General features: G+C 40.3%; 6 protein-coding genes across 8 annotated transcripts; 5 read left to right on the top strand and 1 right to left on the bottom strand.

The window, feature by feature from the left end:
• The first annotated feature begins 6,938 nt into the window (after positions 1-6,938).
• On the top strand, positions 6,939-33,658 carry SNX16 (sorting nexin 16). 3 transcript variants are annotated; one of them, XM_054277074.1, is made up of 8 exons: positions 6,939-6,980; positions 11,478-11,942; positions 15,908-15,994; positions 19,306-19,454; positions 23,997-24,066; positions 28,538-28,674; positions 31,529-31,645; positions 31,907-33,658. In XM_054277074.1, the coding sequence occupies exons 2-8, from the start codon at positions 11,571-11,573 to the stop codon at positions 32,010-32,012; spliced, it is 1,038 nt and encodes a 345-aa protein (XP_054133049.1). In that variant the 5' UTR covers positions 6,939-6,980; positions 11,478-11,570; the 3' UTR covers positions 32,013-33,658. The 3 variants fall into 3 exon arrangements, with proteins under 3 accessions (XP_054133049.1, XP_054133139.1, XP_054133216.1); XM_054277164.1 differs by having other exon boundaries at positions 31,529-31,632; XM_054277241.1 differs by lacking the exon at positions 31,529-31,645.
• Positions 33,659-44,987: 11,329 nt separating this feature from the next.
• CHMP4C (charged multivesicular body protein 4C) lies at positions 44,988-58,733 on the bottom strand. Its single transcript, XM_054295813.1, has 5 exons — positions 58,538-58,733; positions 51,373-51,550; positions 50,036-50,150; positions 47,305-47,413; positions 44,988-45,146 (listed from the first exon to the last, which is right to left on the bottom strand). Exons 1-5 carry the CDS (start codon positions 58,731-58,733, stop codon positions 45,082-45,084), a joined length of 663 nt encoding a protein of 220 aa, XP_054151788.1. The 3' UTR covers positions 44,988-45,081.
• A 1,299-nt stretch (positions 58,734-60,032) lies between these two features.
• On the top strand, positions 60,033-66,380 carry ZFAND1 (zinc finger AN1-type containing 1). Its single transcript, XM_054278987.1, has 8 exons — positions 60,033-60,114; positions 61,107-61,149; positions 62,406-62,445; positions 62,804-62,931; positions 63,017-63,108; positions 63,924-64,048; positions 65,881-66,036; positions 66,180-66,380. The coding sequence occupies exons 1-8, from the start codon at positions 60,060-60,062 to the stop codon at positions 66,348-66,350; spliced, it is 810 nt and encodes a 269-aa protein (XP_054134962.1). The 5' UTR covers positions 60,033-60,059; the 3' UTR covers positions 66,351-66,380.
• A 4,391-nt stretch (positions 66,381-70,771) lies between these two features.
• Positions 70,772-80,141, top strand: IMPA1 (inositol monophosphatase 1). The gene is made up of 9 exons (XM_054295658.1): positions 70,772-70,867; positions 70,967-71,048; positions 72,384-72,517; positions 74,386-74,490; positions 75,751-75,796; positions 75,940-76,048; positions 76,498-76,606; positions 78,068-78,219; positions 78,646-80,141. The coding sequence occupies exons 2-9, from the start codon at positions 70,986-70,988 to the stop codon at positions 78,762-78,764; spliced, it is 837 nt and encodes a 278-aa protein (XP_054151633.1). The 5' UTR covers positions 70,772-70,867; positions 70,967-70,985; the 3' UTR covers positions 78,765-80,141.
• A 41,309-nt stretch (positions 80,142-121,450) lies between these two features.
• Positions 121,451-124,697, top strand: LOC128944000 (fatty acid-binding protein, adipocyte). The gene is made up of 4 exons (XM_054287101.1): positions 121,451-121,523; positions 122,765-122,937; positions 123,154-123,255; positions 124,557-124,697. The coding sequence occupies exons 1-4, from the start codon at positions 121,451-121,453 to the stop codon at positions 124,605-124,607; spliced, it is 399 nt and encodes a 132-aa protein (XP_054143076.1). The 3' UTR covers positions 124,608-124,697.
• A 6,810-nt stretch (positions 124,698-131,507) lies between these two features.
• LOC128943942 (myelin P2 protein-like) lies at positions 131,508-135,437 on the top strand. Its single transcript, XM_054286971.1, has 4 exons — positions 131,508-131,639; positions 133,198-133,370; positions 133,631-133,732; positions 135,312-135,437. Exons 1-4 carry the CDS (start codon positions 131,567-131,569, stop codon positions 135,360-135,362), a joined length of 399 nt encoding a protein of 132 aa, XP_054142946.1. The 5' UTR covers positions 131,508-131,566; the 3' UTR covers positions 135,363-135,437.
• Positions 135,438-143,374: the final 7,937 nt, after the last annotated feature.

The raw sequence follows: 143,374 nt of genomic DNA on the forward strand, positions 1-143,374 counted from the left end.
TTGCAATTCACAAAGAAAGATAGAAATAGAAAGAGACCAAAAGGCTAAATAAACAGAAAACAATAGAAAGCAAAGTTCTTCTTAATAAGAGATTTTGTTCTTCTTCAAAGCCAGAAGTCCAAATTATCTGCAGGGCTTTTTACAATAAATTAAGTACACTACTGTATAATACTCATCTAAAACTAACTCCATATTGCTACTTCACAAGAAAAAGATAAGAGTGTGATTCTATCCAACTTTACATGTGTGGATGTCAGGTATGGCAGTATTATTTCAAACTCGACTTCTAGCACAGAAGGTAAAGCTGCTAGAATTTTGGCTGGCTGAACAGAATTTGAGCACAATGCAGAAGCTTACTTAAGTGTGGCAGTACTGAACACTGCCACCCTGGCACTTACTGAAGCACAGGGTGTGCTCATTTCCATATCAATGCGACACATGTTTCTCCTAGACAAAGCTGTTTCACACCACTGCAGCTATTTGAACTTTGGAAATAAATGGAAAGGTTTCTGCGTTATTGTTAGAAAACAATGAAACTTATATCCTTTGTGCACAGGATACAGTTAAAGAACTCTGTTCTTTGTAGGGCTGTATTAGTGATTTTGGGCAAAAGGAACGCATTGTAACAGAGCTGTGTTGTGCAGGAAAGACAAGCATCACTTTAAATTCAGAACACAGTGTTACACAAGTAATAGCAGTGCCTTTCAGATTTTAGAAGATTATATTCACTGCAACTTTGTTCCTTTGCTGAATGAGTCTATAGCGAAACCTGGGAATCGACAATAAAGTGAAATTTAAGTGATTTGTCCAAGGTCACAGAGAAACACTGGAAACAATTAACAGTCTGTCCCGCTTGTGTGTCCACTCATGTTTTAATAAGACCAAGCTTCTTCTCCTTACACCACAGAGAAAGAAATACTTTTCAGACTGTCACAAATCAATACTAAAATACACTGTTACTGTACAAAATAGTAAGCTGTAGAGCATTTGGAAGGAAAACCAAAACCTTCAAGAAAAGCTGTATCAAAGGACCAGAAGCTCTGTCACATCACATTAAAACCCAGGGTCCCATTGCATCCAAAAGGGTATTACTGGGAAAGAACCACATCCTCCCTGCAGTGAAAGCAAGCAAATGGTTCAATGCTGTAAAACCAAGACCATTTAAAATCACTACTTTTAGCTAAGAGCAAACTAACTATTTTTAAACTTGAAGCTTCACAGACATATAAAGAACTCATTATTGTATATGAATAGGACTCCTCAATCTAAATGCCTGTAATCCATGGCACAATACTTTTATTTAGATTGGAAAGAAAACATGTAGTCTACTAAATTAACAACAATTCCTTATTCTGTGCTCCCTGGGTTTTCCTTACAATAGTCTTTTCACAATGATTACAGGGAAGAAAAAAAAGAAGGTAAGAAAAATGTACTTTATTCAGAAAAAAAAAAAGTATCAGAAAGTACATTTAAAGATTACTTGTCAACTTGCCACAAGTTGAATTTTATTTCATGACACAACAGCAAATGAGAACAATTTTTTCTCCTATACTCTTTGAAGAATAGATGCTTTTAAGAAAACAGAAATAGAAATGGTGCTGGTACCTTTTTGTTCTTCAGCAACAGCAGGATGGAGGGTCTCTAAGCTCACAAAATCACAGAAGGGTTTCTGATGAAAGGAATCTCTCAAAATCTTCTAGTCCAGCCCCTGCTTAAAAGAAGGGTCAGCTAGAGCAAGTAGCTCAAGGCTGTGTCCAGTCAGGTTTTAAATATCATCAGGCAACGGCTTCTCTGGACAATCTATTCCAGTGTTTGATCACCCTCACAATAAAAATGTGCTTTCTTATGTTCAGATGGAATTTTCTCTATTTCCACTTGTGCCCTCTGACTCATTTCCTGTCACTGGGAGCCACTGAGAAAAGCCTGGCTCCAACTTCTTTGCACACTTCCATCATTGCACACGGGCAAGGCATCCTTAAACCTGCTCTTCTCCAGGCTGAACAATTCCAGCTTTCCATTTGCAGATGAGTGTTTGCATGTCCTTGGCATTGGTGAGGCTGCACCTCAAGTGCTGTGGCCAGTTCTGGGCCCCTCATTTCCAAAAAGACATTGAGGTGCTGGAATGTCCAGCAAAGGGTAGCAAGGCTCATGAAGGGTCTAGGAAATGAGTATTATGAGAAGCAGCTGAGGGAGCTGTGTTTGTTCAGCCTCAAGAAGGCTCAAAGGGCACCTCATCCCTCTCTACAACTCCCTGAAAGGAAGTTGTGGTGAGGTGGGGGCCAGTCTCTTCTACCATGCCTGAAGTGAGAAGAACAGAGGGAACTGCCTTAAGCTGAGATGGGAGATTCAGATTAGATACTAGAAAAATTTCTTCCACTGTTAAGGTAGCCAGGCACCAGAGTAGGCTGCTCAGGGGAGGAGGAGGAGTCACTATCCCTGGAGGTGTTCAAGAAGTGTCTGGATCTGGTGACGGATGATCCAGTTTGGTGTTAGGTGGATGGCAGAACTAGATGATCTTGAAGGTCTCTTCTAAAATTGATGGTTCTATGATTCTGTTTATTAATGACATGTCATTATTAGCAGTTGGTGATCATAACTACTCGTGTATTTTAAAGCTGAAAAGGACATACCCAGCCAGGACAAGGGCAAAAAATGCTAATGGTAAGGATGAGAAGGAGGGAAGAAGGAAGGACACTGTTTTCTAAGGCATTTTATTAACTGCTACTGGCCAGAAGCAAATGTTATAACTCAAATGATTTTAAAGTTCACATTTATAGTTCATTTGTCTGAAAATTCTGGCCATAACATCCATGAGTTTCTCTATCCAGATGCAATCCCTGAGAGAAATATTCCTTATAATTCAAAGTAGACTTAGCCTCTGGCAGGCAGAAATTTTTAACTCCTTAGAGGCCTCTGCTTTCTTACTTGAGGACTCCCATCTAAGAGAGAAGCAAAGCCATACCTGAACAGAAAACTGTTAAGTCCCATTCATAACATGGTGAATTGCCCAGACTAATACACAACAGCTGAATCCATTATTCCACAAAAAGCCTACCAAGTCTACCTTTATTCCATAAATGGACCATTATCATTATACCACATTGGAACCAATTTAGGTGTAGCAGGACATAATGAGTAAGGTAAATGACAAGCATCAGAAGACACTATACAGGTGTTACCAGGCTGGGAGTAATCAGTGGGGTGCCATAGAAGTAATGTCTCCCATACCTGAAATCACGGTCAGGGGTCAAGTCTGAAATTCAATACCTGAGCCAGAAACCATAAAGATCTACAGCTAATAAAAATGGACTTTGGGAAAGCCCAGTCCTCAGCATGCTACTTTAAACTCTGAACAAGGACTGCAGGCTTCCAGCAGGCCACACTGCACAGGCAAGGTGCCCCACAAGGATTTCAAAGGAAACTTGAACACAGGCAGCCACAGAGCAGTGAATCAGAGTCAAACCAAACCTGCAAAGAACCAGCCCACAATGGAATCCAAATCCTGTCTCTTACCTCTCCCCAAGTCTTTTCTGGATATCTGAAATGGTGTATTACAACCTCCCAAGGACAGGAGCTCTCAAAGGATGTGTGAAAAAGGTCATGGTTTTTTAGCTTTTCAAAAACCAAGGTCCTTCTGAACATGTGCTGATATCACACAGGCACAGGAAGTATTAAAATACAACATACACACACACTGATACACCCCCTCTGAAGTGGAGACATTAAAATGACAGGGCAACTGCTGAAAGTAATTACAAAGATCACAACTTAGGATCTGGATGCCCACATGAAATTCCTGCTAGTACAAAATTTCCAGTTTCAATGCTTAAGTCTTTCAAAACATCCAGCTGTACCTTTCTAAAATTGTGCCGTTTTTCGAATTTGGAAGGAATTAAAGAATTGCCTTTAGAAGAAGCTCCATCACTTCTCACACTGAAGGCTCTACAGCTGAGAAAGAAAATTGGCTGTTTTGTCATAAAACAAATATCCTCCAAGTCACAGATTTCCGTATCCTTACGGAGAAAGGTCCAAATCTCACTGGAATATAATGGGATTGAATGCATGCATTCTAAACTACAATGGAATTTAAGTGCCTACATCCAATTGAAGTGCAATTAGATTTGAGTACCTAAATCCCATAACCTGATTGAAAGTCTGCCCTCAGTGTTTCACAGGATCATAGGGGCAGGTGGGGCTTTGAAAACATCCCACATTATGACTCAACTAGAACAAGAGAAGCTGCATTCAATTCAATAAGATTATCTCACCCTTCTCACATATAGGATTATTTTCTTGGGTTTTATTCTTTTACAACAGAAGGTGGCATTGCTGAACTACCAGTGTTACACAATTAGCAGATCCTGCATTCTCCTTCCCAGCAGAGAAAGTGCTGGGAAGTTCACAGAGGTTGCATAAAGTTGACTTACATTAATAAGCTTTCCTGATTCTGCAAGTCGAAGGTTAAATTAAGCTAGTGGGCCAGCTAGCATGAGCAAAAATCATGGGTTTGGCACACAGGATTACAATGGCTGCACAGATTTTGATCAGGCCTATAATATATATATATACCAATCCTTTGGAAAAATAGAGAACTAGCAAACGGAGGCAGAACACACATGACAGCTGGAACCAATATATGCCAAAAAAAATAGCTAGGAAATACTTTCCACTGTTTTACACATTCAGTAACTAGTTTTGTCGTCCTCTCGCCTCAATTGCAGGGTATTGCCACAGGGTGGCTCATCACGCCTGCGATGGAGTCTCAGCCCTTTCTGCTGACACAAGCAGCCGGAGCAAAGCCCCTCTTTCTCCAAGCCGGATTGCCACAGACCGAGCACACAGGAAAAACAACTACAAAGAGAAAACCTGGAAAAGCACAGACCCAAATGTAATTCAACTTAGCCCCGCATAGCTTCTCTCCCGCCAGTGAGCCAACAATCATCCCTGATGATTTTGCGGGCGGACAAAACCGTGTGACGCGAAGGCAATGAGCCCACATTCCTCAGCAGCCAAAAATCCCACTGACTTCCTTGGAATGTCCAAATGGCCAAAACCAGTCAGCCTCACGCCTTGTTCCTATACCTGCTCACTGTGACTAAACAGATCTCGTTCTCTTCAAAGGGCATGGGATAGGAATCCTGTCCGCTCGACAGTGCCATTATGGAAACTGACCTCACTGTCACCTCGGGGCTGGTAAAAATTTGGTGGTAACCTCCACAATAAAACAATAAAAAAATTGGTGCTAACCTCTACAATAAAACAATGTCACAAACTGTTAAGAAAGCAGACTAGCAAGCTGAAAAACATGCACTTTTAACTATCAAATGATTCTAGATGTAAAAAAAACCTTCATTTTTTTTTTAATAAAAGGAGCTTCATACAGGTATCAAACTTAATAAGTAACTCTTTACAGTTAAATAAATTCAAACATGCATATGCGACTAAATTATTGTAAGGATCAAACACTATTGACTGCTATAACACAAAAGTGTTCTGAACAACTGGAAATTAGAATTCTCTTGTTTCTAACTTTTTTTTTTCTTTTTTTGCTGCTCTATGTTAAGGAATATTTTCATCCTGAGTGAAAAAAAGTTTAAAGCTATTATGTACTTAGCATATTTGGTTTGGTAGTGCAATTTTCAAAATTTAATCAAATTCCTCAGATTTAATACCGCATTTTAAAACCTAGTGCATTGTCTCTTATCAGTACTACATATTTAAAATAGAATAGGATCCAAAAAAGTCCCCCATTGCATGGCTTCTGAACTAGTCATTCACAAATGCTTTTTGAATGTATTAATTCTATTCATGATGAATACGAGCTACCCTGCCAAATCTGAGACTACTTCCGGAAAGACTAACATCCAGAAAAACCTCTAAGTTCAAAATTAATTCCAGACAGCCCAACGTGGGGCTGAAATAACATGACAGAGCAGGGGAAAAAAACCAAAAAAACCACTAAGCACAGAAAAAAAAAAAACATTAACATCCTAAGAATATAATCCCAAGGAAAGACTTACACTGCGGTGGTTATATTAGCCCCCAGGGCAGTAATTACCATGGGGCAGCGCCCCAGGCCTGTCGTGTTGCAGGCACAGCCCGGATCCCCTTTCAGCTGCTCTACTCTCATTTGCGTGCCCGTGCCATGCAAAAGGCGTTGAGTTTATGATAAACAAGCAGAAGAGCTATGCAGCACAAACAAGAGGTGCAATGTTTTCCAGAGCCATGGCCACAGGAGAGATCTCCGGGAGCGGGTATTGCATTCCTAAATCATGTATAAAGAATGTAAAACGCAGGAAGACAGAGTACTTTTTAACATAAATTGTGGTATGCTCGTCTTCCCCACAGCACTGCACTGCTGCTAACGTACCCTAAGTCACTGCGAGAGAACTGATCCATTCCCACCCTAAGTCACTGTGAGATACTGATTTATTCCCACCGCTATTTACGAACAGTGCTTCCCACCTCCCATCACCCAGAAAATTCCCAAATCCCTTCGATCCGTGAAATTTCACACGGCGCTCCACAACCACTCCTGCCGCACTGCCCTGCAACTCGCGGTTCAGCGGGGCTTTATGGCAGGGCCAGGTGAAACCACATTCAGAGCCCGCAGAGGCTTTGGCTTTCCTGTGCCCTTTGGCAGAAGCCGGGGTCTTTCCTTTGCCCAGGAATCGGGAATGCGGAGACCCACAGGGCTAGCGCGCCTTCCCTCCCTGCGCGGCAGCGCTGCCGCCCTCAGGGGGCGGCCGCACCCCGCAGGATCACACCGCCACATACAGAACCACAAACCCCATAATGCACCACGCCCAGACACAGAAAAATGACGCTCACATTAGCTAGTGGGGCACACCGGTCTTTGTAGTCCCTGGGCGGCCCCGCCCCTCCCGCCGCTCTGGGCAGGCCCCGCCCCCTGCTCCGCCCCCCGCGCGGGGCGGGCCCGGTGGTGGCGCGGCGGAGCGGGGCGCGCGCGGCGGGAGCAGGTGAGCGGGGCCGCCGGCACCGGGAATCAGGGGAGCGGGCAGGGAGGGACTGAGGCAGCGGGCAGCCCGTGCGGGAAGGCCGGGGGAGTGGAACCTCCCCGCTGCCCGTCCCGCGCCGGACGAGAACGGCCCCCGCCGCCTCCGCGCAGCTGTCGCAGCTCCCGCGCACCTGTGGGAGGCGGCGGCGGGCGGTGGCACCGCGGGGTCCGGTCCCGCTCGGGCGGGACGGCGGCTACGGAACCCCCCCGTTCCCCGAGGCGGGGCCTGGCCGCGCCTCCAGGTGTTTCCTCGGCCGGTTCCCGCAGCCGTGCGGAGACACCGGGAGGGTTCCCCGGGCCTGCCGGTGTCACGGGCTCGGGGCCGCCCCTGGAGTTACGTAAAGCGGCAGCGGCGGCGCTCCCTGAGCGCGGCCCCTCGGCGGCGGGGCCGGGCCGGGCGCTTCCCCGGCGGTGCCGGCCGGTCTGGCTTGGGTCTGCTCGGGTTCAGAACCGCCAGAAGCGGCGCTTCCCGACGTGCGGGTTTGCTGCGAGGCACCCGCGGCTGCTTCCAGTTCCGTAACAGACTCTGCGGGGCAGGAGTTACTGCTCTGTGTGTGAGGCGTGATAAATAGCCCCCCCGTTTTGGGTTCATAAGCAGGTAAAAAACGCTGTTAGGTAATTTGGCTGAAATCGGCACAAAATGATTATTTTACAAAATCATGAAACCTAAGTCTGGAAGTTTGTTCATATATTCCACTCGTTCTCTAGCTGACTTTCCTCAGTAGCACTTAAACCCTCAGAGATCAGCTTGTCTGCGTTGCCCAGACAGAGGCAGAATATATGTAACCAGATCACACATAGTATTGCATAGCTAAAAGTCTTATAAATCCAATTACAACTGTTAAGTACGGATTGTTTTGTTTCTAATCTTTTATCCTGGAATTGTGTGGCTTACATCTTTCTCACTGAATATGCAAGCCATTAGTTTAAAAAGGTTTGGATCTGCGATAGCTGCAAGCTGCAGGCAAACCCTTTTTAAGTGGTTTTATTACAGCCTATTTGCCTCTCCCGCAGAAAGGGAGGCGGCTGCTGTAAACACCGGGATAAGTCGGTGTCATGCTGCTCTTGTAGCATGTGACGGCCGCGTTCCCGGGACTGTTCTATCCTGTTTCAGATTCTGCAGTTCAGCCCTTCCAGCAAATGTTCTCTCCCTTCTCTTTTCCTTCTTAACTCGCACTTGGGAATCAAACTAAACAAAATACATGTCCCAAACAGGAAGCAAATTTCTTGCAGAAAGTCAAGTAAATAGCTAGACAAGAAAGTGCAGTGTCTGGGGTATCTCATAGGTGTTATGGGAGGTTTGTTGTTAAAGTTGGTGGGCTGCAATGATTGTGCTGGTTCTGTGCAGCTGGGGTAAGAGCAAACTGAGCACACAAACCCTCCTTGTTGCACCGAGGTAAGTAGGGAGTGACTTGGTTTGTCTAAAAGGATTCTTTTTTTTTTTAAATGAAATTGTTCTCAGTTCCTTCTAGTGCATGAATTGGCAGTAAACTATATTAGTAGGTAAGGCTGGATTCCTAGGGCTGTGACCCTTGTTTGAGCATTGTATTTTCTTCTAATATTTAGTAGCCTTCATAAAGTGCAGATTGATTTGATTTTGCACCTTGTTGTTAGTATTTTACATACTAGGAAATTGTGATACTTCTACAGTTGAAGATGGATTTATGTATGTATTTGGGAATGTGTTTGTGAGTCTGGTAATATTTTTGTATATTTCTTTCAACTTTTTTACAAAACAATATTCAAGTTAAGTGAAGCTGTGTGCTATTTGCTCACTTGACCTGACATTTCTGTTACTCAGAGAATACTTTGCTGTTACTTTTTAAAGTTAGAGGAATCTATGTGTGACACAGGTAGCATCAGCCCCTTTTATTTTTCTGTGGGCATGTTTACTGTGTCAGATTGAGTCAAGAATGGCCTTCAGAAGAAAACAGTGTCATCATCACCTTAAATACGTATTGACTCACGATTTGGGGTGGCCTTGCAGAGAACAAAAGAGACTAAACCAGAAAATGTACCCTGGGAGCAGGCTTAGTGTAGAACAGCTGCTAATAAGTATCCAGGCCGTGGTACCGAATTAGAGCTGGTCTGGAGTGGAAGCTGCTGAAGCACACACAGTGCAGGTGGTGGCCTCTCAGCACCAAGGGCTTTATCCTCAGGGTGGGCTGTGGTGAGCTCTCTTGCTTGCCACATTGGTGCAGCTGCTCAGAAATTCGTGTGCAGTTAAGAGCAATGTGTAGTAAGTAAACAAGCTCAAGACAGTGAGTTCTTGACTGGCATCTCACTTGAAATGAAGTTCTTTTTGGAAAGACTGTTCACAAATATTGTAACTGATGAAAATGTCATTGTAGGGTTTTATGTTTGGTTTGGTTCTTTTCATGAAGTGATGAACAGCACAAGGTTTTTTGTATCTTAAAATTCCCTGGACTCCTAGTTAGCTTCAACAGATAAACCCACATCTCAGGGGCTATTTTCCACTCCAGATTCACAGTCATGCAACAGAGGATAATCACTTTTTACATATAGATTGATTTTTTGCAGTCTAGGCTCACTTAGATTCTTCCTTTTACAGGAATTTAATCCTATACCTCCCAATAACATAGCTGGGTGGGACATTGTTTAAAGCCATGCTCTCAATTCCTTGTGCTGGTAGTATGGAAGAGTCACTGAAGTGGCAAGTGAAAAAGTAGTTACCTTTTTTAGTGTTTCATTCAGATATTGTTCAGAGAATATTAGTAGAGAAAATTTATCAGACAATGCTTCACACCTTGCATAAAGAAAAATTATTGCAGAGCTTATTGTTTGAGGCAGAAAATAGATTTTCTTACTGAGGTGTGGGTGAAAAAAGGGATTTAGATGTGGTGTAGCTCCAGGAGAACATCTTGTCCCGGGACAGGTGTGACTCGCTTCTCTCACATGGAGTGAGGCTGAGGCAGGTCCGGTGTCTGACACGTGGCTTCACTCCCACAGCCAGGCACAGGGCTGTGCTGCAACAGAAGCTCTGGATACTTCAAATCCCATCCCTGAGCAGCTGAGTGAGTCAGCAGGGGTGTATGACACTGACAGTTCAGCTCCCTCAGATGCTGCTGAGTGTCCAGCCACATTCCACAGTGAAGCAGAGATATTCCTAAGAAATGACTGCCAGCTTGAAATTGTTCTCCTGGTCAAGTTAACTGAGTTTTCTGACAGGCAGTGTGTGACAACTTCCTGATGTAGCTGACCAAGTTTGTTTTTCCTTTACTCAAGGAATTTGTTCAAGAGAATTTTTCAGTCTTCCTCATGCTGGTTCATTTAAAATTTATGTCTTTATTCCTGTGCTCCAGTATTAATTTAGAGCAAGACAGGGGAAGCATCACTTCATACTCACAGTGAGGAATCTCATTTGGTTTTACTGCAGTAGGTGATTGATTGTCTGGTGTGAATCAGGTTGGCGGTTTCCCATTTCACAGCTTCCTGCAGCCTCCTGGTTGATTAGTTTATTCCTGGGTAAATGGATCATGGCTCAAATCCTGTTAATCCAAAGAGGTGGTGTTTAATTTGCATCTTGTAAGAGCTCATCTTTGGGTACTTTGTTAAAATGAGGAGATGGTGCCTTTTTGGCAGTTTCATACTGCTGTCTTAATTTTACTTTGCTTTTTTTCCAGAAATGTATACACATGCACACAAAAGACTCATTTGAAATGCTTTTGTTGAAGAAAAAAATACTAATTTTTTATTTCTTTTTTTTCTGTACACTTTTTTTTTCCTCATTTTAATCTTCTGGAATGGAAAACTACCTGCTGTAACAACCCTGCTTCTATTGTGCATGCTTGTAAAACTTAATTGCTGCAATTCAGACTCCAGAAAATGTGCACGTTTTACATTGTGACAAATGTCTGCAGCATTATATACAACAGAGTTGTTTTGAAAAAATATTTTGCATTGGAAACAGATCCACTGTACTTCAGTGAATGTGTAATATGCAAATATGTTTTCACCTAAGTTGTTTACTGTCATGTCTTTTGATTGATGCCATATATATTGTTGCCTGTGTGTTTGGCTCGCATGGTCTGCAGTGGATGTCTTACAGAAACAATTCTGAGAAAACCTTCTGTACTGTTTAGATGAAACAGTCGCTGAAACAACTACTTCTTGTATGCCAGAAAAATTGCTGACTCTTTGGATAAAACCAAATAACACTTAATTCTTAAAGGACAAAAGGATTTTTCTGTTTTGCAATCTTGCTTTACCTCTTTGCCATTTCAATAGCTGTGGAAGACAGAACTCCTGTAAAGCTGTCTGTCAAATGGGTGAGATATAACCTAAAAGCACCATTTTATTTAAGCCAGATTCTTTGTGAAAGTTTTTTACCATCAATACTGCTATGTACCATCTCGGAGCTAATACAGATTCTTTCCCAAAGCTCTTAGTGGTGCTTTGATTTCAAAATGACAGCAGTGTTTTCTGTCCTTAATTGCAGGTACTGTTCCTGAAAACAAGAGCAAACATGGGTTACACAGCGAATGAAGCTTAAATTCCTGGACCAAAAACTGAGGGCTTGTTTTCATGAAGGATGGCAACACCATATGTTCCTGTTCCTATTCCTATTGGAAGTTCATCATCCAGCTTTACAAACAGAAACCAAAGAAGTTCTTCCTTTGGGAGCATTTCAACGAGTTCGAGCTCCTCGAAAGGACAGCTGGAGGACTCTACAGTTGATGGTTTTAAAAAGATGAGTGTGCCTGACCAGATTGGTTCCACATCATCTGCATGTAGCAGTCCCCTTGTTAGGACTAAATTTACAGGTCTGGATACATCCATAGAATACAGTACTCAGCCTGTAGAAGAAATAGAGCAGAATGAAGATTCCAGGACCTGGGAAGATCGACCATCCACACCTACTATTCTGGGCTATGAGGTGATGGAGGAAAGGGCAAAATTCACTGTAAGTTTTGGGCATAGTAGAGTTGATCCTGTAATGACAAGATAGCAATTCAATGTGCTTTGCATTGTGTTTCAGGAATTAATCCTGCAGTTCAGGGATGTTACCAGTTTAGCTTTAAAGGACTTCCCAACAGGAAAATACCATTCTTGTTATACAGGTGGGAAAATAGGGACTAGAAAGCAGTCTTTCCTGTAATTGTGTATGTAGAATAGAAGGAATTAATTCTGTTTCATGTATCAATTTCTGCTGGAAAAGTCAGGAACTCCTTGCAGCTACAATTCCTTACAAAATTTAACTTGTTCTGTGTAATTAAACTTCTTAAGTAAAATGCAGTCTTCTATTTGACATGAATGACAAGAAACCTTGATGTTTGCCCTCTGTAGTTATAAGTAACTTAAAATATTCCTGTTAAAGTGCAAACATGTTGGTTTCACCTTCTTGCCCAGCTCAGTTTCTAGTAAGGGGAGATCTGTTCTGCAAACAGACTGGGAAGTTGCTTATGCCATATCTTGTGCCAGAACAGCAGCCTAACTGGTTTGTATTGATTTTTCTCAAAGTGCACTGTAGTTGGCAGTTCATTTTTTTTGCATGCCATAAATATGTCAGTGTACTTCCACATTTGTTTCTGTGTGTTGTTGAAATATTTCTTTCCATTTATACAGTGGTGCTTGTGGGACTGATGGCTGTTTGTTACTGATTATTAATTATATCTCTTAAGATGAAAAATATTAATTAGATAAGGAGAAGGAAATAGCGGACAAGCTATTTTTTCCTTCCTGTTTTCTTATAGATTAGAATCTTTATGACAGTTAAAATAGTAATGAAATCAAGATCTTTTAGCCAAAAGTTAAGTAATGATGCTTTTTAATTATTTGAGAATGATACCCTGTCTTTTCCTGAGATTTTCAGCTTCTAACATCTTCGTGCATGTTAGCATAAGAGAAGAGCAAAATTTTTTTCACAGGTAAATTTAAAAAATTGTTTTAAATAATAACCTTCAAAACCAAAACAACAATTGAAATTGTTATATGTACAAGGGTTAGTCTGCAAATACCACAGAATCATTCAGGTTGGGAAAGACCTCTAAGATCGAGTCCAGCCTTTGGTCACCCCCCTGACAACCAGATGATGGCAGAAAGTGCCACATCCACTCATTTCTTGAGCATCTCCAGGAACAGTGCCTCCACCACCTCCCTGGGCAGCTCATTGCAATGTTTAACCACCTTTTCCATGAAGGAATTCTTCCTGATGTTCAACCTGAGCCTCCCCTGGCACAGCTTGAGGCCTCTTGTCCTGTCACTGGTTGTCTGGGAAGAGAGTCTGACCCCCACTGGCTACAGCCTCCTTTCAGGTGGTTGTAGGGCGCCTCCTTTTCTCCAGGATAAATGTCCCCAGCTCCCTCAGCCGCTCTCACATGACTTGGCCTCTGGACCTTTCACAGGCTTGTTGCCCTTCTTGTCTTTCCTGAAGACATTGCCAAGACGTAATGCAGAGTGCCTGTAAGGTGTTCTGTGTTAACAGTGAGAACTTTGTCCCATTATTGTGTGTGGAAGGCCAGGTCACTGTACAAGTGAAACATTCTTCCATTGTAAAATGCTTGGATGCATTTTTGCTCTTCCTGATTTCACCTCTATTGCTGAGTTGGTTTCTGAAACCACACAATTAACTGTTTGTTTTCAGTTGCATGTTCTGCATGCAGTTTGCTCTTGTGCATTAAAGCCAGCAAGTAATTAGTCCTTAGAATTTGAGTTGCTTTTGCAGTGCTAAATCAGTGAGATTTAGAAGACAGCGGAAGACAGTGGAAAGCAAATCAAATCACTTGTAAAAGAGAGGAGACTCAATTGCTGAATTCTTTATTTACTGTTAGTTGCATCTCATAGTATCCAAAAATAAGAATCTGATTTGGCTTAATGATGTCCAAGCTTCAGGAGTTAAATGTCAGTGCATGTTAGAGTACATGGTTGCTGAAGCTTATGGGAGAGAAAACCTAGGCTGAAAAATATCTCCTTGTAAACATTTAGTCTTAAATGAATTTGAAGTCCTGGAATGTTCAATTAGCACTTCTTTCTTTTTCTAAAGCCAAGTAGAAATGATAATGAGATGTTGAATCAGCCAGAGAATGTTGCCACATATGGATGTGTTTTCATTGATGATTTTTTTATTTATAGGGCAAAGCAATTCATGATTGAGTGGAGTAAAATGAATTTGTTGAATTAATTTGTGATTTTTACCCAAGATCTTGTATGAAGGAACTAAGAGGTGTTTTTTAGTTTTCTAGTTCTTACTAATTGCAAACCTTAAAGAAAAGCCAAAAAACACCCAACCACCTTTTTTTAAACTTTGGCAGGAAAACCAAACATGTTTGTTTCAGGTTGCCCATAATTTTGAGGTCATTAATCACAAGTTGATTGCACTCCCTGTTACAGTTAAGTTCATTGTAATCAGTGAACTTTTTTTTTTAAGTTATCCAATCTTCACTTGGAAGTTACTCCTTTTTTTCTTGTATACGTGTTTAAACAATGCTTTGCAGAACTTAAACTTAAAAGAGTAGAATACAAGAATAGAATACTGATTAGCAAGTAAATTTGCACGCATATTCCAAAGTTTCTTGTTCTGTGTTTTAATGTATACTAGCAAAGAGTCTTCACAATTTTACATTTATTAATTTTATTTATGAAAATAAAACTGCTTATACTTTTAGTATGACAGTAAAGTAATAAAATATTTGGATAAGCATTTAGACATAAAATGCAAGGCAGAAAAAATATATTTTAATGCTGGTTTTGTAAGCAAGTCCTGCACCTTGAATTTTAAAAGGTAATAGCTTTTTCCTCTGTCACAATCCATGACTTCCACAGATGATGTGTCTTGAAAGTGAAATTGTGTTTAAAACATAGACAAGAGAAGTACTTACTGAAAAATTGCTTTTGATTTGCACCATAGTTATCTGTAGTTTCTGTAATTATCTGGAAGTTAATGTATTATGGAATACAAAATTGCTAGAAACAGTCTCAGACCTGTACAGAAGTTGGCTAGCGCTGGGGTTATCACATGTTGGGACTGCAATAAGAAAAATACACTTATCAGCTGAGACAACCTGCTGTAACAGCATGAAATACTGCAGAAGATTTTAGTATGTAACAGATTAGAAAATGTTTTAAATAGGATTTGGTTAAATGAGGGATTATTTATCATTATGGTTCTAAAAATACCTTTTTCTTTCTTGTATTATATTTTTTACATACAGACTGGGAAAAATAACCCAGTACAATTGAGAGTACCTGTCTTTCCCTATGCTGGAGAAAGTAAGGTTATGACATTAGACACTGTTTAATGTTTTCTAGTTGAAGTTGTATTGTTAGATTCATTGTGTTCAGGCATTGGAATATTAATCCTCCCAGAAAGTAATTGTAGTGTTATCATCATCATTATCATCATTGTTTTGTTTCTTTATCCATTTGTTTTTAAATAGGAGTATGGCACTGCTGTGCTGTTGTCTTGCTAAATCTGATTCAAAGTATCCATTACTTCAGTTACACAGTCATGGTATCATCATTCTGGTGCAGTTTAATAGTGAAATCTTATTTGCCTGGAAAGACTAAACCTAATGTTCAAGACAAATGCAAGGGAGGATATAATTTTATTCTGCATCATTTCTCCTTGTGAAACAAGTCAGATGAGACATTTTGAAACAATATCACACACAGTACCTGATGATTAACAAGCATCTTAAAAATAGAGAGGCCTCCAGGATCAATGAGTAAAACTGTAATTTTGCAAAGATAAAAGTAGATCACAGAAACACACTTCCTTTACTTTTTTGATAGCCCAGCCTTTTGTTCTGTTCGCAATAAATTCTTTCTGACAGACAAAAATAGTTATATGTATTTAGGAATTACAGGAACTCCTTCCAATGCAGTGTAAAGTTTTGCACCTTTTTCTTATATTTCTGTCTTTCCACACAGGTATACAAAATACTGGTGAAAAGAAGTCCAGAGGAAAGCTGGGTGGTGTTCAGACGGTACACAGATTTCTCCAGGCTTAATGACAAGGTGGGGATTATAAACTGGTAAATTCTCAGCTATCTTACCTCACTTCTTTCATGTCTTATATTTTTGTCACATCTTCTATTTTTTTTTTCTGATTTTAATGCACATAAAACACATACTGTATTAATAACTGGAAAAATATGATTCCTCACTTTTTCAAAGATCATTAAACAGCTGATGTAAAGAAGATGTAACAGCTTCATCTGAAGCTGTTAGTATGCTTCAAACTTTATATTTATTCCCAGTTTATATGATGAAGGAATTAACTCTTGAATATTTATCACCCTGCATGGAAATAGAACTAGGGGCTTGTATTCTCTTGCAGGAATGATCCAGTACTTATTTAGGTCTTTTCTGTGTAACCAACTCTGATTTTGTTCATCATAAAACTGAAGTTTCGTGAACATAAATATGTTCTTTGTATGTTGGTCAGTCTTCAGTTGTTTTCAGTGTCTTCAAAGTTAATAGTGAAATACTATATCAGATCTTTAAAGATGGAGGAAACACCAGATGAATAGGAATTCTGGGTCAACATTTTAATACTCTTAGAATACTTAAAAGGAAAAAATGCTTGTCTGAAAAGCACAGGTTTTTATGATTGGTAAATAGTGTTTAGCTATCAAAAGTAGAGAAATAATTGCACTTCCTTTGTCCACTGTTAACTCCTGACAATAATCTTTCGTTGCCAGTTCAGCACACTTTCTGCTAGAATGTTCTTTCATGTTTCAACATGAACCTTATTTCTTGACCCACTGTGAGGGATTTTTTGTACAGGTTATCACTTTGGATTTGTGTGCCTAATCAACTAAGAGCTAAATTCGGCTGATATTTTGAAAATGGTTTTGAACTTACAAATTTCTCTGTGTTCTTGGTTTGACCTATTTGAGTATCTTCTAGGCTACCTTTGAAACACCAGTGATGTCTAAGACTGAATTGCTAAATGTAATTAGTTTAGAAATTTCTTTCTGAAGAAATTCCTGTCTTAAATACAGTCTATCTTAAATTAAAGAATGTCTTGATATTGGCAAAGGCCTAACTTCTTTTGAGACAATGATATTGGTATTTCAACTCAGATTTTGGAAGTCAAGTCATACACCAATTTGCATTTTTATCACCTCCGTTGACTTAATGTGGTTGTCGGTGGTTTGAAAAATCAAAATGCCGAAATATCTATCAGAATAAATACTTAAATTTTTACTCATAAAGCCCTTAGGCTTTTACCATTATTTCTAGGTATTAGTATTTCTGTTTAAAGGGAAAAATCTGTATTTTTTAAAATTTGTGTCACTCTCTGAAGCTTTTTCACCTTTCAGTATGCATCTAAACCATTTACTCTTTGGTCTGTAAGACGTTTTACTTTTTATAGTATAGAAATATCAGCTCTAAGAGCTTAAACATACCACCATTGTGGAAATATTAAAGAATTACAAAATAGTAGCATAATAATAGTTTGAAAACACGTGATCAAATGGCCATTCTTAAGAACCAAGAAGTTCACCATTTCTCCCCAAGACTGAGACTCATGTGGCGGGTAATGTGTCACATGGTGATGTAGGAAGGAGTAGGAAAGGTGCTGGATCCAAGCAAGCAATCATGGCCAGAATAAGTTGTCTGACCCATGGGTTTTCCTGCTGTGTGTTTTCCTGGAGCACTCAAGAAAGAATGCCCCAGGACTGTGCTGTTGAAAATTAGTCCACTGACAGCAGCTGGGTCTTACCTTCTTCATCCACAAAAGGAGTAACCTGTGGGTAGGTGTATTCTCTTCTTAGAATTAAATTACATGATCCATGTGACCAGACAAGTAAAAGTTACCATTCAGCAAAATCTGTGTGTTTGCACCATTTCCCAGCAATGGTTGTCTGCACTCTTCTATACAACTAACAGGAACTCATTTTGTTACATTCTGTGGGTTCTGTCCTATTCAGATACATTCTTATATATATGAAATTAATGATAACTTGGTAAGAGATGAAGGAACTTTGGAGCACCAAATATAAACTTAAAGATATTAAGAAGGGTCTAATATCAAGATGAAATTCAGTATCAGGAAAACAGTTAATTATCTAAATTCAGAAATAAAGAGCAAGGCTTTGACAAAAAACCATTCTGTAAATAAGGAACCAGAATTTATCATGGGCTGTTTGAATAAAATATTTGTGTTGTTTAAAACGTACCTCATGCTGTGAAACAATAGTTACATAAGCAAAGGTGATCCATTGATGTGCTTCTTCCTTCAAAGTGTGTAGAGAGATTCTATTTGAAGTGCAGTATCTGTTCTAAATTTTCTAAAAATTAATCTGGTGAAAGAGCTGTCAGTTATAATTTTCTATCACTGCAACATTCATATTAATATAATCAGTGTACACAGAACATCTCTGACAGAAGCTGGCTAGATCATGTATTCAGAAAAAATGATGAAACAATTCTTGTGGCAGCTGAGATATCAAATTTTATAAAACCTATTTGCTTTTTCCTGTTGGTTGTAAATCCTCTCCCAGATTTTTCTTTGTCAAGCATAACTTTGAAAAATTGTTTTTTTATCAAAAAGTTAAAGTTTTTTTGATTATCATGCATATTAGAAGAATAATTGTCACTCTTGGAAAGATTCATTGTTGTATAATTTTATGCTTTCATTCACTTGTATGTTTTATTTCTGAATTCAAAGAAAAAATCTGGGTATTTCTGATGTCAACTATACCCCATTGCTATTTAAGTACCTGAGAAATGCAGTTTTGCATGTTACTAGGGGTTGAGCCATACTTGCATATTGAAATTTTATTATTCTGGGTGTACAAAGAACTACTCTTCACAAGAAATATCTCATGCATGTGTTGTAATTTATTCTTCTAGCCCCCCGAGAAAGACAAGTTGCAGAGTTGTACATCTGTCATGGGGTTTTATTCTATATATGTGTATATGTAGTAGTTTTTATCCCTGAATACTTTAAAAGAAATACCACTGAAATTATTTTTCATTGATTTTTTTTTTAACAGTTTTCTTATGTGTAGAGACTCAAAGGTTTTAAATAGCAGACCCAGGCATTAAATAACAAAGCAAAGGTTTTCATTCCTATTTTTATGTGTTAAATTTGAGGAAAAATACAAAGCACTCTACTGCATAAGGCAGCAAGTGACAGAACTGTGTCTGCAATTTAAGTTGTAATTTGGATTTTCCTTATGGTTGCGACTTGTCTTGTGCTCGAACTTTACCAGGAGTCAGAAATGTCTTATAAATCTGAGTAAATTCAGTGTCTCTGGCAAAATTAGTATTTTTCTCAAATTTTTTCTTTTTTTTGTCTTTAATTTCAATTCCAGCTAAAAGATATGTTTCCAGGCTTTCGGTTGGCCCTTCCGCCAAAGCGCTGGTTCAAGGATAACTACAATCCTGACTTCTTGGAAGATCGACAGCTGGGGTTGCAGGCATTCCTCCAGAACCTAGTAGCTCACAAAGATATTGCTAACTGGTAGGTGATTAACCTTTGCTTGTTCATTTGTGGCTTCGTTCCTGTCCATACTCCTCTTGTAAAACTCCTAGACTCCAGCAGTGTACCTTCAGGCAGTGTGGTGAGGGATTTCCGTAACACTCATGCCGTGCATTTGGTCATTATGTCAATTATTCAGTGTCCTTTTAAATTAGTCCCATCTTAGCAAAAAAAGTGGAACTGCAGTATTTTGTACAGGGATAACTAAAAGCTGTAATATTTAAAATGTTAGAATAATCCCACGTTTATTCCTAAAACAGTACTTCTCTGTGTTTAATGCAGAATTGATAATATTGTTAATTTTTACTAGGTGTGTTAGGCTTTCATAATGTAGAGTACCTACACAATTATGCAATTAGTTCTTAAAATTTGTATTAAACTAGAGGTTTTTATTGACATCACATGAAAGGAATTTACATATTCCTGTACATAAGTTAATGTAAACCACAAATCAAAAAAGTCTTAATGGTTTAAAAAACAATGTGTTTAGGCCAGCAAAGTGCAAAGATTTCTTTCAACAGTATCTTTTTTTGTACAAAGTGGGAGATTCTTCCAAAGCAGGAAAATGAATAGAATGTAATTCTGACAAATGAACTGTAAAATAATTTTCTTATGGACCAGAAGAGAATTTAAGTAAGCAACTTGCTAGAGGCAAAGCAGTTCGTTTTAAAACCTTTGCCAGCATTAGAATTAAAAAAGGTTTTAAGGTTGCTATACTAGAGATTCTTAGAGGAATGAGTCTGAGAACCTGTCATCATCTGAAACTTCATTCAAAACAAAGAGTAAAAAATGTTCTAAAGCAAACCTAATTGCCTCAAGACTTTTAAAGGAACAAAATTTTAAAATTTTCAAGTGCTGGCGTGGGACTGTGAGACCATGTAGTGCTCATAGCTACTTTACTTTTTAGTAAAAGGGGTATTATTACTACATTTGACATGTTTTTATAAGGCATTCAACTGCTGAGTCTGGAAAACAGGGATTTGTACATCAGTCTGACTTTGGTACTGCTTGTAGTAAAAAAAAACCCCAAAGCAGGTAGATAAAAATTATATAATGTCTTCTGTAGAGACAAACGAGTAGTTATGACAGGGCTCATATAAAATAGTTAAAAGACAAAGGGGGAAGGATTGATGGAAATTTAGGGGTAGTACCAGTGGAATGTTAGATCACAGTTGTGGACACTGATGTTCAGGACATTTTGAAATTATGTGGAGAATGGAATGAACAATGAAAGCACAAACTATTGTAGAAGGATCCTGAGGTACTGAGTGAGTTACATCAATTTTTGTGTCTTGAACTAGAAAGTGACAGTAAGTACACCCATACAGATTCATGAACTCAGCTAATTTTTCAACTTGGAAAATAACTATTGGTAATGATACCACTAGTTTTCTGAATCAGTTCAGTACTCAGCAATAGTCAAAAAAATTCATTGAAATTATTAGAGGAACTTAAGAGGGGGTAAAAGAAGTTACTGCTCTGGGATTCTGAACTGTACTTCCACATAGTTCAGTGCCAAAACACAGCATTCCATCTCAAAGGAGGTGTCTGTCAGAGGTACAGAGAAAGGAAGGAAGAGCAGAGGAAGCTGCAGAAAAACTTCCTGCAAGAAGTGTTGTCTTTAGTCTGTTGTGTTAGGTGAGCAAACAGGGTGTGTGAAATCATCAAAGGGGAGAGGGAAGGTGAGTAAGGAATGTTAATATTTTGATGATTCATAGTCATCCTGGAGTATGTCATGCTGAGTGGCAAAGCTTTGTTGTGAGATGTCAGAGACAAAGCTTAATAGGTTTAAAAAAGAAATGGGACTCAACTTACGAGTTTCTGTGTAAGTAGCTATTAAATATGATTATATGGGTGAGGTATGCAGCTGAGAAGTTTAAAAACTTCCTAATAATTAAATTACATAATAATAGGTGTGCTGAAAAGAATCAATCTCATCCCTAAATGTAACTTTTGTTATGCTGCTGGAGACACACTAGTGAATGGAATGGACTTGCTTAAATAGATCTGAAGTCTTTCTGCTTCATATTGTTGCAGCTAGTCCAGCATTTCAGCTGGCTTGTTTGTATCTTAGTGATGATGGACCATGTTGGACAAAATAGTGTTTGTCATAGTTTAAGGCAAAAAATTCCAAACTCTAACTTGTTGACTGTGTCGGTTATCAGATACAAAAAGGAATTAAAATGTTTGTGGAATCAGTTTGTCTTTTGGCTCATGAAGAGGTGGTTAACTGAAATGTGGTTTCTAGAACTTTTGTCTGTGTAGGGCTCTGCATGAAGACACATTTTTTTAATAAATTTTATAATCACTGATATGGTTCTAAGGTTTGGATCTTTGGAAGGTGTGAATTCTTCGAGAAGTGATTAGAAAGAAGGAGATTTGACCATCTAATATATTTACCCATTTATCAGAGAATAAATTGACAATTAATGGGAATTAATACTTGTACCTCACATGAGCAGTGGTGAGCATTTCACCCTGTTTTTTCCTTTAAAACTCACCATTTACTTCTCCAGTTTTGCAAGTAAGTCAAACTGCTTGAGTCAGACCTAAACCAAAAAAGCCTTTTTTCTTTGTAGAGAAGTCTGGTTTACTTCTCTTCATGCTTTATGTACTGTATTCACAGTGGGAAATTTGCCCTTCAGGGGTAGGAAACCTCATTTGGTGTACCTGTTTTTAATAAAACTAGATTCACAAAGTATTTTAAAAATAAAATGGAGGATAATATATGCAGGTGGCTAAATTTTTGTTTGTGTTTTATAGACTTCTTCTCTTGTTTTATGTTGTATTGAAGATTCAGTGAAAGATCAAATTGTAGTCCACCCACAGAGTTAAATAGTGGTCAGGAAAATTTCATACAGCTGGTGAAGTGGGTGAAAGAAGTTTAACCTGCTAAACAGAATCTGGCTTTATATAGATGACAGAGCTGTCCTGTCTCCACCCTGTGTAAGAAGCTTGGAGTCAGGGATGCCATGTGCTGCACTGCCCCTTGCTGCCCTCCTGAGTGCTGGCTCTGCTCCTCCCTGGAGAGGGATGGCAGCCTGCACATGTGTGCAGCAAGCTCTGTCACAGGACAGAAAAGATCCCTGTGGTACTTTAAAGGCAGAATCTTCCATTCATGAAGTGAAAGGAAGAGATGTAACACATGGAGAGGAGAGCAGGCTCAGAGCAGACTCTCAGAGCAAAGCTGGGCTGTGAATAAATGTTCATGCCATCAGGGGCCTATTTTAGGTAAAGAAACAACAAAGTAAATGTTCAGTGTATTTTAGATAAATGTTCTTTAGAGTCTTCTTAAAACTAAAAGTGATGGTATAATGAATGATGGTTGTTTGAAGAAGTTTCTGCTCATTTTGCTTGCCAACCTGAAGCTGGTTGATTAGGATGGTAGCTGGATGAAAGTTTCCTTTCTTGTGTTTGTGCTTTGTGAAAACCTCAAGTGCAGAGGATGGGTGGAAAGCAGAAAATTACTGCCTTTTGCCCTCACATTTTCCATGGGGCCCAGGTGGGAAGAAGAGACAGAAAATTAAGTTTGGATTCCCGTTTTTCATTTTTGTGCACCCATTGCAGTAGGAGATGATTTAAAGATTTATAGTAGTGAGTGCAAGCACAGCATTGCTCCTAAGTTACTGCTTGCCAATTAATTGTGAATACAGTGTTCTAATTTGAGATTCCTTAAAGAAGAATGAATTCAACTGAGCAGGAAAGTCTTAAAAAAGTGGCTGAAGGGACATGTTTGGAGATGTTTAGGAGTTCTGTGAAAAGTAATCTAAATTTGGAAGACAGAATGAGACAGATGCTTAAAATACTCTGTAGTAAACCTCAGGATTACACCTACTTCTTTCTTCTGATCTTTGCAAAACAGCACACAGAGGGGGATGGTAACTGTTACACAAATCCAAATGGAATGCATTAGTTTGAAATGTGTATTCAGAGATGGCTATGTAGTAGATCCATGGTACATTGTCTTCTATCATTTTATAACTTATTATTTATATAAAAATACACACTGTATATATATAAATTATATCGTGTATATGTCAATGGATTATGATCTCAGCAAAAGGGTTTGAGTGCTCATAGTTAAATCCCTTGATACTACCTGAAGGTATCTGCATATGAATTTTAACAGTATACTTTTCATCCATTGCATAATACTAATTTTATAATACTTACTTTTCTCTAGGAGAATTTTTCAAACCTCTTCAATACCAAAGTGATAAACTTGCCAATTGTCATCTAGCTACAAATTCACTGAAAATTTTTAAAAATCATAAAAAACGCGTTCTAAAATTGCTTAAACATCTTCATAAGTTGCATTCTAAATACTATCCCTGGTCAACACGTACAACTGAGATTAAATAGTTTGTTAACCATTTATTTGTTAATTGTTGTGAATACTTGGGAGTAAATTTGAGGATGTAACTTTTTGTGTCACTTGAAGAAATACCTCAATTTTTTGATCATTTTTAAGTGTTGCTGCTGGTTTTGTACTTCCAGTAATTCATTCTCTTTTATTTGGTAAAGCCTTGCAGTGAGAGAATTTCTTTGTCTGGATGATCCTCCGGGTCCTTTTGACAGTCTAGAAGAGAGCAGGGTAAGTAGGATAGAAACAGAATGCAAAAAGCAGGTGTTTTTAGAATATTGTAAGATCTGTATAATGATACAGAATGAAACACTTTTGTTTCTGTTCTTTCACAAAAATCACAAAATGTTGTGTTTCTAGAATGGGCGAAGTCTGATAAATGGTGCACACTGATTGTCTGACTGCTGTACCTCATCCCTGTCCCAAAATATATCTTCTTTTTTGCCTTTTTTGGGGCCATAGATGAAGTTTGCTTTGTAAAGCAACTACTTATATAAGGCACCTACTAAATATAAGGAGAGATTTTATAAGTTTATATTCAGCAAATTGTTACAGTGCTTATACCTTAGACTTCAGGTCTTTCTGGGAAATGTTTCTTGCTATAAAATCACAGAATTGTAGAATGGTTTGGGTTGGAAGGAACCTTAAAGATCACCTACTTCCAACACCCTTGTCATGGGAAGGGATGCCTTCTCATGTAATGAATGCAGTTAAATTATTAATTCTCACGACCAAAAATAGTGTTCTTGCAGAAAACTAAGCAGTGTCAAGTAGTGTTGTAAACCAGCAGCCTTTCAACATTTATATGAGCACATTGAACTAATAATAGTGTTTCAGTCTATTCTCTTAGAGATAAATTTTAGTGACATGAAGAGCAGTATCAAGGTTGTCTAGAGCAGATGATCTTAGTTTCCTTACTTTATAGAATAACTGTGTTTTCAAATTGTATATACATTGTTAGTCTTGCAGAAATTATGAATACTAAATGATGCTCATTCAAATAAATTTATATTTGCCAGTTTGTTTTGTTTTGCATGTTTGTAGGATTGCCTTGGTTCTTGTTACATTGCTATTGCATGTGAAAGATTTGGTATGTTTTTTGTCACAAACTCATATTTGATTTCCATACAATCCCTTTTCATCACTGATATTTAAGCTGATGATTTTTTTTAATTTACATAATTATTTGTTCAAATAATTTAAAAAATTTAAGTGCCTTCTTCATTGAAATTTCAGTCATGCATGCTGTGGTGAAATCTGTGTTATTCTTCCACTGGAATTTAATCAAACCATTAAAACAGCTGTGCTGTTGTAGTTTTAGCTATTACCCATTTCTGTGAAGTTGTTGAGACAGCTGTTATAAAATTCTCCAAGAGATACCACACCTTTATGGAGTGACTGGGGTTGGAAGGGACTTCTTGAGATCATCTATTCCAGCCCTCCTGGCTCAAGTAAGGTCAGCTACTGCAGGTTGCTCAGGTCCATGTCCAGTCAGGTTTTTAAGGTTCTACAGAGGAGACTTCACAGCCTTTCTGTCCAGCCTGCTCCAGTGGCTGACCACCAGCGCAGCACAAAGGGGCAGCCTCTCAGGTCTCGTGGACATTAGTGTATCCATTTTGTTTAGTGCTCCCTGATCTGCTCTTCTCCCACTGCAGGTGAGTTTGTCTTGACCTTCCTTTCTGGCTGCAGGGAAAGAATTACTCAAGGCTGTTTTTTCCAATCAACACAACAAGTCCATGGTTTCCCATCTTTCGTTTTTTGGTGATGCACTTGTAGAATTCTTTTTTTGTTTCTTTTCACATGCCCTGCCAGATTCAGCTCCAGGTTGTCCTTCACTTTCATAATCCTGTCCCTATAAGATTAGACAGCAGCCTTACATTACTCCTGTGTCATCTCTCCATGCTTTCACCCCTAGCAGAGTTGCTTTTTATCTCTGAGCTCAGGAGACCCTTGCTCATCCACACAGGCCCCCTGCAGCCTTTGCTTGTTGAGCTGTACTTACTGACCCTGCAGGTGGTGATCCTTCAATACCAGCTAGCTCTCCTGGACTGCTCTTTGCTCCAGGATGTTTTCCCATGGATTCTTTCTTCCAAGCAGCTTTCTGAAGAGATTTGAAGTTGGCTCAGCCTGAAATCCATGGTTGTGGCCATATTTTTTGTCTTGCTTCTGATTGTTAGGAGAAGTCCTGAATTCCTACATAGTAAAAGCATCTATATCCATCCTTACTGTTTATTGCCCTTTTTTTCTTTCCCTGAACTGCCTTATACAGGAAAAGCACTGAGGTTCATGTACTTATTCCTGGAGTTCATTTTTAAAGATATCTCAAAACTTACTTCTGTTTTGCCTTTCTATTGCCATTCAAAGCATCGCAGAAAAAAATCTTCTTGTTTTCCTGATAATGGAAAATATGGATATCTATGTGGTTTATGTCTGTTATCCCAAGGACTTGCCAAAACACATTTATCTTTTCCAGGGGAGAGATACAGGTACCTGCTCCATTAGAAGCTGATTAGGCCAAGAAATTCAATCACAGAAAAGTAGGCAAAATATTCACTAAATCTTTTTTTTTGTCATATCCTTGGTAGTTGTTTCCACAGATCTTTTCTCAGCCATCTCTGTTTCATGATCTGAAGAAGGAAGTAAAGCTGTCTCCTTGTTGTCCTTTCAGAAATTCAGGAATAATTAGTCCAACCTGGGTATTAAAACTGTTCCAGACTCCAGCTGTCTAAAGAACAAGACAGCTCATTACACACTGTTCCCTTTCTCAGCTTTGGTTCACTTTTCTGCTATTACAGCATCCTTCAGAATATATTGATGTTTTCTTACCCAGTTTCAAACAGTGCCTGTGTTTGCTTGGACAGCTCATACCCAGATTGCAGATAGAGATGAGTTTTTTCCAAAGGCTTTATTCAGTTCTCAGAACAATGAAAGAGTTTTCAACACTTGTGCAATATTTTTATCTATTTTGTGTATAGGGAAATTTCCATGTGCGTACATCTAAAGGTTGAAATAATAAACTAAATTGTATTCTTAAGGAAATAATGTCTAATTTTCAGTTAGGGTATCAGCAACCTTGAATATTTTTACCAAGAGCAGAAAAATTTACTTAATTGGCTTGGCTGAAATGGGATGACTGCTTAACCACAGTAATAGCTAAAGCAATCACTATAAATGCTGTGTCAAGAGTGAGTTGCATGACACATGCTCTTGGCTCTAGTATATATGAATAAAGCTATTGCTTAACTCATGACTGGTCTTCAAGTGCCTGTCAGCAAAGATAAATTTGCTATCTGAGTCAATAAAATAAACTAAAATTCCATGGAAAAAACAGGGTTATTGAATTGAAAACTCCTCATTTCTTTGTATTGTATAATTACAGGAAAACTTAATATTTTAAAGATCATGAGTCTGCTTCATTTAAAGCAAAGGATAGTGTATTCTTGATGTTTGTAGCCTGTTTTAAAACTCTAGGACAAACAGTATCTTAACAGGATTATTCTTAACCGAGCTCATATAAAATGTTTATATTCAGCAGACTCTGAGTTAGTGGTTTGTTGCTGGTAATATCAAGCCAAGAAAGCCTCCCATGTGGGGCTCTTATTTATAGAGCACATGTAAATTATTAAATGAGAATTGCACATTGCTGTTGGAAGACTTGTGCTTTCCAGTAATAGATGAGGAGGCTCTGTGCCAGCTCTTCTGTCACTTCCTGCATTCGGAGGATGTTGCATTAGACACAGGCTCTTCACGTTGGGTTTTGTGATTGCTCAGTGCAGATCCATCAGGGTGTGTGATACAGACATGCCATGCTCAGCAGGAGAGCCCAGCATATTTGTCATGGCTGAGTAGAGAGTGTTCACAGCATCCTATTAAACATTTCCAAAATATTTTTTTTTACTGGTCTTCTGATTGTCATGATTTCACATTTGTCACAGGTGTTTGGTACAGAACTGTACAGCTTTGTCTTTGTCCTGGGTAAGGAAAGAATATGTACTTAATCCAAATATTCTTCGCATCGTGGGAATATATAGATACTTTGAAACTGACTTCCAAGTCATGTGGAAACAAAACTTATTATGAGAAAAGGAAGCAGGGAGTTCAGTTTATGTTCCATATAGACAGAAAGGTTCCAAATCAGGAACTGCTCTTCTGGTGTCTCTGTCATTGTGAGACAAACAAACGATACTGATGGTGGTCACACGACTGACACCAAAATTGGAGGCAAGCATCAGCGCTTCATTACCCTGCAGTAAAATTCATACCTTTCCTCTGTGAATTCCCACAGACAGCAACACCGACTCCTTCCTCTCTCCATGACCTGCCAACCACTCTTTTAGAACACACATCCCTATTGGACACAGCTGTGACCTATTAAGGGCAAGGCTGCTTCTACTCTTTGGTAATTAGTACAGCTGCAATTCATCAGGGAGAGGCTGCCCACAGCATCATCTCCATTCTCTTATAATCCATTCTCCCACATGATATGATTAAAGTATTTGCATTACAGTTTAGCATAATAAATTCATCATTCAAAGCAGCATTATTAAGATAGGAATTTTTTTTTATTTATGTAGCTTTTTAAGGTAGTCAATCTTAAGACAAGCAGCTATAATACTGTTACAGGTTGATATTTCTAAGAGAAAAGTCAATAAAGGCAGTCTACTGAAGTTAAATTCAAGATGCACTTAAATTTGTCTTTTAGGCTTTCTGTGAAACTCTGGAGGAAACAAATTATCGCCTACAAAAAGAACTGCTTGAAAAACAAAGGGAGGTTGAATCACTGAAGAAATTATTAACGGAAAAGCAACTTCATATTGATGCTGTTGAAAGAAGAATTAGGTATGTAGAAATTTCAAGGGTTTTAGGAAGTTATCTCCATGAAAGCATTTTCTCTGTCTAGTCACAAGTACCAGCTTTAGCTGTATCTTGGAAACCATTTTCCCTACATAACCACATACAAAGCAATATTTTCAGTAAGCCCTTCCTCATATGCTGGCTAAAAGCTATTTAGTACAAATGACTGAGAAGCTTGTCCTATCTTTTCCCTCTAACGTAACTGTGATTGTTTCCTAATCCTTTAAGTCCTGTAAAGATAGAGCAAGATTTTGTTCTGCTTTTGAAGTGTTGAAAATGTGAAATGCCCTGCTAGAGATGAGTGGGAAAATTGCTTTGAGTTATAAAATTCTGTCTGTACTCAAAGCTTTCACAGAGCATAGTGATCAAGCAGTTGTATATCTATAATAGTTTAATTTTGTTCTGAATTGCTTGGAATGAGATGCTGCAGGTACCATTTAAATAGCATGGGATATTGTCCACTTAAACCCAAGGGAAAACAGTACCTGTCTGCAAATTCTGAAACAGGAGCTGAGGAATTGATGTTGTGCTATCTAGTGTCCCATTAGAGCTGCTGAGTCAGTATTGCAGCATTTCCTTAGCAAAAGAGTGGATTCCTGTGGTCCCATTTAAACTTCATAGAATTACAGAATTATTTAGGAACCTTAAAGATCATCCAGTTTCTGCTAGACCATGCTAGGTAGTTCAAGGCCCCATCCAACCTAGCCTTGAACACTTTCAGGGATAGAGCAGTCACTTGTCTGGGCAACTTGTTCCAGTGCCTCCCACCCTCACAGTAAAGAATCTCTTCCTAACATGAGATCAGATGAAAAAAACATTCCCTCTGCATGTGTGTCAGACCAGAGGCAGTGCAGAAATTTATTTAAAAAAAATTAAAATAACTTTTGTTTTAATACTGAATGGGTTGCTGAGTCCAGCATATCCAGGTTGACTAACAAATCACACCTTTAAATGTTCTAGTGAACTACCTTTGGAAAAGGCTTTAAATGCAATTATTGTGGCTGACTGAAAATTCTGATCAGAATACCATATTCAGTTTGTTGCTCACTCCTGAAGGCAAGTAATTACATTTCAAAGATCCTTCCCCTGTTTGATAAGAACAGCTGCTGTCTTAAATAGTGAAATAGTCAGGAAAAGTTAAGTAACTTGCATTTGGCTAAAACATCATGATAGGGAATTCTCTGTGACAGAAAACAAAAAAGTGTGAATAGCAAAAAGGGACTTGATATTTTAGTGTTTTCCCTGAAGATAGATTATGTTTTTTAAATACTCAAACACACTGCTAGTTTCCCGGACATATAAAATTAGTGAAAGTCAGCCACGTAGTGTCTGAAGTCTTGATGAAAAATAACTTCTGTGACTTCTGGCTGTAAAAAAACCAAGATCACAAGTTTTTTCAGTCAAGAACTTCAGCTTGTCTGATAGTAAATGAACCCAAAAGAAATGTGCCTGTCTTTGGCCTTGTTGAAGTAGAATTTTTATTTGATGGCCTAACAAGAATTAAGCATCTTACGCCTACACGCTCTAAAGGCCAGGTACCTACAATGGATGTGAGGCAGAAGGGGACAGGTGGACAAGTCCTGAGACTTGCAGGATTTTTTTTTTTTTCCTGGATTTGGCATAAACATAGGCTGGTAGTCATGTTACAGAATGCTGTTAAGGCTTTACATAAAATGCATGCATTAAAATAAAATAACAGTAGTTAGAGCAGTTTTAAAAGGGAAAGAAATATAGTAGTATACCTTTAAACAAAAATGGATCACAGGCTTTTGTTTCCAGTTCAATGCTAAATTGATGTATGTTTTCCACATAGAGAAATGGTTTAGAAAAAAGGATTTCTTTGGTCAATCTACGTGACCATATTCCCATTTTAGCTAAGCTAGCTAGACCATTTTCTTGTTTTGCCATTAAGAAAAAAACTGTCTTTATCACTAATGGAAAAATGTATTGCTTTGTGTGTGGTTTTGTAAAGTTACAGTGAGAAACTTGAGAAACTGTTGAAGAAATCTTCTTGTCATTCTCCTGTCTTCCTTTTGACTATATTTTGGTTATAATCCTTCTGCCATTTAGGCAAGATGTGTGTGGCTTAGTCTGAATGCAATTTTTCACTTTAAGTCATACACACTTCTCTGGGACTTGAATTTTGTGAAGCTACTAAATTGTCATGCAACCAGAGAACAATGAAATGGCCTGGGTTGGAAGGGACCTGAAAGATCATCTAATATCCACACCCTGCCATGAACAAGGACACCTTCCACTAGACCAGGTTGCTCAGAGCTCCATCCAGCCTGGCCTTGAGCACTTCAAGGGATGGGGCATCCACACCTTCTCTGGGCAACCCATTCCAGTGCCTCAGCACCATCACAATAAAGATTCTTTTCCCTAATATCCAATCATAACCTACCCTCTTTCAGTTTGGAGCCATTCTCCCTTGGGGAACAGTCCTGTCACTACAGGCTCTTGTAAAAAGTCTCTCTGCATCTTTCTTTTAGGTTCCCTTCAGGTACTGGAAGGCTGCAATTAGGTCACCCCAAAGCCTTTTCCAGGCTGAACAATCCCAATTCTCTGAGCCTTTCCTCTTAGGAAAGGTGCTCCAACCCTCTAATCATCTTGGAGGCTCAGAGATTTAGAGGACTGAATTTAGTTCAGGAATAAGCAGCTGGAGCAAATAAACTGTTCAAATAGTACTAGTCAAAGAAATGGGGCATGCAGGAGTGAGATTGAAAGGTTACTTTCAATCTTTTTGCAGAAACTGCCAGGGCTAAAATGAAACAAACAGTTCTTCAGTGACAAATGTTTGCTGTATGGATTGGTGGTACTCTGTTCTTATCTGTTGTAGGGATTTATCTTTAGGAAAAATGACTCGTCAAATGTCAGGAGAAGAAAGTGAGTGCAGTGGTGAGGTGGAGTCTTCTGCAGTAGAAGCAGACCAGGGTACCCTGGGTGAGGACAGCTGGTAAATACTATTATTTTACTTGTATTTTAGTTATTCTTAAAGTTTGTGTTTTCAAATGTTTAGTCTTGCATTAAATCTGCACAACTGAGAAATTCAGCATTTTACTGCACCTCTCTGCTGCATAAAGGCCCTCAGGATAGATAATTTTAGATCTGGAATAAGAGAGAAGTTAAAAAAACTTTGTCAATGTTTTGTGGATTGTCTGCCTAAAATGACTCTAGAAAATCATACCAGTTTCCATTCATTGATCTGTCTTTGCAGCTCAGACAAGGAGAACCATGAGCCATGCTGGAGTGGCTCTTTGGCTGGAAATTCTGTGCCAGAAATTGAAGTTGCTGAAGTGGCCTATACCACGGATGAGGAATAGCTGAGCAGCAGCAGCTGTTACCTGGGAAAGGTTGATGCTAAGGGTGTCTCTGTGGGTAGGATCATAGAGGAGCTGTGAAGAATTCACAGCAAAGAGCAAGAATGCACATATTGAATGTTTACATAAATCCTTACAAATTATTAATTTAAGAAATATATCCAGTGCTGCTTTGATTTCAGTTTTTATCTAGCCTTTATATATTTAATATATTGAAGTCTAATAAGGGCTAAAATCAGCTAAAGTTTAGATAGTGTACATACACAATTTGGCTGACTTTCCTAGCAGAGTGACAAAAGTTTCACAGTAAATCATGGAACACATCTAACTCATATGTCATATATTGCCACTGTTGTGACACATTTGGTGTGTTCATCTGTTTGGTATTTGTGTTTTCTTACAGCCATAAAATAATGCTTGCTGAAGTAAAAATGGACTCATTTGTGTATAGGAATGGAGAATGTGTTGGTTTTTTTAGTTCTAAAGTTGAAGAAAGTTTCTCTGGAAGTTTTATGCAATGCAATAGGAAAACTTCCAGTACCAAGAGCAAAGTAGCTACACCTTGGAATCATAGTTGGACATTGTAAAATGGTCATTTTTGCTGAAAGAACTGATCTGAGACCCCCAAAACACTGTGTATTTTCATCCCAAGATAGCATGCTGTAATACTTTTTGTTCAGTAATGCTGCTTTGAAAATCTGGGATACCTTTGTTATATACATGTAACACGTAACAACAAAATCTGTAAATTTGCCTTTTACTCAGAACACTACCTCTTACCACCTTGCTAATGCATTCACGTTTGCTTAAAAATATTCCAGATTATATGGAGGCTATTGAAAGACTTGTAAAGAAGCCATATTTTTTCCTGCACAGTTCATAACTAGATTGAATCTAGTCGCAGTGTATTTTTGTTTCAATATATTGTACACATGGGGATGTTGGTACCTATGTTGTATAGCCTATTTTTCAAAATGTGTTAAGACAGGAGATGCACTTTATAATTAAGACTCCATTGTGCCAAGTTCAGTTGGCTAATTGGTTGAGAAATGGGAGTTGCAGGGAGAGGATTATGTAGTGCCTTTTTGTATTTTACTTGTTCATTACTGCAGAATTTTGTTACAGTGCTCTGGGTCAGTTCTGTGGAATCTTTGATACAGCATTTTTCTGTTCTTCCCTTATTTACTGAAAGTGCCTTGTTTTATTATGCTTTTCCAGTAGAAAGAATGCTGTTTTGTTTTAATTTTTTTTTTTGCCCTATACCACCCACATTGTTGTTTAATGTTGTCAATATGCAGTGTCTTTGTGCTGGAGTTTTCAAAGGGAGCTTTGTACTTCAGGCTATGCATACAATGACCTTTATGCAGAACTGTATAAACCTTCCTGGTAAAATAAAACTATGGACAAAACACCTGTCTTCTTTTTTGCATTGTAGAAAAAAAACAAACATTTAATCCCTTGTCAAGTAGAAGGATCAAATACTGAATGAGACATTTCTTACCTCAGAGATTTCCTGCACTTACTCAGCCTTGGTCTGAATCCTATTTTTACCAAAAGTTGTCTGCATGAAAATGAATGAGAAAGACACCAGAAACCTTACTGTACTTCTGTTGAAGGTAAAAGTAAAAAAGGAACTGATATTTTTTTAATATCCTACATAAATCCTCACAGATGTTGAGTGAACTTAATAAACTTTTGGCACATTATTGAAAATATATGAAATCTTGTGTCCGATGTCACTTATATATTTGAAAAGATTGAACTTTGTCTATTAAACTATTGTTAGGTTTGCAACTATAAAGATTTTTAAAAATATTGAAAAGTTGCTTGGTTCATACATGCCTGGGATTTCTTAAATACAGGAGGTAAATCTGAAAATCTAGACATTAAAGAAAGCATTAATATAATTTACATTATAGTCATGAGAGGGCAAAGGAATGAAAACCTCAAGATTTAAAAGATACTTTGCTAACCCAAAGTATTTAGTATCCTATGAACAGACATTTTGGTTTAGGGGGAGCTTGTAACTAAACTGAGCTGGAAAAAGTGAATTTGTTCAGCGACAGTGTGGTATCACTTCAGCTCTGTTACTGGTTAATGAATGGTTATCCTCCCTAAAGGACATGCAGAATTTGAGGTGGACAGCCCATTGTGGCCTTGAGCATCTTGATCAAGGTTTATTCCAAGTCAATCCCATAGTGAATTTATTTCTGCTGCACTACTTACATCCATTCTGGCACTATTTTCCATGTGTTTCTTTCTTTTTTTCACTCACTGCTGCAATTTCAGTACAGAAGAAGCCAAATTTCCAGTATTTCATTTGTAAGAATTGACAGTGGAGTTCTGTGACAGTGCCCTGCTGAAAGTGCAGAGAAATATTCAAACTGGAACTGTAGCAGAGTGAGCTAGTTACAAGAATAACAACCAGTAACAGGTTGTTCTTTTCTGCTGTAGGTGATTGCCTTAATAGCTCAGCCACTGATGTACAACAGGGTTTTCCCCTTTGTTTTAGATTTTAATACATTAATCTTACTGGGGCCTTTTTTTTTATACTGCATCTTGTAATACTGCAGGATTTTTTATCCTCCAAAGCACATGCAGTCTGCCCACACCACTTCTCTGCTTTTGATTTGTGTACTGCTAAATCAATTAAAATGCTGACTAGTATTTAATCAAGAATGAGTCCCTATAAACTCCCACTCCATGCCTTTCCCACTGACAACCATTAACTGGGTGTAGAACATACAACACAACAGTTTACAGTTTTACAATTAAAGTGAAAAGGGACCAGGAAAGCTCCTGTTCTAGATGGTATGTCTGCCCTAGATGGGTTTTACTCTCTGCAGCTCAATAGAACACTAAGTAATTTGACTTGTTTTCTCTGTAGTTTCTATTCCTTTTTTGAAATGTAGCTACAAAGGAACAGCATTTATTGTACTAGAAAAAAATTGAGTAGAAATTTCTGTAGGAAATTTCATGTGGTTTGTTTGTAGAGGAGTTTTTCCTATCCTAGCTATGGCAGACTGATACATGCTGGGTGAGTGGTGTGGAATTCAAAAAAGTTATGTTCTGAAGTTGCTGCTACAATCAGGTTTTTTTTAGAAATGTCAGATAACACAAATCAATAGACCAAGGTCACAAACTACCAAGGAAGGGAAGAATCCCACAGGAAACACTCTATAGAATGCCAGGTCTTAGGGGTCTTTCTTCTATCATTCCTTCCTATATTTCAATTAAGTCTTGGTGCAAGAGATCAGAACGTTCCGATTACTAGACAGTTCCAACACTCCAAACTAGATACACATTTTTCCTACAAAATACAGAACTTGCTTTAAGGGGTGCTTGGGTAACTGAACTGTATCCTCACATCCATGTTTGTTTGAATCTACCTGTTGGTGGTTCTACACTATTATGATCTTCAACACATTGTTAATGCATAGGATCTTAACCTCCTAGGTGAAAGATGAGAGAGAATGGAAAAGACAGAAGGGAAAGAGGACAAGAGAAACTTGTCCATAGTTTACACCTGAGCATTTTTCCCCTTTGAAAGTAAAAATTTGTTCACTCATTTGTTGATCAGAACTCCTCCACTAATTGTTAGTTTCTGTGTTGTGAGTGGTTTAGGCTCTGTGTCAATTGTAACCCATTCAGGATCACCTTCTCCCACAGCACTGGGGTTTCTTTGCCAGCCTCACTGTGCTAACCTTTATCCCAGCCTTATTTCAGAGGACAACCTTTTGTGTTCAGTCCTTCTCAGGTTGTGCATTGCAAAGAAAACACTGAGCCCAGGGTTTCTGGTCAGTCCTTTTCATCTGCCCAGGTTTTATTTACCTTTTGTTTCTGATGCAACTATGTGGATTCAGGTGAGTGGAAAAATAGGGAAAATGCTAAACATTTAGCATAAACATGCTTTATGCTAAACAGTAATTATTAATGTATCTATAGATATCCTTATTTTGTAGTAGATACAAATGACAAACATGTCATCCTCAGAGTAACAGGGATTTGGTCAGTCCACAGCTTATTCTCCGGCTGGGTATCTTGAGTGTTACACTGGAATACAAAATGTTTCTCTTGAAATTTCTCCTTGGGTTGATGAGTTCAGAACTGTTCTGATGGTTGTTCTAGAGTCAGGAAAAGGTTGTCATGAGACATGTCTAAGCACAACTCTGTGCGACATAAAAAGCATCTTTTTTCTTCCAGTGGACATATTTAAAAGCCCCAAACTGCAGGTTTATCCAGCATCATCAAAACAAAGTGATATTAGGATTGAAGAGTCCTGTTTAACAAGCGTCAGGCAGAGTTACACTGATGCTGCCCAGAGCACAGGATGTGCACAAGCAGGATGTTTCCAAGACAAGCATTTTTCACTGTCATGTAACAGGAAGGCTGAAGGAGCTCTGTAATTGGCTGAGTTCTCAAATGTAATTCTGCTTAGCTGGATAAATCAGCCTGATGTGTACGCTATTCTTACTTAAGAAAATGAGAATTTTTTACATGAAGCCTTTCTGCAACAGAACAGTGCTCGACACTGAAATTAAAATTCAGGAAAGCTAGTGATGTTCTAACTCAACTGGCAAAGCTTCTCTTTGTCCCTTTATACCCTTAACCTCCTCCTGACACTGAGAAAAATGGTTTTCAGTGTAATTCTCTTGTGTATAACCCAGATCTTCACTGTTTTCCTGCCCCTATGTGTATGACTTGTGCCTTTTCTGTCTCATTAAGCACATCAGAACATCTAACCCAGGCTGGAATTCTGGTATGGCTTGCAAATATCACAAACTGGAAAGCAGGGCAGCATGGCTCTGGAGAAAGAGGAAGCATGGACGTGGGAGTGCTGAACTTGGAGTAATAATTTCAGTCCTCTGAAGTCCCTGCTAGCCAGAGCTGAACCCTTTGGCTTTGGGAGACAGGGACCTCGCCTGTCACATGCATCACCTGTCAGGAAGAGATCACTCCCCACAATGCAGAAACCCTCAGCATGGGTCTTCCTTCTAGCAGAGGCTGATCAAAGCACTGGCCTAATAAATAGGATTCTGAGATCAACTCTCAGCAGTGGCCAAGTCTCATCTATTTTAAGGGAAGTTAAAGGTTCTGCACCTTAACCCTTTGCTAAGCCTTCAAAAGCAGTGCTCCAACCTGTTTTCCTGGTTTTCAACACAATCTTCATGGAGACCTTTCCCCTTTTTAGCCCTTTCAAGCTCTTCATGGAAACCCTAAAGGCTTGCTGATTCATACTCAGCACTTCTTTGACTTGAGGATCACCAGAATGCCAAATAAAGTTTGTCCCCACTTTGTATCTGAAGAAAGGTATTCTATTTCCCTCTGCTGTGCAAACAAGGAACCTGAGGAAGAAAGCAATTACATGATTCACCCTAATTGCAAAGTCTGTTGGTGCAATCCTAGGGTTACTGCTGACCCCCTTGACTTGTCAGCAGGCTAAAATTAGATGATTTGCTGATCCAGTGAGACTTTTGCCTGTACAATACAGGAACTTTTTCTTGGGATATCTCAACTGGATTTCAAGTAGTTTTAAATATCCTTGCTTATAAATTATTTGCTGCTTCTAGATTTGTGATATTCCTTTCTTCTAAAAGTCAAATTGAACACACTAGGATGCTTTCATGTTTCATGGAGAAACAGGTCTCTGTTTTCCCAATCACATGTGGATTAATGATTTTTCATTGAGAAGAAACCACAGCTACCACAGCTGTTTTATGGAAACGCTGAGGATGACTATGAAACACTGGTTGGTTGGTTGGATGGTTGGTTGGATGGTTGGTTGGCAGTTAACGTGGGTTTGTCAAGCATTGTTCATCCAGCAAGCATCTACTGGGAGAAGGTCGTACATTGAGCTTTCAAGATCTCATTATTGCTTTGCATTGTCTGAAAAATCAATAGATGGATGGATGGATGGATGGATGGATGGATAGATAGATAGATAGACAGATAGATAGATAGATAGATAGATAGATAGATAGATAGATAGATAGATAGAGCAAGGTTAGGAAGCAGCTGCTACATGTGGCAAAACAACCGGATCCCTCCTCCCAGATTTCCTGTGGCTCTTTCTAGGCATTTCTGGTGACCAGGTTATGGGGTGGATTCTTTGTGGTGTGATGGAGTCTCCCTTTCCCCCTCATTCTGCAGGATAAATACACCTGTTACACGGACAAGCAGAGGCAATAGGCAAGAGCTCTACCCTATTACAGCAGCTGCTTTGTGCATTTAGAAGAAGTCTTGCCCTGAGAAGTTTATTTTTTTGTGCGTGGATGTGCATTAGGAATTTAGAAATCTTGCAGCACAGCTTGTGGGATAATTGTAAACTTAACAAAAACATCAGGAGCTTCCTCTTAGATTTCAATTTGTTAAGGAGATAATAATTTGCATTGGAAAAAACAGATGAGAAAACTGTCTCACTCTGTGTAATCTTTTGACTAAGATTCAGTGAGATGTTTGTGTGCCTATAGAGACATTGCTGCTGCTTAGGTGTACAAAAGCAGCCCAAAAAATGTGTTTCTCGTAGAGATAACTGCAGAGAATGACCGGTCATATTTGACTTAGTTATTCCTACCTAGATGGGCCATTAAAAATTAATTTAAGAATGCAGCAAAATTAATGTGCAAAGTAATGGATGATGAAAGAGCATTAAACAATTAAAAATTCAGCTCAACTTTGCTGTGACTTAACCTGAGAAACAGAATGTGCAAATAATTGCTTTCATCTATTTTTGCTGTCAGCATGCTGTAGTTCACTAGGGGCATCCTCTGTGAAACCAGTTTCACATCTGAGTCTAGAAAACCACGCAAAGAACATCTCAACTCATTCACTTTTCAAATGACGTGCGTTACACAAGACTCACGATTATCCAAAGGTCACAGGACAAGATCTCTTCTCTCAACAAAGAGGCTTCTATGCTCTGCTCTGGTGTAGCAGCTGTTGACTCAGATTTCAGTTTATTCAGACACAATATGTGCTCTAGACAGATTCTCAGGCTACATAAATTAGTGTCTCAACTTGTTATCATTTTCCCCCATCATTTTTTCTCTCCTATTGTCTTCTTTATAAAATTTAGTCCTTTGTGTTCAACCAAAGGACTAAAGTGACACCAAGTGTCTGCTACAATACAATAAGATCTGTTCTCACGTTAGTGCTGTTACAAACCTTTTCCAGAACTACTTGGTTCACACAGGGGGATTTTTTTTTCCTAGCTCAGTAAACTGAGTTGACTAAAATATTTTGCTGACTGCCTGCAAAGCATTGGGAGCTGAAGGTTTTAACCTGAGAAGTGCAAGGTGGTATCTCCAACCTATGTTTATCTATGAACTTCTGAAACTGCATTACAGCTGTAAGAGGGTGTCAGTTCAGATGGAATTTCCTGTGCCAAATAAACCCTCTCCTTGGTAAAGCTACCTTTTGAGATCCAAATCCTCAATAAATCAAAGTGATTACTTTCACACATGAACATCAACAGCCTCAAAACCAGCGCTGCAATACCTGCCTGTAGCATGCCCCACATGCTCCCCAAACCCAAAGCAGCACTGACATTACCTCACAATGACTGACGTGCTCTGAACCCTCACAGGGTCTGGGAGACAGGCTTGACTGAGAAATCCCTCTTGCAGTTCAGTGTCCTCAATGTGTTCCAATGACACCCAGCTTGCAGCTGGTCACTGCAAGGCACAATTCACTGACCCAGTATTAAACTTTTTCAAAATGAGTATTTTTAACAGACTTAAACCTTTGAGGTTGGTCCAGAGCAGGGAACAAATCTGGGTGCCAAGGTGGCCATAGACAGGGGAAGAGAACAAAAAAGAAGCCAGAGAAGCAGCCAAGAAGGTGGGTTAGTATTTAAAAGAGCATTTTAGCTCTGAACATGTGGGGATTTGTGACAGGAATGAGAGGAGTGGGAGGGTTTCACCCCTGGTGTTTGAGCAGCACTTGCAGGCAGGCCTTTTCCTCCAGCATGAGCAGTAAGACTGAAATCAGGTCCTGTGAGAAAACTGCAGCTTTCCAGCCTGCTGGAGTTTCTTGCTGTATGCTGAACCCAGAGCTCCTCCTGGAGGTCTGCAAAGTCCCAGCCCTGGCGCTGATGGACTCACCACTGCTGCTGGGCAGCAAAGCAGCCACACCAGGCGCTCCAACACCCCATAGACACACAGGGTACAGACAATAGGTGGCTATGGGGTAATACAACAACCCTACACATGCCTATGCACCTGCAGTCCCAGCTGAGCTTAGTTTGTTCAGCAGCTGCACCAAAGTACCTTTAGAAAGCTGAGTACAGAAGTAAAGCTAAGATATAAAGCTGGATATATTTATAAATTAAATGTACCTTAACACTCCCTTTACTCCTAAAGTACAAGTTTAATTTTTTTGAGTAAAGGATGCTAAACTCAGGGTAGAGTTGGGGTATCCATGTAAATCCTGTTTGAACCCACAAAACACTCCTTGCCCCATAAGACTTACATGGTGAAAGCTGATGTCACAGCAATGGGAATGGGAGGCACTGACACCACTTCCATGGGAGCAGACCACCAGCTCAGACAACAGGTATTTAATCCAATACCACCTATTTGATTAAATTTAGCTCAAACCACACATCCTCAACTTGCCTTTCAATCCTAGGAGAGCTGGATGCCTGCCCTTTGAGAAAGCCAGCTGAGGGGTACCTACACTGCCCTGCTGCCCTAAACACAGCCTGGGCAGCAGCGGCTGCTGGGACAGCACAGGCTGGAAGGGGCTGCCTAAGTGTCAAGCCCAAACTCCCCAAGATGGTATTTGCCCAAAGTTTATCTTGGTAAAGAGGAATTTGACAGTCAGCTGTAGTAAACAGCAACCAGGGAATTATCAGAAGACTTCTAGCTGCAGGGGGAAAAGTCAGCCAGCATACACACAAGCGAAACAGGAAAACACAAGTGTAGTGTGCAGGAGAGGAGGGAGCAGGGCAGCACAGGGGCTCTGTGACCCTGCCAGACACAATCTTAGGTATACAAGGTTGTTCAGAAATTTCTAGGCACATATTAGCATTTCATAACTACATTATCTAATTTGATCTGTAGATATTGATCCCAAGAATGTAGTGGTGACCAAGTAATCACATGCTGATAACAAAATGAACCATTTAAACTATGATCAAGATCACATAAAGCAGCTATACTTTTCCTACACAATATACACCTGACTCAACAGTGCTATGAAGGTCCCCCTCTGCAATGGGGACAGATGTGAGAAAATATGACAGCTACCTGAAATTATACTACTTGTAATTCTTAAGATGTGCTGCTAAATAATTTTTGAGACTAAATTTTTCTCCTTATGTTTCTAAAAAAAATGACATAATTAAAACAATATAAGCTCTACATCATGAAAGACAGTGAGATTTTCCAAATATTCCCCCTGCACACTCATCCTGTTCTTCCACCACCCACAACTGTGGACACGGACAGCAGTGCTCATACCATAGCACTTCTTTGGCATTTTGTGACAAAGCCCTAGGACTCACAAAGAGGAAAAGAGAAGCTGCCCAAGCAATTGAAACTTTTCCACACCAGATAATGAATGGTGGTCCTAAATCACTGCTCCAGCATTTCATACACACATGAATATGTGTGTGTATATTAAAGGTGAGACACTACACACACACACACACTTTAAAGAGATTCTAATAAGGTGAATGCCTTTTGTATTTGTCTTCATCCTTGCCTATCATATTTTTTTCTTTTTCATTTTTAAAAGACCTGATCATTCTTCCTTTCAAGTAAGGCCTGGAAAGTGAAAATCACTTATTTCTGAAACAATGATGAGATCTTCAGGTCAGAGGGGAGGAGAGGGAGGTATATATTTGGATATATTAAATTAAAATAATTTCTTGCAACACCATGGTTAAATGTGAAGGAATGCAGCCCAAACACCACAGCTTACACTGGGGTGGGGTTTTTAGTTGGATGTTTTTTAAACCAAATCAACTTCAAAGAATTCTTGAACTGTAACTGCCTGCTGAAAGATTAATACATCAAAAAAATGTTTCAGAATATTCTCATATCCTTTAAAATAGCACTATATCCTAATGACAATATAAGGAGGGTACTTGCAATTTTGCATGATAGGAAAAGAAATTTAATAAAATCATGTAACACAAACATGACACCAAAATATTTATTTACAGTGTGTATATATATACATACATGAATTATATTTACTTTTTCTCCTTTTTTAAAGTTATCCAGGTTAAAAATGTCTAAGCTTGTTAGGAGAAAAGAAACAATCTCAGAACAAATAAGCAACAAGAAAGGAAGTCAGTTATAGTACACCATCTGCTGCACAGTCCTCCTGTAAAATATGTTCCAGTTAATAGGGTACATTTACAATAACACATTGACACTATTCACTCTCAACTGCTTACATACTAAACAAATACCATCTTGGCATGAAGAGAGGCATATGTTCAAATAAGAAAGAGCCATTTGTCCCACTGTTGTCTGAATTCACACAGGAAAGAGCCACTCCCTCAGCTGAATTAAATCCCTACAACCCTTTTCCCTTGAAGAAAACTGGTGTAAAAAAATATATGGCAACAAACACTCCAGTTACAGAGATCCAGGGTGCATTTTCCTTTCTGTACATCACTACAGTGTTTGTGAGCATAATTTCACCAACCTCACAGCCTGGCCTGTGAACTGGTACATGAGTCTGTCTTTCAGGACTATACACAAGCTTTCAGAGCAGCTCATCTGAATATTCAGTCTCATTTCTTCACGTTTCAAAAGCTTTGTTTTTAAAGTGCTTGGTCTGAACATTAATAAGCTGAACACACCTGAAGCTTCTTCAGGATCAGCAATGGGCCAAAACATTGCTGGTGGTCAGCAGTCAAATGCTGGTTTGCAAAGGAGAAGATCTCTACAGGATGATTTTGTCTCCACTGAGGGGTGCTCACATGGAAAGTTCTTATTCAAAAACAGCAGGCCTACATTTTCCAAAGCAGACTGAAAGTCACTTTAGTTCCAAAATGGAAGCTTAGAGACCCATTAGACTGTAGAGCACTTTGAATATGCCAAGTGCTACCTACATAAGAGCTAAGCATTGTTAAACTACTAATTCAAACAAGAACAGAGGCTGGGAGCCAGCTTTTCCAAACTAACTATGGGACTGTGTTGGCTTGGCCTCATATTTAGAAATGCCAGAAGTGTCCACATGCACACTGCCAGCCTTGCACAGTCACATCCCCAGCGTGTGCTAAAATGTTCTGTACACAATTCAGAGACCTGCATAAACTGCACACCTTGAACACAGGATTCAAGCCAGAAGAGTTGGCAAATAGATTTCTAATAACTTTGAATATTTGCTATTTTACTAAATATTCCTGCTTTCAGGTAGCATCTCATGCTGAATTTCAGCAAGCATTAAAACCAAGTAGCACTTTGTTAGTATTTGGTTTCCTACTCCTTGAGAGTTCAAAATTTATTTTTAAATTTAAGGCAGCAGTGTCTTTCTTTTTTTTTTTTCATTTTATTTTGTATTTAAAACAAAAATTAAGTAATTCCAGATTTCCTCTACTCTCAACGAAATGGGACAATTTTCTTGGTACTTCCAAATTTTAGGACAGAATAAACACAACCTGTTTTATCCAGTAAGAAAATTATCTGAAGTGGCAAGGCTTGATTCAGCTCTCATACAGATACAATCCAAAAGCAATTCCTCCACAGAGAATGAAAGTCCTGAAAAATTCAATCTCTCCACAGGGTTTATACATCTTGGGCTTCATCCATGGGGCTCAACTTGAAAGGCTCTGAGCAGATCATGTCTAGAAACATTTGCTTATACTTAACCTAAAATCCACTAAGCTGAAGGTTAATGAAGCGTGCAGGAGAAGGAGTCAGTCTTCTGTTGCTAAAGATCTACAGAAACCAAGTCCACCACTATTCCCCAGGTGGTTCAGTCATCACTAAATTTAAATTAATTTGAAAGCAAGAAACCTAGATGAAGGACTCTGCTTCCTGCACCCCTAGGAACTCCACACTGTTCTATGATTTCCTTGCGATTGACAGCAGGCTACTAGCACACAGTTTAAGACTTATTTAATACTTTGTTAATACAAAGCAGCCTATTTAATTTTTGGGCTGTATTTGAACAGCCATCTCTCCATATATGTAGTAGTTTAGCACTTAAGAGTGGCATTTTTTCCTTAGGCTAAAACACTGTCAGCTGGACAGTAACACACCAACTTTACAAGTAAGCCAGAATCAGCTTTTAACCAGGGTTTAAAAAGGCCCTGCAAATACAACACACTGATAATATTTCCATTCACAAACTGAGTAAGAGAAAAGAACCAGATGCTCAGAAATTAAAGCTATTTTGAAATTGTGTAACTAAAAATGTGTTGTTAATTTTCCTTTCCTCGATCACTGTAATTCTGTAACCTAGTCAGAAATAGTCCAAAATAAATTCAAGTTGACCTATAGAAGTGCATGGGACATTTAGGCCAGTTAAAACAAAATAAATAACACATTCCACTTCAATAAGCCTACAGAAGAGCTTCCTCTTAGTATCTAGGACACCCTAAGTTGCTCCAGGCAGACTGTTTGAATCTTCATGTCCAAATGAATAGTTATTAGTTCTTGGGCTCAAAGAACTTGCAAGTGAGGACACGTACTAAGCTGTTTTGCTAATATTTAAATAGTCTGAACCAAAAAACCCTCTAGTTATAGAGCCCTGATGATTTACTTAACTTTCTCATTTCAAAAATGAATCCAGCTTTGAGCATAAGTGAGGCACATGGGTTTTACAAACCAAGAGATATGGTAAGATAGTGCCTATTAAAAACTGATACTAATAATAAAACAAATCTCTTGACGAGGCTGAAAAAAAATTATGCCTGAAGGTTTAGGCAACTATTTAATTCTGGTTTTTAAGCTAATTTTGTAATTTAGCAGTAACATGAGTCTCGGCAAGATGTGCCATAAAAAACCCCAGCCTGTATGAAATGCAACCACCATCAGTATGGTTGTAGAACAGCAGTACAGCTCCTTACATTCTGCACTGTAATGTTTGGTGTTATAGAAAGACCATGCTCTTATGAAGCCCAGGCAGCCAGTTTCTTCATTTCATCTTCATCCTCTGCTCTTTTCCTGGTTGATGCTGCAGATAAAGAGACAATAACCATAAACTAATGTAACAATCAGAACCATTCTATCTGTTAGCATGAGGACCTGCATAGTGCTTTTCTGTTTGAAGATCTCAGACCAATTTACTGAGTAGCAAGCTGAACATAAGTAATGCAGGAATGAAGCTCATAAGAGATGTGACTATTTTGCCCCATCATTATTTGGTATAGAGCCCTAAAGTTCACAATATAGGTCTGATGTCACTCCTACTGAAAGACACAGAAAAAGTATTTAATTTCTAAAGGCTATCACAGCCAGAAAATGTCCCCAGGAATGTTGTTAGTTCTCTCACCACCATGTAAACAAGAAAAGTGACCTATCCTGGCCAGCTGCACACTCTGCTACATTTCCAAATAGTGCTGAGAGGTTCTGCACGTGCAAGTCTCTGGATGAACTCACTCCATTTTAATGGGTGGGGTCATTTATTAAATGGAGAAAGACATTCCTGAACTTGCTTTGCTCAGGTGACATCAGTTAACTGCTGTGGTCACTACAACAACAATTCCCAGCTCTGTATCAGGTCCTACACACACTTTGTACCCAAATCTCCTACCCCACATCATCTGCATTCACTACACTAAAACCTCACCCAAACTGTCTTCATTTGCTGACCTGCAAACCTCAAGAGCCAAGGTTCAGCCTCAGGCTGCCTCCTCCATTTGTGGGCTGTGCACATCAGGACTGGCATCTCTCCACCCACCAGTGAACACTGTTGGTGGGTCCAACACCTTCCTGTGCACCTTAGAGCAGCCAGCTGGCTCCCACCTGAGGCAGCCATGGGGCCAGGAGCCGCTGTCTCGAGGGGAACTGCAACTACCACCTTCAGGGACTGGGGTGGGAGAAGCACTTGGGGGACCACAGCTTCAGTCCCTCTTCTGCAAGAGTCACAGGTTCACTGTGTGACTGGGGAAGGTCACTATGCCTTGCTTCATTGCAGTTTCCTCATCTTCAAAATCAACATGCATGTCCAATTAGAAGCGTTATAAATCCATCAACTGGTCTGACTTTGCTGTTGCTGTGTAACAGTAAGCATGAAACATAGGCCAGTTTTTCACAGCCTTGAACTATATAATTGTAACCAGCTCATCCTGCCTAAAGCAGCCATACAGATGGATGTAGAAAATTAAAATAGTGAGAAGCACATGGAGATGGTCTGGGTTTAATAAAAATGTCAACTGGCACAGCTGGATCTGGATCCAGAAGACAATGTATGAACAAATCATAAATGGCCAGACTGAATTTTCACTGTTTTTCTAAATCCCTTTTTTTTTTACTAGCTGTTCTGCAGCTGAATTCAATAGATGAGGCCACAGTCTCAGCTCGAACATTTTAAACTGCTTCTCAGGATCTAAGTGTCATCTGCCAAAACACATATCATAGTATCTGAGTTGAGCTGGTCTGGGTAACCTATTCTGTAGCAGAAACCATAAGCCACCTGTGTCACATGTGTGCTGTCCTTACCAACAAGTATTTATATTCTTTTACTAATGTCAGTACACAGCAAGTCTTTCAACTGACAGTGAAAAGTGTAGTAAAAGTTGACTGCCTCTGGCTGAATTCAAAATGAACACAGACGAACTACAGAAAAATAAAACTACAGCTTAATACCAGGAATAAGCCTGTTCAGTACAAAGAAAGCAAAGGAATGAACATATGCCTTTAAAAATGTACTTCCTGATGCCTCCTTCATTTCTAATTAAAATTCCAGTGGAAAATATCAAACCACTACCCTGCAAAGCTGGATCTTTATGACATAAACATTTGGAATCTAGGTCAGACTCTAAGTGAAAGAGACTAAGGATTTAATTGCCAAAAAGAAGCAAAAAAAGGCACATTCCTCAATGATCTTACTACACTTCAGCAGGAGACACATCAGTATATTTGCAAGGTCAAGTTCCCCAAGTTTGTCACCCCAAATCTACAGAGAACTTGGTCCTAAATGCTTTCACAGAGCAAAATGGAATCCCATTCTGCTTTTTCTGTTAAGCAGATACAAAAATAGGAAAAGGAATTTATAACATTTGAAAAGTTATAACAGAGTTAAATACATATCTGAAACCCTCTCTTCCTCTCCCCTTTCTCCCAGCATGGCTTAATCATGAGAAATGTAAAATGGCAAGCAGGCACTTTACCAGGGTGAGAAGGCAGCGATGTGGACGGAACACTTGGCAACCTGACATCTCTCATTCCCTTGTTCAGTTCTTCTTGCTCCAGTTCTTCTAATTCTGCCATCAACTCATCCTAAATTCAAGGAAAACATTACTTACAAATTCTGACAGTGATTACACATAAGGGCACATTAAACCACCATGAAGCAAAGTACTACTGAAAAAACAGTTTACACCTGAAAGAACATATCAAGAAACAGTATATTAAATGTGCAGTTTTTACGAAGTATGGGCAATTAAGTAAACCTTAATTGAACACTGAAAACAGGACAATGAAAGTTAGAAACAGGACAAGGAATAAACTTAAATACAAAACTAACAGCAGTGGAGTACATGCCAAAAAGTCAAATACCGGAGTAAAAAGTCTCTCTGTTCTCCTCAGGTTTGTTCCAAATCTAGAGCCTGCACTCTTCAGTGGATTCTAACTTTAATGTGCCATTTCTTGTATTTTAAAAGGCAAACACCTTCCACTGGTTATAAGGCAGACTGTCATTAAACATTATGCCTCAGCCCTATCATGTAAGTCCAGGATTATATGTGATTTCAAAGCAGCACTGGAACCAAAACTGTCCTCCCGGGTCCTGTTATTCACTCTTGAAGCACGCAGCACTCGTGGGCTTTTAGGTGCAGAGACTGATTTGGACAGTGATCTAATCCACTTGTACAATGCTAAAAATAAAAAGCCTGTATGCTTTTTTAAAAAGCAAGGAACTTATTCCTCAGCTGAAGTTTCCCAAAGAAAGGAAGCTAAATGCTACATATATATGGAGAAACAGACCTTTGCCACGTTGATACAATGGTTTAAAAGAAGCAATGGGCAAAAACAACAGGAGAGGGGTGGAGTAAGTGCCAAAAAAAACAGTAAAGTAAGAGCTATTAGATACTGAAATGGGCTTTGCCTATACATTTATACTTGTTTATCACCAATGTAGAAGTTAAAATGATAGTTGCATAGCCACCACAGGACTTTACACCTGCATTTACTTTCTCGTGGTTTTATAATTTAAGGCAAACATACACTGTGCCAACCCAGAGAGAAGGAACTCTAATGATTCTGTGCCTGCCTGGAGCAGGAGAATTCACATGCTTCCATGGTCTCCTTACAGCCACGGCACATATGCGAAGAGAAAATGCATCCAAATGCAAGGAAAAAAACATCCTTAAAAAAATGAAATTAAATATTACCCTTCAACACTAACCAGCTTATATCCCAGCAATTAAGTCATTGATTCTAGCACTCTTAAGGTGCAGTAGCCTGCAAACCAGGTTTCCTTGTTACTGCCAAGTGCTCTAAGTATTACACTCCTACCAAAAGCTGGTACAAGGATGCTCCAAGTGACAGAGGCTTATTTCCCAAACAGGAACAATGGACATCAGCTTCAAATGGTATCCCTTAGGAACTTCCATGTCAATCTACAACATGCTTACTAAGCCTAGACTCCAAAAAGTTAAGCACTGTTGAAAAGTAAGACACTGTACAGCTGTTTGGGGTGGGAGGATGCTTTTCAAGTGTTTGAAGCTCAGGCTAAATCCCATTCCTTGTACCAGTAATGCCTAAATGTTTCTTGGAAAGTCTATTTACTTCAAAGGGGAAATACAGGAAAACAGGTAATGGGAACAAAATACAAAGAATCATTATAATTTTTAACAAATTAGAGCTGTTGAATGAAACTTCCTCTTCCTCCCAGTCAAGCAAATATGTGCAATATAGCATTTATTTTTTCCTTTGTTGTCCATTTGGGAACATAGGAACAAATTTGTTGGGAATACAGGGAATGGTTTGAGTATTCAGGACATTCTTCAAATGATTCTTAGTGCTTGGCCATTTTGAAACAAAATTGAAAAACAAAACAAAAGTGGTTGTGATACTGAGCTTGACACCCATCTCTGCAGATTACAAGAATTTTGAGTAACCTTGACCCTTGAGTCCTCAACTATGGCTGGATCAGAAATAAATTATATCCTGTTTAGATGTACAAAATCAAATCTGGGAGCACAGGATGAAAGCTACTGCAAAAAATTTTGAGAAGGTCCTAAATGCCTTGGGGGGGGTTTCAGGAGAAAAGATCTTCAGAATGAAGCCTTATTGCCTTCAACAGGTATTACTTCTACCTATCAGAGCTACTTCTGTGCTCTGGGCAACAGGTAAAAGAACCTGCATCTCAAAGCACTAAAAATGACCTTAAAAAAATGGTCCAAACATTCAGAATTATGACCAGCAGTCTGTCCATGACATAGGGACATGCACTCAAGTCAAATGGATGCCTATTTGGAGCAACAGAAAATTATATGTTTCAGTGTCCACTAGGAGTAGTACAAATTACATGTTTTAGTGACCTTCTTCTGGGGCTCAAATGAGAACAATAACTACAGGAATGCAGTTAAAAGGCTTTTCTTAAAATTTATACAAAAATAAATTTTTTTTTTCTATTTTTACATTTACAGATTTTTATTTAGTACATTATATGTCTTATATATAATTATTTTATTTAACTTTTATATTTATAAAAAATTATATATAATTTATTTTATATGTAATTATTTTATTTAACTTTTATATTTATAATAAAATTATACAATTGTCCTAGTTAGGTAAGCTAGAACCAAGGAATTCCACATCCATACTTCTTGAGAAACAAAGCACTGCACAGCAGAAAAACTATGGAGTTAAAACTCACAGGTCTGAAGTACTAACCTCATCAAACTCATCACCAAAGGTGGCTCGGTTTGAGATAGCATCTGAAATTTCCTGGGCAACATCTTGCTGTTCAGTGATATCTTGCATCAAATCATCGATTTTGTTCAAATCCCTGGCAAGGTAACATGGAAACATTTTTTAAAAGATGTATCATTCAAATCCTACAAAATACACTCACTTGAACAGACCCTGTTTTCTTTATATGCCCATGACTCTACAAACAGCAGAATTCACAAGGAATAATTTTCCTCAGCCACACCCAGTCCAGCTACTTCCATGTTGGGATTACAACAGAGGTAAAACTGCAGCAGAGTGTGTCTCTCCCTCTCTGTGCTCCTCACACCTCTGCCAGCCAGTCACAGCCCATGGGCAGATCCCCCAGGTCAGCATCTTTACAGGCCTTTTGGTACTTGAAGGGGCTTTATAAGAAAGATGGGGATAAACATTTACATGGCTTCTTGTGAAGGGCAGAGGGTAACAGCTTTAATCCAACAGAGGGGCAATTTAGATTTGATTGAAGGAAGAAGCTTTTTACAATGAGGGTGGCGAAGCACCAGCACAGGTTGCCCAGAAATGCTGGACACCTCATCACTAGAAACATCCAAGGTCAGGTTGGATGGACTCTGAGCAACCTGATCTAGCTGAAGATGTTCCTCTTCACTGCAGGGTGTTTGGACAGGAATATCTTTAAATGTCTCTTTGAAGCCATCTATTCTATGATTTTATGGATCTTTTTTGATGTTAAGTTTTCACCAGAACTAGGGAGAATTTAACAGAATTGTACCCCATTTAAAGGTTTCCCTTTATTGTTAACTTCGTTATTGTTTCAGTTCCTGTTTATTTCTCCCAGAACAACCCTTCTGATTTAACTGTTTATTCAGGCAGAAAAACACCCCTTGAAACAATATAGGACAAACAAAAAAAAAAGAAAAAAAAATAATTTTTTGGGGGGGCGTGGTGGGGAAAAGGGGTGCATTTAATTAGTACTTTGAGTCCCACAGTCCAGCTTATGGATTCTGAGGAAAAGTGTCCACATAGTTTCTATGACTAGATTTTCTTCTAGACAAACCAAGGGCAGAGGCCACTCTCCACTGCCAAGACAGACTGAAAAAAACAGATCTCACTCGTTAAGTGAACTTCCTTCTAGATTTACTGTTAGGAAAAGATATTTTTCTGCCAAATATAACACTGTAGCACTAACAGCATTCCTGACATTCAATGCCTGAACTAAAAATGAAGTCAAAATTATCTAACTTGATACAACAGTCTGTAGCAATGGAATAATTTGAAAGTGGTTAGTAAGTTCAACTTGGAAGCTACTAGAAAACACTTACATATTTTCATGTACTTTTTTCATAGCTTGAGCAGCATAACCCATATTCTTGAGCACTTCTGTGTTGGTGTGGGAATTTTCCAATGCCTCTCTCTGGAACTCAATGGTCGAAAGTGTCCCATCAATTTGATTCAACTGTTTCTCATACCTCTTTTTTCTCTTCAGTGCTTGTAAGGCAGCTGGAATGGGAAGAGGCAAAGTGCATTGTGTGTTTTCATAGCAAATACAAGGACAAGTAGTTCAGCACCAAGCTGACACCTGCAGAATTTATAATTCTCACCCTCCTACCTTACTATGAGGCAGACAAACTTTGACCACACCAGGTGGGCAGCCTGTTAATCACCAACAGGCTGTTGCATGAATATGCTGGAAAGCCTCTTTTAGATTAACTCCTTTTAGCACCACAAGGAAAAGCAGCTTCTTCCTCCACTGTGGGAGATCTTGAACTCCATCCTGTGCACACAGGCAAAGCAGGGAAGATGGGAAGGAAAAAGAAAAACATCAGAGAGAAGTCAGAAGGGAGGAAGCAGAAGAGAGAATAAAAGAATAAGCTGCAAAATGTAAGTAAAACCTAAGGAAGACAGTGTAAGAAGATCTGCCATGAAAACCACAACTCCAACGGTGCTTTGTAAACTTTGTCTCTGCAGCAGTAACTGTGAAGTGCAACAGAGGGTCCAAATGGCCCAGCTAGGCAGAAGGGTTAGATCAGAGGAGGATTTGCATTTCTCCAGCTTTTAGCTCATCTATATCTTAACAGTCACTTAGGAACGTGATCTTTAAACCTTAGAATTTAAAAACACTAAGAACTTTGTAGACATGGGCACAGTCAAATCCAGCTACAGCCCATTATCTTTGTATATTGTTGAGATTAGTCTTTTATATTCACCAAGTTATGAGCTGTGTACTCTGCCCAGAGTCAATCATTACCAGAATAAATGCACGTGACAAGAGTGAGGAGAAAAGAACTTTCTCTTGGCCTCAGGGTGTGGAACACACACAGTTTTGCCACAAGCATTTCCTGATGACAGTCCTTTCCAAACTACCCATGTGCCAGGCTAAAAATCCCACCAACCAAAACAAGAGACTGAGTTAACCCGTTGTTTGGCTTTCAATGCTATTAGCACACCCATTCTTTCCCTTGTCTCCTACATTTAATTTTTTTAACAGATTCAGAGCCTGCCTGCCCCAGCAGCACTGCAACCCCCCAAACTCAACCAACAGCAGCAGCTACTGTTCCAATCCTGTATTTTATGCCCATGTGTAATAACACTGACCCTTGTCACTGGGGTACACAACTTTTCAAATGAAATTAGGATTCCCCCAAGGAGGGCACAAATATTTATGAATAGTAACAGCACACTAAAGAAGTTAATGCTTTATTGACAAATGCTTGAATCAACATGATCAATATTGCTCATCACGAGCTGCTCAAGGACAGGCATTCACACAGGCTAAGATGCCTTCCACCACCTGCAGTGAGATGTTTCAGGACAGCAAAGCACAATCCCAACAGATTAATCACAGCACTTAAATCCAAGATTTTCCCAGGTTTTGGGGGATGGTTCAAAGATCATGCATATTCTGAAGAAGTTGCACAAATACCAAATTATGTAATGCACATGGCAAATGTAACAATTGTAAAATTCTCACTGGCAATTCTAAAATACTTAATTTTTATTTAATCCCAAACAATGCTTACCTACTTATAATTTCCTTACTTAATTATGCTTAGTGTTGGGAGAGTTAAGACACCAGCCACTTCCTTAGCTTCCATTGGATCAACTGTAACCCTGGATTCTTAGGTTAGGAAGACAGAGGCTCCAGACAAATGTAACAGTCTGAAAGTCTGCATAACACCAGCTGGGCCAGAGAGGACTCTGAGGACCTGTGGACACTGAGGAGCACTCAGGTGGAGCAGGCATCTACCATGGGGCAGTCTTTCTAGTCAGTGCTCCTCAGAAATGGGACTCTGCAATGGTGCTGTTATTATTGGCTGCTCACAGAGAAAATGGATTTCCTCAGTCACACACAAAGCAGTTTTCAAAATCCTGAAGATCATCTAATTAAACCACACCCAAATCAAGAAAACACAGGAGAAGCTACACTCTCTGCTATTTCAGCTATTCATAAGCAGCTTTTCCTAATTATTGTGGTGCAAGATATTATCTTCATTCTCTTTGGTTTTACCAGTGACTTACAGAATAAAGCAGTCCATAGGAAATAAATTCATTCTCCTTCCTTATCAACCAAAGCAGTGTAAATTCTCATACCACACTATATGATTTTCATGATGTGTGTTAAATGAGTGCCCTTTATTGCAGAGTATTTTGCTACAGCAGCTCCTATCACTAATTTATGAGAATTTCCTTGTTATTTGAAATCTATTTTCCTATGTTTTACAAAGTACCTAGAATTTTTAGTGCTTTTCTACTGCATATTAGAAGCATTTTAAAACTTGTGTGCAAGTTTTACAGAATTGAAATGCTTCTGTTTTATAATGCTACCACATTCCAATTACAAAACTGGAGAATAATGTATCTATTAAAATATAATGAAATTGAGTAAAGAACACAAACTCACTTCACTGAAGGTCTAAGAATGGCACTGAAAAATGGTGTTCCCCATTCCAAAGATCTCAAAGAAGGAAGACAGCCTGGAGAGGATGAGTTTGAGCAGAGGTAGAGTCTGAGGAAGCAAGTGTAATTAACACCAATTCATTCAGGAAGAGGTGGAGGGCTTCTCCAGGAAAAAAAAACCACAAAAGCAGACTCATACACTTTTTGTGTTCCAAAAAAGCCAATTCAATTCCTGAATTTTTTAATGTCAGCACCTGGCTGGGCTTTAGCACATTTCCTGAACTGAATCCAGTAAGCAGGATACAGCTCACAGATTAGGAACCACTGGTTTTAATACGAGTTTTTATTTTATAGTCAAGGTGTCTGGAACAAAAGGAGACTATGATATCAGTTTAAGTTTGCATATTAATGAACTCCTTTTATTAACATACAGAAGGGTGCTTTTCCAATAACGCTACAATGCTAACACTTTATTAAGGAAGCAGAAATGACAAGCCGGGCAATAAGTATCCTGGCTACAATGAATACCCAAATTTCAAAAGGAAAAACAGAAATAATGGTATAGGAGGAGTTGTGCACCCTCCTCATGGTTTCATGCCAGATCAGACTGAAAAGCAACAGTGCAGTAATACCACCTTTACCTGTCAAGCACACCACCAACACCCATCCGTACAGAAAGCACCAACAATCTTCTGAAGCAGAAATAAAACAATTGTCTAATAATCCTTATAATTCCCATGAGAAAACTACTGAAGTAGGAAAAGAATAATTCTTCTGAAGATGTAACACCACTGTGAAAATACCAGGTATCACTCTTGGATACAGTACACACATCTCCACCTCAGGGCTGCAAGGGATTCATGGACTGCAGCTTCTGATCTCCCTCACTCCAGGGACAACCAAAGGCAATGCTGCTGAGGCCATAAAAATCATAGGACCCTAATTAGGCTCATTATCAGCACTCATAGTCCTTAAAGCCTTGTGGAGGAAGCCACAAGCAGTTACAACTGAGGAGCTAAATCAAGAATAATACAGAGCTGGACCAGTTATAAGTATTCCAGTTCATGGCAAGACACTTGAAATGTGATCATGAAGGTCAGAGAACAATCTCTGTAACTCGCAGAGCAGACACACCAAGGGCTTTCCCTTAGGTCCCTGCCAGAACCCTCCTTCCCAGCCTGTCCCACAGCCAGAACCCTCCTTCCCAGCCTGTCCCACAGCCTGCCGTAGGCGTGGCTGTCCTGTCCCCCACAGCACACACCTACCGCACCATTGTTTGGCTTCCACAGCCTCCTGGTCACACCCAGCTCATTCAAAAGGAATGCTACATGGCTGCATCAGCCCTGCCCAGTCCTAACACACAACATATTTAGCAGCATCTACTTGTGAAACCCTCCCTGTTATTCCCACTTTCTTCATAGGTTTTGTCTTCGGTAGTAACTATGTGGTTCTTTATGGATCAGATTTAATTCTATTCCGGATGGTTTATCTTAACTTGATTATTTTTTTAAGGTTTTTAAAATATTTTTAAGGTCTGTGAAACAACGCACATTCATGTGTATGTTATTTTCACAATTACAGGCATGCTCCAGAAAACACACTTCCTTTCAAACAAAGTTTTCAAATATTCAGTATCACTTCCTGTTCTTTAAATTTCCTTTTATGTCCTTTAAAATAATGGATAAGAAAAGCCAGTATATAGATGGAGTTGGCAGCTATGCATTGGCTGAAACTGAGAAACCCCCCAAAAAAGCAGAGCAAGAGATTTTAAAAGTTTGTTCCTGGAATGAAGAGACATTAGAATTCAGTGCTAACAGTGAAAAAAATATTGCTTCTCATGACATAACCTCTTCAGGAGGAATTTCAGCATACAAAAAACCCTGAAGTGGTCTAGCTAATCTCAGATATTAATGGGGAATGCTGGAAATACATCACATCAAAAGTATAGCTAATTTCAGATTAGGTACAGGAACTGCAGAGAGACTTCATAAAGGAAAAGCCAGGAGTATTTCAGTGATGTTTCACATTTATGGCATAGCTAATGCATTACAGCTTTTAAATCAAGTTAAGCCTACTGATGTCACATGAAACCCATTCAAGAGTCATATGAAGTCATGAGAAATTGCTGGTGCTTGAATCTGCTCTCTCTTGTGTTGGTGCAACTGACTCAGACTCGTACACCTAAAAAATCAAGTGAGATCATGCCAATTTGCTAATTTTCTATCCCTAGATACCTCTTGCTCCAGTTGCAGACAGCCCTATTTTAGTTTCCATAGGCTTCTACACAGATGCAACAAAGGAAAAAAAACTACATTAAAATTACCAGTGATGTCCCTCCAAAACACTCAATTGGACAAGGCAATGTAGATTAAAACCTTTATTCTCTCACTTGTATGTATGTTTACATAATGTTACAACAGGTGGTGGTTAGCACAGATTTTCTCTGAGCTATACAGTACTACACACTAGCTAATGTCAATGTAAATCAATAGTAATTAAACTGTAAAGCAATTGGCATATCAGATGAAGATATATTATTGGGAATTTCAGTTCACTGACTATCCTGCTAAATTTAAGCACTTTGGCACAGCAAGGTTATATTTTAAACAATATATGGTTCATATTGTTTCTCCTCTGACTGTACTTAGGTTATCCCATTTTGGTTTTAGAACCATTTTTGGCATGAATAAAAACTGCCCCACTGCCCTTTCAGCCCTGCTCTTGCCTCTTTACTGTTCTTCACTGTAGGTCCCCAAGCAAATGACAAAATCAAAGGCAGTTATTTCCAACCACAATCAGCTCAACACTACAATGTGTAATATGACTCCATGAACAATTTAATAGATAAAAGACTAGGGCAATGGCATATTGAAACAACAATCTTCACATATCAAATGCTGCATGTCTGAAGCAAAAGGCCAACACACACCTGAAACCACCATCAACCAGATGAGCTAAAGATGAAGCAGATCCAACTTTTCCCAACAAATTCTCGTTCCTGTCTGTGCCCCACTCTCTCCTTCCTAGCACTCATGTAGCTACCAGGTCAACTGGATAAGTGGAACTTAAACTATCCTGGCTAAAAAGAATAACCCAGACAAAGAAAAACACAATATTTTACAATATCCAGCTTTCTGAAACACACCCTTCAGGGAGCTCTGCTAAGGGAAAGGAAAGGAGCAGCACAAGGGCAGGAGCGAGGCAGGAAATGCTGCTTCTTTCTGCAAATGTGCCAGCTTATATTTCAGGTTTGGGATGAAATTCCAGAGCAGCATGTCTGGATTTAACCAGGAATTGCTACAGTCACAGGAACCAACCTGTTTGCTTTTACCAGCCCTGCAGCTCAGGCTTTTGCACAATGAATTCAGCCCCAGAAGCCACCTAGTCACTTTGTCCCATAGCAGATTAGCTTCCAGCTGGATCACCTTCCTGAACTAGCTCACTGTGACAGTACAGAGGCGCCAATACCTGGACAAAGGACCAAGAGACACTCCAGCTGAAGCCAGGGGAGTATAAAGTGACAACTGGGACAATTGTAACAGCTCCTATCCTCTCGAGCAGCTGTCTGAGTTAAGCTCTCAACTGACTTTAGTCCCTCGACTGTGGCCCATCTTGACCCACAATTTTAAATCCATTTTAACTAAAAGTTAGTTTAGTTAAACTGCCTCTTGATAATAATTATTAAATGCTAAAGTATTACAAATACATTAGAGGGCTAACCAGGACACCTCTAATACACAGCTCCACATAAGTTCAAAATTACAGGGCATTATTTTTTAAAATACTGATTAACAGAACAAGCAGGCAAAAGACCTACTTTCTTGTTACATCACAAATCTTTACTTCAAAATATTCTTCTTCTATTATTAAGCATTTAAATTAAAATACAGCTCAGGCAAACAGGCCTCCATGCAATTTCAGGAAGTAATTAACTTGTTTCTCTGAGGCCTGTATATGCCCAAGACACTGACTACCATCATGTGCTTCCCAGGGGTGACAACATCAGTATACACAAGAGCCAGGCTTTCTGACCCCTTAGCGTCCTCTCCTTTGTAGCTAACAGTCCCAGAGCACTAGTCACTAATGCTCTAAGCTATCATTCTTTTTTTGGTTGCACATATACTTCTTACATTATTTGGACAAATCAGCAATGGGGATAATGTGCATTGATTTGTGAATATGCAGGAGATCCACACATCCTTCACCTCGTTCACCACCTGCCCAGCCAATGCTGAGCCCCCAGACAGCGATTCCCTCCCGGCTGAGCAGCAGTACTTTGCCCTCCGTGTATCCAACCAGCACCGTGCGGTACAGAGCACGAACAGGAGAATCGCACAGGAAACCACAGACAGTAAATTTGTGAGGAATAACAAATTCCCATCCCGCTATATGAATCCGCAGTTCATTAAACACTAATCGATGCCAAACCACCATCCCGCCTGGCGTGTGGTGATACTTGCTCGGAGCCCAGGGCCGAACCGCACTGCACACCTGCGGTGCCGGGTGACCCGGCCCAGCCGAGTGCTCCCGTACCGAGGGCGCTCCAGCCCCGGGAGGGATTTAACCGCGCGGGGCCCGGCCCGCACTCACCCCGCTTGTTCTTGGTGCCGTGCTGCCGGGCTAGCGCCAGCTCCCGCTCGATCCGCGTCTCCAGGTACTCCTGCTTCTTGCTGAGCATCTCCTCCGTCTCCCGCAGCCGGGCCAGCGCCTCCTGCGGCGAGGGACCCCCGCGGCCCTTGGAGCCGGCCGAGCCGCCCCCCTTGAAGAACTTGGAGATCTTGCTCATGGCGGCGATCCCAGCTCGGCACCCGCCGACGGAAAGGTCCGGCCAGGCCGGTGCTCAGGAGCCTCCCTGCGCAGCACACGCCGTGACAGCGCTTCCTCGGCCCAGGGGCGGCGGCGGTGGCACCGCACCTGGCGGCGGGGCGGGCCCGGGGGCGGCTCCGCGGAGCTGCCGCTGCCCTCAGCCAGCGCCGGGCAGGGCGGCGGGAGGAGCCGGCGAGCTCCGCGGGACAGCCGCAGGGTCCCGGGCCGGACCGGCGCTGCGGAGGCGGCTGAGAGTTTGTGCTTCCCCCCTACTTTTTTCCCGTGTCACAGAATGGCAGAATGCACAGTGGGTCATCTGGTCCAACCTCCCTGCTCACGCAGGGTGATCCTAGAGCACATGGCACAAGACTGCATCCAGGCGGCTCAGTATCTCCTGGGAGACTGCACATCTCTGGGCAGCCTGTTCGATTGCATGGCCATCCACACAATAAAACTGGTGGAAATTCCTGTGCATCAGTTTCTGCCTGTTGCCTCGTCCTATTGCACCAGGCAGAAGAACCTGCCCCAGCCTCTTGGCACCCTCCCGTAAGATGCTTATAGACATTGGTTATGTCCTCTCCCAGTCGCTTCTTCTCAAGGCTGAAGAGGTTCAACTCCCTCAGTCTTTCCTTCGAAGGGAGATAATCAAGTCCCTTGGAAAATGTTGTAGCTCTCTGCTGGATCCTCTCCAGGAATTCCATGTCTCCTACTGAGGAACCCAGAATTGGAGACGTGCCGCAGGAAGCTGTTTCGGGAGAGCATCACCCTCGGGCACAGGCGTGCACGCGGGTCAGGGCTGGGAACATGACACTGAAGTCTGAAGGAATGTATTTTTTTACAAAAGTGGTGGGTGCGCCGCTGAGGAAACCTCAGTGGCACCAACAGGTTGCAGAATGCACGAAGTGCTTCGGAAAGCCGGGCTGCCTCCGCTCTGCCTCCGGGAACAAGGCACTGCCCCAAGGGACGTCGCAAATAGCGACACAATAAGACACAAATCATGCCCTTTTCCCCCTGGAATAGCCCGAGGAGCACCAGCCGCGGCTCTGGGCCCACTGAAGGCTGAGGCTTGGGCCGACATGGGCTGCTCAGGTTGCCCTGAGCCCGGCGATGCCGCCGGTCCTGCCGGCATGCCCGCAGCTCCGAGCTCGCGGGGCGGGCTCAGGCTCAGGCCCAGCCCTGCGCGGGCGGGTCCCCACCGCCCCCGGCCCCGCCTCGGCCCCGCCCGGCCCGGGGCGGGTCCCGCCGGCCCCTCCGCAGCGCGGCCCCGCCCGCCCCGCCGCCGCTCCGCCTCCTGCGCGCCGCCGCCATGGCGGAGCTGGAGCTGGGGCAGCACTGCGGGGTGCCCGAGTGCCGCCAGCTCGGTAAGGGACGGCGCGGCGGTGCCGGCGGAGACGGGGATGGTGGGCCGGGGACCGTGCGGGGTTGCGAGAGGTGTCCCCCCCCCGATCGGGGAATGCTCTGTGCTGCTGCAGCCCTGCTCGGTGCAGTGCCAGCGTCTGTCACCTCGGTTGCCTCACCGGGTGGTTAACAGCCCGCTTGCCCCTTCCTCATACTTGATGCCTTCAGTGATCTCGGAGAGTGTGACTGGAAATGAAACCTCTCAGAAAGAAGCAGCAGAACGGCCTGTACAGAAAGCTTTCTGAGGGACCACTCTGAGATGAGGGGATCGGGATGATCGTGACCTGAGCTGCGTGGTCTGTCTGCATAAAATCCGAAGGATGGAGAAGCAGAGTAGTGGGCTGGACCTGGCATTTGCTGCCATTAATGATGTGGTGGAGTTCAGCAGACAGTGATGTGATTTTATGTGTAAGAATTTATGTGGTAAGCAGGGGATGTGTACAGAGGCTTAGGAAGTGTATGCAGTTTTAATCACACAAGGGCAGTATGTATGATGTGATGTGAAGAAGGGGCGGGATCATTATGACTGTCCAGTGGAGGAGATGCTTTCCCTTCCAAAGAGCCAGCATCTCCTCCGGGTGGCAGCCCATAAAAAAAAATGTAAATCATCCACTGTCAGTAAATAGTAACATAACTAGTAATTTTGATGGCTAGCCATATGTTCCAGTGTCACAGCTTGATATTGAAAAAAAGCTAAATTTAAAGCCTAATTCCAACTTCTGGAATGTATATAAATATAATTTACCTGCTCCTATGTTTTTCTGTAATATTAATTAGGGGAGTTAACAAAAGCAACTTCTAGCTAAAGTGTAGATGCAGTTGCTAAGTATTCTTATAAATACACCTACCCTGTGATGTTGGTAAGCAAAAGTTAATCATGTGAAAATTAAGCTAGAAAATATAAACAAAACAACAACCATGTTGTCTTAACTGAAAACAAATCTCTTTGTTTCAGATTTTCTTCCCTTTGTATGCGATGGTTGTTCAGGCATCTTTTGGTAAGTTCATAGAATCACAGACCACCTCAAGTTGAAAGGGTCCCACAAGAGTCAACAAATCCCACTCCCTACTCCTCACAGAACTAAAACTAAAGCATACTACTAAGTGTCATACAGACAATCATTGAACTCCAGCAGGCTTGGTGCCATGACCACTTCCTTGGGGAGCCCATTCCAATGCCCAACCACCCTAAGAACCTTTTCCTGATGTTCAACCTGAACTTCCCATGACACAGCTTCCTTCCATTTCCTCATGTTGTACCCTTGGTCACCAGGATTTCCTCATCCCAGGTGAAGAATCCTGTACTTGCTCTCATTAAATTTCATACAGTTGGTGAGTGCCCAGCTCTCTAGTCTATCAAGAATCTCTCTGTGTGACTTTTCCACCCTCAAGGGAATTGACAGCTTTTCCTGGTTTAGAAAGGTTGGCAACCATAGTATGTATCCAGATAATTTATAAAAATACTAAAGAGCACTGGCACTAAATTTGAGCCCTGGGGAACTCCACTGTCCACCAGATTGAAGCAACTGGCATGAACTGTGACTCTCTGAGCCCAAACCATCAGCCATTTGCTCACCCATAGTACTACAGACTTCTCTAGCTGTGTGCTGGACCTTTTTGTGCAGAAGAACACTCTGAGAGGCAGTGTCAAAAGCTTTGCTAAAATGCAAAACACCACATCTGCTGGCTTCCCAGTGTCATATAAATGGGTGACCTTGTCACAAAAGGAGATGGCTGATTATGTTTTCTTCTTGAAAAAATTTTGAGGTTTCTTGCAAGGTTGAAATCAGGGTCTGCACTTTGATTTACACTTCAGATTAGCAGAGGGCAGCTGAGAGAAACTCACTTCTCTCACACATTTGACTTCTAACATATCAGAAGCCTTCAAGGGATTTCTGCCATTATGGAAGAAATTTGAAAATCCATTAAAACAGAAAAGCTCTCGTTGCTTTGAACTGAACTCTTGAGCATGCTAATGTCTTCATTCTCTTGAAATGGTTTGTTTATCTTGAAGCATAAGTTCCAAAAGCTAAATATTTTACATTCTGAGAAAGAATATGATCTATCCATTCAAGAAGTGAAATGCATAGGATAGAACAAACTTTGGAGAAGAATCACTATCTAATTGAAGTTTTTCCGTGATAAAACTTGTCAGATGACTCTTAATATACTTAATACTTAAATGTTTTCACATGCAATTTTTTTTTCCTGGAACGTTGATAACAGTGTGATATTTTCTTCTTTTTCCACAAAGCCTTCAGCACAGGAGCCGCGATGCTCATGGGTGTTCTGAGGTAATCTAATAATATATGACAGCCTTAAATTAAAATTCCATGCAACTTAGCTGTGTGTTTTCAGACTAGATGAATGCATATGGTATTTAAATATGAATTATTTAACTCAGAATGTGAAAGGCTTAAAAAATGAATCTACTCTTTTTCTTCCCCTCAGAAGTAAATTGACTTTGAGTAGGATGATTGTTCTTTTTCAACCTCTGAGCTAAACATAACCAGGGCAAAAGTAGGAGAGAATAGCTGGACCAGGTTTGCCCATAAAATGGAGAGCTAGCACAGATCTTTGAGAAAGCTGGGTTGGTAACTTATATCTGTAGTATCTGTTTATTTACACAAAATATTTTGTACTTACTCCTAGGTGAATATAAGAACCAGTTCTGTGAAACCTGATCAGCACAGATCTTACCCATGCTCATACAAGGACTGCAATGGAAAGGAGCTTTTGCCAGTGTTATGTCCTTACTGTGAAAGACATTTTTGTCTCAAGTGAGCGGAACAGAATGTTTAAACATCAATATTCATTTAATAATGTATAGAAAACGCAACAGAAGTTTTACTTTGTTGTTTACAGACATCGTCATCAATCAGACCATGAATGTGAGAAGCTGGACACCCCAAAACCTCGAATGGCTGCCACCCAGCAGCTTGTTCAACATATTATAGGCAAGTACAGAGGCATATATATTCTTTTTCTTATATTTTTTTCAGGATACTATTTGAGTTTCTGACCTCCTTTGAGGGGTCAGGTTTGACCAAATAAGAAGAAAGGATGGGAGTTCCTTGGTTAAATAGCTCTAAGCTTACATGTCAACATTTAATACTGTTCATCTAAACTGAGCTGTTCATCTAATACTGTTCATCTAAACAACAGTACAAGGAACATCTAAAGAAGAAATAAGGCACAGGTTTCTTTCAGAATTATTGTCTTGTTGCCATTCTACAAGTACTATACTATAATGAATTGTACCTAGCCATTATTACTTATGTGTTAATCCATGTGCCATTAATGCAGTTGTGTTGGATGAGCATGTCAATCTGCTGGGATCACACCTACATAATCAAGATGCCCAGAAAAGTCTGATTCTACCATGTAATGTTTTGCAGGTTTTAAACAAGCTCTAGGATGGGCAAGAGAATAAACATCACTGCCCAGCTGGACAGTGGGGTTATGTGTAGAAAGGGGGACCTGAAATGTTGCCATATGAATGCTGTGGTAGCCACAGATGTAGAAGATCCAGAATTTGTATCTATTTGGCTTTTGCAGCCTGTGTTTACATGGTGATAGTGTTCATCTACCTTTCAGTGGAAAGGAATTCTGCTAGAACTAAAAATGCTGACACATGACTTTGGGAAACTATGAACAGACACAAAAAGGGATGGGATCCTTGGCAATACAATGAGACCCAACAGTCTATGTCATATAGTATGCTCAGGAAACTGTCAGAATGATGACACTAACAGTATAATATTGTTAGCAGATTCTAAGAAGAGTGACGAAGTGAAAAGCAAAAAACGTAAAGGAGCAAAAAACAGTGAGACAGCAGCAAAGGTGGCATTAATGAAACTGAAAATGCATGCATGTGGGGACAAGTCCTTGCCTCAGGTCAGTGGTGTTTGTTTTCAATAAATAATTGAATTCTCAAAGGAAGTGGAAAGATCACTAAATTGTTTGATCTTCATCGAGTTTCCTCGGTCCCTTGGTTTTGGATTTTATTTTTCAAGACCACAACTCTTTAAATGTACATTTCAGCCTGGTACCCAAAAGCAATCTCACTAGTCTTAGGTGTGTTATAAGTTCTGTGTGGAGTTTGGAGCAGGGGAATCAAATTCTATTACTTCATAGCAGAAATGTGTTTGCCTACCACGTGGCTGTCACATAGCACTGCAGGGACAAACAGGGTCTTTTGGGGATGTTTGGCAGAAAGAAGACAGCTATAAGTTTATTAAATCATATTATTTTAGCAGAATTTGATGATCAGCAGAGCATAGAACTTAATTATTGACTAGACCAGGATTTCTAGAATCACTGTAGCAGAATTTTGTAAGTAGTGCAGCACAGAATTTTGTAGCACATCTTAGCTTGTGGTTCTTTATCACCTGGACCCTTTTTGCAGATAATGTCAAATATTAATACTTGGCTAGCAATATCAATATTTCAGATCATCTAGCCCTGAAACATGTAATTGCTTGGTTTCCCCACCAAGACTGAATTTACATGTTGGGGCATTGCAGTGGACAATGTAGTCTTATCATAAGAATGTGCCTTAAACATTTGAGTTTGCTAATTTTGAGAGTGTAGAGGAATGAGTATGCCAACTTAGATTGGTACCAAGATATTTCAGGTGCAGATCCAGCTACTCACCCAGAATTAGCACCTGAAGATTGAGGGTGTTGTATATAAACAAAAACCAATTGTATGTGTAAAAAACCCATGTGAGAAATGGTTTTCATAAACTGCATAGCACAATTATCATCCCGTTCATGATGGAGGAAGGAGGTACAGATAACCTTCAGTACAATACACTGGGTGCTGTGATCATATTTTTGCAGCTGAGGTTTCTATGAAGGTAAAGTGATGATTCCTTGGGCATACTCCAGGTTTGTTCAGGCCAAAAAATCTGTCCAAGTTTCACTCATTTCCTGAAATGAGAAGAAATTACCCATTCTTGGGAATTATCCAAACTTCTGTGAAGGTAAATGGAGTCCCCATCTAGAAACAGTTTTTCATGTGCCCTTTGCTTTGGGAGTTAGTAAAGGGATGGACAGGTATTTTAAACTTCATAAGGTAGTAGTTAATAAGAACATTGCCACCCTGAAAAAAGAAAAGGTCTGACACTAGGGGGTTTATTAGACATTTTACTGTTGGAAAGCAGGAAAATGAGCTTCTTCCACTGGGCATCTGGTGAGTGTCTACTGGTTATTTTAAACATCAAGCAGCTTAAAGTAGGGCTTTACCTCATTTTTCCATAAGGAAACTTTGCCCTAGAGCTCATTTTAGTGGACCATTCCATTTCTTGACAGCACCATTACTTTGAGGACAGGTGGAACACCCAGGAAACTCCATGATTGTCCTAGGATTCCTGGAAGTTTTTCTTTCTTTTTAATGAATGTCATTGTGAGACTGCACAGTAGAGGGCATGAGAGTGTCAGCAAACTGCTGATGAAATCCTGCCAGAGTGGTAAGACCATTAGCTTTACCACAAACAAAGGCTTTCCGTAAGCCTTTCTTATTTTATCTCCATTAAGGGTGTAACACCACCCCTCGGGTGTTCAAGGGAGAAGTCCAACATAATTAATTTGCCAAGTGAACCAGGGGGCTTATTTCCTGCCCACAATTCATTTGGTCCCCAGAAAAGGTGACCTCCTGTGTGAGGCCCTGGCATTGTGTCTTCATGAATTGTTTTAATGTTTGTCTTCTTTTTCATGTTTTTCTAGACAGAAAGAATTTACTTTCAAGTATTTTTACCAAAAGGAAACAAAGAGAAAAGCAAACCCATGTTCTTTTGCAGTAAGTGGAGTATTGGCAAAGTAGTAGATTTTGCAGCTTCCTTAGCAAGCCTTAAAAATGACAACAACAAATCAACATCCCAGGTAAGTCAGCAATAACAAACATTTTCCAGGTTGTTGCATTTTGGTTTTGGTTTTTCTTCAGCCTTTTGTGCCTCTACCACCCCACTTCTTTCATCTTGGATAGGCAAATCTTGGTGTTAATTTCTGTCCTGTTTGTCTTACAGAAACTGAGATTATGCCATACTGCCTCTGGAGAAGCCTTGCCATTTGAGCACACACTGGAAACATGGCTATCTGATAAAGACTATCCATTGTACAATGGAGGGAATATAATTCTGGAGTATCTTGATAATGATGTTCTATTTATAGAAGATACAGAATCCTACTTTAGTTAGTCAGTAAATTTCCACAAGTAAAAAAAAAAAGCAGTATTTTTTAGGAGCATGGTATTAAAGCAAGTCCAGTTTTCTTTTTAAATCACTGGTATGCCAGAATGTCTTCCATTGTAAAGACACAATTCCCATCAATTTCTCAGTTGCTTGACTGACAGAAGAACTATGTCCTGAAAATAAAATTATAATTAACATTACAAATATTTACATTCTTGAATAAATTATTGCTCTATTGAGCTGTATAATATCAAGAAGTTTTTCTTAAATTTGGTATTTATTTTTGTGTAAGGGGTGGAAACAGTATGTCTTAATAAATAATGAAAACATAAACTTGCAGTATGACAGTTTTCTGAAGGAAAGAAACATAGTATGATAATGCAGCATCTTTTCTACATCTACACAAACAGATTTGATTGCATTTGGGAACCAGCACTGTCCATACACCAGGTCCACATTTTCTTCTTGTAATAGTTTAATGACATTTAGGAGGAAAACTTTATGAAGCAAAAGTAAATTCACTCAGATGTCTTCCTGATTGTAAATCTTATTGGGTGATTAGGTGGGGGATAAAAGATCTCAGTAAGCCTGTGACTTATTTTGCTTTAAGTATTCTTTACTGTAGTTTTGACATGACTAAGATATGAATAAATTACTTTACTGGATGTGGTGGGGATGTCATGCAAAGGAAGATGGTTTTGGTTTCCATGAAGGAAATGGTTTTCAGTGGCTGGATATTTTGGAAATCTTTGTCTCCTGTCAGTGGAAAGTACAGGAGCATTTTTCTGCTTTCCCCTGCCTGTCTCTCCAGCTGTTATCTTGCTTTCCAGTACAAGAGGAACAGTTCCCTTTTCCCTGGTTACTTGTTTTCCTCCCTTTCATCTGCAATTGTCTATTCATCTTTCTTTTTATCTTAGGCTGCTGTGGTACAGAATATGCAGTAAGAGCCCAACCAGCACTGTGGAACCAGTGAGCTGGGAAGAGCCCTAAGCAGAACTTTTTTCCCCACCCTGTTGCTACAAAAGCAAGAGAAAAATACTTTTGTGCAACAGGGTAATTTCCCCTTTTTTTAGCAGAAAATCTTCTGCTAAATCTCCAATAGTTTTCTGCTTACACCCTCCTGCCCCTGATTTTTCTGCCTTAGCATTTGCAGGCAGAATAACTGAAATAACACTTTTTTTGTGGATAAAGAGAAGATAGACTTGGGATGCAGGAAGTAAATCTTTGGGGAGACCTCAAAGGTTTTACCAGCATGGTTGCTTTCATCAATTGCCAGTAATGGCTAAGGTCTATCAGCCTGTAAATGACAGAACAAACATGGCAAGTCACAGTTGATAGGACTCCAAAAAGTTTTCACTATCATCTTATTCCAGGAATGTGTCTAGGATTGTACACAGAACCTCATTCCAGGTAGTTTTCAGAAACGGAGAAGCAAAACCAAATTAGTCTGACAGATAAATAATTGAGAAGAGATGAAAACTCCACCCTAATCAATGGTACTAGAAACAAAAGCAGAAACTTTTCCAGACCTCCAGGATCTTGCATAGGTTAGAACTGCTCTCATTTTACCTGTTTAGATTCCAACATATCTCTACTTAGAGTTTTGTTTTGTTTTTTTTAAACTCATTGTTTTAGCACATTTTCATACAGAAAGTTGAACAACTGCATTTGAAAAAAATAAAATATTTCAGAGGAGTCAGTTGTTATTTGAAACCACTGTTAATTTTACAGGCCTGTGTTTAGAAGGTGCTGAATTGTTTCACTTCTAAGTTAATAAACAAAACTTTAACTTCTAGTAGATGCAAAAAAAATTATGTAAAGTCATGCAAGCAAGAAAAAGATTTTATCAAAAGAAATATCTCCTGATTTTACAACAAACTGTACTTTCAGCCAAACCACAAAAATAGGTGAATATCAAGCATTTTAGTTGTTCTAGCTGTAATTTTGGAGAATGCACATGGTCAAGGATTTACAAACATTTTGTGAGATGCTGTGGTAGCAGCTTCTGGCCTTGTTCCAGTTCAAACATTGCTGCAAGGTTGGCATGTGTTTGTAATATATGCATGTAATATATGCAACAGTTTGGAAAGAGTTGTATTAACACCAAGAGTTCAATTCGGCTTGGACATGTGACCTGTTAGATCAACTGGGCAATGCTGTACTAAACAAAAAATAATATACCACACTAAGAAAGCAGGCAGTAATCTCTCATACTTTTATTTTCACAATTTTCTCTTTCTCTGTTTGTTTGGGAAAAGTAGGCACCCTGGGGTGTGATCTGTATTTGTCTGGTTTGCAGACTTTTTTTATCAATACATCACCTCTGTTCATCCAGTTTATCAGGTGACACTTAAAAATACACCTTGCAGCTTACTTTTCCTCCTAGTAGCCTCATATATAAAATGCAAAATTTCATTTCAGCTGGAATAGAAATTGTAGTTTCGATTAGGAAAATTCTTACACTTGTTAGGAGAGAACGTCAGGCATTCCTGTTTTACTTCTGTTGATTTTAAGATGAATGCAGAATTTGAAATCTCCTGTAAAGCCCTTGCTGTAATGTTAAGTATACATTAGTGATGTCAAAAAAGCCATTTTTCATAACACTCACGCAGTCCTATATAGATTGCGCTGAGGCATGTTCAGCTGCTTGCCTCAACAAACACCAAATCTGAGCCAAAGTGCCTCTTTCAGTGGTCTGTGTGCTTTTGGTATAACCTTGTAAAGAACAACTTGCAAAATGATCAATAAAAACACAACTTATCATCTCTGCAGTTCTTTAGTGACTGTGAATACTTTAAAAAGCAGGCTTATTCTTGTTTATGAGATGGGAAGGAGGAAATGTGGAATTCTACAGTGACTTCCCCCACACAACAGATTCAGCGAAAGAGTGGAAACTTGTTCAGTGATGTGGAAAGGACAAAACTAACCCCCTTTGGCCTAGCTGTGCCTTGGGCTGGCACTGGGGCAGTGGGGTAGGACTGCTTCTTTTGGTGTGGTAGACATTTTATGGTTATTTTAAGTGTAAAGCAAATTGCAACCCTTTACCTGTTTAGCCAGATCGCCATTTTACATAGGACAGTCAGTTATATCAGCAGCAATTTGTAAGGACAAACAAGCCATCAGTGTTTTGTCTTTACCTGATAACAGAAAATAGGCTCAAAATACAACAGGGGTAAAAATTACATCGGTATTAGTCAGGCTTGGAAAGTTTTTTCCTCTATATGGTTTTAATTAATATTGAAGATGTATCAGTTGCACTGAAAATTGCTTTCAAAAACCGCTGAACTCTGTGTACTTGCCCTCCCTGAGGGTTCGGTGGCACTGACACGGGTGTCCCAGAGATGATGTGGATGCCCCGCCCCGGGAAGGGAACAAGGCCCGGTTGGATGGGGCTCTGACAACCTGGTCTAGTGCAAGGGATCCCTGGCCACGGCAGAGGCGCTGCTTATGATCTTGTGAAAAACGCCAATCACTTGTTTTTAAAATTTTTAAAAGTTTAATAGTAATAAAATAGTTAAAAAGAATAGTAACACAATTAGAGTAATAACAATTTGGACAAATTAAATTAGGACAATATGAGACAATAAAAACAAAGAGTTACGGACGTCCGGGTACCTTTTTCTGGGCATCACGAGCCCGAAAAAGGACCCCCGTTAACAAAGGATTAACCCTTAAGAACAATAGCCCGTTGCATATTCATACACCTCATACATGATGCATAAATTCCATTCAAACACAGGATTCTGTCTGGTCAGTGTCAACTTCCTTCTAATCCTAACAGCGCCTCCAAGCCGGGAAGAAGTTGGTTTCTTCTGATAAGAAGGCAATAAATTCCCTTTCTCTGAAAGATCTAGGTGTCCTGTGGCTGCTATCTCGCTGCAAGCCCTTTCTGTTAAACAAAGCATGCTATATAGCATCATTTCTATTTTAACAATTTTTATAACCTAAAACTATATTTAACACAGTACTTAAGAAAATTATTACAGCATTATTTTCTAACACAACACATATAATATTCATTTTAATATTTGCGAAAAGCCAATCATAAAATACATGCATTTTTCACAATCTTTAAACCAACTTCCAACCCAAACCATCCTTTCAATTCTATGATAAACTTCAATCGCGTGCTCCATGGGAGAGTATTTACGGTATCTCCGCCCTGCCACGTCTAATTAACAAGAAGAACTCGACGTCCAAGCCTAATTTCACCACCCCCCCTGTACATTTTGACAGCGCCTGCGCCGAGGCGGCCTCGCCCAGCCCCGGGCTCCCTCACACGCAGGCGCGGGCGCCACCGAGGGGCGGCGGCGGAGGGGGCGGGCCCGCCGGTGGCCTCGCGCGCGGCGCCTGCGCCTGGCGGCAGCGGCCGCGCTGAGAGCGGCGCGCGAGGCAGCCGCCATTTCGGGCGCCGCGAGGGGCCGCGCGTCCGGCAGCGCTCGGGACGCGTCCGGCAGCCCGGGGCGGGCCGGGGCGGGGCGTGCGCGCTGCCTATTTCCGCCTTTGAGCAGTACTTAAATCAGGTGAAGGAAAAAACCTCGAATTTGTAAAAATAAATAAAAAAAAAAAGAAGAAGAAAACAAGCCCTAATAATTTTTGGTGTTAATCTTTCCTTTTGCTAGGCTCTTTATCTCGGGAAAGATGGCAGATCCCTGGCAAGAATGTATGGATTATGCAGTTGGTTTAGCAAGGAAAGCTGGGGAGGTATGTATAAGCTCTTTATAAATAATAAGGTGATTTATTGAGTCTAATATGTATATACCTTCTGAAGGAGGTTGATGTTGGAATTTCTTTTGGGTAGTGTTTTGTCAAAAACCTAAATGGGCAGAATAGTTTGTGATGTTCAAGTACAAGATTGGAGTGTCTTTTATGTTTGGAAATCTGTTAACTCAAGAAAACAACTTTGCACTTTTCCTTGCCTTGGAGTCCGATTAAAGACTAAGGAGTAGCTTCTGTTCCTTGAGTTTGATTTAAAAAATAAAATTCAGAATTGTGGTAAACAAAGAGCATGTCGATTTTCCCCCTTAAACTACTGCTGTCTGCGGTATTATTTTACCACCTGAAAGCTGGTGACAGTCTTTTCTTGGGGACACCTCAGTCAGCTTTGTAGTGGGACTCGTTGATGGCACTCAATGCCATATTGTGTTCTCTCTGTCCTTGGAAGTGTCCAGGGCCAGGCTGGACAGAGCTCTAAGTCTGGTCTGGAGGAGGTGTCCCTGCCCATGGCAGTAGAGCTGGAGCTAGATGGTCTTTTAAGCTCCTTCCAACCCAAACCAATCTAATCTGTGATTGTTTCTCTTCATGAAGACTGCTTTGCTTCTGTAAATAAGAACCATCCCTTACAGTGGTGATATTTTGCCATATGAGGTGTGAGATGGCTTAGAACAAGAAAAGGTTTGTACATCTTGGTAAAGCCTCAGCACAAGTGGTTACCAAATGTTTTGGTTCTTAGTAGGTCTTGTTAATACATTGAAGGCTGCGGCAGGCAAACAAGATGTCACATGTAACAATTCTGTCCCCTGGAGCTGCAAAGTCTGTGAAACATTGTCTCTGCAATGCCTCATTTAATAAACTCTTCCCTCAGAAAATCTTTTTGAGTTACAGTGAAATAATTCTGTGGGCTGTGAGACATGGGTTCTTGCTTAAGCTGATACTGATAGTTTTAAGATCATAAATGCAGGGTCTGGCTAAAAATACCTGACTTGAGCTCAGTGTTAGGTGTTTTATTCAACTCTGGTATTTAAATTTGTAAATCTAAAATTTGTCCTTATAAAATGGTTTCCAGTTTCATCTACCTGGAGATCTTCCTTTTGTACTTAGATTTAAAGCTATGTAAAACTTTGTACTGAATAGGGGCTAGATATACAAGTCCCAGCTCCTGCAGTTAAATCCAGGTTATGTCACTGCTTGTGTTTTGTGTGTGCAGTACAGAAAATGATTGTAAAAATTATGTTAGGTTTTTTTGAAATATTTATTTGAAACCTAATATTTTCCATATTGCTAAAAATGAAAGATAATTTTTTGTTTTTGTTTCAACAGATAATCCGTGGAGCACTCAAAGAAGAAATATCTGTTATGACTAAAAGCTCACCTGTAGATCTAGTGACAGAAACTGATCAAAAAGTAGAAAACTTTATTATTTCTTTGATAAAAGAAAAGTATCCTTCTCACAGGTATGGCTTGTTGTATGCTTTTGACAGAAGAAAAATGGAAAGTTTATGATTTTGCCTGGCAGAGTTTTATTACAGCTGGCATGCTGCCAAGTTGTAGCATTACCTTCAATAAATTAAGTATTTTAGTGTAGTAATGGGTTGAAGTTTTGCCCAGGGCTGTAGTAAGAAAACAAGGTGTCCCCAGGTCTACTGTCATGAGACAAAACTTAGGCTGAAAGTCACTTCCAGTTGAGAAACTTCCTGGTTATTGTGTTGGAAAGTGAAAGGTGGCCCCAGGAGACCTAAACCCCAAATTTCTTGTCTGCTTTTGAAACTAGTGTGCCTTTGCTGTCTGTGTTGGATGGGTCCTGTGGAACTGAGTGTGCCTTTGGCAGATCTCATACAGTTTTACAACATAAAACATCCTTAAAAGAAGACAGGGTCTTCTGCATAACAGAAAGACTGGAATTCTCATACAAAATACTGGTTTTCTTATTGCTCTTCCCCTTTTTTCCCCTTCTTCCATTGCTCTCTATAGCCCTGTCCCCCACCCCCTGAGGAATGTATTTTGCTTACATGGGTCTGTCTTAAGCATTTTGACATAATGGCTCAAGCTCAGTGCAGTTTCCTTAAAGTCAGTTTGCTAATTTTTCTTTCATTTTCTTGGAGATTTTGTTATTGTAGCTATGTAACGTGAAATGTAAGAAATTGATATAGAACTGGAACAGCTGAGGTGGTGCAAAAGTTCAGTAACCAAATTAGTGTAAGCATACAGACTTTGTGGAATGACCTTGAAGTAACAGTTTCTGTGACATTGATTAGCATTTCAGAATATTTTAGCTTCTTTTTATTTTAGGTAACCAGTGTCACATTAGACATAATGGTGCTGAACTTTCTAGTGAATTACTCATCCACCTATATTCAGTCTCGTTTTTCTGAAGGTCTGCTGCTTTTTGGAAACATGCTGTTTCTCTCTGATTAGTCACTTCTGTAGTTAATCATAAAACTCCCAGTCAATATTAAAGAGACCTCATCTGTTTCCTCACAGCAGTTATTTTACGTGGTTTTGGAGGAAAGTGTGTGTTTGCTGCAAACTTTTCATAGGTTGAGTAATGTGTGATAGATTGTGACAACCTGCAAAAGGCCTCAAAGAGAATTCCTCCCACTTAGACCCATTCTAATAATTTTGCAGTCTGAAACACTTTTCTGAGTAGCAAAACTTGTGGAATTTGGGGTGCTGTGTCCTGGGGTTTAGTACTGTGGCTGAGCATGCACTCACCCATCTTCTTCGGGAACTCTGGTTTGAATTTCATCCCTTTATCATGTTACCATTTTGTCATGCTTGTAAAACTAAACTTTTGAGATTAACAACTTTCTGTCATATTTGGGTTGAAATCAGTCTTCAAATTTAACAGTTGCTATATGTCCTAACCAGGTATGTAAGACCACAGAAACATTCTTCACTGAAAACACAAACTGCAAAATAATGTTGTATAGCACAAATAAGCTGAAAGGTGTAAATAACTATAGGTACTTCTAACAAAATTTGATTATGCTGTTACTGGAAAAAAGTTATGAAAATGTCAATGTTCTGAATGCTAAATTCTGGTATTATTCTAGTATATTGTGAATGCTAAATTCTGGTATTGTTTCTATGTTGAAACATAAAATTCTTTTCCCCACATATTGTGCTTATCCTTGACATCATAAATATTAATGCAAACTTGGTCAGATACGGTTGGTGCTTTCTGGATAAATACTGTATTTCTCAGCTTTTTGCATATGATCACTGGTGATACTCAAAGCTTCATCTCACTTTTAAGAATTTCAATGTCAAGGACAATGTTGTAATTCAGACATTTTAAACATTTTCTGTCTTTCTACTCTAGCTTTATCGGCGAAGAGTCTGTTGCAGCTGGAGAGGGCAGCATTCTGACAGATAACCCCACATGGATTATAGACCCTATTGATGGAACCACCAACTTTGTACACAGGTCCACCTTTCCTTTCTTTCATGTTAGCAACCTCATCTGTTTACCCTTTTTCTTTCTCCAGTTCCATGAAAGTAAAGTTGTTTTTAATTTTTAAGCTATTTTAAAAGACATACTATGAACTTGTTAATAGTTACAAATTGCTGCTTATTGAGAGCCATTGGGCAGGCTTTGCAAGCATTTTAATGTTCCTGTGAGTGTTGTAATAGTCTTGCTCTGTTACCTACATCACCTGTTCCATATGAGGCCTGTATTATATAGCAGGGGTCAGCAGCCTTTGGCATGGATTTCAGAGATAGATGGGCAGATTTCAACAGGAGCAGGATACAGAATAAGAAGTTGCAGCATCTTCAGAAAGGAAATAACAGCTTCAGGTGCTGATTTCTAAGAAATTTCAAGTCCATTGAGGTCTAGGAGCCCCAGCTATGAAAGAAAGCAGGATATCACCAGTAATTACCAATGATATTTCACACCAAGATGAGGAGGGGACTTAGAGAGTAATGCTGAGAGCCTATTAATTGCATCTTTTAAATGTGATAGATTTTGGCCCCAGTGAGCTTTTCTGAGTCGGCTTGATTTCAGTTTTGAAATGACTGCTGCTATGTGCACAATGGCTTTGAAACACCTTCTGAATCCTGCTGAATAACATGTTCAGAAAGTTATAGGGAAAGAACCCATTCTGCTGAATCCACAGGCTTAAAAGTTGGCGTTTTTTGCAGAAAGAATGAAAGCAAATGTCTAGGAATTGAAAAAAAAAAGTAAAAATTAATTCATTGGTTGATTGTTTCGAACTTAGACTGAGATGCAATCCACCATGTTTTACATAGTCCCACTCTCTTCACCCTTCCTGCATTCTTCAATATCTCTTTTTGTCATGGCTTTGGTGGAGAAAGGGGAGGTGGTGGGAGAGCTACCTTGGTTCTTTCTATGAGACCATTTTGGCCAGCTTGTTCCTTCTGAGAAAGGCTGGTAGCATAGAGGCTTGTTTGCATTCTTTGGCTGTAAAAAACAGTCCCTAGGCTAGGAACAGCTCTAACAGGACTGGCAGCCCTAGTGGGTAGAAAACTTTGTGTTTCAAATGGTAACCAGTGTTGTTGGCTCTATTGTCAGCTAAATTGTGCAAATTACAGAAAACTCAGTTCTGTGTAGTCCGAGTTTGTTTTTGAAATATACATTACATTTAACTGTCTTTATTAAGAGTAAGCATGGTAATGAAAGAAATTTAGTATCTACTATAAATTAGTGAAATGTTTTGTTTTGTAGGTTTCCATTTGTGGCAGTTTCAATTGGCTTTGTTGTAAACAAAAAGGTATAGTTTTTATTACTTAATATCTAATCCAATTCAAATTAATTGCTTGCTTCTAGTTACAACTAAGTTCTGTAATTTCCTATTTCACAGGAAATAGGAATAAAGGGAAAAACCCCACAAGGTAATTTTCCTTTTTCTTGCAGATAGAGTTTGGAATTGTGTATAGTTGTATAGAAGACAAGATGTATACTGCCAGAAAAGGAAAAGGTGCATTTTGCAATGGTCAGAAACTGCAGGTATCAGGCCAAGAAGGTAAGCTGAACTGAGGAGCTTCTTTCAGGTAATTGCCAGATTGCAAGTGGGACAGAAGAAATTTGGGGCCTGGACATATTGATATTTCTTAGCTCACAGTTTTGTTTTGCAAGACTTTCTTTGGCCATCAAGTAAAATCCATGCTTCAAAGGACATCTTCTAAGATCTCAAGACTTTTTTAATTTTTATAGCAATAGAATTCTGTTTAGTACTGGCATCAGTTAATGTATATTCACAGTTGGAGCAGATCATGCTTCTTTAATTGTATTTTTTTTCCTGCAATTTTCCAAATAATGACAGATTTTTATATGTTTGATATATGTACTATTTTATTAAGATACCTCATACTTTTATTCAGTCTTATAAGAAAGCAATGAAGTAAACTCTGCTAGTTACTGTGACTGTTTAAGTTGTGCTGTTGGAAGAGTGAGGTTTTGTTTCTTTTCCAGACATTACAAAGTCCCTTTTAGTAACAGAATTGGGGTCAAATCGTGATCCAGAGGCTATAAAAATAATTCTTGCTAATATGGAAAGACTTCTCAGTATTCCTATTCATGGGTAAGGTACTTCCTATTTCTGTAAATATTTATATATGCTGGTGGTTAATATTGTAAATACAATAATTTTTAGAAAGCTTTGGTTGCATTATATTTGACACCTTAAATATGAAATGTGATTTAAATGTTTTTGTCTAGTAGCTTCCACAGAGAAACTGTATTTAACTTTTTCAAGCTGAGACATGCAGCAGAGAGTGCTAACAATGAGTGTTGGGAAGCAAAGCATGTTTGGGCTTGCAGGACTACAAAGTGTTGTATTTAGTAGTTAAAAAAATTAAATACAATTTTGTGCCTTTTTTTTCCCCCTAGATAAAACTGGATGAACAGAAACTATATGACATTTTTAAATTTCCTTTCCTTGTAGTAATGAAAATTGTTTTATATATATATATAAAAGACAAAAGTAGATCTCCCTTTCCTCTTTCAAAACTATACAGTTTTAATCTGAGTAGTTTAAATTGTCCATAAACTGCTCCTGTTTTGGTTGCATTCCCTGCTTTTTCTCCTCCAGATAAGCCAGTCTACATTTCCACAAACCATCTTGTATAAAGCTGTTTTCAGTAGACAGTTTCCATTACTCAACCGTATCTGTGTTTCTGATCTAACAAGTTTTATGCCGAGATTCTTGGGATTCTTGTTTTGACACTTAACATGTAGGTTTTTTCCTATTTTCAAAAAGTCTTCTGATGTTGCTAAGTAATTTATGCTAAGATGTAAGTAGGAAATACATTTTAGATGTGTTGTGAGTTCAACTTAGCAAGTAAGTGTGACTTGTACTAAAAACTGCAGTTATTTCAGTTAACAGTAAACTGTACATTAAATTGTGATTGATAGCAGCTAAACTATTGCAAGAAGCAACTTAAATCAGCTCCAGTCTCAAATTATTGTTTACAAATAAAATGCCTAAGTACATTGACATTTCCAAAAGAAACTGGAATTTGTGACCTGAGGATTTGGTGAAGTTATTGAGACCGAATTTATGCTGTGTAATTTAGTTTTTATGATTATTACTGTTAGAGGGTTTGGCAAGTCAGAGATGTTTACTGAGCATCATCAGAGAAACTGAAAAAAAAAAAAAAAGTGTTTTCAGCACTGAAAAGTGAAAAGCGTACACTCTCCTTGAATTCAGGCATTCAAAGAGCAGAATAGACTGTTACTGTTTCATGGGAAATAATCTTCCATAATGTTTTAGTTCAAGAAATCATTTAAAATGTGTTTAAACAAAAATTTATTAACAGAATTTGCAAATGTAATTTCTACAAATTTGCTGTATTTTGAAAACTGTCCAAGTAACACTTCATTTCCATTTTTTTCATGTTTCACTGCAGCACTTCATCATGCTTGCTGTAGTTCAGTTCACTTCCATCATGACAATTCTGTGTTCTCTGTATTGTCTGTTACAGACGCTGTAACTTTTTTGCAGACTCTCCTCTGTTAAAACAGCATCTTGTATCTCCCTTAGGATTAGAGCTGTTGGTACAGCAGCTGTGAACATGTGCCTTGTGGCAACAGGCGGAGCTGATGCCTATTACGAGATGGGGATTCACTGCTGGGATATGGCAGGAGCTGGAATCATTATTACTGAAGCTGGTGGAGTGCTGCTGGATGTAACAGGTAAATGCATGGGCCTGCATGATGCTCTCCTGTCCTTTTAAATGGCTGATGGGGAGCAAAATGTAGCTGACTTGATAAGGCAAGTTCTTTTCAGTCCTCTTTCCAAGCTACCACTACTGAGCAGTTCCCAGCCTGTTAACAGATGAGGAATGGGTTAATTGTATGTTCTTGGGCAAGATGACAACCTTTAGTCCCTTGGCTGGACTCCTGGAAAAGTGAAGAAAGACAGTAAACATCCATTGAAGAGAATTTAAATGTGGCTCATATGAGATACTTGTTGTGTTAAATGCATTTTTGTCCAGAGGAAAAATTTGGTCCTAAATAATAATGTATAATTTACACTCAATTTTTTCAGTGCTTATTTTCATACCAACTTTTAATTTTCTTCATACATAAACTGGTTGCTTTGTTTGCTTTGCTTTCTAGGTGGGCCATTTGATTTGATGTCTCGGAGAATAATTGCAGCAAGTAGTCGAGCTATTGGGGAGAGGATAGCCAAAGCCCTTCAAGTAATTCCTCTGAGAAGAGATGATGCAACCAACTGAGCACCAAAGCTGCACCATAAATGTCCTTATCTAATGTTGTCTCATTTTCCCACATGGTGGTCGTGCTGCCTTGAGTAGATGGTAGTCTTTCAGTACTGGTGTGGCTGCTAAGTAGAGTTTTGAGATTGAACATCATTCTAAGTAAGCTGTAACTGTTGAGTATTTTATTCACCATCACAATTAGATAAAATCTAGAAAAATAAATAAATATATGCAACTAGTATTTTCATGTTTTATACTATACTGGAACACATAGCAAGAGACTCTTTGATGTATAGATAAATAAAGATCTCTAATTCTGTCAGTGACAGAAACAAAACCCACTGTCCTAACACCACATCATCACATCTGCTCCTGAACCCAAGAAGATGAAGGCATTACTGTTTATGCAGTCTTTGTCTGGTCTCCAGTGTATCCATTTCCTTACCTCATTGCAGTTTTTATAGAGGTGGTTCACACATTTCCAAACCTGTTGGTTGCTTGTAGTTTTGGTTGCAATTTAAAGCCTTTATTACTTCCATATCATTGGTTTTGTAGTCATCATTCTGCCTTTCCAATGGTAGATGGACACTATCTCTTCTTTGGCCTCGTTTGTGGCTAGTACACTTGCAAATCCATTACAATTTCAAAAGTAATAGTTATTGTGCCAGAAAATATGTTCATCTTCCAGAATCAAGTTCTGAGCACACCTATCACCAAATGTACTTACTTGAAATTAAGATGCAGTATGATTTTAATTTTAATTTTGATTGAGTTTCTTCATGGATGAATGTGTTTCAAAGTCTAAGGAATCATTAAATCCAAGAGAGTTTTCAATATTTCAGCTGGCAAAAAAAATAAGCCCACAGTCCATATTTTTTACATAATTTTCTAATTTTTTCATAAGCTACAAAAGCAATGACCAACCAGGACCAGGTTTCCATTGTGTTTTACAGAATGTACACAGAGGAAGATGCATACCTGAATGTAAAGGGTAGTGATTTCATTCTAGGTGTCAGTTGTTGTAAACTTTGAAAATTGTACTGGTTCTCTGCATTTTTGTATTTAAGATTGTTAAAAGCATCAGTGCACTGTTCAGATAATTAATGCACTTTAAAAAAAAGATGTCACATCAGTTTTTAGATTTTTTTTTTTGTGTTGAAAAGAAAATTGTCTCACTGGTTGCTTAGTTAAGACACAACAGTGCTTTGGAAAACCTGACTTTATGTACTACTGTCTCACTATTTTTACTTGGAAAAATGGTATATTGAAGTTTCATGAGATTGCATATTATAAATGTCAGGTTCTTATATCAGTTGATTTATGCAGATTTTTCAGAAACACTTAATTTGATGATGTACCTAATGCCAGGTGATAAATGTTAACAAGGGCAGCCTCCTATTTAAAGGTCTTCCCAAAAAGCCAGACTTAGAATTACTTTACTTTTTAAATTCCTGTTGACAAGGATGTAAACCTTCTGAGCATTTCACTGTAACTTTATTGCTGTAAACAATATGTGTAGGATCATGGTTATTTTTGAAATGTCTTCTGTACCATTTCTGAGGCTTTTGTATAACAAAATCTGCATAACTTTATTTGTGAAATGGAGATGTGTCTAAAAAGTACTTAAGATGGGAGAACGTGTTAGAAATAAATACACTTTAGCAGCAGTGGCTTTAGCTGTGCTTCCTTTCTTAGCATTCATCAGGTCCAGTGCTGTGACCCATCAGGCTGGATCTGGGGGCCTCAGACTGTTGGAGTTGAACACCACTTCTTCTTGGCCTCTGATGTGCTCAGGTCATAAAATGTCATGCCTTAGATGCAGGATTATGTGTGCACCTGCAGCTGGGTTTTGGAGCGGGTATTTCAACTTACTCCAATGAGATCGTGGTTCATTAATCATCTCCAACCTCAAACTTTAGGCTCAAACTTTATGGGTTATCTTGCCAGTCATTTGTGCTGGAGGTCTATCAGCTAGTTGAAGCATGTGGCTTTCTCATTGTTAGGTTTCCCTATAACGTTATCTGAGGAAAAACTTGTTATGATTCTTATCTTGGCCCTCTTCACTCTATTTGTGTTGGAAACGAGCCATTTTGCTAAGCATTGTCTTCTCAGATACCTCTTCAATATATGCCCACTTCTTTTGTCTTGTGAAAGGACACTGAAATGTAATTAATAAGTTTAAAGACATTTTGTTTCTGATCTAGCCTGCAATTTTGACAAGTTTCTGTAATAAAACAGAGAAGTCAAGATTGCTGTGTATTCAAAATGCTTTTGAGAGTTTATATACGAGGTGGTACCTGAATGTTCAAAACTGTAAGAGGTGTGGTTTTGTTGCTTTGAAAGATGGACTGGCAGAATTAATCCTCTTAGATATTTTAAAAATAATTTTAAGATACAATTATATGCTTAGAAGATAGCTTTTGCTGGGCAGTGAGACAATTGGATAGGAAGGGCAGTTACCACAGATTGAACAGGCTTAACTGTCAGTGTCATGAATATTCCTCAGGAAGGATTGAGCATACAGGAAATTTTCTTGCTTAACTTTTCAGTGTTAAGCACACAAAGCAGGACTTCAGCTGGAAAATTCCACTGTGGTTTGAACCTCAGCTCTGAATGAAGAACACTCAAAATTTACAAGTGCAAGAAGATCAAGTGAACAGAGTCAGCAACTGGAGTGAGTAAAAAATTTTTTTAAAAACTACTACTGGAAATAAAAGGACTATATGACCAAATTTAAGCAGTCTTTGCCTTTACTTTCAGAATTTAAATGGGTAAACAATGCCACTACAGTTTCTACAGAGCCTACTGCTCGTCTTAACAAAGGTCTTCAAGGAGGGGACTGATTTTTAGCCTAAAACACTGAAACAAGTAGTACTACAAAATGGATAATAGTGCCTTCTAGCACTGCTGTGCATGCAGGAGCCTTCATCTACTGTCCTGGCAATCATCCATCGTTGGTGCTCTCCATTTATTGATTTGCTGATCAGTTGTGATTGTTTCCCATGATGGCCTGCAGAGCCTTGCTCTAGCTGCAAAGCAGAGTATTCCAGTAGGTGCAGTCCTGCAGAGCTCTCCCCAGTGTAAAATATTGCCATAGTCACAAAAGGCTTCAGGCTCTTGTCAGTCCTCTTAAATAGCCCTGCAGAAAATCCCTCATCTGCCCCCCTCCCCTTAGGGAATATGGACTATCCCTCATATCTGTGACCTAAAGCTGGGTGTAATTTTGCTTAATCTAATGTGCATGGGAGCTAGGCATTCTGACTAGATATAAAATGCCATCTTGTGGCCTTGGTGATGAAGCATTTCAAATAAGGAACATCTCTTCCTGAGATTCTTCCCATCCTCTCAAAGCCAGCTGCTGATACAATTCTATTCACTACCTGTGAGGGAGGTAATTACTTCCTTCACCAGTCTGATCCTGTTGCTACAGTGCTGGCAGGCAACTCTCCAGCAGCACACTGGTTTTGGATCTACAGCAGCTGGCATGGCTGCCTTTATTTGCACAAACTCCAGGCATCACAAGGATGTCAGTGATGTGACACCTCAAGAGTGTCAGCCAGATCTTGTGGACAGCAAAATCCATTACACCTCTGGATCACTGCTTATCCAGCACCAACAGCAACAGTGAATGTGGTCTGTCACATCATGCTCCAGTTTGCACAATCTTCACATGAAGATCTGCATCTTCTTAAAGGTCAGTGGGAGCTTCTGAAATGTCCTCAATGACCACTATCTGCTGTTTGTCTGCTAAAATAACAGGGCAAAGAAAATCTGACACCCTTCAAAGCCGTGCGCAGCATTTGGAACAAACAAACTGGAGGACTGCACTCAGCCGAGAGCACATTATGGCACTGTATGAAAGAGCTACAAACTCCTGCCTGTCTGAGGAGGAGAATGGAATAAAGAATGGAATGCTCTCTTCCAAAGCAAAGCAGAACTATTTTTCTAGCGCAATTCAAGCTATCAAGATGCTAAAAATAATGAAGAGTGTAGATCCTGTTCCAGAAGCTTATAGGCTCTTTTGATGGCTGGTACATTGCCTGCATACACTGTGGCATACTTACTCTTGGTTTGCACAATCCCAGGGATGACTTTTACACTGAGGTGATTCTCTCTATACAAAAGTTGCTTTAGTTGGGAATTGGGCTTTCTACACTCCCAATAAAATGGAAGGAAAAGAGGAAGAAAATACAGCAGCAATGGCTGTGCCACAGCAATAGGTAAACCACCCTCCCCTTTTAATACAGTGAAAGATTAAGGTTTGTGTTGTTATGTCACTCCTTATCTCACCAGAGACCACGTTTACAACCATGTGAATAACTTCATTCAGAACTGCTTGTACTGCAAATACTTGAGAAATAATTTCATAGAAGCTCTTCCTCAGCTTTCTGGTTCCATCTTCCTCTGCTGCTGTGCCGGGAGGGGTGGTTCCGTGCTGGGTGTCCTGCCCGTGGATGCAGGCGCAGGGCGGTCTCGGGAAGATGCGCAAACCTGCCAAGAGCCGCGCCCCTCACCGCTCCCGGCACAGCACTAGAGGGCAGCCGGAGCCAGGGAAACACCAGGAGCGTGTTCTTTGCTTTAGAGAATATTCCCTTTCCCACGCATGCCCTCCACCCTCCTGCTCCCTGTAGTTATTGTATAACTGAGAGCTATTCGGAAGAACAATGCCAAAATTTTGTGAGGACTTTAGCTCTGGTTTTTTTCTGACTTGAGAAGGAGTGTGAAACAGTATTTGTGCCAGCAGAATTAATGTTCCCTCCTTTTCAATATATGTTGAAGATTGTGTTATCAATCACAAAAGATCAGAAATCAAAACTCTAAAATAAGATTAAAACATACAAGTCATTAGATTTTACTGCATTTAGGGCTTTAATAATTTCCTCTGGTTTTTTGGGGGTTTTTTTGTTTGTTTGTTTGTTTGGTTGGGGTTTTTTTTCTGTCATAAATTAGGACATGTCTTTTAAAAAGCCTTTCCTTAAGCCTACCAGATAATCTTCTAGGCACGCATGTATTAATCTTTTATGCAGATACAGCCCTGGAACAACAAACCCTGACACAAATAAGCTGGTCTTTGAGTTTTGAGATACAACTGTTTTATTTTTCAAAGAGGAAAAATGCTCAATATTTTGCCTCCAAATGTGTTGAGATGATGTAAAGGAACATTAGTAGCTGTCTGCATTTTACCTGTACAATAGTATATTCAGACTATATTTTTCATGATCTGCTCAACCATGGGCAGATAACACATCTGCTTATTTCAAGGTTTCACGGTCTCTGTGCTGCATCCTGTAAAAAGTTTATTTGTATTTATGACCTTGCCTACGAAGGCAGTGTCCTACATGTTAAGTGCCAATGCATTACTGACAAAAAGTTCACTGTTTTGTCTCAGTGTGGGTATTGAGTGGTACCACCTCGCACGAAAAGACTTGTCTCAGAAAAAGACTTTCCTGCCTTCCCTGTAACATCTCTGGAGGTGCCGTGCCAGGGCACACCACACAGGACATGCCCAGCATAAGGACATTACCAGGCACATCTCCACAGGCTGTTGGGAAGGCCCCAAGGTCTCTGCTTCCAAAAAGCAAGTACTGAAAGGAGAGATGTGTCCTGTACTGTCTGCAATGCCCTTTGATACAGGTCAGGGTGAATTAAAATAAGTAACTCCAGTGGGGATCAGCATGGTATATCTCTTTTGTACTATGGCTTCTCTATGGTGTTGTAAGACAGCTACACTGTCCTTCCTTCCTCAGTTGCAAATTTCTCTTTGGACAAGAGAAAAGCTCCTAATGCTGTTTCTGGTGCTGGGGTTCTTGGCCAAGGACAAATAGCTGTGGAAAAGGGATCCCAGCTGAGATGTGCTGACCTGGGGATTGCTGTGGTGTGCGATCTTGGGGAAGGTAGGAGAGGGACTTGGCCAGAATAGGCCAACAGCAGCAGGGACAAGAGGTCCTAGTTTGGTACCACCTTTTATTAGTACCTGCAGGGATTGTTTCTAGTTTTAGAAATGTCATTCTTTTCCAGCTCTCATAACAAACAGGTATGATGACGTCTATAGAGGTATATAGAAAACCTCTGTAGGGATTTTCAATTTTCTATCATTTCTCCAGAATTAAAACAAGTAAATTCAGGTGTAAAAGTTCATCAGGATGACTTTATTTATTATTAATGGCATAAACCTCCACTTTATTGGATGTTTGCATTGGCCTATTGTTGGCAAACAATCACCTCACTACTGAAAGGTAAAAATAATAAAAACCTCCTTTATTTCTGCTTCATTATACTTGAAATTGTGGTTACAGCTCTCGACAGTCCTCCTCGACAGCAAAACACATTTAAAAGAGATTAATGGTTAATGTTATTAGAAATTCCTCTTTCAATATTTATTTAGTTGTAATTAGCAATGTAATAGCTCTGTAAAAGTAAATTTTCCCCCACTTCATCTGTGCACCTTGTTCAGCTCACTGTGTTGAAATGGAATTCATAATGACAAACTGTCATAGCAGAGGGAGGTAAAAAGCTTTGCTTCTGTAGGCACTGAGATGTTAATAGCAGTTTCCACTGAAAGGAAGTGCAAGCCTGGACATAATGATTCCCATCAACAGTCATCTTGTGTGACTGACACTGAAAAACACTGCTATTCTGTCAAATGAATCAATTAGTAGAGAAAATATGTTTTCCACAGTACACATTCCAGTTCTGTTAACTTCTCCTATCTTTTATTTAAGTATCATGGAAAATTAATAACTAGTAGTTATTAGCCAGAAGTTATTAGTCAGAAGCATTTCTTTCTGCCAGTTGTACCTGCCAACTGTTAAGCCTAATACCTGAGATTTTAGGAAATGCCACTCCAATTCTATATTCAGTTAGTTCCTCCAGTTCAGCAGATTCTGTTATTAGTGTTTATTTCTTCTTCCCAAAGTTTTCATTCCAATCTTCAGTGCACCTCAACTGAAATCAAGTGGATTATGTCCCCTTGTTAATCCAGAGTAGAGAGCTGATTGTCTAGAGGTTTTCATTTGTTGGTTTGTGTGTTGTTGTTGTTGGTTTTGTTTGGTTTGTTGTTTTTCTTTTTAATTCAAATGAAAGAATTATGGACAAAATATTCAAAGGATTGGAAGCAGAGAGAGAAATCACAACCCCATTCCCTGTCTCAAGTAAACATGTTCTTCACTGGTGTTCCTTAGGATAGGATACCCTCCTGTCTTCCCTTTTAGAATGACACAACTTCAAGAAGTGAAGAAAAAAATTTTTAAAAAGGATGCAAAAGTACATCTCTTGATTTACTTGAAATGAGCCCTAAATGCAGTTACTTCCAATTCCACAGGTGGCTCTGTTCTAGAAGGGTCTGTACCTACACAGAGCCCTGTGGATCTGATGTAATCCATAGTAAAGCTTATATAGATTGAGCTTTCTGGAAACAGACATTTGCATGTCTTTAAAAAATAATTTTATTTTATCTGAACATCCAGGAAAATAAGTTATTAGTCAGTTTTTCCACAAATATTTAAAGCTATTTATTTGGCTTAACTTTCACAAGAAAAGGCACCATCTGCACAGAAGATAAGATAGTGGGAAAAACTCAGTTACAGTTTAACCTATAAAGAGACTAATGATTTTCTAAAGTGGCATCAGTTACAATAAAAACCTCCAAATCCAATTACATCTACTGAGGTAATGTAGACAGCAAATCAAATAAAAGAAGACATTTTTCTGCTCTGTTCATCTTTACCTGAGCATGCTCATTAAAATATTTTTTTGTTTCATTTGAAGGCTTTTTTCTCCCCACTTGCTTCATATCTTTCAACATATGCATGATGACACACGGAGGCAGTGTCTCAGACGTGTGACTCTTCCATTACAGTCTGTGAAAATTTATCCCTGGCATTTCCAAATGCAGTGCAGGATCTGTAAATCCACTCCCGCGCTGCTTGTTGCAATCTCTTCTATCAATGACTTCAGAGACAGCATGAACTCAATGAACTCAGACAGCAACACCATCAACAGGATGCATTTAGTTTTGCAAAGGGCGTGTAAGGGAGGGTTGAGGGGGTGTCTTATGGTGGCAGAGATCTTTCAAGCTGATGATAGGACAATTTGCAATACCTTTCTGCTAGAAGGAAGATATTTTGGTAAACAGAAGATTCATGCAACAGAATTAGCTTGGCTTGGTTCAATTTTGGCTCTTAGTACGCTTGCTTTTTAAAGCAAACACATTCACAGCAGGCACGTAGGTGGGCCTGAAGAGACGTACAGCAGGTACTTTGTCACATTAAACCAGATTGTAGTTGATGCAATTTGAACTGATTAGGTGAGTGAAGGCAGGGGAGGGAACCTAGATGGGTGAGGTAGTTCTATGTGTAACTCCACTGATTTCATGTTGACACATTCAGGAGCCACGGAAATGACTCCTGGTAGCATGAGGAGAAAATGCTATGTTAAGCTACTAGATTCAATACATCTGTATTATACATATTTATTACCTAGCCAATATCCACATGCATGAAGAGAAAAAAAAAGGTTGGAAAAGTTAAATGTTAAATTTCCTGTAAAAATTCATGTATAATGAAATTTAAATGTTTAAACTTTTACTTGATAAATGCTAATTTAACTTGTACCCATTAATTTGCTTTTTTTGTGCCTAGGCTAGGAGACCTTGAGTCAAATACTTTCTTCTGATCACCACCAAAATGCTTTACATCCCTGAGCCGCCACTTTCAGCAGTGGCAAACCAGCACCATGCCAGAGAGGAGGAGGTTGTTCTGGTAAACAGTTCCTTTTCCCCCAGCTTCTGGGGGACAAGCGTTCAGATCACCCACTGCTTCTGGCCTTGTGAATAGCTCAGTGCTCAGCAGCCAAACCCTGCAACACCACAGATCTGAATGAAGAGAGAGCAGCCTCTTCTCAAACACCTTTAGTGGGTGACAAGCCATTTGATTAATGCAGCTGTGTTTTCCCTTTCTTGAACCTCCTATGTGACCCTGTCTCTAGTGGGATGTTGCTGATTTTCACAGCTTCGTGTACATCCAGCAAAACATTTTTCACATCCTTATCTGTAGGTTCACTTGTATTCCCAATGGCAGCATGGAGGGTGCTTAGGGAAACTAAGCACATGCCTGGGAGCATGTCACAACCTAATGGGCTCTCAGGCTTGTGGGTGGGTGGGGATCATGGCTGTGGTTTTTAGGACTCCATAATACATAAAAACATAGAGACTTTTATCCTCTAGATTTCTCTACCTTATTATTGGTTAGCACAAATAGCCCAAAATCAACAATAGCAAGTGGATGTGATTAATAAAATGAAGATATACATATATCAAGCAATAAAAATGATGATAAGCAATCAATGACACAGTATCAGTCACTAGTAGATATCTGACTTTAGGCAGATAATAGCAGCAGCCTTTGTTGCAGTAGCAACAAAGGGGGAATAGGTTATTACAGGTTATTACAAACATAATTAGTGAATAGATTGCAATAGATTATTTCTATGGGTATATAGTACTGGCTAGTACCAAGTGAATTAGACAGATTTCAGAAGGGGCCAAACCATCCCAAAGGAGAGGACAAACTGACCCCAGAGGGCTACCCAACCATCCCAGAGGGGGTAGGAAAATCCCCCAAAACTGTGCCCAAGGGAGTACAGTGCAATAACTATTCAAAGTTCTCCATTTGGAGATGATCAGTGTCACTGAGCCTGGAGTCAGCCAGACATCCCTGGTGAGCATTCAAGTGCTCACTGGAACTTTCTGTGAGATTTAACCTGTTTGGGAAAGAAAAACAGGTGCAGGAAGTACTTACAGACAGTGGCTTCACTTTGGATGAAAATGTCTTTCAGATCATAGAGGCATAAGGGACTGTGGTTCATCACCACTCCAAGTAGCCAATAAATGCTGTGAAATTCCATTTTTGCACATGTAACAACCAACAAATGATTTTACCGTTCCTGCTGTTTGCTGTTCCTTTAGAACCGTTTTATTTTCCCAGACTATTTCCAGTCTTTCAGACAGTAAGTTGCTGTTACAGATTCTTATTTTGGGGCCTATCACTAGTGTCTCAGGATGTCTCTAGTTTACAGCTACACAGCTGTACTTCAAATATGTCAGCTGCATTTCTCAAGCATGTGTCTCTTTCCCAAGCCTAGTACCCTGTATCACAGTTCCAGGCTGGCAGGTTTCCTCTGTCAGTATTTCTCAGCAGAACGTTTTCTTTTGCTCAGCAGTATTCATCCTGCCAGTTGTATGGCTGTTCATATCAGGACATGCAGAGATTTGAGGGTGCTGCTGGAGCAGAGCCCTCCCTCCCAGCAGGCAGCAGTGCACATGCTGAGCCTAAGGAGGCAACACTGACATTTCTTTTTAATAACTGGATCTGCTGAAGCTCTCTTGTTATGCTCACTCATTGTAGTTGTTTTCTCCATGTTGCTACTGCTTCTCTTGATAAATGCCTGCATTTTGATATAGCCCTTTTGCTCCCACAACAAACCCTTTTTAATATTCTCTGCCATCAATGTTCATTCTTTAATTAACATCACCAGAGACTAATAGGTGTCTTAGCTATGCCACAGCAAAGCAAGAAGCTTTACCATGAACCACAACAGCAATGCTGGAATTTAATTATGATTGCAGCTGCTGGAAACAAAGATAAAAGATACAGATGAATAGTGATCTTTACATACATCACAGATATTTGATGTGATAGAGGCTTTGATTCTCAAAGCTGTGAAAGTGCATTACTCCATGAATTAATACAGGGTTCTTCTCTTTCTAGAGTTAGGAAAAATTATTTTTATTGCATTTGCAGTCAATTTTTTTTCTTCGATTGCTTCTAACTACCACAAAAAGGAAGGGAGAGAAGAGTCAGAGTCAACTACAATTGTTCATCCCTGACAAATGTAGTGGATTCAGTCTGAAAGAGAGTAGGTTTAGATTAGCTACAAGGAAGACATGCTTTACTGTGATGGGGTGAGGCGCTGGGACAGGTTGTCTGGAGAAGTTGTGCATGTCCCACCTCTGGAATTCTTCAAGGCCAGGCTGGATGAGGCTTTGTGCCACCTAGGTCTAGAGGAAGGTGTCCCTGCCCATGACAGGGGTGTTGGAACCAGATGGTCTCCAGGGTCCCTTACAATCTAAACCATTCCATGATTTCATGTTTATTTAAAGTGTTACTATAGACCTCCAGTGACACAGACTGTGAAGATGTTTCCTTCTCTTTGTGACACAATTAGAAATGTTCCTACCAATGTCTAAGATAAATCTTTCTAACACTCAAGCTCATTACTTCTTGTTCCATTCCATTCCATGTGAGCACAGAAAACAAAAATTATTCTTATATCAAGTAGAAAGCTGAATTTAACCTAACTGATGACCTTGTGGAAAAACAAGTCCTTCAATTTTGACAATGAATCATGGAGAATTACACTTTTGCTTTTGATTTTCTTCTGGTTTCATCCTCCTTAATACCCCTGTAGGAATATTGAAAGGGAGTGTCAAAAGGCCCTTTTGAAGTCAGGACAGATGGCATAATACTCCTTCCTGAACCGTAAGTGCAATTGTCCTTTTGAAGAAGAAAATGTTGAAATTACATAATTTGATCTCGACATATAATTTGGCAAGTAACAGAATTTTTTTTCAGCAATGAAATACTTCTAATTAGTTTTTTAATTGTTAGTAAAGCCCATTATTCCCTATCTCCCCTCCAGTTCTTTTTTTCCTTTCCTATATGTTCTCCACTGATGTTGCTTCAGTCTGTCTTTAAATGTCATTCTGAACAATTTATCAGCCATGCTGAAACATCAAACATACAAGAATTTTTCCTTCCAGGATCTCTCTATCCCATCCTTCACCTAGACTGAAATCTTACACTTTTTGGACTTATATTAATTATGAGCAGACTTACAGACTGCTCATCATTCAACATTTTAAGCAAAAGAAAAAGAAACAGCTGAATATTTTGGCCTTCTCCACATAAAGCTGTTTTGCAAGTGAAGTAGAGCCTTTCTCTTGCTTGGTTCTTCCCTTACTAAGGCTATTTAAAGCCAAATTTCTTGTTATTTGACATCTTCTTTCATGCCTTGGTCCTTTGGATACTGTCTGTAATTGCTCAAGCTCATTCTTCTTTTCCTGTAACTATGAACATGACCTCCTTTTCATTTCTTTTTCCTCTTGAATTTGAGGGCAGTGATGAAATGACAGGGAGGCAAGCTGCCTCTGTGTTCTGTCTGATTGTTTCTGGACCTCTCTTTCCTATTAATCCTTTCTGAGTGACAGCCATTCTTAGCTTAACCTTCTCTCTCATCAACTTCCCATTAAATTTTCAGGGTGAACTATCTGAATTTACTCAAATATACCTTTTTTAATTCTGGTGTTTTGCTTTCCTAGTCTGCCTTTTCTTCACCTCTTAACTGTGAATTCTCTTTCTTTTGTCCACATTTTTGCAAGACAATTTCAATATCAGATTGTCTCTACTGGTTATTAAGTAATTTCCAGAGTTAAATTCATGGCAACTGAAATTTAAACAACAGAGATGAGAAAGTTTGTGAGAATTAGGCTCTAAAGTGCTCCTGAATGGCTGAATTGGAAATGTGCTTCCTTAATTAATTCAGCACACCTAGCAATACCACAGTCTGAAACTCCCTGGGGAAAAGTTTGCCGTAACCTACTATAATTAGATAAAATTTCTTTGATGAAGAGTATTAAGAAGGTTACATTAATTAATTGGTGCCCTGGTCTCTAAAACGCAGGATAACATTTTTAAAAGCAGTCAATATCCCCTAACACATTAGTGGTATTGTAAGGCTAAATTTCATTTACCAAGACACAAAAAGTTTTCAAATTTATAGTTCTTTTGCATGTTCTTAGGAAGACAATTTAAATGTAACTCCAGTTGTTTGCAGTAAATTTAAGTCCAGTTGTTTAACCCTCAGGACCTGTGGTTGTTAGTGCTTAACCATGAAGGAAGGGGGGTTTCTGCAATGGTCTCCATCCTGCAGCTCCATTTCTGGGCCCATTGGGATGGCCAGTGCAGCTCAGCCCCTGCTCTCACTTTTCTGTGTCCCCCCAGGCATTTTTCTGCCTGCCTTGTGGGCAGGCAAGGTTATGCTGAGCTCTCAGCCTTGGATCCACATGAAGGAAATGGAAGCTGCTGTTTTCCTTCGAAATGTAGCTAGATAGAAAATATTTTAAACATTCTGCAACAATCACCAAGAACTGGCATACAGGGTTTGTTCTTCTCTTTGTGGGAAAGGATTAAAACCGCCGTTGCTCACCTTCCAAAGGGTGTGTAACCAAGGGCAGGGGAGGCTCTGCTTCACCTGCTGAACTTGTTCCATTGTGTGGAAAAGTTAAAGCTGAGTGAGTCACAGAAAGTAAGCATGATTCCTGAGAGAAGCAGTTGGGCTGGAGGGTGATGCTCTTTCAGCCAAAGTTTGTGTTTGCATTTTACATGAAACAAATATTGCATAAAATATTGATGCAATCCTTGTGGCCAGACCCAAACCCAGAGTTCCAAACCTCACTGTAAGAATCTAATTGTAATACTGTAAGTCACACTCTTGCTTTCCAGTGCAATTAAACTTTTTTTTTCCATGTCAAGCAGAGCATTGCAAAACCGGAAAACTGTGAGCAATCTGAAGACAAGGCAACTGAGTGCAAATTGTGAGTCAGGACTCACTAGGCAAAAGAGGGCATTGAACCCAATTTTCCGCAGCTCACATGAATGCTCCCCATCAGCGTGATTTCTAAAAACTGTTTGTTCCTCCTGCCAGTCTGTGTTGATGAACAGGACTGAGCTCTGCCCTTGCTGCTAAAGGAGGTGCCCCAGGTGAAAACTCAGCGCTGTGAAACCTGCATGGAGGGAAGCATCACTTCATAGCCCTGCCTCAGCCATCGATGGCCCAGAGAGGGAGGAACTCTAGTAAAATGTCAGAGCTCAGCACTTCCAGCCACCTTGTTTGCATAACTCCCTGTCAGTTTTGCTGCTGCCCTGCTCAGATCCACGTATGTTTATACTCAGGTCTCTCTGGGTTAGTGCTTTCAAGATACACAAGTGTGTCACTCTCTTATTGCAGTTGTACAAGTGATAAATAAGAATATCACCTTTCTCTGATCATACTGCTTTCTTCTCTAAAGATAACTCTGTCTAAATTACACATTAGGAAAATGACAGTATAGTTAAGCACTGGAATAAATTGCCTAAGGAAATCTGTGAAAATCTTTATCATAGTAGACGTTGACCAAGACATAAGACAAATATCTGCCAGTTGTAGGTAGTTTATCCAGTGTCTGGGTGGGAGGTAGCATGGCTGATCTGTGGAAGCTCTTTCCAGCCATAATTTTCTATGATTCAAACACCTCTGACTGTAAAGATTGCTTCACACCCTGTGTGTATAAAAGCCTCTTTATCTTGATAACAGCACTATATCCAAACTTACTATGTCATTTGCAGTTTCACACTATATAAAGCTTTATTTAGTGAAAACAGCATCTAAAACCTTTCCAGCACAAGGAAGCTAGCCCTGTGTCCAGGCAGCAGAAATGTTGCACTGGAAAAAATGAATATATCTGCTGAGTTCTCAACAGTCTGCTGAATTGCCAGTGTAGGTAGAGGAATGCAGGCAATAAATGTTTACAGAAGAGACAACATGATGCAAATCCTGGGGGTGCTTTTACCATTTCTCCCAGGTGGTTGATGTAGTCAAGGCTCAATCTGCCTCAGCCATCACCAAGTGATCACATGTGTCAGGAGCACAGGCGTGGAACCAGCAGAAGCTCCTGCTTTGCTTTCTGGTGACAAAAGGAAAATATTCTGGTCATGAAGAAAATGTTCCAGGAAGTGTTTGAACACTTTTAAGTAGCTGAGTTTAGACTGAGCATTCAGTATCCTGTTCATACAGTTTCAAAGCATCACCTTGTGTGCTTGCATGCTGCAACCCCCAGATCTCTCTGGTTAGGACCAAATCGCTCTGGTTACTACCATTAATTCCTCATTTGGAAATTCATTTCTTCAAATTCTGCTCATTTTCCTCACAGCCCACTTCTCTTTCTAAACATAAATGGGTCACTAATTGCCTTTCCTCCTTCTTGCAAGTCTGTACATGGAAGACTTTTGGAGCTCTTTCTGCGTAAATGATGTTGTATTTCTGCCAGAAGGATGACTAAGAAAACAAAGCCAAAGACTGTAACTATCCTCATAATCTGGTTTTACACATCTCAGAATAAAAGTATATTTTAAACTGGTTTCTGCAGAAGGATCAGCCACAGAGCCATATTGAAGTTTTTTTACTAGCCATTACTGAAAAGTGTGCTTAGCATTGACAGCAATAAAGAAGCACCAAGTTGGAAAAAAACATCTTACTCTGTTTGTTGGGGGAGGTCAGAAAAAGGCAACAAGAAGGATCAGGCACTTGAAATACTTGGGCTCTGAAGGAGGAAATTTTTTAAACAGAAATGAGAAAACTGAGGGCATATTTAGTATTACCTGAAATATTCAGGCAGCTTCTGCAAAAAGTAAAAGAATGAACATTCAGTGAAAACGGAACAAGAGATCATAGATTTAAACTGTAGCAAGAAAGATTAATTCTCATAAGAAAAAAAATCTGAGAGAGAGTGGGAAATATCAACTTGCAAGTTGTTAAGAACAAATAATGCAGATATCCATCAGAAATGCAGTGTTAGTGCTGATGCCTTCAGGGTCAAGGTCCTCTCAAGGTTTTTCCAGACATATTGCCTGACTTCTATGATGATATACAAACAGATCCAGATTTGACAGGAGAAGTTATGAACTGGAGGAAAATCCAGCTAAAATCTTTAGAACATTTTGCCCCTTTTCTTTGCCTCAGGAAGTTGTCTGACTATAAAAGGAAAACAAACATGGAAGCAGAAATCAGAACTTCTGCTTATATGATAAGTGTGAGGACACTTAGAAGCTGGAAACAGAATCTACTTTCATTCCTCTAGGGCTTGCTGCAGAGTTGGAAGATGTATAAATATTTATAGTAACAAGTAATAGTAGGCTTCTCCTCTGCAGTGGCACCAGGAGGGAATAGAGAGGTTCTGTAATCATCGGTGTGCACCACTACTACAGCAGTCAAGATTCCGACATCTATTATGGCAACACCATCAGAACCCTAGCTATTAATTATGGAGTTAGTTAAGCCTCTAACAAAATAGTAGAATTTAGGTCACATTGAACCGGCGTGTTGCATCAAATACAGGGACTTGGGTTTTGTCCAGATGAAAGCGGGAAAAGAATTGTTAGGACATGCAAGAAGGCAGCAAAAGGTGTCCCATTTGTTTCTGCAGCTTAGCTCATCGAGCTGTCAGATGTGAGCCATTGGGAAGAGAATGGAGCAGTTACACCACCTGGGCGCTGAAGTTCATTCTTTGTTGCTGTTTGCACACTCAGCAAAAAGCCTGTAGTGGATTCAACTGGCTTGTTAAAACAAGACCTGCTGATTTCTGATCTCAGGTTTTTAGACATTCAACTCTCAGCTACATTTGCAGCAAAATGCAAGCAGCCCAGCCCAGCCATTTTGTAATACAACCAAACTCTGTACCTGTTATGCAATGCTGGGAAAATATAAAGAGATGTTCTTGTAAAAAAAAGAAAATTGTCCAGAGTCATGCTGACCTGAACAAAATTTGAAATTAATTTTACAAGTATTCTGGAACAGCTGGACTGAGATAAAAGGGCTCATGGTGGCTCACTGGGCAACTGGAGAAATGAGACCCAAGCTGCAAAGCAGGAACTGACACACACCACAGAGGTACAGGTGCACTCCTGGGTGGGATGCTGTGGTTTAACCCCAGCCAGCAGCCAAGCCCCACACAGCCACTCACTCACACCAGGGATCAGGAAAAAATCAGAAGGGTAAAAGCTGGAAAACTCCTGGGTTGACATAAAGACAAAAAAAGCCAAAAGCCATGCATACAAGCAAGGCAAAACAAGGACTTAATTCACTGCTACCCATGGGCAAGCAGGTGTCCAGCCATCTCCAGGACAGCAGGGCCCCACATACATAACAGTGACTTGGGAAGACAAATGACATCACCCCAAATGTACCCCCCCCTTTTCTTCTTCTTCCCTTCATTTTATATACTGACCATGATGCCATATGATCTGGAATATCCCTTTGGTCCCCTGTCCTGGCCATGTCTCCTCCCAGCCTCCCAAGTACCTCCAGCTTCCTCACCAGTGTGGCAGTACGAAAAGCAGAAAAGGCCTTGGCTCTGTGCAAGCTTCACTCAGAAGTCACAAAAACATTTCTGTATTATCAATGCTGTGTCCAGCATAAATTCAAAACACAGCCCCCTACCAGCCACTGTGAAGAAAATTAGCACCATGCCAGCCAAAACCAGCACACAGGGTGGCCAAAGTGTGTCCCAGCAGCTCCAGGGACCCTGACTCCAGCTGCCTGGAGCACACAGTGTCTGGCCTCAGGTCTCCTTCCTTCAGAAGCCAGCAGAGATGGCAGGAGCAAAGAACAGGGGGAAAGGAAGGGTCATAGAGGCAGCACTCACAAAAGCCAGAACACAGAGATGAGAGTAACTGAGCATGGTTGGAGGCAGCTCAAAGTAGGCAAGGAGTGGAAGAATTCCCCCCACACAGCTCAGATTTACCTGATTTTTACCCAGGTCAGGGAAAAGCTCATCCACACACAGTTAAAGACCAGTTCTTTTCTTGGAGTCAGAAAATTTCTTGCTTGTGCCAGAAAACAGCTAATGAGGAATCTTGGATGCCCATATCTGGCATAGTTTGAAATGGGAAACCCTGGCTAAATTACTTTCTAGCCCTAATTTGGCATATCTAAGCCTCCTTTTAAGACTGATGACCTAGTTGAAAAGCTGTAGGACACTGTGGAAGACATCTATCTCAGCCCACTTCTGTGATGCTGTTCTGCTGTGTATGAAGCACATTTTGGAGCAAAAAAGGAGAGATAAAAAATACTGGTTAAGTTATTTGGGTCTGTGTTATTTTTAGAAAAAATGTTTTTTCCTAAATGCAATTAAAATCTGTTGCTCCTAGCTACAGACTGTTTAATTACAAGTGGGTGATACTGAATATGCTGGGTGCTCAGTAGTATTAGTATGTAAGATGAAGGGAGAGATGCAGGTTTATAAGAGTCCCCTGAGTTTAGACCCTTCAATTTTCAGTGCTCTTAAAATGAATCATCATCAGTAATTTCCAAAGCAAATTACACCAAATTTCACTTTTATATGTATGTGCTCTGCTTGGATCAGGCAGCTCTCACTCAGTATCATGGGTGTTATGCACACTGTTCTTAGAGGCCTTTCCCTGCCCAGGTATTTTATAATTCATCCACAGTGAGCCAGACCCTTTCTTTTGTTTTTCTCCTTGTTTCTGATTACCAACAATAATACAGTTGACAATGATATACATCTTGTTTATCAAGATAAAGTAAACCCCTTTTTTCCTGCCTAAACCATCAGTCTGACAGCACAATTTGGCTTCATAAAAATCTGCTGCCTTCTTTTAATGGCTGCAGTGCAGCTATGCTAACTGTATTGTTAACTGTACTAAGCTTGTCCCCAGCTGAAGAATGTTTCATAAATTTTGTGCTTTCTTTCTTGGTTTCGAGGATTTTGTCTTCTCAAAACCCGGTCAGAAGCCAAAAAAATTGCACTTGCAACTTCTGTCTGAAAAGTGTGTTTCTCATTCTCCTAGATGCAGAGAAATTCAGAATATTCTGAAGGCACAGAAGTAAATGGAAAAGAAACCAAACTATATGATGAAAATGTAGTTTATTTTAAGACAATATCATTTTAGGAGATGATGAGAGAAGCAGAGAGGCAAGGGACTGGTTTGGGGTCTATTTTTTTCTGTTTGTTGAGTGCTCTGCCACAGTTTGTCTCCAAAATGCAAAAATGCCTCCCCTTACTGGACAAAATTAGAGAGCAGTAGGTTGGACCCTGTAGTTCTACTTCTCATGCAGTAACAAACAGAAGGCAAAGTTTAAAGAGCCTGGGAATTGTTTTCCAAATAACCCACCCAGCTATCTGTGTATACATGCACAATGTGTGAAGGTGAGACACCCTTTTGAATCTGTAATTATGATGATATCAGAAAAGTATTGCTTTATCAGCAGTAAATCTAAGGTTTCTTGGATAGTGGGTCCATGAGATAATGGGTCCATGAAATTACAGGGCCTGTGGGTATAGCTTGTCTGGTCTGCTCACCATCTTCCCATTCCCAGCTCTGGATCTGGGATCTGTCCTGGGGAGAGCTCCTTCTGCAGCAGAGGCAGAGGCCACCAGTGATGGGTGAAGGGAGAGACACCATGCACGGCTCACACTGTGACCTGGGAAAGCTAGGAGGGGACAAACTCCAGAGCCATGGCTCCCATGGCAATAACACAGGTGGCCAGTGCTTCTGGCACTCTTGGGAACTGTAGTGTTCAGGTTGGCCACGCTGCCTGTCGTTGGGAACCTGTCCAGGTCCAGGAGTTGACACCTAATTTCCTTTGAAGGGGCCATGTCCAGCCCTAATGCCTGGTGGGAAGCCCTTCAAACAGAAGTGAGCAATCCAGCTCACCTGGACCTTGCTACAGCTCATGGACACACTGACAAAACTGCAAGTTCTGAGCTGCTGTTAGAGTTTGTGTGATTTTGAGCAGAGGGCCTTTTGCCTCATGGGCAGCAGCCCGCAGGGCTGATGTACCTGCAGTTCTGTGTACATCAAGGACTGAAAATCAAAGACAACTTTGGGAGAGCTGGTGGGCTCAGAAGTTAGTCCACTTTTTTCTTTTTACAGATCAGGTTTTCTGTGAACACTGTTATCATCCTTGCAAACCCCACCACTCTCTTACACATCTCTGTGGGTTTGGATCAGCAGAAATTTAGAGTCCTCTGATCGTACAAGCCAGAGGAGACTAGGTCTCACATGATATGAGCAAAGCCATGGTCAGTCAGCCCTTCAACACCAACCTCTGATTAGCCACATTATAGAGAAATAAATATATATGTAAGGAAACTCAGTATAGTCAGTCTCCCATATTAAAAAACCTCAACAAAGAATGGTGACCTCATATGGCTAATTTAAAGATTGATATTTTAAACTGATAAATTAGGTGCTATTTCTTTTCAGGTATACATCTTTAGTGGGATTTTGGTTTGGGCTTTTTTGTAGTCAGCAAAGCTATAAACTCAGATTTTAAATGAAAGCCTCTGTCTGCCATGGGACTTGAAGGAAGCTATGAATGAGAAATGCAGGTAAAACCATCAGCTGGAAACACTGATAGCAGAGTAGAGATATTCTGTGCAGAAAGCGTGGAGAATAACTCCAAAACTGATGGAATCAGAAAATGGTCACATTTCTAAGGAAAATAATAGTCTAAGGAAAGCTACAAGAAAGGTCAGATCTATTATAGTGCTTTGACTGGTTTTAAATGCTTTTCGAAACCATTTGATAATAGCACAGAATAACTCATATTGAGAAAAATAAAGTAAATGGCAGAAAACATCAACATCTGTGTCATAACAGAATTTCACATCTTTTACTGTGAAGGCAAGAAATGCTCTGATGTTGTACACAGCATAATATATCCTGTTTTGCTAGGAAGATAAATGTTAAGGTACTTTTTTCTACCCTTTTTTTCCTTTTCTTTTTTTTTTTTAATCTTTTAGTTGCCAGCTGGTAACAAGGCTTCCAGAGCACAGTTATGCTCACCAAAGGTGAAGGCACACAGCTACAGGCTCTCTTCATCATCACTTCCTGTCAGGGCTTTGGCACAGCTTGGACTGCTTTTCTTAGCAAGGCACCTGCTGCATTTAAAAACAAACAAACAAACAAATAAAATTTAGTTTCTCTGGAAAGAAAATGCTGTGGCTGCAATCTCCCAGTCTTGCTGGTGCATCTGAGACTTTTATCAGCCAGCCCTGCCTGCACACGTGAGGCTCCCATCAGGTGCTGGAGGGTGCCTCTATTTCCCCAGATATGTTCCCAAGGGCAAACTGCTCGCATCTTGTGAAGGTGCGGGGAGAGTATTTGGACTGTTATGCCCTACTGGTGATAAAACCACTGTTTAAAGGGTCTCTTCTTTAATAACATGTTTTCACCACATGACAAAGATTTATCCATCACTGGGTTTTGAACATCATTCAGTGTTTTTTACACATGAAGTCTATGACTCAGTTAAGGATTGATTCTAAAACTTCAAACTCAGAGTACTCTTCAATTTCCTCAGTAGGTTTCTAAATGATTCTCTGGGGTATGTTTTTGGGAGTAGAGCCTTGGGAGAAACATCAGCAAGTTGTCAAAATCTTTTTAATCCTATTCAGCAGAAGTAAGCTAAATCTTAGAGGCTTTCATATTTGTGAGATGCCTTCATTTTTCTGCGTCTCAGTTCATTGAGAAGATCAGTATTTTAATCCTGCTTTACCTGGTACTGCTTTCTCTCTTAAGTAATTGTTTAGAAAAGGATTTAGAGAAAAGAAGATTAGGGAAATGGTAAGGGCACCAAGAGCTGGCCACCAGAAATAACACACTGGTATCTTGAATAATTGGTCAGCATTAGTGCAGTGGGATGTGTCTCACTGGGACTGAGCTTCAATGCACCTGAGTTTCCCAGGTCCTTTCATGGAGGGTCCTGAAGCAACAGATTTCAGCAGGAAATATTAATCTTAGGAGCTGTAATTGCTTACATCACTCTCTGTTGCTTACATCACTCTCTCGTTTTGAGCACAAGCCCCCTGTAGGTGTCCTCTTATTGCAGAGTGCACTGAGCAGAGGGCCATCCACCCTCACCCTCCCCAGGCTTGAGTCTAACAAAGCTTCCTAAATCTCCAGAGTGGTGGGTGGGCTATGTTCACCCACCATATCATGCCAGATTTTACACAATGACAGGTTTGGACTGTCTGAAAACTCTTCAAGGTGACTCCCAAGCAAAAAGTTTTCAGCTGTACTGTGTGATTATAAACAACTCTGGAACCTGAATGTAACACACAGGGGAAAAAAGGTAAATACAGCCATTCAGAAATAAGAAATTCCTTTGAGAAAACCTTTGCTTACAAACCAACCTTAGTTTTCCCAATGGTTACATTCATTTCAGATCTGAAGAAAAATCTTATGAAAGTTGAATGAGGCTTGTCTTTGTCCTCAACAATTTTAGTTGGTTTAGATTACCAGCTAATAAAAATATTAAAGATATTAAAGATAGTACATCCCCATGGAAATAATCCACTCCAAAAAACATCAAAGTTTTTGGCTGAATTCTAAAATAATAATTTCTTTATTTTCATTCAGCAGTCATTAAGTATGAATTAATCTTTACATCCTATGTGCCAGGTGACTTACATTAAGTGAAATAGTTAGAACCCAAATCATGATGATAGTAAAAGGTCCCAGAATGAGCAGCTGCTTCTAACACCAAGGGAGGACCTAAGCAATAGAAAGCACAAATGAGAATTTCAGCACATCCCTCTACCCAGAAAACTTATTTTTCCTTCAGTTCCTCTATTGGGATCTTACTCAGAGGTTAAGCTATTCACCTTCTCAATGGCTATTGCAGAAAAGGCAGCACAACAAGCACTGTGGTACAAACGGTGGCATGGCCAGACAGCCTGCTGGCACCTGCTGCTCTCCCAGCCCTTGGATGCTGTAATGGAGAAGCAGGATCAAGAACATGTGGCAGCAGCAGGAGGCAAGGGCAGTTGTTCAGTTAATATTTAAACATATATACAGCTTTCAGCCCTTGGCAACAGCATCTCCATTGATTTCACGGAGAAGTCTTTGAATACTGCCTGGATAGCTCCCAACTCATGTTCCTTCTCTGGATATTTGAAGCTGTTTGGGCAGGTTTTCCCCCAACCACTCAGACTATTTGAATAGAATACTTGTCTTAATACTTGTCTTATTTTCTTTTCTGTTTGCTGACAACATACAGAAGTGATTTCACAGTTTCTCTACTCACAGCAAATCCCTGAATCTCCTCACCTACTTTTCAATGGCAATTACTCCCTTCCGGTGCCCCCAGACATTTCACCCCTGCTTTGTCTTTCAAAGGTTCCAGAAAAAGTCTTTTGTCATTGTATAATCAAGTTCTCAAAGGCACCACTTCTTGTCCTTTGAACTCTCATTTGTTCCTCTGCTCTTTTCTTCAGCATCACTGTACAGTAACCTTAAGCCATCATCTGCCACACAGTAAACCCAGATTTACTAAGCATCCCCATGCCTCCATCTGATATTTCCCCACTCTCTCCCTCTGATATTTCCTGCCTATTGGTGATGCTCAGCCAAGGACCAGAGCACGGAACATCCTTTGCCTCTGGGAAGCCATCCCAGCATCACCAGCCTCCCTGCAAAACTGCCAAGCCTCCTATCTAGGCTTGGCCTCTTATGCCTTTGAGAATGGAGCAGAGGAGTGGGAAGCAGATGAATATTGTTAATGGGAATTCAGAGGCAGCTGAATTGTTAATGGGAAAAGTGAAACACTGTGGGTTGAAGACTGAGATGTGAAAGTGAAGAGGTTGTGAATTGGATTCTGAGACACTTTCTCACATCAGTTTTGCCTAAGTAGGTTGTATCATCATTCACTAGAAAATTCTGGGTTTTATGTGTTACATGGATAGGTTGTGACAGAGGGCAAATTAATCATGGATCATGATACTGAAACAATTGTTTCTTTTTATCCTGCACTATATCCAGAAAGGTCATTGATCATCTTTTGGGAACTTGAGATCAACTTCCTGCAAAAAATTATTGTAATATATGAATGAACTTAATAAATTTTTATGTATATTTTTATATGCACATACACACATATATGTATACATACTTAAATATAGAATATATGTGAGTTTATGTGTTATATTCTTTTTAAAAACTCTTATTGACAACACTTAGAAATAAGAAAAATAGAGGTAGAAGAGAAAGGATGAAATAGTTTACTAACCCATTGGCAAGAATAATGTAGCAATAACTATGAAGACACAGAATATCCATAGAATATCTTGTGGGCAAAGAAAGAATAATAGATTCAGCAAAGGGTGGAAGTGAAACCACAGGGAGTAACCTGTTTTGGGAGGTTTACATGGGCTGTGTACTCTCCTTCACTTGGAAGTGAATGCCAGCTCTCTGCTATCACATCCACTTACTAATAACCCATATGTCAATCTTCTGACACAAGCAATTTTGGTTAAAAATTGTGTGTTTATCACAGAAATAGTGTTAAAAGGAAAGCTAAGTTTTAATACCTTAAGGATCATTTTTATTTTCCATAAGAAAAAATGAAAAATATTTTTGATGGGAAACATCAAAACCTTAATCTAAAGGATGAAATTTTACATCCAGAAGGCAAGAAATCAATGTTTAATGAAAATCCTTTTAAATAACATGAACACTTTAAAAAGAACCAACATTTGAAGGACACAGAAGATAAGAGCAGAGACACTTGTCCTTCATTTGGTAGAAACAAGTAAATTACTCAGAGAGAGGGGTGGGGGAGTGTTGAGTTCAGTTGTTTTGATCTTTTTTGCAATGTTCCTGTTTGCAATCTAATATAGAGACATTTACAACTAATCTCAGACGTCCTTTCTACCCTGAGATGTGTCTGTTCAGTAATAATTTTCCGAATCTGCTTCTGGGAAGTGTTCCCTGAGCACCAAGCTGCTCCAGTTTAAGAACACAACTGCTTTTCATTCTTGAAAATTTTGTCTCACCTAGAGGCAAAATTTTAAGAGAATGTCTCTAGGGCATTGCAAGCAAGATTTTCCTGTGTTGGTCCTCCATTCAGGCTTGTCTTTGTAAGGCATGAAGTTTGAAGGATTATTTTGTCTCAGTTTTTATGAACTGTAAAATCAGTGATATTTGCAGGAGAAAAATACTTGCAAAATTATTCTCTGTAAAACATCTTTATCCAGCACTGAGCAAGCCAGAGAGATTGGGTTCAAAATATACTAACAATATCCAGGAGAAAATCTCATCAAACAACAGATAGAATGGCACTTGCCATAGCAGGAATTATACATTATATATTTTATTTTTGCTCATCTCCCACTTTTGAGAAGCTCTTGCCAGAAATAAATAAAAGGCAGATGTGATAGACCAGGCCCTGGAGTAGGTTCTTAACAGCTTTCCACAAAGCACACAGAGCTATAAATGTTGCAAATATTTTTCATGAGATTGATCCGTTGGACTTGTTTCAGCTTGCTCAATCTAATTAGAATCTCTGGGAAATCCTGGATTTTTCCTTCAGGCTTGTGGTTCATCTTCAGTTGGCTTGGGAGAGATTTTGATTGTGCAGGTGCATGGTCAGGTAGACACAGCTGTCTGCACAATGTGGTGCTGACTGGCAGGGTCGTCTCTGCAGGTGTGAACAGGCTCCAGTGTGAAGCAGAGCTGTCACAGCCTCCTTGTCAGAGAGCATTCCCACTTCTGTGTCTGCAGCATGCAGTGACTGTGGTGGCTTTGGCTGTTTTCTGCTTTGCACCACCCAGGCGCGCTAGTTCAGGATAAAGTCTCCTGTTTCTTTTAACATCAGGCAACCTGGCAGTAACTTAGCTGGTATCAACCCCCAGAATTAGCAGGATGCTGCATTTTGCTCTTTGCCAATACTTTGTGGGTTCTACAGCTGCTGTCCTTTATTTCTGAGCACGAAATCTCCGTGGTACTCTGGCTTTTCTCATTCAAGATCACAGAATAAGCTGAGTTAGAAGGGCCCCACAAGGATCATTGAGTCTAGCTCCTGGCCCTGCACAGGAGACCTCAAGTGTCGCACCATGTGCCCAAGAACATTATAAACATGCATCTTGAACTCTGTCAGGCTTGGTGCTCTGACCTCTTCCCTATTCCAGTGCCCAATCACCCTCTGGGTGAAAAACCTTATCCTGATATTCAGCCTAAACCTCTGACATATCTTCAGGCTCCTGAGTCCTGTCACTGGTCACCACAGAGGAGAGATCACTGTCTATCCCTCCTCTTCCCCTCATGATGTAGTTACGGACTGCAGTGGGGTCTCCTCTCAGTCTCCTCCAGCCTGAACAGCCCAAGTGACCGCAGCCCCTCTTCACTCATTTTCCCCTCAAGGCCCTTCACCATCCTTGTGGCCATCCTTTGGATACTCTCTAATAGTTAAACGTTTTTCTTAGATTGTGGTGGCCAAAACTGCCCCTGGCATTTGAGGTGAGGCCACCCCAGTGCAGAGCAGAGCAGGACAATCCCCACCCTTGCCTGGCTGGAGATGCCGTGCCTGATGCCCACCAGGACATGGTTGGCCCACCTGGACTTTGTCATCCTTTCTCATTTCAGTATGAAATGGGATGGGATGCTTGTAAGGTGCAGGTGAATTCCGTACAGCAAGAAAATGTTCACAGATTCATTTTTTCACATAAGCAGCATCTCAGATAACAAGATTCAACCAGTTGGAATATCACGTAACCTTCATTCTTCAGTTCTCTCTGGACTCTGGAAGAGTACTGCTAAAGAAATGAGTCAATAGTCAATCTGCCTCCCTCCTTAGTTTGTTTTCAGGCCTAATCCTCATTGGATGTTTAAGTCTTCTATTTCAGCTTGTCTGGTCATGAGCAACTTTGGCAGTAAATGGAGCTGATGGGCAGAATCAGCTCTAAGTGTTATTATGCTCATGGTTTTCTTTATGGAGTCAGTACATGCGCCAAAAACATGTATTCTTATTTGTGTTCAGTTCCCCTTGTAGTGATCAGTTTTTAGCACTATTTTATTTAACTATTTTATTTCACAACTGCAGGGTCAGGATCACATTTAATACATGCATAGGATATCCTACAAAGATATCCTAAGACACCTATAAAAACAGCAGTGGACTGCAGTGTTGGAAAATGTCTTTCCTACTTAGTAAATCAGAGTCACTGACTTTAATAAATGATAAATCCTATCCTCAGCAGGAAATTAAATATTTCAGATGCTAAGAGCACTTCAAGATCACATGCTGTGAAATATTTGCACTTCCCATGAGCGCCAGTTTTCTATTTACAAGACATTCAATTCCACAGGATTTTGCTATTTTTTCTGGCAGAGATTACACAATTTAATTTTTTCTTTATTTTTATTTTATTTTTTGAGTGGTTTTATCCTCAAAGAAACCAGTCAGACTAACCTAACACAGCATGACAATCAGTGCTGAAAGGCATATGATTGGCATCAAAACAAAAAATGGCTTTAAAACAACACAATCTTCTTCACACTGGGTAAGGAGTTTGAACAAGCCACACTACATGACTGTACAATTGAAGTAAAAATGAAATGTTTCCACTGAATTGCCCATATTTCCAGAAAACTGAGAAAAGACATGCAGCTTATCAGCAAGAACATTTGTAAAACCCAAATGCTTTTGGAAAAAAATACTGAAATGGAAAGATGTATTCTATACAGAGGAGTAGACATGTAGACATGAGTAAGGATTTTAATAAAAACATAAGGGGTATGTTTTCTGCATTAGATTCATAAAAGTTAAGGTGTTCCTCTGGCCAGACTCCTGTATTTCCTAAGTCATTCAACTTCACACAGTTATTGCAAGTGGAATAGATAATTTGAATTTGATTAAAGGATGTTTTCTGGAGATGCGATGACAATGATGATGATGAAAAAAGTAACTGGTACTGACATGTAAACAAGATACAGAGAAAATCTGTCAACCTTTATTAATCTTAGTTGCTTAGGGAGTGTACCTAAATTCTTTTTCTAATTTGTCCAGTTTCTGCTTAGAGACACAGTTGTTATGCCTCAGAGTGAGGAGCTGTATCACCATAACAGGAACCTTTTGCTGTGTGTTTGAGTGAAGGCAAGATGACTGTACTGCAGTCTGCTTCCTTCTCAGCCTCTGTTTCCATAAGCAGCTCCTCCCTGAGAGACACTTTCTATCTCAGAAAATTTGTGCAGCTCATTCTGCATCCAGCAGTCTCTATCCCCAAAAAGTATTGTACTCTCCTTAACACCCTCAATAATCATATTAGCCATTTGTCACACTGGTGTTAACACTTGGTGGTCTGGTCAAAATCCTTTACAAATGTACCATTTTCCAGTATTCCATTTTTTATGGACACTGCAGCACATTTTGTTTGTTACCAAATCCAGCTCATGCTGCACTACCAACACTTCATCTGTCATAATTTATCATTCCGAGAATATTTGTGACAGGATTTATTGGCAAGGATTTTATTTCTATTTCCATTTTTAATAAAGCTATTAGACTGAGCCAGTACTGACTGCTGCCCAGCAATTTTACACTAAACCAGTTAAGTGATTGATCTGCAGAATAGGGACTTTTCTAAGTGCTGGATAATCACTCCTTGATGCTGCAAGACCAAAATCTGTGCAGGAAGGAGGTTTAATTTTCAGATACTTATTCATGTTCCCTCTGTAGCCAATGTAGAAATGAATTTACTTCCACATGCATCCTGCAGTAGAACATACACCATTAGTGTATGGCCTGGACCTGAATGTCTCACTGCACCTTGTCTGCAGCTGGAGCTTAGAGGACAAACTTGGCTAAGCTGACCAAGTAACTGTGAAATGGCTGAAATTGAGTGGTGTGAGCCCAAACCTCTGTGATTCAGTAAAACAGAAACACCATTCTAAAAAGCAAAGAGTAAGTACCACTGTCATCACAAGCATCACTGCAGCGTGAGCAGGAGGCTTGTGATTACCTTTGCATTTCCTCACAGCAATGTGTCAGTGGAGAGCAGGTCACCCAAACAGGTCCAGAAACAGGACAGCACTAAGAACATAATCAAGAGACAGACAGCAGAGGGGGCAGAAGCCTTTTCAGCCTCCAGTCCAGTGAGAAAGTGGCTCAGTGTGTGCCTTGTTGGCATGATCCATCTCCTCTGCATAGCTGGGTCACACACCAGGAACAAGATCCACTGAAGGGCAAGTTTGAGGTAAACTAACATGGTGGAGTCAATGAAAATTAGATGTACATTATGAACAACAGGGTGGCTGAGGGCTAGGATGCTTTCTTGTTCAGTCTTGTTCAGTATTAGATATTGTTTCTTAAATATTGCAGCACTTGCCTAAAACTATGGAAATGATGTGCTATATTAAACCTTCTACTTCCACCAAAGGGAGTCACAGCATATTTACTACTAATTTGAAGGCTATTTCTCAACTCTTCAGAAGAACATGATCAACTTTTATGAAAAATAACAAATTGAGGCAGGGAAGGGTTAAAAACCACATTCTTCTATTGGGAATAGTTCTTCATTCCCCAAAGTATATAAAATTCTTACAATCAGGACTCTTTGCAATATAGTTATTATTCATTGTTGACTTAAATTTTGCATTGCTGAGATTATTTCATCTGCTGTACTTTTTTAGCTCCCTGATGATTACAGGGATACAAAGCAGCAGTTAGACTAAGGTATCATCTGGATATTAGAATTGCGAAGACAAAGAGAAAGCATTGAAGGTCAAGGAAAGGATTTATGGCTTCATACACAGAAGATTGAATGCTGACCAGTGTTAAAGTATGATTGGAAAATTACACTTAGTGGTCATGAAGATTCTGATTCAATAGAAAAACCCTAATTACTAGGGACAGGGACAACCATAATTTGATAATCCTCAACTGCTCAAGTTGTGTTAATGCAAATGGATGAAAACCTTGAGTGCATCCAACTCTCATCATGGTTGTCATCATGTAGAATGTACCTCACTTAGGATTTGAAATGAAGTTACAGAGCTTCACACAGGAGCCCTCTAGCTTATTTTACAATATATTGACTCAATTGACAGAGCATTCTTCTAGCATAGGCAATGACCCAAAAATGAGAGCATTTGTACTCTGTAAGGCACCATTGAACCTCTGTTCTGTATAAAGAAGAATCCAAGCTGACTTGCTTTGTCATAGATACCCATTTTCTAGACATCCACATTTATCCAGGACACTCTCAGCCAGGATAAGAGCCAAATCATAGTAATCATAAAATATGAAATTATTAAGCAACATTTTAGCAACATTTAGGGTTAAATCCTCTATTTGACATAAGCTGGGGCCACAAGAACATAGCCCAAGTGCAGATTGTTCTCTTGGTGGCCACAGAGCAGCTGGTGAACTGCCTGTACTGCAGCTCAGCAAATGACAACCTTGTGACTGAATTAATATTATCTGCCTTTAATTATCACAGCTGAAGCTGAAGACCCAAACCAACAATTCCTCCTGGTTTACAGGTACATGCTACAACTGTGATAGTGGGACGTGTAGACTTACAGATACATTTATTTCAGTGTTTTGGGAAATGGATTACTTTAAAAGTCCAAGTATTCTTGGGGGTAGATGTTGGATTTTAATCTGATAATGAGACTCTTTTGCACATGCTGGTTTGTTGCAGCAATTATTGCACAGAGCTTCCAGTAAGAATGTCAGATACAAGCCAGTAGTTCATCTTTCCCAGATGCCAGAAGCTAAACGTTGCTTTGAAATAAATCCCTGGATAATCCCCCAAAATCACTTAATGGTAAAATGTAAGGAGTAAGAACCTTCTTCCTTGTGCTGTAGAAATAGTTTTTCAGGGAAGGGAAAAGGGTGTGGGTGATTAGCTTGGTCCCTCTAGCTAGAAACACCTTCCACCATGTACTTGTTTCATTCTTTGGTGAGGCAAACAAATATGTGACATTTTTTTTACTTGCTTGCCACAGAAAACTAACCTGATTTTCAGTTTTTTTCTGAGAAAGGAAATTGCTGCTTCCTCACCTATGTTAAAAGAATTCTATAGAGTCAGGAAAAGCAATAAAGTTATTTGATTTTAAAGGAAATATTATATCAAATTAGTAAAAGGATTAATTTTTCCATTCTGTTAAGAAAAAAGAAAAAAGAAAAAAAAAGAAAAAAGAAAAAAGAAAATTCAGGAGCCTTGCCTTGCCTTTTTCCGCCTTCATATATTCACCCAATTAGGTTCCTCATTTGATAGGAATGTGAAGGGAGAAAAAAAGTCACCAATACTTGAAAGAGGGATGTGAATATCTGGGCCTGAGGAGAGGCAGCAAAGACAAAGGATTTAAAATGCAAGGACTGGAGTTTAGAGACTAGAAAGCATAAGCAACTTTAAAAAATATAAGGAACTTTATAGCACGAAAAGTTGCTAATATACACGGAGAGGGATAATAATGCAACAGCTCTTTTCTGTTTTGCCTTTCCCTTTTCACAAACTTGATTGAGAAACAATTAAGCCAGTTTTCATCAATCTTGCTGATGTAGCACTCTGGAGTCAGTGACTTTCCATTCATCTTGATGGCATTAACAAGCCCTAATTGAAGAGAGAGAGAGGCACTCTCCTCCCTGAGCACTCTGGTTCCTGGCAGCACTCTGGCCCTCTTGCTCACACCGTAAAGCAGGTCACACACTGTTGGAATACTGGGATCTGCTGGATCACAGACAGACACATGTCAAGCTCAACAACTGCTTCTGGTTTTTTTTTCAAAAGAGAAAGGTTTGTCTGCCAGCTTTTTGTAATAGAGGAAAGAAAAGGAGGAGAGAGATAGTTTTGTGTAATTTGCTCTCCGAAGAGGCTCATTAGTACTCTAGCCTGACAGGAAGCAGAAACCAGGTTTTGCTGTGTGAGACATTCTTTCTGCACAAGTTGTGTGAGGTGTTACTTTTGCCCAGGTTGCCCAAACACAGACCACTCTCTTGCCTAAAAACAGATTGAAAATTCGGCCATCCAGTAACAGAGATTTGAGTCATTGTGACTTTGAGTAGTACTAACTCAAACAATCCAAAGAGATTTATTTCAGTCTTCAGAATTAATGTTTTCTATCAATGTGCAACACAGCTTTTCTTCTTCAAGTGTGTTCCTTTGAACAAACAATCAAATTTGAAGGTAAAAGGAAAGGTGAGGCAGGATGCAGATCAGCCTGCCTCTGAAATGCACTAGAGAGAATTTGACATTGAAGTATTCTGGTTGCACTTGACACTTTTCCAGAATGAACAGGAAAGTTGCCATTTCAGTATGAAGACTAAATTACATAGCTGGTAACAGATCTCAGTGGCTGTTGCACAAGGGCACTCTGTAAGGTGTTTCCACAGATTATTTCAGTCATTCAGGCAATATTCAGTTTTGAGACTTCAGCTGGCTGACATCACTGCAGACTCAAGCAACTAAAAGTCATTGCCTCTTCTTTCATGTTAAGCAAACTTTTAACCTGGAATTACCCTGGTGTGCTTGCAGACCTGAACTCGTTTTATCTCCAATATGACATTAAATGACCCTTTTAGAATTAAACTGTTCTTTTAGTATGCAATTTTAATAATCTTGCATGTATCTTCATAATAGAAATATGGTACAAGTAGAATCATAGCATCACAGAATCTTTAAGGCTGGAAAAGGTATGTAAGATCATCAAGACCAAGTGTTAACTAGGCATCACCATGTTCCCAACTAAACCATAGCCCCAAGTGCCACATCCTCTTTTTTTCTTGAACACATAAGTATAAACTAATCAGGATGGTGTCAATTCTATAACTTTAGAAACAAAATTCTGATAAAGTGAAGTATTGATATATTTAACACCTGGTTTTTGTTATATACACCAGGAATTGAGGGAATCTTACCCATTTCAACTTAAGTAAATGTGAATTCAAAGGCCGCCTCTTCTAACTTATTCAGGTTGATTATGAATGTAGGAATTTTACTCCAGATTCCACACTTGCCCATCTGTGTATAAAAGATACAGGTCCCGTCTGGACAAGACTTTACTTAAAGCCTCATCCCAATAACTTTGAAACAGGAGGGACAGCTGGTGGGCATTGGGCACAGCGTGGCTAGCTGGGCAAGGGAGGGGACTGTCCCACTCTGCTCTGCACTGGGGTGCCCTCACCTCAAGTGCTGGGGGCAGTTTTGTATAAAAAAACCCATTATGGTATCAAAGAGCATCCAAAGGAGAGCAAAAAGATGGTGAAGGTTCTGGAGAAGAAGCCAAATGAGGAGCAGCCGAGGTCACTTGTTCTGTTTAGGCTGGAGGAGGCTGCAGGGAGACCTCAGTGCAGTCTACAAGTTCTCTGTGAGGGAGAGAAAAAGGGCAGACACTGATCTCTTCTCTGGTGACCAGTGACAGGACCTGAGGGAGTGTCCTGAAGTTGTGTCAGGGGAGGTTTGGGTTGCATATTAGAAAAAGATTCTTCGCTATGATTTGTAGGGCAGTGGAAAAGGCTCCCCAGGAAAGTGGTCACAGCACCAAGGCTGACAGAATTCAAATGTTTGGACAATACTCTCAGGCACATGGTGTGCAGGGCCAGGAGCTGGACTCAATGATTCTTGTGGTACCTTCCAACTTAGGATATTCTATCAGTCTGTGATTCTGTGAACAGCACTTCCAAGCGCCAGTGTGGATACTGGGTTCAGCGTCTTCTGTTTTGGTCTTAGAACTGGCTACCAAATGGAAATTATTTTTTTTTTAACAGTTACCATACCTAGGTTCTGTACCAGCAAATGTTCAGGAAACATATGGGTAATGTGCTGTACCAGTTGATAAAGCAGTCTCCAATATTTTCTGCTTCACAGAGCAGAAGATGTTATGCAGATGATCTAGATTAGATCATATTAGGCACACAGTGTTTTTATGGTGCCAACCAACTTGAGTTGTTTGGTTATGTTTGGTTATACTCACCCAAGATTGAGCTAGTATGTTGACCTGGGCTGGTTTGGATTTAGTTGTAGTTAAGCACTTCCAAGAACTTCCAAGCACTTCCAAGCACTTCCAAGCATATGACAATTGTGTACCATCACTAACTCTATGGAATCAGAGAGATGGTAGGAGTTTTCTTTGTTGTGTCAGTATGGTTACAAGACACAGTAGCTTCAGTACTGTCCCAAACTGCACACCTTCTGACTGGCAGCAGGTAGTGTAAGTCTAATCATTATCCTGCTAGATACTTGCTGGAACTGGCAAATGAACCTCTCTGTCTTGACTCTCCAACATTGTGTTTTGCAGCCAAGTTCTTTTATTGCTAATGGGACCAAATGCTTAACTCTGTGTTGTCTGAGAAGTAGTTGCAAGGCAAGACAAGAATGATATAATGCTGTTTCCACTTCACAAAACGAATGTTTTATGGTGAGACAGTAAAAATCTGAAGGGGGTGAGATAGTAAAAATTATCTCCGATCCTTTCTAAAGCAAAAAAGAGTTCAGCTTAAGTAGACATCATGGTAATCAAAGAACCAAACCATGTAATGTGCTATGTTTGCAGCTAAAAACTCTGTCTTAAACTGAACTTGGATTGATTGGCTGAGACCAGTGGTATGAAGTTCAACAAGGCGAAGTGCCAGGTGCTGCACATTAGTTACAACCACCCCATGGAGTACTACAGGCTGGGAGGAGAATGGCAGGAAAGCAGTCCAGTGGAAAAAGACCTTGGGGTGCTGGTCAACAGCAGCTGAACATGAGCCAGCTGTGCCCAGGGAGCAAGGGGACCAATGGCCTGTACCAGCAATAGTGTGCCCAGTCAGGACAGTGACTGTTCCCATGTGTTGGGCATAGGTGAGGTCACATTTCAAGTACTGTGTTCAGTTTTGGGAGTCGAATCAATTGAATCCAACCTTTGACTGATCTCCACTTAGAGCATAGCACTAAATGCCATGTCAAGAGACCACTGGACATGGCATTTAGTGCTATGCTCTAAGTGGAGATCAGTCTAAGTTTGGACTCAATGATCTTGGAGGTCTTTTCCAACCTAAATGATTCTGTGATCTGTGATTCTGTGAGCTGTTATATAGGCAGAGGAAGAACTATATAACAACTATAAGTAACAAAAACAGCTTAAAAAACCTTCCCTGTCTCTCACTCTCTGAGTATCAGGAGATGTAGCTTCAGCAGACACTTCAGGCCAAGGGAACTGACGCCTACATCCCCTACCTCCCACTTACACATTCAGTGCATCAGCTTTCTTGGGCAGGGCTCTTCCTCATGGAAGACTTGGGGACTGTGCCAATGACTGAACACAGTCATGCCTGAATTGGGGTGAGCAGTTTGAAGCAGAAATAAGGCACTAAATTAAAAATTACAGAAGAGATTTTCAGGTACTTCAATCAATTTCAGCAAGTTTGTATTGGCTTACTAGAAGCTACATTAACAAAGCTGATGGAGAAAATACTGTTAGAACAGAGATATGTACAATCTAAAGCCATATGAAATCATAAAATCAATGATGTTCAGCTTAAATAATTTGTCAGCAAGACTAAAATGATATCAGAGAATGAGGAAGGAACAGTATCTTTTAAAAAAAGCATGCATTTAGCCTCATGGCATGCATCTCCAATAGAGACATACAATTTGTCATGCCTGATGGCTGTGATGGAATCCTCCAAAGGGGAAAATGAGGGCAGAGGGAATTTTAAAGTAATTTTTGGGTTTCAAGGTAGCAGATTTAGAATCTTTGTGTACCAAAAATAGGACTTGTATATAGTTAGGTCTTTGGGCAAAAGAGCTGTAGGAACATTCATTGCCCACATCTGCTGATGATGGTGATGGGAGGGATGCAGCACATGTGGCAGCAAACTCCATCCTCCCTGTGCAAGCTGCTCTGTGCTTCTAGTCCCTCCACAGCATCTTAAACAAGGATCTGCATCACTACCTTAGATTAAGGAATGCATTTCACAGACACTCCCTTATTGGAGATGCGATGTGAGTTTTCACATGTCAAACATGAACAACATTGACTAGTTCCTGGCAGGACAGCTGTCCAGAGCAGGAAGGGCAGGAATGATGGATTGCTTTAGAAAACCATAGCATTCCTTTCCTCAGAGATCCTTTTGATTCCCAGTCTATTATATCTGGTACAAGGTGAGATGAAATGAGATTGGCAGTGGCAATGAGATCCAGCAGTGAGGCTGCAGTGAAGGCAGCTGCAAGAGGCCACTAGGCCAGAGGCTGGGCAGGAGCTGCTGCCCCTTCTCCCTCCCTCAGCTGGCAGCCCCCAGGGGCAGCAGTCAGCTGCAGAGGATGGGAGGGAGCTCTGCTGCGGAGAGCCAGAGAGCTGCCAGCCTCCACAGCCTCCAGCTCTCACCCCGCTGCAGGGAGAGGGCTGCTCTCCAGAAGGCTTCAACTCTGAAGGGAATTGCATATTTGGAGTTTTAAACTTTCCTTTACATAGAGCACTAGGTCTTTGGATGTGATCTAAATGCATGTGTAATAATAGAGAGCTTTCTGGCAAACCCAAGGAGGAGTTCCCAGAAGGTTTCAGAGCAAGCTGTCAGATTGAAGGCACAGGAAGCCAGGAACTGCAGCGTGCAGAAAGAAGACATGAATAATCAGGGCTGCCAAACCCATGCACATTTTACTCAGAGTGCAGGTTCAGCAGAGCTTAAATGTTTTGTACAGGGTATTTTTATTCTTGTTGAAATATTGCTCTTACACCTTGTTCTTTCTTTGCTGGGTTAGAAACAAGTGAAATTTCGGAGTGCTCTTGCTTCACAAGAGGGCAGCTCTTAAGAGAAGAACAACCACTGATAGGAATAGCTTAAATTTACAAGATAGTACATGTTACTAATGCACACTACTCTCTCATCCCTATTTGGAGATTTTTTTTGTTCAGCTTGATAAAAAGGTTTAACGAGAAACAAACAAAACAGTGGGAGGTTTCTAAATGCAGATTTGTATGGAAATGAAACAGGTGGTATTGCATGAGCTGCAGTAACAAGGCAGAGCAGGCAGTCCCAAAGTAGGTGTAACCAACAGTGTTATTGCTTTGTACAGATGGAGGCTTTGAGAGAGGGTTTCAGCTGATCTGGGTGCAATTCAGAGGAGCATCTGGGGAAGGACTACAAATGAATTTTCAGAATAGTATTAGCAAGTCTAGTCTTCTAGAAAGTCTTCAAATTGCTGGAAGAAACCCAAAAGTGCTTGGGAAACATACTACTTTCTTCATTTGCATCTCTGCTGCGATACCTAAATTTAGAGTGATGTTTACGGATAAAAAAGTAAGAAAAGAAAAGCACCTTTTTATTTGGGGGGTAGAGAGGAAGAACAATAAGGATTTCTGTGCTCTGAGGTAAGTCCACGGACAAGACAAAGCAGGATTCAGAAAAAGGCCAGTTTCATTATATACCCTCAAGAGGAGGAGCCCTGATGTTAGATGCAAGACTTGTACCATACATCCAAAGAAGTTGGACAGATTTGATTATCAGAACAACCTTAGATAACCTTAAACTTGTTCTTTAGATCAGGGGAATCTGTAGGTAGTCAGAAACATGAAGCATCTGCAATGCCTACATTATAGCCAGCAAGTTAAGATCTCTCATACAAACATTCATACGTCAAGAAGTTAGATTTATCACTAATCCCACTATGGCATTTGCTGGATACAGGATATATGAGGTGGACCTCTGACATTTCAAATATTCTTATACAGAAATGTCCACGTTATCTTCTGGAAGCCCATCACCTGCGTGTCTGTAGGAGTTAGTGTACCTGCATTTCTTTTCATTGCAATTAAATAAAACAACAAACCAAATATGCAAATACTTGTCCTTTTTTACTTTTCTGGTATTCTGATATCTCTTTCACCTCACAACCTGCAATTCATAAAATTCACACTGCCAACTGCCTTGCTCCAGGAATGAGTGACATACATGTTAAAGGAGAGTATGAGAAGTCTAAGTTTTCCTTAGGAATAGCAATCACCACCTGTATGATCTGCAGATGTTTGAGAGCATATATTATAGCCATGCCATCTGCTGAGAAAAGCCAGAATCTCAGCACTCTCTCAGGAGAAAGCAAGGGCCCAGAGGTTTGCTCTACCCTCCAGATATATCTGCATTTTTTCTTCATCTTTAAAAAGAAGCATCTTTAAAGCAAGTTCAGAAAACATAATTATGCATATTTTATTTGCAAGTTAATGGAGTCAACCACCAGGTTTTTACTGAGGCTTGATCTTACTATGCCTCAAACTTATGAGATTTCATTTCTGTTCTTAAAAGCTTTACCACAAACTTAGCTTAGTGTTTCAGAAACACCTTTCAAATGTTTTTAATTTTCATGGTCCTGATTTCAGATTTTGGAAACCTATTTAAGGGTGTGGAGACTCACTAGTTGGCCTAAAGTTCAGGAGGAAATAAAAGAACCCAGAATCATGAAAAGTAAAGAAGCAGGTGCTGGGACACACCAGCCTGAGGTCTCCAAATGTCACAGCCCAGCAGTGGGACTGGGTACAATGGTGCCAATACTCACTCAAGGAAACAGCACATCTGTTGTTGCTGGCAAATCTGACTCCTTCAACAAAATGGCCATTTGCAATGGTACCCTCAGTTCTGAGTGAACTCTGAAGCCACAGTCACAAGTGGGGGAGCATCAGCTTGGTGCTGGGCACTGAGCCCAGGAAAAAGGATCTGATTTTACTCCTGCTCACCTCCTTCCCCAAGGGAGAGAAAAATACCGCTGAAAACCAGTTGGCTGCTTGAACTTTCAAGCAATTTGAAGACTTTCTAGAAGACTAGACTTACTGATGCCAGTATTTTGTAAAGTCATTGTGTCACATTATGAGTACTGAAGCTTTAGTTATACCTTTTCCTGACTAAGCAGAAGTCCAAGGCCAATTCACCTGTTTCAAATGTTAATCACAAATGAGAATAGCAGCTTTGTGAGCAGAGATAGTATTCCTTTACCTATTCTTGTCTGCTCCAGAATTAGATCGCCTTCCTTGCAGCTACCCTGGGGCCTTAGAACAAATTCCCAGTCTGGTACCTAGCCAGACAAGCATTCAGAAAGGTTTTTGCTTTGCCTAAGTTGCAGCAGTATCAGAATGTGATATGGTCCCTCCTTCCTAACATGAGGCTGCTTATAGCCCATCTTCTCTGTAGGTGTTACTGTGCCTGAACAGAAGGAAAAATCTCCATTGCTACAGCTTTGCCAGGAATACATATTTCTTCTTACTATAAATATTGCCACATGTGCCAGTAATAATCCCATGCAGAGGCCAGGTTCCTTTTAAGGAAGTGTTCAAGGGAAGTCATTGTCAATGTTGTCAGCTGTGGGATCGAGCTTGGGTGTCTTTTCATGCTGATTTTTATCCAAAGAGTAGCACAACTATGGAGACAGCTGCATAAGCACAATACACTGCTGCTCATTGGTAGTCACCAGTTTGACATCCAGAGCACTCAAAGGAGTTTTACTCTTGTTGCCCTCCTGGGGCAAGGAGGAACTTGAGGAAGAAGCCTCCTTGCAAACAGTCATAACTGTTAACTCTGCTTTTCACATTCGAGAGTAAGATGTGGTTTTACTTTGGCAATTCCATCATTACATGAAGTACAGGGGAGGTTTAGCACAATGCTCAATTGAAAGGTCTCCTAAGTGGCAGATCTTCACTTCAGGAATAAACATCCTCTTTCTCACATACTCTAGTGGAAGAGGTCATTGCTCCTGCAAGCCTGAAAGTGCCAAAGGGAGGTTACTATTGTGCTTATTTTTGTAAAAAGCAGTTTATCTCAAGTAGATCTCCACCTTTGGTCTGAGTCACAAAGTAAGATTTAACCCATTGTTGCTACCTTCCCATCTACTGATTTCCCCTGTGGTTCTATGAAGTGCAACAGCTGCTGCTTTGCTGTTACACTTCATAGAACCAAAAATTCTGTGATCACTTCAGCATATCCTGCATCAGGAACTATCCTCAAATGTCACAGCACCCCAAGACCACATTGCAGACAGTGTGTCATTGTTATTTGCAGACTTGAGCTGCATCAGCTCACATCAGGATTGAGAAATGAATTTTCTTTGTCAGCATTTCCTGTACTGGACCCTCACCAGCTTCCTTTTCTTGGTTTACCTCTTGACTGCTGTGGTTTCTTCAAAATTTCTGCTTATTTTGAAAGAGGTTTCTACACTTTTGAGGATGCCCTTGTTTTTGGTGGTATGAGATCAAATCAGTGTCAATAACCACGGGGCTGTTTAGCCAGATTGCCCAGCTCTTGCTGTCAAGACACTTCTGCAAGTGACATGAATCTCTTGCTTAAACTGCCAGGCTCACAAACCTCACAGATTTCTTCATGACCATTGAGAACTCCAGTCTTTATCAGCAGACTGCATGCCCAGAGAGCAGGGCATGCCATAAGTTTATCTCTTGGTACAGAAGTCTCTCCTGAGGGAAAGGATACCATTGGTAAGATACTTTCTAAGAGAGAGCCATAAGTGTGCTCCCAGATAGCTGCTTGTTGAAGTAAACATGCAAGTCAACCCACAAGCTGGCTTTCCTCTTGCATTTTTGAGTCATCATATTCACAAGATACCTACAAATAGCTCAGATTCACTTTAAATAAGTGCAAGTTATTGTGTGCCAGGGGAGGGTACACTTGTCTGCTCCAAATTGATTTGCATGGAAAGGTGCTTCTGCTCCCCGCAAAAACTCTTCCAAAATCACAAGCATTGCAGACAGCTGTTAACACCAAGGACCCATTGCCTCTCCAGACTGTAATTTTGAATTAAAGGTTCTATTCCCCCTCCAAACAGAGGAATGCTGGTTGTAGTAAGCTGGGCACAGAATAGTTTCCAAAAGGCAAGGAAAGCACAAGCAAGAGCTGACTTCAGCTGCGTCACATCCTTTCTATCTGACCCACTGCAACAATCTTCAGCTGGTACTTTCAGTTCTCATTATTTAAATGCTGGATTTGAGTTTTCATGTTCCTACCATCTGCTCACACACAATACAGAGCTTCTCAAGCCAATAATCTGAAGTAAAAATACCTCAAGATAACGACACAAACTTGAGAGACCTCAGAATTTCCTTTTAAAGAGCACTTGAACATGTGACATTCTGCAAAAACCAGCCAAGGAAGTCATCAGCTGCTTCATAAATAGAATATAGCTTTATTTAATTTGAGATTAGGCCAAAGTCAGTGAATGTGCAAAAAAAATTTAAAAGAATAGGCCAAATCTAAGATTAGATATTCTAGTCCCCACAGACTGACATCTTAAAGGGACAATGGGGTAACTAATTATACATGTAAAACATGCTCAGCTCTCAGAGCAATCCAGGCTAGGGACACACTGCCGAGGGAGAAGCCCTGCAGAAAAGGCTCTCAGGGTGGGCAGTGAGCTGAGACCTGGCAGCAGAAAGGTCAGAAGCATCCTGCCCTGTGTGTCAGAATCACAGCCCTCAGGAGCTGATGGAAGTGATTGTGCCCCTCATCTCAGCAGTCATTAGGGTGAGTTCAGCAGAGGACCCACAGGATCCTGGAACACTTGCCCTGTGAGAAGAGGCTGTGAGGCTGAAGTGGCTCGTCCTGGCTCAGCTTTGGGAGTTGTTTCAAACAGCCCTCAACCCCGTGGGAGAGTGACCCAGGAGCTGGAACCAGGCGGTGAATGGTGGGAGGATGAGAAATTGTGAATGAAAGCTGAAGGTAGAGAGGTTCAGAGAGAAGGTAAGGAGACCCTTTCCCCCTTGGCACAGCTGGGCAGGGGGGTGTATTGCCCAGGGAAACTGCTGGCTCCATCCTGGGAGTTTTCTGGTCCACAAAAGGGCACAGCTCTAAGCAGCCTGATGTGGGCTCAGAGGTGACCCTGCCTGAGTGGAAGGATGCACAGGAGACCTCCTCAATTCCCTTCCCTTACAAATGCCCCTATGATCTTGCAATCCTATATGAATAACTCTTCTATAGCACTGTTATTTACAAAGACAACAAGTAGAAAAATATGTGCTCCAAAATATCGATGCCTAGCAACCAGCACAGCAATTCCTGAAAATCCACTTAAAGAGAATTTCAGGGGCTGGATCATGCACTTGTTAGCTGCTTTTTGTCATTGGAATAGCACGTTACAGATAAAGGAAGGTCTAAGAACTTGCTTGACTGCTTTCTGATAGTTATTCTGTGAACTGAAGTATGACGGGATGAGTCAAGATGGACCCATTATGTCAGGCCTGTGCACAACTTGCCTCAAACAAATTAATGCCCGAACAGCACAAGCAGAAAAGAAATTAAGTGTCCATGGACTTTTGGTAAGGCAATACTAGAGCTTAGGTTCATGCCATAACTACTCAAAATGCTTGTCATTAGGGCATGGTTTGTCTGAAGTCATGGGAGTAAAAGGGAGAGAAATCCTCTGGTTTGTTATTTTTCTTCTCACAGAACTCCATATCCCGTCTCCATTACATAAAAGCATATTACAGACATATTGTTAAATTGATTCAGGGGGTGCAAGGACAAGCAGATCCCAATCAAGGAAGCAATTTTATTGCCTTAGCCTTCTATAACCCCAGTGCTCTCTCTTTGCATTCCACTTCTTCCTGTAGTTCTGTATTTCTCTAGAGGAAATTTCTGATTGCAGGGGTGCTGAAAGCAAGCTAAATTATCCCAATAAGCCTTTTGGATCTGAAAGTCTAGGAACTGAGCTGTGTCCATTTGACAGTGGACTGAAATGAAAGAATAGGGGTGAGAACATTAATTTTTGTAAGTTGAGCTTGAGCCTCCCTTTTTATTCTGAGAGGTAATTTGATTTAATTATTTGCCTTTAAGGTAGAGTGTTCTTGAACGACAAAAATAATTAAATAAAAACAAGTGAGTGATCTTTGTGCTAGTAAGGGCATATGAATAATAGCACTATGACCCACTGTCAGAGGAGGGGAAGGGGAAGAAGAAAAACACTGCTAACTGGGACTCACTCTTCATTGGTCATCCCAGAGCATCATGTGGCCACGGCTCCTTTTTAAAGATAAGTGCTCTTCTCCTGGAGCTCATTATATTCTCCAGTCCTGCCCTTCTGTTTGAACCTGTGGAAGGCATCTTTCTAGCCTGACAAGATGTGCGACCATTTTGTGGGCACCTGGAAGCTCCTTTCCAGTGAAAACTTTGAGGACTATATGAAAGAACTGGGTGAGAATTGCTATTTCAACTTCTTGTGTCTGGAACAGGGAAGGAATGCCAGTTTTGATCTTTACTCTTTACTTGCTTTTTCTGGCTGTGCTGTTTGTCAAGGGGGGTTTAATCCAGTATTTTGATCAGATAGTCTTAAACTGGAGAATTCGTCTGTTTCAAAAAGTGGTGTTAAAATCCTAAAAAGCAGAAAAACTTTACTTGATGGGAAAAATTTCAGGTAAGTCAAGTCTATGCATGCTTTATTAGTAGTTTTATAAATGGAAGTAAAACACATCACTGGATTATTTGGTGTGAATTTGCTTTTATCCTTGGACATGCAAATTGGTGTGATGCTAGAAAGCAGCAAGTTTCCTAATGTCTATGAGCAACACACCTAAACACCTTTAAAATGCTGCTGGATTAGGACACCAGTTAATTGCCATGGCTATTATATTGAATGAAACTCTGTAGCTAGCTCCAGTGGATATTAATAAAGACAATTGCATGGATTCATGTAGATACTTGCAAGATTTGATGTCTAACACTTTTCTCTAAAGGTGTAGACTTCTAACTTACAATTAAAATTGGGATTTAAAAGGTTTCAACATTGTGTTAGTATGGAGGAAGCAGGGGGTGACTTGCACTGATTCAATTACCACATGCCAAAAGCTGGGGGGTTATTTGCAGTTTAGGGGTAAAATACTTACTGTGACTTATCCTGACAGCTTTCAATGAGTGAGACTTGCACTCCTAATCTTTACTCCAGATTTTACTCAGGACATAGTACTTGCCAGCTATTTCTTAATCATTTCCTTACATTCAACCTACCCACTTGTAAATATAAAAAGCTTGGGGTTTTTTCCTTGTTTGTTTGTGTTGTTGCTTTTGTGGCTCAGAAACTGTTATATATTCCTGCTTATTTACATTTAGATACAATTAGCATACAATTTATTGTACAAGCTACTAAAATTATTCTGAACAGGTCTATGTGCAAATATCTGGCATTCATATATAATCTCAGTCTTCAAAATATTACTTTTACTGTTTTGACAATGACAGAGAATTTCCTTACAGCAACCCACCCAACTTGGTCTATAGCAGAACCAAGTAAGATTTTAGAAAAGAATTTCTCTAAAATAGAATTAGTAACACTCAGAAGACAATAGCAGAAAAATCACGGAGGGATTTTTTTTTCCAACATATAAGACAAAAAGATTGAGGAAAGATAAAAAATTCATAGTGCCCTATCTTATTTACAGGTGTGGGGTTTGCTACCAGGAAGATGGCTGGTGTGGCCAAGCCTAATGTAACTATCAGCATCAATGGTGATGTGATTACCATCAAAACAGAAAGTACCTTCAAAAACACAGAGATCTCTTTCAAGCTGGGTGAAGAGTTTGATGAGACCACAGCAGATGACAGAAAAACAAAGGTGAGTCCCAAAATGGCATTTTGCAAATACATCTCTCAGAAGGGTTGTGGGAGCAGCAGGGCAGAGCTGTGATTTTGAATCAGTGCAGAAATGCTGCCTCCACAGGTAAGACTGCTGAGGGTGCTTTGCGCTTTGTGCTGTTGGGACCTGAGAGTCTTCTCCTGAGACCAGAGCGCCCTGATGAAACAGCCACACTTTGTTTTTTCACTTTGGTAGAATGTCATAACCCTAGAGAATGGTGTGCTGAAGCAGGTGCAGAAGTGGGATGGAAAAGAGACTATCATAAAGAGAAAGGTGGTGGATGGGAACCTGGTGGTGGTAAGTTAATTTTTATTACTTAATCGCTGGATTCGGTGTGCAGAATTCATGTTTAGCTGATGTATGCCTTTGGATTCAAACACAGGGAGGGAAAGCATCTGAGAGGGCTCTGTGCACTTGGTGAGAAGTCTCTCTGATTGAGCCTAGAGCGTAGCTTAAAACTGAAAAGCTGTTAAACTTATGGAATGATATGAAGGTGCCTGTTCTCCATTGTCCTGTCTCCTTGTCTCCAGCAAGACATGGTTGGGACATGTAGGAAGAAAAACCCAACATCCTTATGAGGGAAACATATATTTCAGAACCTTTAAGTCCTGGAAGGTATAGAGGAAGCATTAGAAAAGCCCACATTAAATAAGTCCACTCTATGCTGATGCAAAATACTCCTGTTCATCCTCAGCAGAGGCTTAGAGCCCTCTGTGGGAATCCTGCTCTGCATCACCAACAACTGTGTTAATAATGTGATGTTAGAGCAAGGAAACGTGTCCAAGCTCTCTTGGTTGGTTTTACCTGGTCAGACTACTGTGCTTGACCTGGTGCCAGGAAGGCCCACATACAGTCTGGGGCTTCCCAGCTCTGCTCTACAGTTTTAGAAAACACACTTTGAAGAATCTGGGACAGGACTAAATCTATGTTCATAAAAGGCAGCTGAGATTGCTACATGCTGAAAAGCTATACACATACACAAAATTCCTGAACAGTTCTGCCCTCCCCTAAGGAAAAATAATATGTCCATAAATTCAATATTTAAATTCCTTTGGATAGAGACCAGAGGAGAAGAAATAGAAATAGTTTTTAATAACAACTTCATTAAGAAAGACTGAACAAACCAGAGTTTGATCTAACTGAAAAATAGATGAGGACAGAGCCTAACATGCAGAGGCTGACACTGGCAGCTGCAAGTCTGAAAGCTCTCTGTGTGCATGAGTTGTGCTCACGTGTGTGAAGACAACCACAGCTGCAAAAGGTGAAGGGAAAAAAGGTTAATGCCCAGCTCCAGGGACCAGTAAGCCTGCACAGAAGTCCTAGGAGCCTTCTGTAGAGATTTAAAAAAAAAATATTAGAAATCTCCCAGGGGTCAGTACAGCAATTCTTGAAAATTCTTTCACTCCTGTGCTTGTTTTCCCGTCTTCTGTTGCTGAAGCTCTCAAAACTGAGTTCCACTCTTTTAGCAATTGCCTTTAGAGGCAGAGAAATGCAATTTTTTCTTAAACTGGTTCCCAATAGATAAGTAATTCTCTACCTTCGGACTAACAAACATTTAGTAAGAGTTAAAAGCTTACTGAATTATCTTTTCTTTCCAGGAATGCACCATGAATAATGTTTCCTGCAAAAGAACCTATGAAAAAGCATGAAGAAGCCACCTTCACACAGGACTAATGCTTAAAGCTGGAGTAAAACAACTTAACCAAAGGAGAAAAGCCCCACAAATCTGTTTTAAAGAGAACTGTACTTTTTTCAGATATATCCCAAAGCAGTTACATGCATTTAATCTAATTTGTTGTGCCTATTCAATAAAATGTTCTGCTTTCTACAACATGTGGTTATGCTGGAGTTTGTCAGGGCTTGGGGGCCATGCAGTGTGGGAAGGGTGCTGGGCAGGAAAGCACCACATGAGAGGCACTGCCACTCTCAGCCATGTCACCCATCTCCCTGAGGAGAGAGCACCAGAGCCAGTCCAGGGAGTGGCACTTGTGTCACAGTGACAGATGGACCCTGAACACCCATCTGGGAGTGCTGTGGGGGCCTGCCCCTGCAAGGAGCCTGTGCTCAAGGCAATGGGGCTGCTCTGCTCAGCTTCCAGCAGAGCTGGTTCTTCCTGGGGCAGGGAGCAGGATCATCTGTGGATGCCCAGTTTTGGCTTCCAAACATGAGCAGGGTACCAGGCACCTCCTTTGTGCACAAATGCAGACAATTTTAAACCAGGAGACCATTTGAAGCAGCTTGATCTTATCCTTTTTTCACCTGATCTTATAGTTTCTTTACCTCAACTGTGAAATTATAGCAGCTAGAGCTTTCACCTGTGATTATTTTGTCAATGTGCCTGTCTTGACCATCTCATTTTGACCTAGGTAGGCTAAAAGCCTGTAATTAATAACCACAGCTTTAAAAATACTCAGGTTGACTAAAAGTCTGTACAAGTTTGTTGGTGGAACAGCCTCCTTTATTCCCTGCATGCATTTTCTACCAGCTCATTAGGCGTGATCAGTCTTGGGAACTTGAGCCTTTCCAGATGCAAAGCCCTTTGGTACACCATGTTTTTCAACTCTGCTTATGTCTGAACTGCCATCTTCTACTGCCCATAGGCCTGATGTCCTATTTCAAAACTTTGCATCTACAGAAGCCATGACTTCTACACCTGGGAGGGCTTAAATTGAGGACAAAAAAAAAATCAAGATTTCCAGAGAAAACCTGGACAATATGTGTAAAAGTGTGTGTCTTATCCACTAAATGGGGAAATGAGTGATTAAGAGCTCTGATCTAGAGTGATTTAGAGTGATTAAGATCTTTGAACCAAATTCCACATATTCCTGACATTCCCAAAGTCAGCTGTCAGAGGTGATGGCTGAGTCCCTACTGCTAGCAGCAGGGACCTCTCATACACTTGAACTTTCCACTGAATTACTCGGGTTGCTTCCAAGTTTTTGCACTATTTATACAACAGGATAGGGAAATGGAAGGACTTTTGCATTGTACATGAGCTGAGGAGTCATTTAAAAGCAATGCCAAAGACTATCAGTAAATTCTGCAGAAAGTGTTTAGATAACCATGAACAAACAACTCCTGTGTTTTAACCTTGTCTTCATTGCTTGAAGTCTCACCAGTTTAGAGAACAGCAGCTGCATATGGGATGGAAGAATGATTCAGAGTATATACATGTACAACTACATATATATGCACTCCATACTAAATCTACTTAGCACTTAACAAAACCAAAATTATTTATGACAGGTAAGATACAACTACACTTTAGTGGTAGAAAATCTGCACGAGAGCGATGGTTGTAAGAAGCAGAAACATTGATTTAAATAAACTACATATAGGCATTAAATATCAGCCCATAGTATTCTATCATCCACAGATTTGGAAATACTCTGTCAGAGGTAAAAGTTCCAATATTTCGATATTCATATAGCAGATTTTATTTTCCAGAAATCTTACATTCTGAATGCAGCCAGCAGTTACAATTGTAACATTCACAGCCTAACATTTCAGCAAAGGGTAATCTCTTCTAAAAGCATCACCCTTTATTTTCATACCTGGTGAATGACTTTGAACTTTGTGAATTAATCAAGACACTTAAAACTTCTATTTTTGGAAATTTCAATAAAGTGACATTCTGTCTATAAACCTGAACAGGGATAGCTTCATTAGGAAGTATTAGTGATGCTTTTCCTAGAATATGAACATGTTTGGAATTTAGTCTCTGAAGAAGGACAAAATTTATTGTCTGGAAACAGCAGCAGTCTAGGGACTGCTTGAATAAATGGAGGTGATTCCACTCTGTCAAGAAAAGGTGTGTGCTCGCAGACCCAGATGGGGGTAGGACACACATTTCTAAGGGCTAAAGTCAGATCAGTGTCTTGTCCTCACCTGCAGAGCAGCACAGGTCTCCCTCTCTCTCCTGTCATGCTGAACTATTGTCCAAAGGTCAGTAACCACCCCAGAGCATTCCTTTCTGCCAAAGAAGGATCCTACTAAACCCCTACAAACCCATGGACAGCACACTTGTCACAGCAGGCACCTTGGATGCTGCAAGGAGGAGATCTCTTCCCCTCTCCACATCCACTCACCACTCCTTTACAGGTTTCTTGGACAACAAAAGGGAAAGGTGACTCACACCCACAGATTATTGGCAATTCAGCAGAAAGATGAGGAAAGGCTTATTCTGATCATTGACTTATCAGTTGTTTTTCTCATTTTCTTTTAACTATTTATTTCCATTGGAAAGAGCTGGAAGGACTTTTGTGTCCTGGCCAGTCAAGCCCTGTGTGTGCAGTGCAGTCTGGACTTATTTCCCCAGCCCAGTTGTCTCAGTCTGTTTCTGTAGGATGCTCCAGCTAAGGGACAAGAAGCTCTTTGCACCCTCCAATGTAGCTGCAGGGAAAAGGGAGGCTGCTGGCCCCATGTTCAGGGTTGATCCTTCAGCTTCATAGAGTCAATGCTAAAACATCCTTGGTGTCCTCACAGCAAGTCCCTCTTTGACCTCTGTTCTCCCCTTCTATTTCTGTTTTCTTCATTGCTCCCCTGGGAATCTATTTAGACTTTCTGGGCCTTGGATTTGCCTAGATCATATTTCCTTTAAATAAATTCACATGTTTACTTTCTGTATTTCTTTAAATGGTATCATTATCTCTAATTAATCTCTGAATTCTTAGTTCTCTATTTTTATCAAGTTTTAGCTTTATCTCTTGTGCTTCTTCACAATCTGCAATTTCTATGTTTTAAATCCTGTTTTACATGAACTATAAGCAAAACAAGGGAATCAAGGCTATTCCCTATCATATGTACTCACAATCCTTGATGCTTTTTTCTGCTTTAAACTCCAAGAAAAGATTGGTTTCCACAATTATTTCTACTGAGACATAATTCCCTGCTCTTGTTCTTTCTAAACTGCAAGTCCTTTAAATGAAAGTACTGTTTTTTCTTGGTGACAAAGAGATAGATGGCAGTAATGTCAACATTGTTTGAGACTGCTTAAGACTGGGGTTTTGTCTGAATAAATAATTCTCTGTTACTTTTGTTCTTAAGGGTACTGGTACTGCAGTGTAGCTGTTCTATTCTGACTAATTTGCTCTTCTTGAATTTCTTTGGGCCTAATTTTACAACATCCCAATCATCTTTTATTCCCAAAGGCACCAGCCTTGTCTTGTTAAAGTGTCTCTATGTGGATAAGACAATTAAATAAAAGAACAAGGAATGCCTGAGGAGCAACGGTAGCATATTTTCATATTATTTCTTGAGCAATAATGGATAGTTTCATTTAGAAGTAGTTTTCTCATTTTCAGAGATGGGATAAAAGACCTAGCTATTCTTTATACAAAATGTGATATTATTCATCTCTGCTTTAGAGGAGCTTTGTGTGGACAACACCTTCAAAAACTGACATTTACTTACTTATTACAGGTACAGCATCTGCCTCCTATTGTGGGGGAGAAAGAGTTCTTTGCTGTGATTATATTTTTAATCACTCCAGACTTTTTCTCCTCACACTGAGCTGTCATTAGACCTGTGCAGCAAGGGAAGCTCTTTTCAGCTTCCCATGCTGATGTTATTATTGAAGGGTATAAACACATTTGGCATATATCACCAAAACATGTGACTGAAGACCTTCTTGTTTCCCACAACCACCATGTAAACCATAGACTACAACAATTTCACTCCTCAGACTCTATTATTTACCTGTTCCAGTGTGTTCCCCTTCTTCCTTATGACAGCTTTCAATCAGAACCTAGACCTCATCTTCCTTGGCACACCACCATTTCCATCTCATTCCTTCAACTCTAAACACAAGAAACTTGGTCCCACCACCTATAATCCCATTATCTCTGCCCTTAAAATGTAGATCTGAACAGTCTTCATAGGTTGCCATAACCCAGAAATTACAGTCATACAAAAAAGACAAACAGGTAGCTATTGTTCACCCAAGTTGGAAAGAAACCTCTAATCTTTGCATGTACCAAGCAATAATTTCCCCAGGAAGATGGTTTAGGAAGAGGAAGGACAGAATTACATCTGATGTGGTCTTGCACTAAATAGTTGAGGTGTCTTTAGTTACAAAGCTTTAAATTCCTGCCTGTCACATACACATGTGGTTTATGATTTCTTTGTGTCTGTTTTTTACTAACCGTTAGACAATAGTTCTAAATGTGGACTTAAAAAAAAAAAACACCAAACCAAAACAAAACAAAACAAAAATACACTTTTAAAGGCTGAAAGCTCTAATCTTTCAATCTTTCAATTTTAGCATGGCAGAAAATATTCTGGTGGTCCAGGTGTACACCAAGCTGAATATGAGCCAGGAACTGCATTGGCAGCAAAGGGTCCTGGGCTGCATTAGGAGTGTGTGAGGTTGAAGGAGATTTTCCTCCCCTTCTATTCTGCACTCAGCAGGCCACAGCTGGAATGCTGAGTCCAGATCAGGGCTCCCTGGTACAAACAGTACACGGACCCAAGGAGATTGTGACATTACTTCATGGAAGCAGGGAAACCTGAGGAAATCTGACAATAGTAGGACACATTTGAATGCAATGTGTTATATGATTCTGCTGGCTTAAATCTTCCCTTTACTTTATGACAGATTAACTACCCATGTGCAGAAAGAAAAAAGGAAACAGAGTGTGTCCCCTGTGAAGTCAGTAAAGCTTCTTGCCTCTCATGACGTGACTTTAAACTAAGAATAAGAACTTTAATGACTCAGCCTCTTTTCGTGCCGTCCACCTGTCAGGCACGAGACCTGATCTCCACTGATGCACTGCTCTTCTGAATATGCCAGGTTTTAAAAGGGAGCCAGCAAATATTGTCTGCTTCTTCTTCTTCTTGGGATCCTGTCTGGGATACGTGCAGGGAAGAACCCACAGCTTGGGATCATTTCTCTGATGCAAAGGAAGAAAACAGAACAGTAAAACTCAGTTCTGCCTTTAAATGATAAAAAATACAGACCTTTTCCAGGATGGACCATGAAAGTAAGAAAAACACCCAACAAACCACTTTGCACATCATCTTCTTGACCATTCCTTCGCACAAGCCACATGGCTTTGATTTATCTGACTAGCTCAGAGGTGACAATAGTGGTAACACTCTACAGCCTCCTGAGGAGGGGAAGTGGAGGGGAAGGTGCTGATCTCTTCTCCCTGCTATCCAGGGATAGGATGTATGGGAATGGTTCAAAGCTGTCTCAAGGGAGGTTCAGATCTGTCATTAGGAAGCACTTCTTTAGTGAGACACTGGTCATACACTGAAACAGGCTTCCTAGAGAGGTGGTCAAACTCCAGGCCTGTCAGTGTTTAAGAGTCATTTGGACAAGACTTAACAACATGCTGTAACTTTTGGTCAGCCCTGGCTTGGTCAGGCAGTAGGATGAGATGGTTGTTATAGATTTCTGTTCTCTATGGTGACTGCAGGACAATAGTACTGGGAGGACAGTGGGAGCTGGGTTTTGTAGGGAGGCAGTGCTCCTGTACTTGTCTCTGTGCTGCTGACTCCCCCCTGCAGTGTGCCCTGACCTGTCTGCAGGTGCAGTGGTAACATCCCATCCCATCCCATCCCATCCCCATCCCCCCTCCCCATCCCCCTCCCCATCCCCATCCCCATCCCATCCCATCCCATCCCATCCCATCCCATCCCATCCCCATTCCCCATCCCATCCCCATCCCCCATCCCATCCCATCCCATCCCATCCCCATCCCCATCCCCATCCCCATCCCCATCCCCATCCCATCCCATCCCCATCCCCATCCCCCATCCCCCATCCCCCTCCCCATCCCCATCCCATCCCATCCCATCCCATCCCCATCCCCCATCCCATCCCCATCCCCCATCCCATCCCATCCCATCCCATCCCATCCCCATCCCCATCCCCATCCCATCCCCATCCCAATCCCCATCCCCATCCCCATCCCATCCCCATCCCCATCCCCATCCCCATCCCCATCCCCATCCCATCCCCGTCCCCATCCCCATCCCCATCCCCATCCCCATCCCCATCCCCATCCCATCCCCGTCCCCATCCCCATCCCCATCCCCATCCCCATCACCATCCCCATCCCATCCCCATCCCCATCCCCATCCCCATCCCGTCCATCCCCATCCCCATCCCCCATCCCATCCCCATCCCCATCCCTATCCCCATCCTCATCCCCATCCCCATCCCCATCCCCATCCCCATCCCCATCCCCATCCCCCATCCCATCCCCATCCCTATCCCCATCCCCATCCCCATCCCATCCCATCCCCATCCCATCCCCATCTCCATCCCATCCCCATCCCCATCCCATCTCCATCCCATCCCATCCCATCTCATCCCATCCCATCCCCATCCCAGGCACTCCCCCTGTCCTGGTGTGCCCAGTGAAGGGAGCCAAGGCAGCGTCACCCAGAGCCCTGCTGCTGGCACGGCTGCCCTGGACAAGGTGCACATTGTCTCACCCTGGCACTGCCTCCCCTATTGGCCAACCCCCTCTGCCACGGGCACGGGACCTCTTTAAAGGGAGACCACTAAACCTCCCTGGGGCACACAACCTCTGACTGCCACCAAGAGCTGCTGTGGCCACTGCCTCTCTCTGCAGGAGCAGCGCCTCACAAAGCCTGAACGATGTGTAACCGATTTGTGGGAACCTGGAAACTCATCTCCAGTGAAAACTTTGATGACTATATGAAAGAATTGGGTGAGAAATGTTCTGGGTTTGTTTGTTTGTTTGTTTTTGTTTTCCTTTTTGTTAGCAAGTTTTTTGTTAGTAAGTTAGTTAGCTAGTAAGTTTGGGAAGGCTCTGCTCATGGATGCTACCTTCTTTCTTGCAAAAAAAAGCCCTTAATTACTCTTCTAACATAATTTAATGCCTTTCTTTAGCATCCAAATTGAAAAATGTAGGTGATGAATTACTATTATAAATTTACTTCTGCCTAACTGATATGAATCAATTTAATAAGTTTTTCTGTCATGAGAGTAATCTATGGGGATACAGATTTTTTTTGTTTCCTCTTGATTGCACTATTAAACTTGTGACTTATGATAATTCACAATATATAATGGAGCTGATGTCTCATGACACTGTAGTTTCAGACATCTAAATACTGTGAATGAATCTATCTGTTACTGAAGAATGCCAGGAACGTAACAAATTAAGCATTGTTTTTCATTTTAATGCTGGCTTCATTCCTGTGTGCCAAGTGCATAGACAGTCAGCTACTGCATTGCTTTTGCTGTATAAATGATTCACTGATTCCCTTTATTTGAAATGTTAGACTGAATAACAAAAGAATTGCAGTTAATTAATTAGCCAGGGCAAATGTGGGAGGAAAGTCCAGCTGCAGATATTTTTCTGAACCTCTGAACAGAATTGCTTAGTATGGAATAATTATTGCAAATAGTTTTATACTTTGTAGATAACTATACCCTTTTTTACAGATCTTTTAATTTGAGCATGGCATAGCATTAACATGGCACTAACTGCAGCTATCCCTTTTCTGCCCTTATGAAGCAGTGATACATCACCAGTATCACTGGTGGCTTCATTCCTACTTGCCCCAAACCTCACAGCCTGTAGGCAATGAACTGGACTGGAGAGGATTAGGCAACACAAAAGGTTTTTGGCATGGGTTGTTCCTGGAAGCTCTTTGCAGCTCTCAGCCTTTATACCTCCATGTTTTTTATATTTCATACTTGTACTTTTCACCGAGGTTTAGATGCAAGGATCCTTAAAGGATGTTAATAACAACTTAGGAATTACCCAGTCTTCAGTATATTTTAATGAATAAGCACCAGCATATTGGCAATTCAGTGCCCAGTTTCTTCCTTGCAGCTATTAACAAAGGTACAAATTCTCAGATTTGTCAAGGATTTTTTTAAAAGGATTTTTACAATTTTTTTTTGAGAACCAGACTTCCTATTAATTTTTCTACTTATTCTATCTATATTAAATTGATGCAGATTTGTAACCAACCGTGTTTCTTCTTAGTTAATTGTGCACAGCTCTATAATTGTGTATATCTTTACTTCCTGCTGCACTCTTACCAGCTGGGGCTGCCTCAGCCCCTGAACACTGAGATTTCCATTCCTACCTCTGTCTCAGTAGTGTCTCATCTAAAGAATGAGTGTTTCATCTAAATCAGGCATTGAAGTATTCAAGAAGAAACTCTTCCTTATTCTTCCACTGAAGAATAATGAGAGGATACTGAATTTCTTACTTCTAAAATATAATTATTTTTGTTGTTTCTGATTTCCAGGAGTGGGCTTAGCTGCCCGGAAACTAGGTGGCCTGGCAAGGCCTGATGTGATCATCAGTATGAAAGGGGACATAGTCACCATCAGAACTGAAAGCACCTTCAAAAACACAGCCATCTCCTTCAAACTGGGCCAGCAGTTTGATGAAACAACAGCAGATGACCGGAAAGTCAAGGTAAGGGGGCTGATGAACTCTGAGCGGTCTGAACATCTCATAGAACACCAGGGGAAATTTTACCTACTCCCTTAGTGCACCTTGAGTTTTCCAAAGTATTGAAATAAAGCACTGAAAGAAGACACAGTATAGTGCTGAATATAATGTTACTGAGCATGCCATTATGCTCAAGTGCATATCTTGCTGAACGCAAGGTGAATTGCTACTCTAAACTGCAAAGCTCAGTCTGCAGTCTGAAACTCTTCTCTTGGAATTTGCAGAGTGTTGTAACCTTGGAGAAAGGGTCATTGGTGCAAGTGCAGAAGTGGAATGGCAAAGAGACCACGATAAAGAGAAGACTTGTTGACGGGAAGATGGTGGTGGTAAGTTCACGTTCTTGTATGCTGCTAAAGGTCAGAAGGATACAGCCTTCAGCACATTTCTGTGTAAACAGACTATCAATTTTGGCTTACTCTTTGAATGATGAAACAAATTAAAGGAGAGAAAAATGGAACCAAGCTTAGAAAACAGCTGGAAAGAAATAAATGTTGTTGCATACAGCAACTTGTCTTTAAAGTCACCATATTGGCAGAGCTGCCATAAGTTGACAGCATACTTACCACTGTCAATATTATTGTTCTTAAAAGGAATAAGGTTTTAAAATAACAGAAACCTGTGAAATGGAAACAAAAGTTTACAAGCAGGGTACTGCTGTCCCTGAAACAGCTCGTTCCTTTTCACTACTTTGGCCAAGCCAGAGAGATAAAACTCCTAGCTGCAAGGGTCACTATTAAAATTAAGATTTCACTTTGTTCATTAAAGTTTTTTAATATTGGAGACAAACTAATTTTAGCAACTTGTTTGAAGTCAGCAGCATTACACTTTTACATGTTAGCTTGTTCTGACTGTCTTTTGTTATAAGTTCTCATACACAGAATCATAGGATGGTTTGGGTTGAAAGGAACCTTAGAGCTCATCTAGTTCCAACCCACTGTCACGAACAAGAACAGCTTTCACTAGACCAGGTTACCCAAAGCCCCATCCAGTCTGATCTTGAATGTTTCCAGGGATGAGGCATCCAAAAATTCTCTGGGTAACCTGTTCCTGTGCCTCACTACCCTCACGGTAAAGAATTTCTTCCTAGTATCTAATCCAAACCTCCCCTCTCTCAGTTTAAAGCCATTCCCCCTTGTCCTGCCATTGCACAGCCCTGTAAAAAGTCCATCTCCAGCTCTCTCAAAATCCCCCTTTATGTAGGAAGGTTGATTTGGTTTTGCATCTCCGCATGGCTGCATTTTTTTGTAAGATTTTCCAATTATTAAACCCTCTTCATGAAGCAGAGAGGTAAAAGTGCCTCCTCTGTCAGCGTCCTGCTGCCTGCCCCTTGCCTCAGAGAGGGCTGTGGAGGACTCCTCCTCCTTTGCAGACCAAGGAAGTATTTTTTTAACATCCTGCTGCCTTTGTCGCATGCATCCTGTGACTGAGAGTCAACAGCAGCCACTGAAGGCTGAGGATGAGAGGGGTGAGAGGGTCAAGAGAAATATTTTGTGACTCAGAGGAGCAAAGATTTTTTGGGCCTGTAGCCTGACCTTTGAGATACCCAGGCTACTTCTGCTTCTACACAAAAAAAAACATTACTACTTTGAAAATTTGAAAGCATTGGTGGGCCATGATATAAAAACTAGGTGAGGCTAACATTTCTGACAAGCTAGCAATAATACCAAGGAAAGTAAATTTGTTTGTGGAAGCTAAGCCTAATTTTGCAATCTTTTTGTCATTAAATGCCACTTATGAAGTTTAAAGCTGTTAAAATAGAAACAGCTCTATTTGCAGTGTAAAAATAGCTTTGCTGTTTGCTCTAAAAACATGACATCTGGATTTTCATTGACTTCAGACGTTACTGCAGCAGACACAACTGCTGTCAGCAAAAGGTTTATATTAATATTTTCCTTTATGCCTTAGGAATATGCCATGAAAGGGGTTGTCTGCACCAGAGTTTATGAAAGAGTGTGAAGAAGTTCCCTCTCTGCACCGGACCAGAACTGGCTCTAAAACCTCGGCTTAGTTCAGTGACCAAAGCCGCATGCACTGTGCTTCTTTATTTTATTTTATTTTATTTTATTTTATTTTATTTTATTTTATTTTATTTCCTTATATCAGGAAAATTACTACACCATAATTTGGTATTTCAGAGCCATAGTGTAACTAATCCAAAATATTGTGGTGATCCAATAAAAGCTTCTCAACACAGAAAATAGTGTTTGGCTCCACATGAATGATTGGTGTTTACTTCATGACTGGTGCTATCTTTTCTGTTGATGGTGTCTGTACAAAGATCAGACTATTTCTTTGTAAAACAGTGAAACACAAGTAATCCGTATCTGAGAGAGGGCTAACACTGCTTCTTTGGTTTGTGTAAAAAAAAAAATCTCCTGGACTCAATATTCTTTACCCACAAAAGATTTTATTGCTGAATATCTCTTACAGGGAAAATTATCTTTACCACCAGAATTTTTGACATTCAGTATGATATGTCATTGTAGCCTTATAGTCTTAGCACATCATTGTTTCATACTAATCTCAAGAAGCTTATATTTCTTTTAGTACCAGGATTTATATGCTGCCATTTATTTAGAAGAAAACAGATACTGGAGGGAAAAAAATTGGAATGCATTCCATATTTGTCTGCCAAAAGAGCAGATAAACCCGTGAAACAAAGTGTGGAGCAGGTGTGAATGAACTCCAGAAGCCCTAAGGCTAGAGGGCTTCATTTATAAAGTGCTCAGCAATCAAGCCTACTTCCAGCACAGTATTTAAATGTATGCTCAACATTAAGCACACAGAGGAGTTGCACTGGGTAGCGTTTTCTGTCAAGCCTAACTGAGTAGCTACTATTCATTCCTTCCACTGCACTTACTCTGCTTTTATTTAAGGGGAAAAAAAAAAAAACAAAAACAGAAAAAGCAAACCTAAACTTCTGGAAATCTATTTAACCAAAAAGCACTGTGGCAGGTATTAATATTTGCCTCGACTGGCCAGTGGTCAGTATCAATGCCACATTCACACTAAACACATTTCATCCTGTGTCTCGGCCTCTGTGCCATCACTCAGAGCTCCCACCTCCTCAGTGGGGTTAAAGCAACTGTGAGAGGCTCATGTGTTTATCTTGGCTCATTAAGAGCAGCAGAGCTGATATGAACCTTTGCCTACTGGTTTTACAGGCAAGAGCACAAGTGCTCAAGGTTAAGACAGATCCTGAACATCAGAATCCAAACTGGTTTAGCCAAGCAGAGAGTGAGGAGATGGATATCATATGCAAATGAAAGATATAAAGGTCATCTTTCTTCTCTACCCACCACTGGAAAAGCCAGAATCTGGGCCCAGGTTTGGGTACATTTTTATGTAGATGCAGTCTAACTGCAGGCAGCTGCCAGAGGGCAAACAGGATGAATCCTAGAAAATACAAGCAGTGAGAGAAAGCTGTGGGGTTTAGGGACAGCAGTTTTAAGGAAAAATTTATCCTGGTCTCTAACATTGATGAAGGGACAAATGCCCCATCTTTAACCTCACAATTAAAACTCACCCCTATAAGTGTAAGAGTTTCTGTGACTCCAAGTCCTCAACAATTGTAACAAGGAATGGAGGCAGAATGATGCCTCATGTATCATCTTTTGCAAACAGAATGTAATCATGTATTTTGAGTGAAGATATTTTACCAGGCTTCCATAAGAACAGGCATACAGTGTAAACTCTCATTATACATGGCCCTCCAGATTATTCTCCTAGTGTCTTAACAGAGAGCCAGAGACATTTCTTACAGATCAGAATCTGCCTGAAATGGACTTGTGAATCTGGATTTCTGCTCTGCAGTTTCTTCATTCCCTTCCCTTGCAGTCTAACACAGTCCCAGTGAGGCTGCTGGAGCTGCTCACCCAGCCTGGCTCTTGGAAGCTGGAACTTTTCCAGAGCCTTTTAAGCAGAGTTCACCTCCCAGCCCTGAGCCACAGGCAAGGGAGAAGGTACTGCAGCAAACAAGCTCTGTATTTCCTTGGTTTTTCCTGATGCAACCTGTAAATTCTTCTTAAGTTAAATGCAAAATCTCCTCTCCAATAGGTATTAGTTTTCAGCTTTCTATTTCCTTAGGCAAAGGAAATAAATGTTTACTTCGGTACAAACTACTGGATCTGGAAATAGTAACAGAATAAAAACAAAGGACTTCTCATCTACTCTTCATTTATTTATTTACTGTCGTCTCTGTTTCTGTGACATAATCCATCTTTCTCTTCCTCTTCTAAAGAAAACTTCAGTTGCAGTTATTTTTCCAGAGATTGGGAATTAAAATAATGATAGCTAAATTCCTACCTAAATACAGATATGCTGTTTAGGAGCCTACTATTTGGCACTTTCACTCTATACAAAGGTCACACAAAAATGTCATGAGAGCTGGAGACTTTCCAGAACAGGATAAGTGCAGCAGCACTGATAGTGTTGAAGGCTAAAACAAAAGGGCAGGTGGTACAAATCAGCATAGAAACTGAGCACTTTGGGCTACTGCTGTCTGTAAAGCAATCTTTGGGGTCTCCAGGAGAATTTAGGGGAAATATGAACTTTTGAATCTCAAGGTCTTCTTCACGTCTTACTATAAATTAGTTTTTCTTCTTTCTTAAACTTTTTATACAGGCCAGATACTTCTGGAATGACCATCTAGGCTGAGGTACGATGTCTGTGACTCGAAATGTACTTTCACATTGACAAACAATCCATTTGCTATTTTCCTAGCTTGCGTATGGGCCTAGCCTAGAAATATTGGCAATGTGATGCTGTGCATAAATAGCATTATTTAAAGCTATCAGCTTCATCAGGCACCCACTCCAGGCAATGAAGTCCTGGCTCAGTTGAAAACACCACACTCAGATTGCTCTCCCACTGGTCACTCTTTGTGTAAGTTTGTTAACGCTCTGTCTCACCACTGTTTTCCTGCATCTCCTGAAGTGGTGGAAATTGCCTGCATGGGGTACTCATCCTCCAGTTGCTGCAGGTCTGGCACCATTCCCTGCCTCTGCCCTCTCTGACATCTGCTGGGGAAGGAGAAGAAAGCTGTCACAGCAAGAGCCCCTCTCAGCCCCTGTGCTCCCATGGGGAGCCCTGAAATAAAATGAAAGACACATCTGGACTCCATGTACCAAAGCTGTTTCCTTGGACTGAGCAGAATGTGGCAATTTGTGATAGAAAACATCTCCTGGTGATGTATAGCTAAACCTGGAATACTGGACCCTGCATCCCAGTCTTTTCCACATGGAGTGGAGCAGAGAATATAGGCTCTCCTGCAGCTTTCAACTTCTCTTGTCCATCTCTTTGAAGTTCATTTTGGGAGCAACTGTATTCCTGTAAAGTGAATTCACACACATCCAGGTGCTCAACGTTCAGACCTGCTGTTGTTTCACACAGAAACCTTGTCACCTGCTGGGACAGTGTGACTGGACAGTGAGTGTGTGGCTGGGCAGCCCTAGAAACAGCAAAGATTTGGGGAGGGGAATGGGGCTGTGCTATTAAAGCAATTGTGCTGCATAAGAAGTCCTCGCTGCTTACAGCATTTTTTCCAAGAAGCAACTGTGTTATGCTGCTAAACACTGTGCTGTTTATAAATTGCTCAACTGTGCCTTTTAAGACATTGCTACCTTGCCTAATTTTCATTTTGGATTAAAGATGTTCTGTTGCTTTCAGGAATACAAGGGAGTGAAAGGTTAGTGCTGAAGGGATAATCACTCAGAAACAAATAGGCTGATACCATGAAAAAATTGCCTTCAGAAATCCTGGAATTTAGATGTAATCAAGGTCTTTGTTAGGGAGGCAATTAGAGCATATCCTCGCCATTTCAATGAAAAATGTTGTGGTTGGATATTGGCCATCTGCTGCAGATGAGAAACACAAGAAAATGTTATTTGGATTAAAGGGCACAACAACATTGAGAATAATATTGTGCCTGAGATACTACAGAGAGGGAAAGCTGTGTTAGACAGCATTCATGCAGGATTTTCAAAGGAAAGTTTGCTTTTTTTTACCTTTCAAGAAGAAAATCAACGTTTAAACATACTTTCCTCAGATGTTATGAAAAATTTTAAAACTAAAATTAGAAGAAATGCAATCATTCAGGGATTAGGAATAGGAAGGGTGGGGTGAAAGCATTACAACTGGATTTGTTTCCAGTTTCTCAGTGAAGAATTAATAAAAATATTTTAAAATCTTTTTTATATTTGCTATAATGTGATCACCAGTATTAATCATACTATTTGTGAGAAGATGAGGGAGGAAGAAAGGGTTTTCTATTTAATTCAAACTAAACATGGTCCATGTCACACTCCCTTGGGGATAAGAATTCCTACAAGAGGTACCTGTGCCAGCAATGGGCTCAAAACCACTGCAAGGATCCATCTTGCCTTTCAAGCCCATAGATGAGGTGTCACAACTAAAGCTGCATCAGGAGACACTTACAGAGAAGCTGTGGGACATGCCTGCTTCAAGCTTGACAGAACTTAGGGTTGCTTTGGAAATCTGTGAACATAATTACGGGAAAGGGGAGGTATGTAATGTGTCTAGCTACTGTACAATACTCATACCTGCCAAAAACAGTCTCATTCATCTCAGATCCTAGTATGAATTTCCCAAGCTAAAAAATCTTTAAGTTTTACTTGGAAACTCTGCACATTTGATATGAAAAAATCTGCAGGACAGTGAAGGTAGGGCCCTCACTCTTCTTGTATCATCTCCTAGCAGATGTTTGTAGCTTTCCATGGCATTGTGTCACCTTCTTGTATCTTGTACCATACTGCATGCAGAGTTTTATAGCCTACTGAGTCCTACAGATCTGTAGGGGTAAATGCATTGTAATTCCTCTATAAGCCTCCTCTCCACATGAACAATGGGGAAAAAAAAGACTGAAAAGCAATTTGAGACTGTAAGATGCAACATTCAAGGCCCCTAATTACTCAGTCATCACAAATGTTTTAATTGCATTTAACAAGAGATAGAGCAGTTAGATTATGAAAGGTTAGGTGCATAAATGTCTGTGCTTTCCAGATAGGAACTGAGCCCTCTGGCCAGGAGCACAGGAACCAAGGTTAAGACTCTCCCTGGTGCTTCCTTTTTTCTGGGGATTTTGGTGTAATCAAGAAGCATCATAACAGTTTATCCTGGCTCTGACTCCAGTTGGACAGAGAGCATGTTGTGAAATACAGGCACAATCACTATGGTCTAAGTTAATGACTTCAGAAAAGTAGTGTTGAAGAAGAAAATATTTTTAAACCATGGGGGCCTATTTGGATAAGGCATTTCAAACCTATCTCATTTTCCTCTCACAGGATGACAAGTCCTGTGGATGGAAGAACAGTAGTAGTCACCTCTGCTGACTTCTGAAATGTAACAATATGATAAAAGCTATCAGCCTACAAGAAGGTCTACAAGAACATTGGAGAGGGACTTTTTGCAAGGGCATGTAGTGAGAGGACAAAGGGACATGGCCTTAAAATAAGAGGACAGGTTTAGATGGAACATAATGAAATTCTTTACTGCGGGGGTGGTGAGGCACTGGGACAGGTTGCCCAGAGAAGCTGTGGATGCCCCATCCCTGGAAGTGTTCAAGGCCAGGTTGGATGGGGCTTTGGGCAACCTGGTCTATTGAAAGGTGTCCTTGCCCATGGCAGGGAGGGTGGAACTGGATGATCTGCAGGGTCTCTTCAAAACCAAACCATTCTATGATTCTCAGGTCTGGTAAGGCTGTCCAAAATGAATGGATTGATGCAGACAATTCAGAGAAAAGCAATGAGGCCCAACAAACATTCTTTAAATGGAAAAGTGAAATTACTAGGGAGAAGGGATTCAGGGAAGTGAGACTGGTCAAAGGCACAGAAGGCTTGTATTGACACACCAAATTCCTTGGATAGGTAAGATGTGCGATAAATGTAGATCTACACATGCATAGAACTATATATTCATACACATGGTTTAGTCACATCCAGGGATACAGAACCAAGCTCCTGTTCTCCACCTCTGAAATTGTCATGGAGTCAAAGCAGCAGAGCTAACTCACCTCTGCAGCACCTGCTGTGAGAGTCATCATTCAGTGCACCTTTCCTCAGCTTCACAAGTACATGTTCTCACAGGGCAACAGCTGCAGTACACGAAGAAGAGGCAATTTGAGCAAGAACTACAGCAAAAGAGTAGAATACTCCAAGCACAAACAACATGCCTGATTTTATTCTACTACTTGCATTTTCTATCTGATTGGGCATAAAAAATAGGAGATTGAAGTTACTTGTACCTGAAACATATTGGCAACAAGTTATTTCATTTGTCCAAGATATACAAGCAGCTGGAAGTTAGATAGTTCGAGAGGAAAGAAAAAAAAAGAAGAGAGAGAGGAAAAAAAATAAAATTACCTAAAACCCCTTAAATCTCTCATTGTTTCAGAGTTAATAAAGTGCTTGCAAAGTAGAAGACACTGTATCTACTGAAAAAACTATACTTGTCACCCTGACACAGTTATGGATCAGATTGTGATTAAATAGTTGGTCAGAGTGTGGTGCTAATAAAACCAAGGTTGTGGATTCAATTCCTGTATTGGCCATTCACTAAGACTTGAACTTGATGATCACTGTGGGTCCCTTCCAGTTCAGAATATTCTGTGATCTCAGAAGTGTCATCTTCCCAATGTTTTTCTAGGATCAGGAAAGAATTGCTATATTGTTCTTTTACACAAGTTTCAGATTATTCATAGGAGTCTGTGAAAAAAAATTTAAGAATGTACCTTTTGGACTTAATTTTAACTGTACTCCAAACAGAGTTCTTCCCTGAAATCCATAGGCTCTGAATTCTCAGAATCTGCCTGTATGGTACCTATGAGCACTTTGGGGTAGGAGATGTACATGGCACTGAAGACATTCTCAAGCTCCATGTCAACAACAGCTCTTCCATCTGGAAACCCCTCTGACAGCTCCTGGTTGGCAACACAGGGACATCAGTATGATTTATATTTTTGATGTAAGGCTGTGCTTTCAGAATTAATATCTTATAAACAGTTAAAGTGATAAGGGAAAAGGCCAAGGGTATTTCTTGCTGCTCAGATAAATTCAGTTACCTTTGTCAGCTACTGCTGGGTATCTACTGGGCACCTTCTGGAGGCAGAGTTCATCAAGACAGACAGAGGAGAGACCATTCCCAGACACTGGCAGAATATATAATTCCTGAAAAATATCCAGCATAGACAATAGCAATCAGCCCAGTCAAAACCAACTGGCTGAAAAAGGCCCTGCAGTGTTGAGGCTGGGCTGAGTGGATTGGTATCCCCTGATCATGGTGTGCACTGCTCCAGGTAGCAGTCACAGCCAGTTTGCTTCCTCCATGTGAGATCCTGCCCTGGGCACACACAGCACTTCAACTCCTAGGGCCAAAGGCCTGGGATGTGCCCCCACTCAGGCTGCAAGTGCAGTTTCTGCTGCCTGACTGCATCCACTCCTACCCAGGAAGGCTAGAGAGGGAGGGATTTGACAGGGTTGCAGCTTGCAGCATCCTGTTCTGGTGGAAACACCATCTTAGAATCTATTTGGCCACAAAAAAACAAACCACCAAACAAAGCAAATCCTCTACATGGCATTTAGATGAGCGGCCATAACCACAAGGGGATTAAAGCACATGTTTTCTTCTTTTTGCCCATAGCTGAAGCTTGTTCTTCCTGGCAACTCACACTGCTCACAGCACACTGTGCCCACATCTACTTTTACCAGACACACACCAGCTGTTCTCTGCCTCTTCTTCTAACTCCATATTATCCATACCTGCTTAAATATCTTCCATACCTGATTCCATACTGGTTTAACTTAATGTCCAATTATGCACCTTTATCCTGGTCAGCAGGGAGGGAAAGAGAACAGAACCTGTCCATGTTTGTCTGGGTGCTGGGTGTTTCAGTCTGTGCTGGCCATGAATACAGGTGTGTGTGTAGCATGTGTGTGGCCACATGCACCTTTTGG

This window comes from Melozone crissalis, unplaced genomic scaffold (assembly GCF_028551555.1).
Source record: "Melozone crissalis strain CALT ecotype California unplaced genomic scaffold, PUWL_Pcris_2 ptg000002l_1, whole genome shotgun sequence".
NCBI lineage: Eukaryota > Metazoa > Chordata > Aves > Passeriformes > Passerellidae > Melozone > Melozone crissalis.

What these genes read in the sequence shown, in the direction of transcription:
- SNX16 (XM_054277074.1), top strand. Translation starts at nt 11,571, where the DNA reads ATGGCAACACCATATGTTCCTGTTCCTATTCCTATTGGAAGTTCATCA. An exon ending in CACAAAGATATTGCTAACTG is followed by an intron (nt 19,455 to 23,996) that starts GTAGGTGATTAA and finishes TATTTGGTAAAG; the next exon opens with CCTTGCAGTGAGAGAATTTC. An exon ending in GCTGTTGAAAGAAGAATTAG is followed by an intron (nt 28,675 to 31,528) that starts GTATGTAGAAAT and finishes TATCTGTTGTAG; the next exon opens with GGATTTATCTTTAGGAAAAA.
- CHMP4C (XM_054295813.1), bottom strand. Translation starts at nt 58,733, where the DNA reads ATGAGCAAGATCTCCAAGTTCTTCAAGGGGGGCGGCTCGGCCGGCTCC. An exon ending in CGGCACCAAGAACAAGCGGG is followed by an intron (nt 51,551 to 58,537) that starts GTGAGTGCGGGC and finishes TTCCCATTCCAG; the next exon opens with CTGCCTTACAAGCACTGAAG. An exon ending in AAAAAAGTACATGAAAATAT is followed by an intron (nt 50,151 to 51,372) that starts GTAAGTGTTTTC and finishes TTACCTTGCCAG; the next exon opens with GGATTTGAACAAAATCGATG.
- ZFAND1 (XM_054278987.1), top strand. Translation starts at nt 60,060, where the DNA reads ATGGCGGAGCTGGAGCTGGGGCAGCACTGCGGGGTGCCCGAGTGCCGC. An exon ending in GGTTGTTCAGGCATCTTTTG is followed by an intron (nt 61,150 to 62,405) that starts GTAAGTTCATAG and finishes TTTTCCACAAAG; the next exon opens with CCTTCAGCACAGGAGCCGCG. An exon ending in ATGCTCATGGGTGTTCTGAG is followed by an intron (nt 62,446 to 62,803) that starts GTAATCTAATAA and finishes ACTTACTCCTAG; the next exon opens with GTGAATATAAGAACCAGTTC.
- IMPA1 (XM_054295658.1), top strand. Translation starts at nt 70,986, where the DNA reads ATGGCAGATCCCTGGCAAGAATGTATGGATTATGCAGTTGGTTTAGCA. An exon ending in TAGCAAGGAAAGCTGGGGAG is followed by an intron (nt 71,049 to 72,383) that starts GTATGTATAAGC and finishes TTGTTTCAACAG; the next exon opens with ATAATCCGTGGAGCACTCAA. An exon ending in GCAGGTATCAGGCCAAGAAG is followed by an intron (nt 76,049 to 76,497) that starts GTAAGCTGAACT and finishes TTTCTTTTCCAG; the next exon opens with ACATTACAAAGTCCCTTTTA.
- LOC128944000 (XM_054287101.1), top strand. Translation starts at nt 121,451, where the DNA reads ATGTGCGACCATTTTGTGGGCACCTGGAAGCTCCTTTCCAGTGAAAAC. An exon ending in GGACTATATGAAAGAACTGG is followed by an intron (nt 121,524 to 122,764) that starts GTGAGAATTGCT and finishes TCTTATTTACAG; the next exon opens with GTGTGGGGTTTGCTACCAGG. An exon ending in CAGATGACAGAAAAACAAAG is followed by an intron (nt 122,938 to 123,153) that starts GTGAGTCCCAAA and finishes TCACTTTGGTAG; the next exon opens with AATGTCATAACCCTAGAGAA.
- LOC128943942 (XM_054286971.1), top strand. Translation starts at nt 131,567, where the DNA reads ATGTGTAACCGATTTGTGGGAACCTGGAAACTCATCTCCAGTGAAAAC. An exon ending in TGACTATATGAAAGAATTGG is followed by an intron (nt 131,640 to 133,197) that starts GTGAGAAATGTT and finishes TCTGATTTCCAG; the next exon opens with GAGTGGGCTTAGCTGCCCGG. An exon ending in CAGATGACCGGAAAGTCAAG is followed by an intron (nt 133,371 to 133,630) that starts GTAAGGGGGCTG and finishes TGGAATTTGCAG; the next exon opens with AGTGTTGTAACCTTGGAGAA.